General features: G+C 48.2%; 5 protein-coding genes and 2 long non-coding RNA genes across 11 annotated transcripts; 5 read left to right on the forward strand and 2 right to left on the reverse strand.

Moving 5' to 3' along the window:
- The first annotated feature begins 5,964 nt into the window (after positions 1-5,964).
- Positions 5,965-26,491, forward strand: eml2 (EMAP like 2). 3 transcript variants are annotated; one of them, XM_062473105.1, is made up of 22 exons: positions 5,965-6,151; positions 11,773-11,976; positions 12,438-12,555; positions 13,064-13,156; positions 18,395-18,423; positions 19,164-19,293; positions 19,592-19,741; positions 20,696-20,765; positions 21,182-21,292; positions 21,504-21,599; positions 22,108-22,242; positions 22,570-22,669; positions 23,070-23,224; positions 23,312-23,437; positions 23,585-23,716; positions 23,938-24,005; positions 24,171-24,259; positions 24,448-24,545; positions 24,784-24,871; positions 25,144-25,239; positions 25,469-25,599; positions 25,953-26,491. In XM_062473105.1, the coding sequence occupies exons 1-22, from the start codon at positions 5,992-5,994 to the stop codon at positions 26,076-26,078; spliced, it is 2,505 nt and encodes an 834-aa protein (XP_062329089.1). In that variant the 5' UTR covers positions 5,965-5,991; the 3' UTR covers positions 26,079-26,491. The 3 variants fall into 3 exon arrangements, with proteins under 3 accessions (XP_062329089.1, XP_062329090.1, XP_062329091.1); XM_062473106.1 differs by lacking the exon at positions 5,965-6,151 and adding an exon at positions 8,396-8,525; XM_062473107.1 differs by lacking the exons at positions 5,965-6,151; positions 11,773-11,976; positions 12,438-12,555; positions 13,064-13,156 and adding an exon at positions 15,056-15,200.
- Positions 13,457-13,700, forward strand: LOC134029116 (uncharacterized). Its single transcript, XR_009931614.1, has 3 exons — positions 13,457-13,491; positions 13,556-13,587; positions 13,668-13,700. It is a non-coding gene; the product is annotated as an uncharacterized LOC134029116 (long non-coding RNA).
- A 6,964-nt stretch (positions 26,492-33,455) lies between the features above and the next one.
- gpr4 (G protein-coupled receptor 4) lies at positions 33,456-52,466 on the forward strand. Of its 2 annotated transcripts, none has more exons than XM_062473686.1 (3): positions 33,456-33,505; positions 49,288-50,064; positions 50,361-52,466. In XM_062473686.1, the coding sequence occupies exons 2-3, from the start codon at positions 49,936-49,938 to the stop codon at positions 51,345-51,347; spliced, it is 1,116 nt and encodes a 371-aa protein (XP_062329670.1). In that variant the 5' UTR covers positions 33,456-33,505; positions 49,288-49,935; the 3' UTR covers positions 51,348-52,466. The 2 variants fall into 2 exon arrangements, with proteins under 2 accessions (XP_062329670.1, XP_062329671.1); XM_062473687.1 differs by having other exon boundaries at positions 33,458-33,501.
- A 4,402-nt stretch (positions 52,467-56,868) lies between these two features.
- Positions 56,869-58,747, forward strand: polr1g (RNA polymerase I subunit G). The gene is made up of 3 exons (XM_062473709.1): positions 56,869-57,074; positions 57,395-57,530; positions 57,823-58,747. The coding sequence occupies exons 1-3, from the start codon at positions 56,999-57,001 to the stop codon at positions 58,586-58,588; spliced, it is 978 nt and encodes a 325-aa protein (XP_062329693.1). The 5' UTR covers positions 56,869-56,998; the 3' UTR covers positions 58,589-58,747.
- Positions 58,748-64,801: 6,054 nt separating this feature from the next.
- LOC134029658 (uncharacterized) lies at positions 64,802-75,315 on the reverse strand. Its single transcript, XR_009931661.1, has 2 exons — positions 74,144-75,315; positions 64,802-71,826 (listed from the first exon to the last, which is right to left on the reverse strand). It is a non-coding gene; the product is annotated as an uncharacterized LOC134029658 (long non-coding RNA).
- A 1,409-nt stretch (positions 75,316-76,724) lies between these two features.
- On the reverse strand, positions 76,725-119,842 carry nova2 (NOVA alternative splicing regulator 2). Of its 2 annotated transcripts, XM_062473923.1 has the most exons (5): positions 118,943-119,842; positions 116,767-116,841; positions 110,133-110,276; positions 90,054-90,220; positions 76,725-79,623 (listed from the first exon to the last, which is right to left on the reverse strand). In XM_062473923.1, exons 1-5 carry the CDS (start codon positions 119,097-119,099, stop codon positions 78,607-78,609), a joined length of 1,560 nt encoding a protein of 519 aa, XP_062329907.1. In that variant the 5' UTR covers positions 119,100-119,842; the 3' UTR covers positions 76,725-78,606. The 2 variants fall into 2 exon arrangements, with proteins under 2 accessions (XP_062329907.1, XP_062329908.1); XM_062473924.1 differs by lacking the exon at positions 116,767-116,841.
- Positions 119,843-125,957: 6,115 nt separating this feature from the next.
- On the forward strand, positions 125,958-130,439 carry foxa3 (forkhead box A3). Its single transcript, XM_062473367.1, is given in 3 exon segments — positions 125,958-126,448; positions 127,464-128,380; positions 128,382-130,439. Coding segments are annotated over 3 exon segments (1,362 nt in total). The 5' UTR covers positions 125,958-126,376; the 3' UTR covers positions 128,755-130,439.
- The last annotated feature ends 178 nt before the right edge of the window (positions 130,440-130,617 follow it).

Genomic DNA, 130,617 nt, shown 5'->3' on the forward strand with positions numbered 1-130,617 from the left:
GCCTGGATTGACAGACTAGGGCACTCAATGCTGCATGCATTAACATCTGCATTAAACCCAGCTATTAACGGGAAGTACTCAATCATTTCATGTCTGACAATAATGTTTTGTAGGAATTTTGTACTGGCTTTTAGATGGCATGAAAAATCTAGGATCATAATTTTTATTGGCTTGTTTTATTGATCCTGAGAAGATTCACAACATTAGAGAGAAAACGTGATCAGCAGTACTCCTGGACTAAAACAACCACACACAGTACCGCAGAGTAGAGCAGAGCAGAGCAGAGTACAGCTGATTATAGTAGAGTAGAGCATTATAGAGTAGAAAACACAAGAATAGTTATATTCTTGAATAGAAATATAGCTGCAAGCAGTAAAGTTGGATTCCTCCTCAAGATTGCAGATCATTTCAAAATTGACATGGTAGAAAAATGTATCCCACAGATATAGTATCAAATGAATGGCCAGTGTCCAGAAGGCTGACATTTTGTCCAGATATAGTGTCCAGTGTCCAGAAGTGTTTTGTGTTTTATTTAACAGTTTGCCCACCCATATCTCTTTTATTTGCCATTATTGTGTACACGACACACACATGCATGGTTACAAAGTTTATTAATGCGTGGTAACCCACAACATACCCCCCCCCCCACACACACACACGTTCTGGAGCACACACACAATTTGAAACGTGTCCGCATTTCTCCCATTCCATCCCTTCCCCCCTCACCCCCCCCCCTCTCATCCCAGCTCCATCACCTAACAGTGGCTCTAACCCTCCATGTCATCAAGCTCCCAGCAGGACCCAGGGAGAACCAGGGCTTGGGGCCCGTGGAGCGTGCTACAGACAGACAGACAGATAAGCAGATAGACAGACAGACAGACAGACAGACAGGCAGGTGAACAGATAAGCAGATAGGCAGGCAGACAGACAGGCAGGTGAACAGATAAGCAGATAGGCAGGCAGACAGACAGGCAAACAGACAGGCAGGTGAACAGATAAGCAGATAGGCAGGCAGCCAGACAGACAGATGGACAAACAGCGAGGGATTTTACCCAGGTCTTGAACCTACAGACAACCCCTCCACACCATGATGCCTCCAGGGGAATCCCCTCACGCACACAAGTACAATACACACACAGACGCGCACACACACACATGTGCAACAGACTAAATTGAGTGTATGTGTCACACTGTCCTGCTCTCCATCATGAGCAGCCTTCACAGCCTAGCTGCAGGAGGGGGAGGCACAGTGGTACCATCCCCTCATTTCTCCCAGCTGGAGTGTCATTGCCGTTCAGACAGGGCCCCAGGGCCCCACCGAACATCAGCACGCACCTAATGATGTCTGTCTGCAGCACAAGGCAACTTCATTATCATCGTATGCTGATGACACAGGCACACACATTGTCCCTCCACACCTCACTTATACGCACAAACACACACACACACACACACACAGGTACAACACACACACACATATACCCCCCACACACACATAAACACACTCACACAGAGTTGAGAATGAGGGTTGAGATCCAGGGGCTCGGTTTGGCATAGGGTTGGATTTGGGAAGTGGAAGGGTCATGAAAACTGAACAGAGATCAATGAGATCATCATTGAGATTGCAAAAATAAACAGCTGTTGGACTTTTATTTTGTGTTCATACCAGTACAATTCTAAAGGGTTGTTTGCTCTGAAGATTTTGCTTCTTTTTTGGGGGTGAGGGGGTTTAGATATCCTGCCAAGGTCACCAGAATGGCCAGAAATGGCACATACACACACACACACACTGACCGGCTAGCTCAGAGCGAAGGCTGACCGCTCTCATTGTCCTCACTAATTATTAAAAATGTTTATATTGACGACGGATCGTCCTTTAATGAACAGATAGTCAATTAAGCTGCTCTGGGTCACCCGCTCATTATCTCCTTCCTTCGTCCCTCCCTCTCTCTTTTCCTCTCTTTTTCGAGCGGGACCAGGAACCAGCACCACAGATGGTTCGGTCCAATGCTTCACAATGAGCCTTGAATGGAACTTTTGTTTTGTTTGTGTTTCTTTCACTCAGCAGTGACAACAACCCTGTGCTCTGTTTTGGGTGAGGCCCTGTTGATGAAAGGGTGAGAGGGTGAGAGAGGGTGTACCCGATGACAGGAAAAGTGAAAACTAATTATAAACTATATAGAAGGGTCAAAAGGGGTTGTCTATAGAAACACCACAGACCCACTGATGGGGAACCCCCTCATGACGGTAACGAGGACTGCTGACCTCCGAAAGCCCTCCAGGCAGAGCCCCACTCCTGCCCTTCAGGCCCTGGTTCCATCACACCCTCTGGGAACAACAAAAGCCTATGATGAACCTGTCTCCTGGAGGTTCAACTGGAGCACTTTCTTCTCTGAGCCTGTGTCTTCTATCGTTGAATTTTGGATCCTTGGATCATTCTGAAGACTCTTTATTCCCACGGAGAACAGTTCAAACAAACATCGCCTCGGCGGCTGACACAAGACAATATTGACGAGATTGTCCTGATAGCTATCAATAACAGGTTCAGTTTGAACCTGTTGGAGAGATAGGACAAGAATGCTCATGTTTTCTGCTGGACAATAAGGTGCAGTATCAGGACAGGGAGGGAAAGTTTGTATTCATGGATTATTGAAGTCTAGTCTGGTCTAAACTTCTTTGGTGTTTTGTGTTCTCGCCAACCTGTTCAATCCCCGCCCTCATCCTCCGTCCGATTAACCACTCAAGCTCCATAGTAAAAAAAAATGTTTTACCTGAAAAACAGGATGTTATTGTTGCCATATCAACACTTACAGTAAATTACATCATCCTTCCCATATGGTATCTGGACCAGAGGACAACAACTTAGCAAGAGGAGAGGAGAAGAGGAGAGGAGGAGAGACAGAAGGAAAGGAGAGGAGGAGAGGAGGAGAGGAGGAGAGGAGGAGAGAGGAAAGTTGGAGGAATGAGATGAGACGAGAGGAAAGGAGGAGAGAAGAGAAACGAGCAGTAACTGGTCACTGAGCATGCTGTAGGCTGGACTAACACAACTAAATCAGACGTCCCTGGATGGTCCTTTCTCCATTAACCTGCCAGGGAAGAGTAAATCCCACAGGCTTTACCGCGGGATGGAATAGGAAGGCCTAACCCTTCTCACAGGAACAATCACAGGATATAAATGGCCAATAAAAGTCTGCAAAGAGAGAGAAAGATAAGCAAGAGTGAAGTGGTGAAGACTGCATTCAGACGATAGTAGAGAGAGAGACAGACAGAGGGACCTAATATACTGTCACTCCAGTAAGCTAGCTAGTCAGCTAATCAGCCAGCCAGCTAGCCAGCTAGAAAATCTACTAATCAGCCAGACAGCTAGCAAGTCAACTAATCAGCCATCTAGCTAGCCAAGACAGACAGCCATCCAGTTAACCAGAGTCTCAAACACCCACCCTTAAAAACATGGTTTAACCTAGTTTGTTGATGGCTATATTTAGGGTCAACTCTAACCACAAAAATCCTATTATAAACACTCCCTTATGATCCTAGATTTTCTTCGGTACCTTCTACATGCACCATGTGTACAATATATTTACCATGGATAGAGGGATGAATCTGCTAAATTATGAAAAAGAAAAGTAAAATGTCTGTTAGGTCGGGGTGATTGTGTGATAATTGACAGACACTGAAGCTCTGTCTATGCTGAGGGTGGCCTGAATGTGTGACTTATCCTGAGGCAATCAAACTACAGTACAGATCTGTCACGACAGGACAGTGGCCTTCACCAATCAGACGCTTAACTTTGTTACCGTTTAACTGCGAACAAAGGAATCATATATCATCAGCATTTCTCGGGAATTGAACAACTAACCCTTGTATTACAGATGCTACATCCTAACAAACTGAGCCACAGGCACCTTCACATTTTAGATGTTTGTTTGCGTGAGTCCACTGAGTGACTCACAGGAATGGTACCACACTGTCTAAAGCAGTCTTACAATATCGATCACCATATAACTTTTACACACTTGATGCAAGAAATCCAATATGCTGGCTATCAATGCTGACTTTTCTTGACCAGGTATAACATCCAATGAATGTCCAGTGTCCAGAAGGCTGACATGTTGTCCAGATATAGTATCAAATGAATGGCCTGTGTCCAGAAGACTGACATTTTGTCCAGATGTAACATCAAATCTATGGCCAGTGTCCCGAAGGCTGCCATTTTGACCAGATATACTGTAATATCAAATGAATATCAAATGTCAAGAGAGAAGATGTTTCTTGTACAGGTACATCAAATGAATGGCCAGTGTCCAAACTGGCAAAATATAATAAAATTGACATAGTAGAGAGTTACACTTAAACAATCGTCTTGCACACCAAATTATTACATTGACAGGACATCATAACCTGTGATTATGATGACTTTAGCTACTGTGTAATGAGGGGCAGGGGAATATTTAAAGTTAGTGGGGTGTGGTATGTGTGTGTGCTTGAGTGTATGTGTCTCAGTTGTGTGTGTGCGCATAAGCGTGTGTATTAGTGTGCGTGTGTGTACATGAGTGTGTGTGTGATGGAGGGTTTGTGTGTGCTCGAGTGTGTGTGAGCGTGTGCATGTGAGTGTGTATGTGGGAGGCCCAGCTGCTGTTTTGGGGAGGATGGGTGGAGAGCCCTTCCTGGCTCTGCTGCCCTCATGTTCTCCCCCAGAAGAGTGGACATGAAGCAGTGGAAGTGCCCCCTCAGCACAGAGCCCATGCACATTACAGCCAGTCAATGAAATGTGATGCTCGTTCTGATAGCCAGGAATGGTGAGTGTGGTGTGTAGGTGTAAAGGTTGTGCGTATACTATATGTGTGTATGTGCGGGGGCCACCGATTAGGATTAATAACATTATGCTCTAGCCTTCTCCTCTTTCGAGCTCCATCTCTCCCTCTATCAATCTATCCTCTATTTCTCTATCTGGCCCGCCCTCTTGTCTCGCTCTATCTGCCCATCTTTTCTCTCCTTTGGGTATCTCCATCCATTTTCTGCTCCAAATGAGAAGATACATTAGCAGTGTATTAACTGGATGCTGGTCAGATACCTGCTCCAGTACTCCAGGCCAACACTAAGGTGTGTGTGAGAGAGAGAGAGCTAGAGAGGGAGAGAGAGAGAGAGAGGGAGAGATAGAGAGGGAGAGAGAGAGAGAGGTGGGGGGGCAGGGAGAGAGTAAGCAAAAGAGATGGTGAGAAACAGAGAGAGAAAACAGAGAGATGAACAAAGAGAGAAAGAAAGAGAGGAAAAGAGAAAGAGAGAGATATGGAGAGATCGAGAGAGAACAGAGAGCGGTGGAGACTGCACGGCAAAGTGAAAGCCTGTATCCTATATCTGGCGACACCTACTGCTCTACGTGAAAATGTTTCTTCAGGAAACAGCTGTTGGATTACTTGTCACAGTGGAATTCTCTTCCTCCATCTGCTGGTTCTATCATATAACTAATGTTCAGGACAGTTTACCAAACGCCAATTTCATGTCTGTTTCGATTCTTCCGTTGTCTACCTTCTCTCATATTACGAATAACGAGTCTAGATTTAAAATCGAGGGCTTGGCGCAGGCGTGATGTTGTGTTCGATGAGTTCTGACTCCTGCCACAGGTAGAATAGGCTATCTATTTCTAACACGTGTTAGGAAGACACCTTTCCGCAATCAATTATTCAATACAGGTAGTCTAGTGGAATAACACCCACATACTTTCCAGTAAGAACACGTGGGACCATAGCCAAGTTTGAAGAAAGTAACTTTGTTAAACTGACACCCACGGAGCGATAAACAATGGTACATTCAATCAATATTTCAATCTAATTGTGTAAATCCATTAACCCAGCCCCTTTTACGGTTCCCAATGGTTGGCTACGAAGAGAGGCTGTTGCTATAGTAACAGAAAGCAGAGAGCAGACGGTCACCGGTGTGAAGAGAAGCGGCAGAAAGAGAAAGGTGTTGTTGTGGTCGTTGGTTGTCTGAATGTGGAGCGGTGAAGGGAGAGCGAGGTGCGAGGTAGGTCGCAATAAGAAAGGAGGAAAAGAAAGAACGTTTGCATCCCAAGACAGAGAGATGTCGGAGAGAATCGCCTCCTGCGGGAGCCTGTACGATAGCACGTCTCTCTTGCTTCAGTACTGCAACGGTAAGTCCCCTCACCTGTGACACGACACTCCGTTTGAGCCGAGATGAACCTTGGCGCACCGCATAGCCTACATATTCGGGTACAAATCGAAATATTATACTGTCAGATGTGGTTATCTGTGATAGGTGATTTTATGGCAATTTCATGTGCTATGTGTAGACGACCAGACTTCCACCTGTGTCGATTGGGCTCGAGATACAATTATTCGGGTAGAGAACGTTCATCTTAGCCTACATTTGCAGAACGGACCATAATACCATGTAACCAAATGAGCTACTGTAACTAGCTGAATCGTTTACTGTGCTGTACAACCTGTGGAGCTGACCGCATTCCTACTTTGGATAGTGACACTTTCCTAGTGTAGCCTAGTATTCAAATGCTATTGTGTCATTGTATCACACACATTTACATATCAAGATATTACTTTTCAGCATCAGATCTGTTATTTAAGAAGATGGCTATTTGTGCAACCAATCGTGGAGGACAAAACGTTATGAACATCAAAGGTCATACATGATTAGATGTATCTTCTGATCAGCATCATTCAGCAGTGCATGAATCTGGTAGATGCTATTGCGCTCTAGACTACACCAGACTGTAATCTAGTTCCTCCATATTGACTGGCAGGTGGAAGGACAGTGGGGGTTTGGGGAGTGGTGGTGGTGGAGGTGGAGGTGGGGTGGTCTGGCCCTCAGAGTCTGGGGGGAGGGGGGTGCGCAAGGGGGCTGGAAATGCCACCCATGTCTCGCTCCTCTCTGCCCGGTCCGATGACCAAACAAGAAGTTGCTTGTCCTACACTCCCTCTGTTGTTTTTATGGTGGTGGTTGTTGGTGTGATATCTGTCGGTCTTTCAGTCTGTCAGGATGTTTGTCGGTTTGTGTGTCAGCCAGTGAATCAGTCTGTCTGTCAGTCAGACAGTACACACAACAGATCTGTCCTTGACAACCTATAGAAGCAGGTCCAGACAGTGACCAAGGCAGTGACCATCTGTTTGACGGCCAGGATGCATGTGGTGTCGGTCTGGTCTGAATCACACATGTTCTCCTGAAAGTGACACCTCCAGCCCCCCTGTCCCTCAGCTCACCTGGCCCCCCGCCTGACATCCAATCCTGGCAGGCTGGAGGAGGGGAGAGCTGTCTCACTCTCCCTGTACAGGACTGGTTCACATTGCTGCTGTGCAGACTGCTGTCAGCCTTATACAGAGTTATAGGCCTCGCCGGCTCTTTGTGTGTGTGTTTGTGCGTTTGTGGCTGTGTCTGTGTGTATGCTTGCATAAATGTGTAAAAGTACTGTTCTGGATGAGTGTGTTTGTATGTTTGTGCCTTCTGCTATATAGCTGCATGAGTATGTGTGTGTGTGCATGTGATTGTGATGGACTTTGATACCAGTTTTTTCTCGTGTCACTTCCTGGTAGTTGTGGTAGTGCCTATGCATCCTGTCACTGAATGACTGGGTTTGTGTTTCTTCTTTAGTTTTTCCTGCGTGGGTGTATGCTACTTACATTCTACAGTGTGTGCTTGTGTGTGAGTGATTGTGTGCATGTGTGTGCGATTGTGTGCGTTTGTGTGTGTGTGTGTGTCAGTGATGGAGAGGGACTCTGATCCCGGCCTCTGCAGCTAGCACTTCCTGGTCGTGCCTGGTTACTGCTGCTGCTGTTGCAGAGTGTGTGCTTCTGGACCCGAGCCAGGCTCACCACCCCGCTCCCTCTCTCCCTCTCTCCCTCTCTCCCTCTCTCCCTCTCTCCCTCTCTCCCTCTCTCCCAGCCTCTCTCTCGACAAGCCTCCCTCCCTCCCCCTCTCACTCTCTCTTTCCTTCCCTCCCTCCCTCCTAGCCTCCCAGCCTCTCCTGCTGCCTCCACAGTCTGCAGCCTGTCCCGTCTGCAGCCCACAGCAGCTGCAGCTTGCGAGCAGGGGGGAGAGAGGGGGGTGACGGCAGGAAGGGTGGTTTTGGGAGGGGCTCCAAGTTAACACTGACTGCCTGTCCCATAGCGAGCTGTTCAGGCTTAGTAGATTAGAGTGGATGAGAGGATGGGGAGGAGAGAACAGGGGGAAGAGAAGGTCGGAGGGAGGGGTCTGGCAGGAAGGGGAGGGGGGTAGCGAGGGAAGGAGGAGGGAGGGAGGGATGGAGGAGGGTCCTGGGACGATGGCAGAGCCAGTCAGAGGCTGCAGAGAGAGAGAGAGAGAGAGAGAGAGAGAGAGAGAAAGAGAGAGAGAGGAGGGAGTCTAGCCCAGCCCTGCCCAACTCTGGCACCCTGAGAGACCCTGGAGAACTGCAGGAGAGCGGACTGGTTGTCTGACTGATCTGACTGATCTGGCTGGTTGACTGATCTGGCTGGCTGACTGGTTGAGTGACGGTGCAGAAACAGACATGGCAGGTAGGAGTCTAGCAGAGCCCTCAGCTCCATGAATATTTCAGCAGGCTTTGCTTTCTCCATGACCTCCATCGTCCTCTCGCTTCGCCCCTCCGCTCATCCCTCCCTCCTGCCACATCACGGCATAGCTAACCCCCCTCTCCTCCTCCCTCCCTCCCTCCCTCCCTTCCTCCTCTCATCCTCCCACCCCCCCCTCCTCTCCCCTCCTCCCACCCCCCTCCTTGTTGTGATCAACCATTAGAGTTGTGATGAGTTTGTCTTCCACCTGCCCGCAGCTATCCCGACGTGGCTCTGGCTGTCTCGCTCCTGAGAGAGCCACGAGTGTGCATAGCTTATCTGCCGTCTGTGTACGTGGGTGTGTGTGTGCTTACTTTCAGGTAAGTATGAGTGTGTGTGTGAGAGAGAGAGAGAGACAGACAGCCGAAGAGAGTGTTAAGAAGGGGGGAGGGGGGCTGCTCCAGTAATGAATGGCTGCTGATGTGGATGAGTTATGAAACAGACCTGTGGTGAAGCGCAGGGCAGGTGAGCTCTGGGCTGATCCAGACCTCAGCTGGATACGGAGGGGTTTATACTGGGGAGGGGAGGAGAAGAGGAGTGGAGGAGTGGAGGAGAAGAGGAGTGGAGGAGAAGAGATACGGATGGTGTAGGAGAGGAGGTACTGGTGATGTGGTCAGTGTTTCCTCCAGCACGTACAGAGGCACAGTAATACACCTCCACAGCAGGGAGGGATTTGCATCTCTGGATCAGATCAGCTCAGCGATGTGGTCATTTATCCAGGAGGCTGCTGCCCTGATGCAGGGAGGGAGATTACGACCCATATCATGACCGCTCCTGAATGATTTTCAATCTCAGGGAGATAACTCGTGTTGTGTAATGTTCCTGATGAAAAACTAAAAAGGCCATTTCCGTTCCTATAAAAGCCGGTAATCTCCTTCCCACACCCTCCTAATGAGACTGGGATTTGCAGCTTTATTCCATTTGTTGGATTGTGAACAAGATGAAAACACGGAGTAATTGTTTAACCCCTTTGCTTCCTGCGTGTGTGTGTGTGTGTATGTGTATGTGTGTGTGTCACAGAAGCGCACAAGTGTTCTGATCACATGATCTGTAGCTTCCATCTGCTCAATAGTTTGCATCCTGAGGAACTCATTTGACTCGTAAACGTGATAAAAAATTTTACTGTCACTATGGAGCTGAGCTGTTGAAACACTGTCTATTTTCACTCAACCAGGTAAACTTACTTTAATAGGACAATTTGATCGATGACTGACGGGAAAACATATTTTTCAGAAGTTATTTTCACTGACCACTAATATAAACATTCCAGACTCATTTTGGATGCTGGCTAGTTTGCCAGTGGATTTGGGACGTACAGCCATTAACTGGACAAAGTAAGTAAGTAAGTAAGTAAGTCTTTATTTATATAGCACATTTCATACAAGAATTGTAGCTCAAGGTGCTTTACATAAAATCAATAAAAACAATAATACAAGTGATAAACAATTCAAACAAAAATAAAAATCCCAATAAGATCTCTGTTCAAGAGAGAAAACAACTTTAAAAAGTAGGAAAACCCTTTTGAGATAAAATTACTTAAATGCTTCGGTAAAAAGGTAGGTTTTAAGCTGTCTTTTAAAAATGTCTAGAGTGTTTGCTTCCCTAATATTTATGGGTAATTTGTTCCATAGTTTGGGGGCGTAATTGACAAAGGCCGAATCACCAATCTTCTTATGACTGCTTCTGGTGACCTCTAATAGGCCTGCATTTGATGATCGCAGTGTTCTAGCTGGTGTGTAGTTTATAAAGGAGTTAGCAATGTAGCTAGGTCCTTGTCCGTGTAGAGCTTTGTAAAGTAAAGTAGCTAGGACAGGACTAATGTGTTCTCTCCTTTTAGTTTTGGTTAATAATCTAGCTGCAGAATTTTGAATGAGCTGTAGTCTTTCAGTGGTTTTCTTGGGAAGACCAGTGAAAAGTGCGTTACAGTAGTCCAGCCGGCTGGATATAAAAGCATGAATTAACTTCTCTGCATCATTTTGGTTTATGAATGGTCGTACCTTTGCTATATTCCTCAGGTGAAAGAAAGCTGTTTTGGTCACTTTATTAATGTGAGAGTTGAAATTCAAATCTGAGTCCAGGATTACACCGACAACATCTACATCTACAACAGCTGTTTTGAAGGCATCTGGGAAGACGCCAGTTCTAAGGGATGTGTTTATAATCTCTAGCACCGGACCTGAGACACTATCAAACACTCGCTTAAAGAATGTTGTGGGTATAGGATCAATATCTGAGGTTGTGGAGTTAGATTCGCTGACAATTTTGGAAAGTTCACTAAGTGTGATACAGGTAAATGTGCTCATGGTTATGTTGCAGAATCTACTGATGTCAGTTTCGACCCCAAAGCAATGAGGTCACTACCTCAAGTTCCCCTTGGGATTAATACAGTTCCTACCTACCTATTCTGTTGCTGTTGCGATTTGGGTCAGTTAGGGTTTAGACAAAGCCTTCTCAAACAGGGTAAGGTCCACTTGCAGGAGGTTACAGATTCAGAGACTGCAGGGATGCCATAAACACACTGAGCAGAACTGGGTGGAGACTGTTGACTGGACAGGAACCAGACACCATCTGTCTGCAGAGAACAGGACACCTCTGTTACTCCACCACTGTATGTCTGTTGTCCATCGCTGGGCTTCAGCCTGTCTTTCTATCTCTGTCTTTTGTGTTTTATCTCTCTCTATCTCTTCTACTCACTTTCCCTCCCTTTTCTCTCTCTTTCACATCATCATTTGCTCACCCTCTCTCCCTCCCATCTTCCCCTCACTGTCCATCCCTCTCTCTCTCTCTCTCTCTCTCTCTCTCTCTCTCTCTCTCTCTCTCTCTCTCTCTCTCTCTCTCTCTCTCTCTCTCTCTCTCTCTCTCTCTCTCCTCTCTCTCTCTCTCTCTCTCTCTCTCTGCATCTCTGCATAATCTTGTATTGACTGTGTCCTTCCTTCTCTCTTTGTCCCACCCCTCTGCCCATCTCATTTGCTCACACTCCCCTCCTCATCCTCATTCCCCCTCTCCTTCCCCCCATCTCTCTGTATCTGTGTCTCATACGCTCCATTCCTCCTCTCTCTTCCTCTCTCCCCCTCTGCATCTATCTCATCATCTTGACCTTCTCCTCCCGCCCTTCTATCCCCCATCCTTCCCACCCCTCCACCCTTCTCTTCCCCTCCACCCCACCCCCATTCCCGCCCCTCCATCCCCCCAGATGAGACGGCGTCGGCGGCCAGTGGGATGGAGCTTGAGGACCGCGTGTCCCACATGGAGCAGAGGCTGATGCTGCAGGAGGATGAGATCCAGCTGCTGAAGTCCGCCCTGGCCGACGCCCTGCGCAGGCTGGGCCTCTGTGAGGACCGGGCCCCGCCCCCCGCAGGCCCCCACAGGCCCCCCACGCCCGCCCCGCCTACCAAGGGTCAGAGGTCAACACGTACTCCCAGACACCCAAGCGAGAAAAAGATTGTACTTAAAGTATACTAACAAAGTTATTATAGTATTAAAGTTGTCAATGTTAATATATAAATCGAAGAGAAAAGATACAGTACCAGTGTCAATGTATTAAACTCTCATTTAATGTTTAAATTAAATTAAAGTATACTCTTTTTCCTCTTGGGTAAACTGCAGTCCGTTTAGCATATGAGAACTTGTAAACAGATGCAAAGCCCTTCAAAGTTCCACTGTTTGTCATAGCACTGTTGTATAAACACTCACATACTGTAGATGCTAACTATAGTCTCTCTCTCTCTCTCTCTCTCTCTCTCTCTCTCTCTCTCTCTCTCTCTCTCTCTCTCTCTCTCTCTTCTCTTTCTCTCTCTCTCCCCCTCTCCCCCTCTCCCCCTCTCCCCCTCTCCCCCTCTCCCCTCCTCCCCTCTCCAGTCCGTCAGCTCCTGCAGGCTTTACCCTCCAAGCCCCTGAGTAACGGCTACATGCCGCAGAAACGCTACCCCTCCTCCCCCTCCTCCCCCAAGAAGGAAGTGCTGCTGTCCATCAAGAGGTGAGATGGAAGTCATCACACATCAGCTACCAGGCACAGCGATATCCTCCTGAAACCAGGGAACACATATTTTGTATACATTTCATTTTTAATATAAACAAATTTTAAGGAATAAAATTGACACAACATAGTTTTATTATTGGTTGTAGTATATATAGAGCCCATGAGCAAGGTCCACTAGTGGACATCAATTAATTACGGCATCTCAGGAGGATATTACTGAGAAAAAGCCTTCACTGTTCACCGCCGATATCTTTGTTGCAATACCACACCCTGTCAGACAGAGGGTGACAGTGTGTGGCGCAACATCGTTCATTAGACTCAATTGCCGATTAAGGAGCCAATGAAATACAGTTAGCCAGGTGTGTAAATCGTAATAGCTTATAAACTGAGGTATAAAGTGCCTGGATACACATCAAAATAAATTGCTTGCGCTTCTAAATGGAGGTGAAAAGTGTTTGGATACATATTCAAGGAGAAATGTCGTTGTTTGATTTCCTCTCCCCAGGAAAAGCATGTCTACAGAGCGTCTGACGATGGTGAAGAGAGACTCCAGGAGCAGAACCACCTCCTCCAGCTCCTCCACCTGTGGCAAGAGCAGGTACCCCTGCCCTCCAGATATCCCAGATACCCCCCAGATACCCATAGATACCCCCCAGATACCCATAGATACCCATAGATACCCCCCAGATACCCATAGATACCCCCCAGATACCCATAGATACCCCCCAGATACCCATAAATACCCCCCAGATACCCATTGATATCCCCTAAATACCCATAGATACCCCCCAGATTCCCCCCAGGGAGATAGCAGGTACCAGACAGACATAACTTCCTCAGTACAGACAGGCAGACAGGCAGGTAGAAGTACCCCAGTACAGACAGGCATGCAGGCAGGTATAACTACCTCAGTACTGACAGACAGACAGGCAGGTAGAACTACCTCAGTACTGACAGACAGACAGACAGACAGACAGGCAGACAGGTAGGTAGGTAGAACTACCTCAGTACTGACAGACAGGCAGACAGGTAGGTAGAAGTACCTCAGTACAGACAGGCATGCAGGCAGGTATAACTACCTCAGTACTGACAGACAGACAGGCAGGTAGAACTACCTCAGTACTGACAGACAGACAGGCAGACAGACAGGCAGGTAGGTAGGTAGAACTACCTCAGTACTGACAGACAGGCAGTCTACAGGTCCTGCAGCCTGTCCCCTGAATCCTCAGCTATAAATGCCATCCTGTCTGCTTGGTAGTCCAGACTCTAAACCAGGGCCAGTTGGTGTGTTCATGTGAGTGTGTGTGTGTTACTGTGCTGCTATGAGGTCTCCTCCTGGCCCTCAGGCTATCTGTGCACCAGACAGGACACTGTGGTCTTCTGACTGTTGAGGTCATTGTGAAAAAGGATCATGTGTGTGTGCGTGCATATGTTACTGATACTGTCACCACTACTGCAGTGTAACACTATATATTTCTATGGTAGACTGTGAACATACATAGAATGGACATTAACAATTCAGTATGTGCGTGCGTGTGTTTGTGTATGAAAGCTTTGTCGATAAACAGCATGTGCCCCGACAGCCCATGTCTTCCTCGTCCGCCTTCACATCCTCCTCACATTTCCTACATTTTGTTCATTTAGCAGACGCTTTTATCCAAAACCACATATCGTGCACAGCACAGCAGAAGATCTAGGATCAGAAGGGCATAGTTCTGACAAGGGGTCAGAATCCTTCTCTCCTCCTCCTCCTCCTCCTCCTCTTCCTCTCCCTTCTCCTCTTCCTCCTCCCTCAGGTTCTGCAGTAATGCACCTGTCATATACAGTCTGTGGTCTACTAAATATAACCAGATTGCAGTCACTCTTCTTCCCCTATGCCATGAGTTATATGCTCAGTGGTGTAGGCTGTTGTTGATTTAATATGGGGCCAATCCCTATTTTACTATCAAATACTCAGCGTCCATGTTTGTTTGGTAGAGACAGTAAAAGCCCCACACCTGGTCAGGAGCCTCTGAGATAACATTGTGATATTGTTTGTTTTAAGGAGGTGCCAATAAAACTGATGGTAAATGTACCTTGCACACTCTGTTCTATCTGCTTTTCTTTCTTTCTTCTTTCTCTATCTCTCTTAACTGTCTTTCTTTCTTTCTCACTCAATCTGTCTTTTTCCTTCTCTCTATCTCTCCTTCACTCTCTATTTCTCCTCCCTCCCTCCCCTCCCTCCCTCCCTCCCTCCCTCCCTCCCTCCCTCCCCTCCCTCCCTCCCTCCTCTCTCTCTCTCTCTCTCTCTCTCTCTCTCTCTCTCTCTCTCTCTCTCTCTCTCTCTCTCTCTCTCTCTCCCTCTCCCTCCTCTGCCCCCCTCTCTGCTACACCCTCTCAGCTCTCTCCTCATTCTGCTGAGGTGTCAAGTTCCCCTCCACTAGGGGGGGTGGTCATTGAGTCGAGAATCAGGAAATGGGTTCTCATTGGTGGACAAAGTCCTTAGGCCCCTCCCCTACTAAAGTTGGCTGAGTCAACAAGGAAGGCAGGGGGAGAGCTTTATAGTTCAGGAGTTGTCCGACTGGGTTAGCTGTGAATACCTTTTTGTCAAATACAAGCTGTTACATCAACGGAAAACGCATCACCATGAAGAGATCCCCCAGGTAAAAAGATGTTTTCAACTGACATGTTTACAGTTTGGTGTTCTAATCTAACTTATTTTGCATCAGAGTAGAGCAGGCACTATCTGTTTTAGGTTACGTTTGTTTACCCTGTTCTGTAGGTTTTCTGATGAAGGGAAGCAGGAACTTCTTTTAACTTTGTACACACCGTTATTTAGTCACGCTAACATTGAGAAGAGAGTCAAACCGTCCTCTGCTGTTGGTTTTCTGGGAGTGGCTGGAGAGAGAATGGGGTAGAGACCAACTGAGGACAGCCGTTACACACACCATGCACACACACACACAAAACACACCCACAGGAACATCATTCTCCACATGCAACACATACTTTTGATACTCTTTGATACACTCCAATTGAGATGGTGTTATCTGAGTGAAGTTGGAAGAATTGCATAAGATAACGGAGCTTTCAAAACTGTACAGACTCAGGCAGGGGGAGATCATTACAGAACAGGTTGTTTGAGGCAGCATCAAGTCTTTTAGACCACAGTCTACCATGTGGGTTTGGTCGCCTGAGCCACAGAGAGACACCACTGTTTCCTGTTAGGGGGAGGAGAGGAACAATGTTTCGAGCAGAGCTTTGAACTGTGAGGATTACTGGTTCATCTGGCTCTGCAGAATCGCTATTGATTGACAGTGTTTGCTCAACTCATTGAACATATTGACTGAAATTGCCTGCTGGAACTGAGGTGAATTTTTGGGAATGCTTACGGAGGAAGAGGAGGATGGGAAGGGGGGGGGGGTAAGTTGCATGGATTTGAATGAGGGAGATTGGGTGGCATGCAAATCGTTCACAAGGAAAGACAGTGTTGTATCCTGTTTAAACACCTTCCCCTCCTTATCCTTGATCTGATCTTAACTTTAGCTCTCCCTTGTCTATCTATCTGTCCCCTCTATCACTCTATCCTGTCTATCTCTCTATCCACTTATCACTTGATCCTCTCTATCACTCTTCCCTGTCTCTGTCTATCTGTCCCTTTGTCCTCCCTACCTTCTCTACTCTCTATCTCTCCAACCTCTCTTTCCATCCTCTCTCTCTCTTCATCCTCTCTCTCTCTATCCTCTCCTTCTCGCTGTCTCCTTTTTCCTTCACTAACGTCTGCATCTCTCTGTCTTTCTCCATCTCTCTCTACCTGGGGTAGGGTGTCCTAATGGTCTTCAGTAGTGGTCGTGCACAGTGTGAAGGGATGGACAGACAGTTATGAGTTATGACTCACTGCATATGCAGTGGAACAGCTCTGTATGAACCCTAATGTGCCCACTCAGCCCACAGAGAAACTCTCACGCCGCAACACACAGCTTCCAGGTCCCGACCCTCCCTCTCTCTACCAGACCCATTAGGGCTTGCTCTGTTTCACACTGATAGACTGGGCTTGACAGTCACTGGAAAAATAATTCCAGATGGCATTTCAGACCACAATAGAATAAAGTAGAGCACCGTAAATGACGTATAGAGTTGGAGCAGGGGTAGACAGATTAGAACATGAAGGAATAGAGTAGAGGGAACTGAGGTTTCTGTGTTTGGATAATATGAGATGCCAGTAAACAGTCTTTGGATTCAGAGGCTTCTTAATCCCTCCCCACACACACTTCCTGTTGCCAGCTCCCATCATGCATTGCTTCAATTAGTGGCCCTGGGCTGGCTCGGGTCTCCTATTGGTCAGAGCTGAACCTCCTACTCTCTATAGAAAGACAAGGAAGGCCTGTTAGCTGGTCCCTTTAACACACACACGCTCACACACACGTACAGGCTCCGCATCCCCCTGTGGTTGGCCTCCCACACTCCAGCAGAATCTATGAGTCAAAATCAGAAACTTTATCGGCAGCAGCTGTCGACGTGATTGTTTTTGACAGGACTGACTGCGCACCAGAAGCAAGTACTGTCTCATTAGGGATTCTGTTCAGCATGCCCACTCTCTCTCTCTCTCTCTCTCTCTCTCTCTCTCTCTCTCTCTCTCTCTCTCTCTCTCTCTCTCTCTCTCTCTCTCTCTCTCTCTCTCTCTCTCTCTTCCCTTCTCTGTCTTTATCCCCCCCTTGTCCCCTGTCTGCTGTGTTAGGAGACAGCAGTAATTACTTGACAGGCAGATGGTTGGACAACAACAAACAACATCCTGGAACACGGTCCCTGAACACCCACGGCTGGGTGCTGGTTGAGCCAGAACGTGCAACCATCCAGTCATGTTCATCCAGGCTCATTTCTCAGGCTCATTAACAGTCTGGTTGAATCAGATGCAATCGGATATTGAGGAGATTAAACCAGTTATTGATGTTAGTCTTAAGCAGCTCCTTACTTACCACACACAGAACCTGTTTCCACTTTATGTCTCCTGTCTATATGGTCGGATGTGTTATAGGCAATTTGGGATGGAGGTGTGAAGGAAAGAAGGGATGGCTAGAAAGAGAGAAAGGGGGGTTGTGGTGATGCAGGTTGGGATGGAAAGTTTTATTGAATGAGCAGATAGAGATTGGTCAATATCACCATGCCACTTCTCTTCTTTCTGTAGCCATGGCAATAATCTAACTGTCTGCGGGGTGGGGCTGTCAGTTTCCTGACAGCATCTGATTGGCTGTGAGCTGAGTCAGGAATCAGCAAACTGGTTTTCAACTGATGCTTGTGGAAGTTACTATCGACTGCACCCATTGTGTCAATCTCTCCTCTCTCTCCCTCTCTCTGTCTTTCTTTGTATATCTCTCTTTCACTCTCCCTTACTCTCTCTTTTTTTATTTCCCAGATCACCCTCTCTGTCTTTCTCTCTCGTTCCCATTTCACCCCCTTCTAATCCTTTCTAACAAGATTTGATGTGTATATAACCAGATATACCTGTATGATGATGCCTTCCGGGAATGATCTTGGTTTGACTCTGTGTGTGTGTGTAGGTCTGTGCGAGTGTGTGTGTGTGTTTGCCTGCACGCACGTACGTGCGTGCGTGCACGCAATCACGAAATGCTGACGAATGAAGCTTCACAAGTCTTTCAGACGCACTTCTTAATGCACTCACTGGTCAAGGCGCCGAGTTTGAAGAAGTTAATAATTGAATAGGCTGACGGTATCTCCTGCTGCTTCTCAGAAATTTCAGAGAGCGGTCGACACGCCAACCAGCATGTCATTAGAGGTCCTTCTCACCGCGAGGAACAGTTCATAACACTTCTCCTCTCTTTCTGCCCCTCTCTCTTAGCAAGTCTAAGGAATGCTCCCTCAATGCAGGTAAGTCAACCAACAGCCATTTACTATTGGTATGTGCGTGTGTCTCTATGCTTGTCTCTGACCAAACCTCATTACTTTTATCTTTCAAAAATATCCTTTCAACCATGTAATGAGGTTACAATACTGCGGACCACCAAGCCTAGTCTCAATGGAGTCTTCCCCAGTAATGATGAAAACCCAGAAACAAAAAAAACCCCACAGAGCTATGGTCTTCCACAGTAACTAACAACAAGCCAGGCAGTCAGGCAACACTCATTTTAATGAGCCCCTTACCTCAGTAGATGTTTATGTTGTGGGAGAGCTAGGAGGGGGGAGGGGAGGGCTGGGAGGAGGTAGGGTGGTTGGTTAGGAGGAGGAGAGAGAGAAGGAGTGGGGGAAGGGTAAAGAGGGAAGGATAGTGGGGTGGAAGGAGGGAGAGAGAGAAGGGTTGAGGGAGGGAGGGAGAGGGAGAGGGAGAGAGGGAGAGAGAGAGAGGGAGAGAGAGAGAGGGGGGGTTGGAGGGAGTGAAGGAAGGATAGAGGGGTGGAAGGATGGACAGAACTTACTCTAAATCCCACCTCTGCTGACCTTTAACATTTGACCCTGCCTCTTCTTACCTGCAACCCCACCTCTGCTGACCTTTAACATTTGACCCTGCCTCTTCTTACCTGCAACCCCACCTCTGCTGACCTTTAACATTTGACCCTGCCTCTTCTTACCTGCAACCCCACCTCTGCTGACCTTTGACCTCGCCCCTCCAGAGGACGGCTATGTGCGGATGTTCCTGAGAGGCCGGCCGGTCACCATGCACATGCCCGACCAGCTGAGGGACACTTACACTCTGGACCACAAGGGGGCGCTGCCTGACCGCAAGCTCAAACTTCAGTGGGTGTATCCTTCTGGAGAGACAGACGGCCTGTCTGTACATGCTCAGTTTAACCACATACACACACATCTGCTGTATATGACTGTACACACCCAGACACAACAACACAGACACACAAACCAACATGTCCTCCTACACACACACACACACACACACTTCTACCTACAGACACCTATAAACACATACGCACACCCACCTCCACACACCTACTAGCACACACACAAACAGACCCCCTAGCCCCTCCTGTGACCCGTGTCCAGTCCGTGCAGTTGCGGTTGTGTTCCTTGACCGCGTGGGCTCCAGGTACGGCTACCGGGGCCGTGACTGCCGCTCCAACCTGTACCTGCTGCCAACGGGGGAGATTGTGTACTTCCACGCCTCCGTGGTGGTGCTGTACAACACGGAGGAGCAGCAGCAGAGGCACTACATCGGACATGACGACGACGTGAAGTGGTGAGGTGGAGGGAGGGAGGGAGGGAGGGAGGAGGGATGGGGCGAGAGAGGGCTCTGTGGAACGCGACGAATAGGGGTTGTGGTGGTGCCCTTCAACACCGTGGAGAAACAGCGCAGTGTCCCTGAAACGCAGTTAGGACATGAGAACAGAGGGAGAGGGATGAAAGGAGGGATAGGGAGGGAGAGAAGTGGAGGGGAAAGAGGGACAGGGAGAGATGGAGGGAGAGGGATGAATGGGAGGAGAAGGAGATGGAGTATGATGAATAGAGGGAGAGAGGAATGAGGGACGATTGGAGGGAGAGATGGAGAGAGACAAAGAAAATTAGATGATGGGTGATCAAGCTCAATTAATTTGCTCAATAGTTTATAGTATCATCACTCCTTAATTTAGGTCAGCTCAGGGTGTGTCCTCTGATCTTTTCACCATCCTATCACCAGGAAGTACAGCTTGTTTCTGGGTAGATTATTAGACCTATATTGCTGTGTCCACTTCCTGAAGTGGATGTAGACCTTCTCAGTCTCAGACAGCCAGTTTGAGTCAGGTCCAGGACCTGACCATCTTATCTTCTGGTCACACGAACCATGAGCGTGTTCCAACTGGCTGTGGTCAGACTGTCCAGAAGATTTTTATTTATGTATTCTTTTTTTTTCTTCCTATTGAGTCTGCTGAACATCATTAATTACTGGTCTACATATTGTTTGTATAAAATAGTAGTCATCGTAAATTGTTTACTTTGGACAGCTGATTAAACCACCTGACCTTTTAGGGCCTGTAGTCCAGGAAATGAACAGGAAGTCCCTCGAGACCAAGTCCTCTGCCAAGTGTACAAGAATCTCCCAGAGGGCAGTGGGAGACACTGATTATGCTCTGATTCACCAACCATCTGACCTCTCTCTCTTTCTGCCTTTTCTCTCTCTCTCCCTCTCTCTCCCTCTCTTTCTCTCTTCCCACAGCTTGAGTGTCCATCCTGATATGGTCACCATAGCAACTGGACAAGTGGCAGGAAACTCCAAAGATGGCAAGGTACTTTTGGGATCCTAGATGTTCATTTTACATCTGTATTTCTCTCCTCTCTACATCCCTAACTGCCCCCCCCCTCCCACACAAGCACACCCACACCTTTCTCTCTTTGTCAATCTCTCTCTTTCCATCTTTCTCTCTCCATATATTCCTGTCTCTCTCCATATTTCTCCATATTTCCCTCTCTCTCCATCTTTTCTCTCTCCCTCTCTCACGCACTCTATCACCCTCTCTCTCTCTATTCTCTCTCCCTCCCTCTCTCTCCATATCTCTCCATTATATTTCTCTGCATATATATCTCTCTCTCCATATCTCTCCATATATTTCTCTGCATATATATCTCTCTCTTCGTATATCTCTCCATATATTTCTCTGCATATATATATCTCTCTCCATATCTCTCCCCTCTCTCTCTGCAGCTGTTGGCTCCCCATGTGCGTGTGTGGGACTCGGTCAGTCTCAACACCCTGCATGTCATTGGGATGGGCGTGTTCGACCGGGCAGTCACTTGCGTTGCCTTCTCCAAGTCTGTAAGTTCATCACCATGACAGGACTGTGTTAACCCCCTGAGCTAAAGTCTGTAACAACCCCTGGACAACCCCTCGGCAGAACCACTTCTGTAACGTTTTTCACTATTAATACAACTTTTTTATTAAGCCATGCCCCCACCCTCCCCCGCACCCTTCCCCCCTATTCTTACCTCTCTCCCCCTCTCACCTCACCCCCCCACCCCCTCCTCAGAACGGCGGTGCTCACCTCTGTGCCGTGGACGATGCCAACGACCACATCCTGTCTGTGTGGAACTGGCAGAAGGAGAAGCAGCTGGCCGACGTCAAGGTAGCAGATCATTGTGTTTGTTATGGTTAATGATTGGAGAATAAGCTTTGCTTAATGGCTGGATCTGGTCACAAGGAAAGCGTGAGGGAATACCTGAACTTGGTATATCTTTATTCTCTGAAAGCTCCACGGTTAAAACTCTCCTCTACTTCTCTTCCTCTCTCCCCTCCCCTCTCCTCTCCCCTCCCCACCTCTCCCCTCCCCACCTCTCCCCTCCCCACCTCCCCATCTCTCCCCTCCCCACCTCTCCACTCCCCACCTCACCTCACCCCTCCCCACCTCCCCTCCCCTCCCCTCCCCACCTCTCCCCTCCCCACCTCCCCATCTCTCCCCTCCCCACCTCTCCACTCCCCACCTCACCCCTCCCCACCTCCCCTCCACACCACACCTCCCCTCCCCACCTCTCCCCTCCCCTCCCCACCTCTCCCCACCTCCCCTCCCTATCTCTCCCCTCCCCTCCCCACCTCCCCTCCCCATCTCTCCCCTCCCCACCTCTCCTCTCCTCCAGTGCTCCAATGACTCTGTTCTGGGCGCCTCCTTCCATCCTATGGACGCCAATCTGATTGTCACCTGTGGGAAGAACCACCTCAACTTCTGGACCATGGAGGGCGGCACTCTGACCAAGAGGCAGGGCCTGTTTGAGGTAGGGAACCGCCTGAACCTCCCTCTGTTTCTGACTGAATACAACAACATTCTGACCAATGAATAGATGCAAGATGGCGCCGATGATGGCAGCCTCGGTCGTTAGGTGCTTTTTATATATATTTTATATTTAAATTGTTTTATTCTTAGATTATTAGTTCTTAGAAATTGTTAAACTTTTGTACTTTACTTATTTAAGATCCGTATATGTTTATTGTTTGCACCTCCCTGCCACAGTAAATTCCGTGTTTGTATAACATACATGGCGAATAAACCGAATTCTGATTCTGAATGAAGTAAAAACAATGTATTCCTGTATGGCTTCCAGAAACATGAGAAGCCCAAGTATGTGCTGTGTGTGGCCTTCGCTGAGAACGGAGACGCCATCACAGGAGACTCCAGTGGAAATATCTTTGTCTGGGCCAAAGGTGTGTGACCCCTCTCAGCTAACATGTTACTGGCATAGTAGTTAGTAGTTAACCTTGAGGGTTAAGGTTGGTTTAGGTGCAGTTCTATGGGCGTATGTGAAGCCCTCTGTGACATTACTTGTAGAAAGGGCTATACAGATTAACTTGGATCTGATTTGATTAGACATTCCTCTGATGAACCTGTCAGTTAGGCTCCAGTACATGTTCCTGTCCTTTTACTTCCTTACTTGAGTTCAGACAGCCGTTACAGGATTCTCCACACACCAGAAAACAGCTGACTTCACAATCCATCATTGAATCACTGTCATTGGACTCTTAATCTGCGATTGACACGATTTTTTCGCGATTTGATCCGGATGTCTGCTAACCCGTCGCGATTGGCCGTGTGTGTGATTGACAGGCGGCAACCGCATCAGCCAGGTTATGGGCGGGGCCCACGAGGGCGGGGCCTTCTCCGTGTGCGTCCTGAAGGACGGGACGATGGTGTCGGGCGGAGGGAAGGACAGACGCATCGTCCTCTGGGATCATGACTACCACAAGCAGGCAGAGATGGAGGTCAGCGCCAGCCCAGGAGCACAGTCGGATTCGAGGACAACAAGTCAAGCTGTCTTGGTTGACGATGATGCGTTTCCTGTTTGGCAGGTGGGGGAGGCGTTCGGGCCGGTGCGCGTGCTGACGGAGGGGAAGCAGGGAGAGCTGTTCGTGGGAACGACTAAGAACGCCATCCTGAAGGCTGCTTTCCCCTCCACCCTTGACCCCATCGTACAGGTAGGGGGGCCAGGCCTAAACCCTGTGGTCCAGACACAGTGTTGTAGTCTCTGTGGTTACTATAGAATGTAGGATCTCATGGATGTAGACATGGGTGTAGGTTTGTTATCTTATATCTACATACACACCACCCACCTCTCCCCCCAGGGTCACACAGATGAGCTGTGGGGAGTGGATGTGCACCCCTCCATGGAGCAGTTTGTCACCTGCGGACAGGACAAGCAGGTGCATCTCTGGGACACCAACTCCCATCAGCCACTCTGGTCTAAAGCCATCGAGGTGAGAAGGATCTGGAGGGCGAGCACTTCCTCTTTCACACCAACCCCAGCATTTAATATCCTACAGTGCTGTTTATCTGTGTTACTAGCAACACTGATTTTCATGCACTACTCAGACAACTCTTTAATCTGTAATCATGAATAAACTGTAAAGTACAGTAGCTCTAATACAAATCGTATGTCTTCAGTGTAGAGGTGTAACGTGTATCTCTGTCCCTCCAGGATCCATGCCGCTCAGTTGGGTTCCACCCCAGTGGATCTGTTGTTGCCGTGGGCACCATGACTGGAAGGTTGGTTCCTATTGTTTATAGTTGGAAATCCCAACACTGTCCAGAGAGTATTTCAGTAGTGTTGGGTATTGTAGTTGTCATATCTGTAATTAATATGGCATCAATCTGTGTGTGTGTGTGTGTGTGTGTGTGTGTGTGCGTGTGTTCTGTTTGTGTGTGCTCAAGGTGGTTGGTGCTGGACACTGACACCAGGGACCTGGTCTCTATGCACACTGACGGCAACGAGGTCATTTCCAACGTCAAGTACTCTCCAGGTACAGTAGTTTATTAAGGTCCATCAGTCATCATTCTCATGGGAAAAACAACTCACAAAATGGCTGCCTGATGAGATCACCTCATTGAGTATGGTTTACACTGTTGTGATTGGTTGTTGGCTACCTTATGTGCAATACGTACGGTACATTTTCACGTGATCTGTGACCCCTCCCTTTCTTGCCCTTAGATGGTAACTTCCTGGCTGTAGGTTCCCATGACAACTTTGTTTACATCTACGCGGTGACGGAGAATGGCAGGAAGTACAGCCGTGTGGGAAAATGCACTGTAAGAATCACACACACCTCCTTCTCTCATTTTTCTGTTCTCTCCCTCTGTCATCCCTCCTTCCTTCTACCCTTTGCTAACCTCATCACTCTCTTCCCTTCCTTTCCTTTTTGGCACTCGTCATTCTATCCTCTCCCCCTCTTTCTCTCATCCCTCCTTTCTCCTCCTCTTCCCCTCACTCCTCTCTGAGTGTTGATGTGTTGAGCTCTGTCAGCTGACTGGTGTTTCCTGTGTCCAGGGTCACTCCAGCTTTGTGACCCACCTGGACTGGTCCACTGACAGCCAGTTCCTGGTCACCAACTCAGGAGACTATGAGATCCTCTTCTGTGAGTCCTTTCGAAGGGAGGGAGGGAGGGACAGTCATCACTTACAATATGATACATTTTTACATTATTGACATTTGATTGACATTTAATTCATTTAGCAGACTTTCCAAAGCTATGTACAAATAGCAGCAATCACCCCACCTCGTCTTAACGGATGTTTACATCTGACATACACAATCATCAGTTAGTGTACGTCCATCGCATCACTGAGCAGAGTGAGTCGTTGCTAGGTGACGGTGGGGTGATGCTCCTGTCACGGTTCCTTCCTACAGGGGAGGCGTCCAGTGGGAAGCATGTGACCAGCATGGAAGCCGTGAGGAACCTGGAGTGGGCCACTTCCACCTGCGTTCTGGGTTTCAACGTCTTCGGTCAGTGCTCATTTCCTGTCTCAAACAGGAAACAATGACTCACAAGAGGCTGGGGTTGAATGGCTGTCTGTATGAGCTCTGACTGTCTGTGTGTCTTTCCGTCTGTGTGTGTGTCTGTCTGTCTGCCACACTGTTTGACTATCTGCCTGTCTGTTTGATTGTCTGTCTGCATGTTAGTCTATCCATCCATCTGTCTGACTATATCTGTCCATCTCTGCTCCGTCTGCAGGGGTGTGGCCTGACGGAGCTGATGGGACGGACCTGAATGCCGTGTGCAGGTCACATGACGGCGCTCTGCTGGCCTCGGCCGATGACTTTGGCAAAGTGCATTTGTTCTCCTACCCTTGTTCCCAGCCCCGGGTAGGCATGGCACACATCTGTACAACACTTTCACCTTTTTTCACACGTTTAAAAGTCAAGTTGAGTTTTTTTATAGAGCACATTTAAAAACAACAACTTTAGACCAAAGTGCTGTACAGTCAGAGTAGCATAAACCATAAAACAACACAAAACAAGTGTAACAAACAAAAACGATAAAGAAAGGCAACTGTCATACTGTGTGAAAATCCAAAGAAGATCTTAAGAGGTAGTCTAATAATTTGCAACTGCAAGTTTTTTAAGCAGTGACACGGTTTATATGAGTTCCTTGTGCGGTTATTGGACAAAACACTAACCTCTTTTGTCCGTGTCACTTCCTCTTTCGGTTCCCTCAGGCCCCGAGCCACGCCTACGGGGGCCACAGCAGTCACGTGACCAACGTTGCCTTTCTCCATGACGACAGTCACCTGATCTCCACCGGAGGCAAGGACACCAGCATCCTGCAGTGGGTGGTCGCCTAGCAACCCTGCATCAGCAGCCCTGCATCAGCATCCTGGCCGGCAGGGAGCAGCACTGCTGTTTCCACTAACGCCAACTGACCCTCTGGCAGTACTATTGGTCTGCTGTCCCTTTACCTGCAGTGTCTTCTGAGACCACTAGATGGCACCCTGACCCAAGAGAATACTGGAAGCATGCCCCAGACTGTTTAATGATATGGCTATTTAAACAGAGTTTAACTTAGCTGCTATTTATGTTGCAAAGGTTTATAGAGGTATATATTGTTTAACTGAATGGCAATTGTATTGGTAATTTAATATTCACTGTAATGGATATATCTATTGTCGTGGCACTTTTTATCACCTGGTAGCCCATGTAGGAGTGAGCTTAAGTTGTGCTTTGCCTTGGTTTTGTTAATAAAGTTTCTACCCCAAACGGTTTGTGAGTGCTCATGTTTTGGGCTGATTCTGTTCCAAGTTGGTGCCACATGTTTGGATTACCTTGACATTGATTGATAGATTGAAACCGTTTATGGATTTCCCCCCCAGGCATGTGCAGGCACAGCCCTCCCCCCCTTCAGTAGCTCATTTGGTTCCAGTTTGCATGTCCTTCCACCCATCCCTTAGAACGTGTGTTGCTGGAGCCAACAGGCCCTGACCTGCAGAGCTCTCAGCCTGTACTTAGGCCTCAGCAAGGCAGGTTGGAGTAGTGGTTACCTGGTTTGTTGACAGTCAACAGGTACAGTATGTGGTTAAGGAGGTAGGGGTGGAGAAGATGCAGGAGGTCTGATAAACAACACTGTACTCGTCTGTCTCTTTATTTGTCACTCCTCTTTTGTTCTGTCTCTCTCTGACTCCTGTTCTTCCTGTCGCTCTTGTTCTCTCGCTAACTTTCTATCTTTCTGACTCTCTCAGTACCATTCTCTCAGTTTGAATGCAGTTGTAAACACTTCACTTAACTCGTACTGAGAGAGTGTTTTGTTCTATCAAGCAGCCGTTCTGTGTTCTGGGACAGATGCCTGGTGTGTCACAGTAATCATCCTCTCACTTCACATAACACCAGCTATTCTAACTGTCCCCACAGTTCAGCCAAAACAACGCACAAACTCATATGTGTGCTAAAACAGGACACACAATAAGAACATTAACATGACATTTTACTCTTTTTGATCAAAAACAGCACACTATAGTGCATATGGGAAATATGGCCAACAATCAAGGATAGTTCTGACAGTATTCAGAGTCACGGTTCAAAATATAAGCTAACAGGCTCAGGGTAACAAAAACAATGTCTTGCAACAATGACGTCTCAACAACATAATACGGCACAACAAAAAAGTCGGTTCTGTCACCAGGCTGGTGATTGTCTCTGCCACATCAGCCTATACAGGACCTTCTGCTTAAATCTCAAAGAGGAAGAGCATAAAGTAACTCAAGCGATTGGTTGCTTGGTAACGGATGGATTGATGGTTTTAGAAATCCCTGGTGTGTGGGAACTGAAGTCTTGCTCCTTCTTTCTCTGTATCTTTCTAACTCTCTTTCTCTAGCACTCTCTCCCAATCGGACTTTCTCTCCCTCTCTCCTTTCTCTGTATCTAGCCGTATCTCTCTCTAGCACTCTCTCCCTCTCTTTCACTGTCTCTTTCTCTCCCTTTTTCTCTCAGACACACAATGGATATACAGCGATGTGTTGGAAATTGTGTGTGTGTGTGGTGAGGAAATTAAATAACCTTTTCATGGTTATGAAAAGTACTTTCTCAGAAACCTTTTTCTAGGGGGGGGGGGGGACCTGGCGGAGGGTGGCAGAGCATGGACAGCTGCTCTTAACAGCGGCTTGAGAGTTCTCCTACCCTCTCAACTCCTCCTCAGAGATCTTAAAATAACACTGTATTTAGCTGACACTTTTATCCAGGGCGTAGGATGGCGGGGGGGATATAACTCAACTAGCTCTTGATTAGCGGTCAAATGCTCTAAGACTGAGCTATACCCGTCCCCATGTAGACATTGTTTACCAGACTACACATTTTCGCATTGTGTCTACTGCAGGTCTGTGACTAATAGGCACACGTGATGCCTGGGTAAGAATGTGTTCTGAGACGCCGGCTGTCTGTCAGTGACTTTGAGCCTCCCCCCCTCCCACAATCTCCCCCAATCCCCCCCCCCCCCCTCATCATGTTTGTTTCCTGCTTTCAGTGGTTTTACCAGGATTAGCTTTAAGACAAACAGACTCACTGAATTTTTAATCTGATTCATATGCATATTAATTTAAGGATAATATTTATCTGTATTTGTCACCACTTTTAAACAGTTCCCCCCAAAAACATGTGATACAACCATTTATAGGCAAGGATCCGGTTTGGAAACACCACAGATGTCCAAATAGGATCCTTCTGATTGACTGGATTTGTTGCTGGGAATTTATGCTATGATAAATATGGAACCTTAAGCAGAACTCTTGTCTCTGGCAGCATAATATTTGTTTTATCCCTGGCATTTTCATCCCCACATGGAAGCTATGACTCTAAGAGAGAATACAGAGAAGTCTGGAAGGGATTTACCCTGGAGAACCATGCAGTCAGGACAGAAAAGAAGCAGCTGGTTCCTCAAAGGTTCTGGAGGATCTGGTTGAGGTAACCACCATGGAACCAGGACAGACTAGAACATCAAGCTTGTGATGTTCTGGAACCCAGGGGAGATCATCCCTGTATTCTGGGAGTGTTTCCAAGGTCTATGATGTTGGAATGTTTATTGCTGCGCAGGATAGTGGCCAGGCCATCATCCTGCCCACCCACAAAATACAAACACCGCTCACACATACACGGGACGCGCACACACACTTTCTCTCACATGAAAGGACCATCTAATTTATCATTTTGTGGCGCAGGGCTGATGCTGCATTTCTTTCTCCCTTTCTACCAATTACTCTCTCTCCCATTCTCTACGTTCTCTCTCTCTCTTCCTTGCTCTCTTCCAATTACTCTCTCTCTCTCTCTTAACATTCTCTTTTTTTCCTCTCTCTATTTCGTTCTCTTTCTAAACGTTCTCTCTTTTCCTACCTCTCTCTTACTCTCTCTCTCTCCTTCTCAAATGATCTCTTCCTCCCTCTCTCTAATACTCTCAACATTCTCTCTCTCCTCACTTTTCACTTTTCACTATCACTCTCTTTCTCTCTCTCTCTCTCTCTCTCTCTCTCTCTCTCTCTCTCTCTCTCTCTCTCTCTCTCTCTCTCTCTCTCTCTCTCTCTCTCTCTCTCTCTCTGTGTCTCTCTCTCTCTCTCTCTCTCTCTCTGTGTCTCTCTCCCCCCTGTACTGTATTGGGGCTCCTGCACTGTCTCTACATCAGACAGCATGTATCAATCTCCAGCAGGAAATGCAGAGTCCTGTAATTCAGCCTGTGATTTTCTTCTCTGCTTGTGGTTTGGTCATGACTGATGGATCTGTGTTCCCTGTAAGCTGGGTGCACAGACCTGCAGACTGGAGCAGAGCCCCACCAGCACAGTGAGCTGGATGATTGGGTTTGACCATTACAGGCTGTGGATGATTCACTGACTGAACAGTAAAGTCAAATTCCGATGCCATAAACCTGGAACATATTTGCCTGCCTGCTCGTCTCTGCCTGCCTCTGCCTGCCATCATCTGTCTGTCTCTCTGCCCGTCTGCCTGCCTGCCTGCCTGCCTGCCTGCCCGCCCGCCCGCCCGCCTGCCATCATTTATAACCTCTGTAACATCAACACCTCAGTGTGGTTCTGGGTTCATCTGCCTTTGAGTGAAGCAGCCCTGATCTCAGACCAGCTGAGGCTTCTGAAAGAGGCCTTACAGGCACAACCCCAGACCAGCACTCCTTGTGGCCCCTCCACCCTGTCTGAACCATCTCCCCTGCTTGGTTGGTTCTGTGTATTTAGGTTCCTGTTTTGTGTCCAGTCTTTGTCTTGTCCTTACCCTTGTACTGTGAGTATCCTGTCTGTTTCCGAGTTCAAGAACTAAACCCTTGTTTAACGTTGTGCCTGGCTACCTCTCCTACCCCACCACTCACACCGGAACAGTACTTGTGACGACAAATACAACCTTGGAACTTGGAGAACATTACCAGCCAAAATAGCACACACACACAAATGCGTCCGTGGGTCCTGACCCAGCCAGGCTTAACAGGCCAGGGAACAGACGCTCAGGTCAACCCAGAATAGACTGTCCTCCAGGTGGTTAGGGTGGAGAGCCACCCTTGGTGAACCCAGCAAAGTTCCAGCTCTCTCGCACACACCCATACACACACGCAGACATTGCACAAACATACACACAAACACAAACATACACACACACACACAAGCACAAACATACACACAAACACAGAGAGGAATTCCAGGAACCCTCGGGGACAAGCATGTCTCTGGTGTCCAGACCCAGGTTCAAGCCCGCTCGACATTCTGGGCCAGTTATGTGTATCTGTATTCACACACACTGAAACGTACTGGAATCGAACAAACTGTGAGGATTAGTTCATGTCCACGTGTGGTCCAGTGAACGCTGCGTCATCCTGTGTCCCCTGTGTCCGGCTGTGGCAGACTGCAGCTCTTCAGGGCATGCTGTTGCAGCTGCAGGGCGGGCTGGGCTGTACACCAGGACCCTGGCTGCTCTCCTGCAGGGCGGGCTGGGCTGTACACCAGGACCCTGGCTGCTCTCCTGCAGGGCGGGCTGGGCTGTACACCAGGACCCTGGCTGCTCTCCTGGAGCGTCCAACAGTGTTGATGCTGACCGCCCTGTTTACACTTCCACTCAGTTCCCGAGAACACCCAAACATCCAATTAATAACACACGACACCGTCGACACCGTCTTATAGCAATCCCCCCCCCCCCCCCCCCCCCCAAAGAACACACACACGCACGCAACAGACACACACAGACATGCTTCGACACACACGCACAACACACGCCAACACACACCCATGGCAGCTGACGAAGAGAAACAGTGTTTGATCCAGACCTCCCCGAGGTGAGCGACGGGACAGAGAGCGGGAGCACAAAGCCACGTCTCACTGTTCACAGCGTTCCGTTGTACCGCTCCGCGGGGCTCCGTATGAACAGGTGGGCTCTGGAGCAGGAGCGCCGGCCGTGTTCCGTAGGGTGCTGGGCTGGCTGGTGCTGGGCCAGGTGTGTGTTGTGTGTTCTGAGCAGGGGGTTGTGTGCGTGTCGGGGCGGGTTGGAATCCTCTGCAGCTCTGCTTGTTTACAGCACCCCCTCGCCTCAGGAGACCCAGTTACAGGGACAGAGACACAGGGTCGGAACGTTGACATTCCAAACTACCGTAAGGGAGAAGGCATTCGGTGTGGAAGATGTTTTCTTAATCCATGGACTCCCTTTTAGTTTATAACTTTTGGTTCGAGGGAGGACGGTCCAGATACTGTCACTGATACAGTAACTCTGGTGCTGTCGTGTGTGTGTGTGTGTGTGTGAGAGAGAGAGAGAGAGAGAGAGAGAGAGAGAGAGAGAGAGAGAGAGAGAGAGAGAGAGAGAGAGAGAGAGAGAGAGAGAGAGAGAGAGAGAGAGAGAGAGAGAGAGAGAGAGAGAGAGAGAGAGAGAGAGAGAGAGAGAGAGAGAGAGAGAGGACGATGGAAACAGAGATTAAGACAGAGAGGAACAATGGACTCTCAGTTGTTTGGTGTCTACTGCTGTGGATAGACAGGGTGACCCCCCCCCCCCCTCCAACCATGTGCTGTCTCGTGTCCAAAGAGGACAGCCTTTGCAGGAGAGTTCTTAGCAGCAAAGTCCCTTGAGAATTTGAGAGCAGTGACTTTTTGCTGGTTACAAGTACATGTTCATTCTCTGTGATTGTGCAAAGCTCATTCCACTCATTAGATGCGTGAGACTGTTCTAGACCACAGTTCATCACGAACCAAATCCTGATGTTGCTCAAGAACTGCTCCAGCTTGGCGTGTCTCTCTTGGTCCCTCTCCCCCAGTCTCTCTCTCTATTCCGACCCAATGTCTTTCTCTGTCTTCCTCACCCATCTCTCTTTATCTCTCTCCCCCCATCTCTCCCACTCCGCCCATTTTTTCCCTCTCTCCTCCATCTCTCTCTCTCTCCTATTGTGATTACGGTTTGTCTTACCAGAGGTTTCTGCACCCCTCATTTGACACCATGTGCCTCATTGGAAGGCTTCATGTTCCCCTCCTTGTCCTACCTCTCTGTATCCTCGTCTCTCTCTCTCTGTTTCATCCTGGGATCATGACAGGCGGTGTGGGTTTTTTATTAAGAAAAAGTAGTGGCTGCATCCTCAGTGATTAAAAAAAGTGGTCCACACCACACCCCTGGGTGTTTACATGACTACCATGGTGTTCTGTTCTGCTTTGTTTGAGATATCCCACCAGCAAGGTGTAACTGTCAATGTTCCAATACGGGGAACATTATGTGTGGAATGTGGAGGACTGTTTTTGATCAAAGCTGCCAAAGGTTCAAAACTGAAACCGCACCTTGTATTAGGCCTTTTGTTTAACCGACTACAGACTTACTCATACAGTCTCTGGCAGAGAATTAGACAAGGTGGTAAAGTGATCCATCCAGCCTTGAAGCCCAAAAGGACGTGGGCATTTCTGGTTCTCAAAAAAACTAGGAAATCCACTCTCCAGGCCACTGTTTTCTTAGAAAAAGTCTAGGTGGTTTATTTCGAACATAATGCATCAAATGATTGATAGCAACTCTAATTGCTAAACGTGGATTCTATTATTGTCTTTCCCTATGTGATCTTTATCTTTGAGTTCATCTGGTCAAACATGATGATGAATTTCACCGAAATGGAGGTGCGTGGGGTAGAAAGAGGAAGATGGACCTTTTAATGGACCGTAATGAGTTTGTTGTTGCCATGGAGGTTGGGCTTTTAGTGGGAGGAGAGAAGAGAATGTACGGGATTTTGACAGGCTTCGTTAGACAGTCTGGTGTTGACCATCACTTTACTATCGTTTATGTCTCTATGACACCATGCACTTTACCTTCGACTCTCCCTTAGCTCAAGCGCACGCACACCTTTACGCACATGCCAAGGGCAAAGACATTAAACTAACTGTAACCTACACAGAAACGCACATCTATTTATCCCCCATGTCTTTACATAACTGACTACAACAGATCGCCTCAAGATGTTTTAGTTTCGTGGAACAATAAACAAATGTTCAACGGCAAACCGTTGATGACAATGACTGTACGTACAAATCCATCCAAAGAGGGTAGGCTACGCGAGAGAAAGAGAGAGAGAGAGAGAGAGAGAGAGAGAGAGAGAGAGGGGACGCGCAAGAGCGAGGGATTGTGGTATTTACTTGAGATTCACACGACTGACAGTTGAACATAGAGCGCCCGACTCTTACCGTGTCTAGCAGGGATTACGGCGCGGACAGTCTTCTCTTTACTCACACTCCAGATGGGCGATATATTTCGGAAACTTGACATTGAAGGAACTTGAATGTAAGTAAGCTACCGATTTACTGTACGTATTTTCTGCTGCGTGATGAATGAGGTGCACGCAACTCACCTGTTCAATCTATCTATTTATCGGTTTGCCTGTCTATCTGTCTATCTGTCTGTCTGTCTATCTGTCTATATGTCATTCTGTCAATGTGTCTGTCTATCTGTCTGTGTCTGTCTAGGTATGTAATGTTATTACTTGTCCAACACAGACTATGCAGAATCTATTGAATCAGCTAAAGGAGCAGTAATACTTACAATACTTAGTAATACCAGCAGGACTCCAAAGTCCTCTTTTGCAACAGGAATTCGCACCAGTATCTATTATTTTACATTTTGATTGTTCCTACATTTTGATAATTCTTGGTGGTGTTGATCGTGGTCTTGCCAATGTTCTATACATCGTTTTTGTTCATTGCCTCAAACACAAGTCATGTTGATAGGCATAACTGATCCATGAAGTGTTTTGACAGAATCAGCCTCATGTTAGAATGACATCTCTGATGTTGACAGCTGTCAAGGGACAGTGACACCTCTTCCGCTGCCATACTGGCTCAACGTGTCAAGTCCAGTCAACAGTTTCACACTCATTTCTCTCTGATGACTTCAACAGAAGTCGACTCGTAATCCTGAATTGTTTTCTTTAACTTCCGAGAGCCCGTTTATCTTGATAGCAGTTAAACAGAATGACACAGTTACAGTAAACTCGGGAAGAAGGCTCCCTCTAGACAGCACACTTCATTGAGTATTAATGAAGTGATTGTAATGGACGTTGAGGTTCTTTTCTGTAAACATTGAGCACAATCGAGCCAATTGTTCCTCCTACAGAATTCTTTTGTGTTCCATTCACCAACGTTCATAGTATTCTGGAGTAGAATCTGTCTCTTTCAAGTCTGGAGTGCTCTAGTAATGTGTGTGTGTGTGTGTATTGTGCTAACTATCCATCTGACCAAGAAATCTGTAAGGAGTTTTGAGTTGACCTTCAAAACTCTATTGTCGGTCAGTGTGGTTTAACTAAAAGTGTGTGATTTATTTCACCTCAGCCATTAGTACCGTGTCATTTTACACTCTGACACCCACAACCGGCTTGATTACCTCACATACGGACGGCAGACATAAGCTGAATCTAGACTGTCATTACCTTATCACACACACACTCTGTAAATCAGTGTGTGCAAATCAGTTTAAGCTTTAAAATTGAAGGCATTTCAGCACAGTTGCATTGTTAACGCTGCTCTGATGTAGTGTTACCCCCCCCCCCCACCAAACACCCCATTAACTGTGTTAGGTATCACGCTGAATCATGTCCACACACAACACACACGTACACAAATGTCACACATACACACGACAGACACACCCAAGACACACACACACACATGCAAACACACACACATGGAGACAGGCGTGCATACTCGCTTGCTATGCGAGGGCGGTTGCTCTAAGTCCTATTCTCTGGGTGTGTGCCTGGATGCTGTTCGTTTTGGGTCACGCAGGAAGGAGGAGGGGAGAAGCAGAAATGAGAGAAGAGAGGAAAATATAGCAAATCAAATCAAATCAAATCAAATCAATTTGTATAGCCCTTTTTACACGCAAGCATGTCACAGAGGGCTTCACATATGCCCATAGAACTGCCCCTCAACCAACCTAAACCCTCAAGGAAGACAAGGAAAAACTCCCCAAAAACTCAACAGGAGAAAAAAATGGAAGAAACCTTGGGAGGAGCAATTCAGAGAGGGATCCCCTTCTCCAGAGACGGTTAATGAGAGAGAGGAGCAGAACACAGGCTAAACATAGTCATACAGTGTCGATGGGTTTTTAAAACACCAAAATCCATTATAGCAGAGCAGAGGAGAGAAGAGGAGAGCAGAGTTAGGAGAGGAGAGAAAAAAAGAGGGCAGAGCCAGTCGAGAGAAAAATGTCTCCTTTACGAGAGCTAGACTGCAGCAAGGGGAGAGGACGTGAGCTTTTCCCGAAAATACACCCCACACCCACACACAGATCTTTAGCTCAGCAGTCTAAGACAGTCTGGTCTCACAGCACGGACAGACATGGTTCCTGACAGATAGATAAGCACTGAAACATCGCTCCCGGCCACACTTATGAGGAATGGTCGTCTTCCAATAAGAGGGCAGCCTCGGGGTTCCAACTGTCGGCTCGTTTAACTGGATGATCGCTCGGGTTACCTGACATTTGCTTTAGAACAACAATCCGGCCATCTTCACAGCTTATCTGTTTAAGGCATCATGGTGGATGAGAAAATATTGACTTTAACAAACGCCACAGAGGTGTTCTGATGATGAGGCGCTGCGTGTGAAGGCTTTCTGTCTCTTCTTCTGATGTCATCTGCTCATCCCTTCATCTCCTCTTCCCTTCATCCTCTCTTCCCTTTATCACCTCGTCCCTTCATCTCCTCATCCCATCTTCCCTTCATCCCCTCGTCCCTTTATCACTTAATCTCCTCATCCCGTCATTCCCTTGTCCGTTCATTCCCTCATCTCCTCATCCCCTCATCACCTCATACTCTCATCCCCTCATCCCGTCGTCACTTCATCCCATCATTCCCTCATCCCCTCATCCCCATGAGGTGAAATGAAACAGGGGAGAACAGGAGCACTGGAGGTGAATAGAACAAGTCATATTATTATTAAAAGTAATTATCATACTAATGTTCATAGATAGTCATCCTAATAAGGAAACTCTTGCAGGTGTCAGCAATGATGTCAGTCATAGTACTCTGGCTAATACAAAGGTCACTAGTGTGACTGGGTGATGGAAGCAGCCAGTTCAGGTAGAGGACCTCTACCCATCGTCTTACATTAGAAACTTACCTTTAACTAATGGATCATTCTCAAGTCTTCCCCTGAACTGAATTAAAGGTGTGCCTTTTTCCAATCTGGCTGTGCACAAAGTGACCGTACATCGGTACTTGTGACTGAGGTTGCCTTTTATATCAGCAGAAAAAAAGAAAAATGTGCAAAAAATAGGGAGGGAGTTCTGAGAAAAGGGGTAAAAGCAGACACAGTAGAACCCAGAAAGAAGAGCGAGAGAGAACAAAGGTCTGCCTTCGTATTTTCGGTCAATTGAATGAGGCCGACCGCCTCACCTTGTCCCTCCATCAGCAGTCTGAAAGGCAGCTCACCCAGAGAGAGAGAACCCTCCCCGTCAGGCTCTCACTCAGGAGATATATCCTCTATTAACACAAGCGTCATCACAACATTTTCCATGGGAATGGCCTTCGGAGAAAGACCAAACCAAATAAGCGCTGTGAAGTCATAAAGAGAGAAACATAATACTTTGTACTTGGCCCCCTGTGTACCAGGAGTCGTATGGCGAACCCGTTCTTCTGGAATGTTGAGGTCCATACAACAACAACAAAATAACATTTGACCACCAGACAGAAACCCGAGTCTTTTGCAGCCGAGAAGTCAGGGCATGTCCTGACACACACCTGCTATATTTGGAGAAAAACACAATACGGGCAGCTTAATCTGTGTATGTGATGTGTTAGTGTAACTCTAGAAGAGTCAAAGTAACAATTCCTGTCCCATATGAGATGCTGGAACAATCCCCCCCCCCCCCCCCCCCCCTGATGCACTCGCAGTCTGTGCTGTGTTTAGACTCAGCCATGATCTCATCCACGTCCCAGAGTGCACCTGGAGACGACGTCAGGGCCTCGGCATTCTGAGACCGCACACACACACGCGTACACTCACCCACAAACATGCGCTCACACACAAACACACACTCACTCACAAACACGCACACTCAGACACTCACATGCGCACACACATGTGCATTCACACGCGCACCCAAACACACACGCAGGCACACATGCACACCCACAGATAAGTCTGCAATCTCTTACCGTACACCACCACACCAGCTCAGGTGGTCCCTAGCCAACCCTGAGAGGGCTCTGGAGCCAGGCTGAGAGCAGGCAGAGGAAACACCATCCTGCAGGAGAAGTCTGAGAGGAAACACCATCCTGCAGGAGAAGTCTGAGAGGAAACATGGGGAGGCGTTCAGGACTGCTGAGTGCAGCCGTGGGTCACAGCTAATGGGCCTGATCTCCCCCCCCCCCTCCCCCAGTTACTGTTTGTCTGCAGATCTGGGCGATTTGCAATTTCAGCCGAGGGGGAGTGGGTGCCAGAAATTGAGCTGAGGAAAATGTGTTTGTTTTTTGTGTCGAGAGTCAAAATAAACAAAATCAAATTTGGAACCGTCGGCTCTGGATGCCGACCAAATGCATTCCAGTTGAGGATAGGTGGTTGTGTGACCTCATCGCTGGCAGGGCAATGTTACTACTACACACATACGGGACACAGTGGCACCAGGATGTGCCTTGTAATACTGTCATGTCTCATTAGGTATCATTCTCTGTCCAGGCGCCTGAACGCCTGAACACACATAGGCACACACACACGCACACACAAACACTTGTTACCTGTGTGACTGCATGGCTGGGCATGTCTGTCCCAAAAGGGGAGAGATCTGGAATCAGTCATCTGCATTTGGTTTGCCCTTTCTGAAGCACATGTCAATCAGCAGGAAGTCTGAAACAGAACCAACCAATCAGGCAACGCATGACATGAAAGGACATAACACAGGAAGCTGCTGCATCCTGGCAACATCGCAAACCAACAACCACTTGCACACATACAGAAAAAAAAAACACACATACAAACACACACCTACACACACACACATTCTTCTTACTGAAGTGGTGTCATGTCCCCCCAGGGTGTGTTTCCTCTTGGGTATGTTTGTGGTATTCGTATAAGAGGTGCTTCCCACAGTGACAAAAGTATTTGTTCTCCAGACTCTGTCCTGTCTGCACTCTGACTGCAGCTCTGGCCTCTCCAGGGACAGGGCCACAGCCCGGGTCTACATCACAGGCACCTGACAGATCTCACAGCACAGGGACAAGTGTTCAACAAGTCCTGCAACCACATGAGATGATGTAGCGATCTAATGAGGAAGTTCACACACACACACACACACACACACACACACACACACACACACACTGTAGTAGAGCTTGTAGAGTCCCTGACTATCCTAGCCAATGTCAGCCCCTGTAGCAGCAACACACACAAAGAAGAAACACATTCATTTATTTCCGGCGCAAACAAGCCGCTCTGAGCCAAATGAAGGCTTAGCCAATAAACCACTCCGCTGGGAATGTGACTGGAAAATGTGGCACTTTTATTGAAGTCATTAATTTTCCACGTGGGGTGGCTGCCTCTCCTGGGCTTCACACTGGGGATGGACGCTGGAGAGCCAGTCAGCCATGAAATGAGCAGCTTGGATTAAATACCAGCCATCTCTTCTCCTCTCCTCTTCCACTTGCCTCCTCTCTGCTCTCCTTCCTCACCTCTCCTCTCACCTTACCTCTCTCATCCGCCATTCCTCTACTTTCTACCATCCTTTCCTCGCCTCTCTCTCTCTCTCTCTCTCTCTCTCTCTCTCTCTCTCTCTCTCTCTCTCTCTCTCTCTCTCTCTCCCCCTCTCCTTTCACCTCTCCTCTCCTCCCCCCATCCTCTCCTTTCTCCTCTCCTCACCTCTCCTTCTTTGCCCCCATCCTCTCCTTTCTCCTCTCCTCCCCCCATCCTCTCCTCGCTCAGGTGGGCAGGCGCGCCCCTCATGAACGTTCCAGTGTCCCCCGTCTTTGTTTCTCTGTTGTGGGGTACGACACTCACACCCGAGACAACTGATGAGTCAGCCTGGCGTCCCATCCCCAGCCTTCCGTCTAGACGCTGGTCAGTCACCTGCAGCTTAGACCAGGGACCGGCCTGTGTTTACAGCAGGCTGTCATCAGGGTCATGTTCAGGCTATACGGGCCTGCGTGCGTGTGGACGTGTATGCACGCGTGTGCGTGTGTGTGTGTTAGACTGAGCCGACACAGAACAGAACACTTTGATGGATTCTCTCTCTCACAGCTCCAGACTCGCTCTCTCTCCACAGACCCTGCGAGGCAACGACAGGAACTGAAACTTGTGTGTGTGTGTGTGTGTGTGTATTGAGCTGAGCATGTGAGTCGACTTCCTTCTCTCCAGAAATAGAAGGAGGATCTGATGCAGATCCACACAATTGATCTCTAAGCTCTGATAATCGATGAAGAGGAATGATCCAGTTGTGTCAAGTCAGGCCTTGTGGAGGACGCACGGTGTGTGTCGGTCTGCGTGCGTTGGACCACGAAGTGTGTGTGTTCACTGTGTGTGTGTTCACTGTGTGTGTGTGTGTTCACTGTGTGTGTGTCCACTGTGTGTGTGTTCACTGTGTGTGTGTGTGTTCACTGTGTGTGTGTTCACTGTGTGTGTGTTCACTGTGTGTGCACGTGCGCGCGTGTTGTTCCTATCTTAGGAGTGGTGGCTGTCCGTTTATGGATGAGTCTGTTCCAGTGGTAGCACACCTCATCCATCTTTTTCGCTGCCAGTCTGAGCGAAATTGGATTTTCAGCTCCATGGTTGAGTTAGGGATTTTTTTATCTTCTCTCTTTTTCATCAAGCCGGAACTTCTTGTCTGAAGGCCGCAGATGTTGTAACATGAGACCATCAGACAGACGTACGCGTACACACACACACACTGACACATTCTTACAGGCAGAACAACTTACAATGCAGCACATTCAGCTTAAATTGTTAAGACAACCACATGGCAGCCCTGGACCTCAGGCCTTAGCCACAGCCTCAGTCCTATGACACACACTCACACACACACACAAATACACCCACACACACACGCGCACACACACACACTCACACACATGCACATCCACACAGATCAGAGAGAGAGAGTCCCAGTACTGGATGAAAACTATGATTAACTTGTGTTGAAGGCAGTCTTTATGTCTGCCCAACCATAGTAAATGATGATGGTTTGTGACTGTACTTCAGTACAATGTGTTCTACCATATGATATGGCAAATATCAAGCAGTGTGGAACTGATTTCCTCAACTGTTTACTGTAACTCAAATCAAATGTTTCCTTTAAGGCGCAGTTAAATCCTGAATCAAATAGATATTCCTTGTAGACCCTATACTAAGAAATAAACACAAACGTATCACACCTCACCACAAGTGGTCTAATTACAATTCAGGATCAGATAGTCCTTGCCCGCTGACACTCTGCGGTTGTGATTTATATCGGCTGAGCCTATTCCCGGCCTCGGCCCTGGCAGAAAGGAAGGCTGGAGTAGATGAGAGGTGTTGATAACAGCTTGTCATCGCCCCGTGTGTCTGCAGAGGTCGGGAGGACAGCCGTGAGGTAAACAGCCCAGATGTAAACAGGAGACATTACGTAAGCCTCCAGGTTCCTCACCAGCATCCTGCAGACACAGGCCACTGAGGGGTCCTGGGTAACTGCATCACCTCCATCCTGTGATTTGATTCATATGTAACTCAGCCTACTTCAGAAGTGGGAGTTGCAATCTAGGAGGGTTTCGGATTCCCATCTTAAGTTTCCTCTACGAAACCGTAGTGGTCTTATTCGTTTATGTGTGAACTGGCTTATGCGCTTCAAATATTTGCTGTTTCCCGGCCCAACCCTGATACGACCCACTACCCATGACTGAACATGTTCCTCCAGATGTTGTGCTGACTGTTGGGGAGAACATCTCTCATCATCATCATCATCATCATCATCATCATCATCATCATCATCCCAACCTTGTGGTTTATTGTCAGGCAGAATGCAGGACACCTATATTCTCACCAGGACCCAGGGCTGACCAGTCTATTCTCATAGAATTTCTTTTGGGATTAATAAACAAGATGAATTGATAGACAGACTGTCATTGAAAGAGTCATTTCTACTCCACCGCCATCTAAACCTCACAGTCATTTCCTTGAGCTCAGTCTATCTATATATCTGCAAGACATCTGCTTTTACCAGCGCTCTTAAAGGTACCTTCAGCAAGATTTTTTGCTGTTACAACAATATCTATGACAGTGTGTCAAACCTCCCTGAGGTCACTCTCTAAGTTACGATGCAGAACATGACGCCAGCCTAAATGACGTGTTGAGCCTTTAAGAACCAACACAGTCAGCATGGAGAGATTCACTCCAGGCTCTGTGTGTGTGTGCATAAGAGAGGAGACAGGGTCGTTTAACAGTCATCTGGATCGCAAGGTTGTCCCAGAATGCTTTGAGGACCATCTTAGCGTGCTGTTGAACCTTTCCAGATGACTCTACCCAAGCCCACTCTGGTAGGTACTTACAGCCAGACACCAGGTCTAAAACCACTCATGGATACCTGGATGACGTGTATCAAACATGTTTCTGAAGGATGAGAAACGTCTGTTGATTACCCATGAGCCTTCGATTTTTTTTGGGGGGGACGTTAATTGCTCATGGACTATCGTTAGCTTTGAGGTCATTCAGGGTTCTGTTGCCATAGGTGACAAGTTGCCTCCGGTCCAATTATATCAGAACTTAGGCATTCTAAGAATCAGTGATGGAAACACTGGAACATTCCGTACTGTTTTTATTAGATGAGCAATTAGATTGTTTTTTCTTCACTTGGGTGAATGATAAATGTGAAGTACAACAGGATGTTTACTGTTTTATAATACTATTTCCCATCAGCTACCCAAATCAGTGCACTTGAAGTTACACAATGATAGCTTATGACATTCATCTAACCCCCCCCCCCCCACAAAATAACAAAACAGTATTCAATGAAGTGCTTGACAGTTTGACAGGAAGTACTTGAGTTTGGTCAGAAGCATCAGGTCATTTATTGTCTCAGCAAGAGGGACTCTCGCAATGTTTGCCTCATATCCCGGCCTATCCCAGAAGACTTAGGAGACTGTTCGATGAAAAACCAATGACGTGAAGTGTACCTCCACTTGGCGAATCACAAGCCTCCCTTAGAGCCCAGCGAGGGGGTTGGGGTGCGGGGGGTGGCGATAGTAGTGACACCATCTCTTTATCTCTGTGTCCTTCCCCTGCATGTCTTGTCTAGTGTAAATAAACCTTACTTGACCCCAGTGTTTGTTGGCTGTTGGGCTGCCAAGGCCCTTGGTAGTCTCCCCTCTCTGATCTCTCCTAATGAAGGAATAATCACACTGTTCTGTTTCAGGCCCTCCTTCCTGTCGGTCTCTCTCTGTTTGCCTCTGTGTGTGTTTGTGATTCCCTCTCTCTCTTCTTCTCTCATCCCTCCATCCTCCCTGGCTAGTAGCAGGGGAAGAGGAAATGTCTCGTCTCTCAAACAGGACTGATTAGAGGGGATGCCGGCTCTCTCCTCTCCTCTCCTCTCCCGTCCCTTCTTCTCCTTTCCTCTCAATCCGTCCTCCTCACCCCTCCCCTCCTCTCCTCTCCTCACCCCTCCCTTCCTCACCCCCTCCTCTCCTCTCCCCTCTTCACCCCTACTCTCCCCTCCCCTCCTCTCCTCTCCCCTCCCCTCCCCTCCCCTCCCCTCCCCTCCCCTCCCCTCCCCTCCCCTCCCCTCCTCTCCTCTCCTCTCCTCTCCTCTCCCCTCCCCTCCCCTCCCCTCCCCTCCCCTCCTCTCCTCTCCTCTCCTCTCCCCTCCTCTCTTGTGTTTATTGTTTTGCTGGATGACAGGGGGTCTTTCCCAGGGGTCCCTAGGGAGCTGACACCGAGGGTCCTCGCCCCATGTTTACGCTTGTTATTAAACTGCAGACCCCTGAGACGGTCCGATGGGAAGCCTGTCCAGAACTGAGCCGTGAATAAACCAGACACCGTCCAACTGCTGAGGATGTGACTGCACTGTGTTGGGCATGCCAACCCTTTCAAAGGGAAATGACGGTTAGACATACAACTGAACTACCGTTATAAATCCTATGGACTGATCATCAGTTACTTGATTGTAAATGATAGATTGTAAACCACCAGCTGGTGCCCTTTTACACTTCCATGTATCACCATGTACAGCCGTGGCCAAAAGTTTTGGGAGCGACATACATTTTGTGTTTGCAAAGCCTGCTGGGCCTTGGCATAAAATGACTGCTAACATGATTTCAGTAAGTCATATCAGCACAGGGGAAAGTGTGAACTAGTTCTAGCCAGGTGAAATCACTATCATTCTGATTGGATTTTAAGAGCAGATTGAATGCTGTAAAAGAGGAGACTATTTGCAGATATTGAAAATGTTCGCCCCAAAAAAGCTTGAAAAAATATTACATGTGCCTTGTTGTATTCCAGTATTCTATAGAAACATGTAAAAACATTTTCCTCAAAAACTGAACCAGCAAACTTTACAAAACACATTTGTCATTGCCAAAACTTATGGGCACGACTGTACAATGGGTTTCTGAATCTCATCTTTTTAATATCCAAAACTACAACAAAACTGCTAAGTGCTAAGTGGTTGGTCATCTGTGTGCTGACTACCGTAGGCTGAAGATATCTCAACTTCCGACATGATTTCCCGAAGGAGTGTGATGGGATTCCATTTGGGGAGGAGAGGGAACAGCGTTGCGGCGAAAGGGTTCACGGTCAGTGTGTTTCCTTGACAGTGCTGGTCTCAGTGTTCCCCTATGGACAGATCATGACTGGGTGTGCAGTGCAGTCGGTCGATTAGAAATGACAGACCACAGACGGGAGATTCTGCTGGTGACCTCTGACACGTCCCTGTGTTCTCCATTCAACTCCCACTCAACCTTCTCATTGCAGAGCAGCACTGTGTGAATCCAACGCTGTCTGTCCAGTCACAGACCAGGGGAACAGCGCAGTCATAAGTGCTCGTAGTGACTGCGCCATCTCATTCCTTGTTTTGGAGACCAGCTGAGGGTTCATTTGGTGCAGAAACAAACACGGCACAATACTGTTTCCTACCCTTCTGAATACTGTTTACCATTTACGATTGGATATGCGTCGCCATGGCGTCATATACATCTCGGCATCCTATAGGCCTGCATCCCAAATCACACCATGGGGACGCACTCATCCTTTTTAACTATGCTAAGTGATCGGTCAGCTGTGTGCTAACTGCTGGAAGCCTGAAACTATTTCAACTTCCTCCTTGGGTTTCCTGTGAGTGTGATGCGTTTCCTGTTGGAGAGGAGATGGAACGGTGTTGAGTTGAATGGGTTCATGTTTTACTGTGTTATGGTCAAGGTTGACTGTGATTTGGTCCCTTCCGTACTGGAGCTAATAACATGTTGTGTTGATAGCTGGACCGTCAAGGGTATTAACTTCACTCTCATGTTTGACTGTGAACAGCACCATTTGGACAACAGCACACTAGTGTTTAGCTGTCATGAGCACTCATACAGGCCCATTTGGTCGGTTTTGTCCCTAATTTGGGGTCACGGTCACATACATTATGAGTTTGAGTTCACTGACTGTGAAGACTGAAAGGAAGGCCTTGTTCAAACACTAACTGCCAGGAACACCTAATGGTTTCCAGAATTGGAAACCTGTGAACGAGAAGTCATGTTAGGAACTTTGTCCCAGTCCAGTGTCAGCCAGGACCTCAGACAGAGTTCTGGGGCTGGGCTCCATCTTCTCCTTTCTGTGACCTGATGTTGGATCAGAGTGAGATTAGCTAGCCGTTGAAGTACTGTGCACATGTCAAGTATCACTTCATTATGTTCTCATCAGCAGGGTATCTGACTTCATGACCCTAGCAATCCCAGTAGAGAACAGCAAGAATAGCCCACCCTAGAACATACTGTTTTATCCTGTGGCCCAAAGCTGCAAATATTCTGACACCATTGATCTCAGCAAGTCACAGTACGCAGCACTCGATCTGCGCTGTCCTCCATCTCATTTGTTTTGGGTTGTGGCGTTTTGGTTTGTTTGACTGTGTCCTGCTCTGGTCAGTCTGTGAGTATTTCAGTTTAGACTAATTATCGAATTTGTAAATTGTTAGTCTAAACATTTGAAACATTTTCCACCTAGCATTTTCCACTGACTGTAGCCGAATGCTTTAAGCAAGTGCTTCCAACCCTTTGAAGTCGGACACTTCACCGCGATAATGAGTGAACAATAACCAGCCGAATAACAACGTCTTGCATTCGATTGAGTTCCTGGATCTTGTTTACTGTCCGACATCCTGCATTCCAGGAGTGTGTGACAAGAAACCTCTTCATCTTCAGCTCAGCAGACTGCATTGGGAGTGGATTGTCCGTCCCATCGTTTGGAGAAGACAGAATTCATCCATTCATTCCTTTTTTCCTTCATTCATCAAGTATCCATTGTGCAGTCAGACAGCCAATGTCCGGGCAGCAGCAGCATGCAGCAACCTTTCCCCAGCATCCAGCTCCGTCGTGGATAGTAGTAGTGTAACATTCACAGCCTTTGACAATAGGCACACAGAGCAGAATAAACAGAAAACTGTGAGGCAAGCACTTTGTCTGCGTAGAAGGGGTTTGAGGGAGGCCTCTGGTAGCGGCAGTCAGCATGATGTTTGTGTGGCAGCCCCAAATCACTAATCCTTCCTGGCGACGGATCAAACATCGCCTCGCTCCGCTGATTGCGAAGAGGAACCGGGGACCAGGTTAATGTAGACATAAAAGACACACATTATATACATTGTATGTGCAGACGTACTGACATTGCGTTTCCACTGACCCGCACATGCACCAGAACAAACACACATGCACAGACACACATGAAAACGTAGACACGCACGCACACACTCTGCTGTGCAGCCGCTAGAGCCAGCCTTGGTTGGTATCTACAGAACAGCAGAGAGGCAAATAGGCATCCCTCATGCATTGCATCACATGCTGGCAACCAAAAGCCAAACTTGTTGATAGACAGCTGGGCTGCTACAGGCTGTCAGAAGTTGCTCCTAAACCCGGCCTTCACATCAACAGCAGAGCTGTGGAGAATCAGATCTACACAGAACATATCCAGCATGACTGCTAGACCTGATGATAGCATCCACAGCGTATGGAGAGACAGAGATGACATGCAGTGATGTCAAGTGTGAACACACGCGATTCCTTCCCAACGCGCGGAGAGAGCGATAGCCACGTCCCTGTGAATAGCTGTGTGTGAACAGACTTGATGGATGTGCATTGAGCTATGCATGTGTGCGATCCACCGTGAATCCTGTCAGTGAGCTAGGTAGGGTCACGCGTGTCTTGGGGGTGAGTGCGTGTATGGTATGTCAGTGTTTTAATGTGTGTTGATATGACAATGTAGGGATTCCTGTCCGTCACATGCAAACACTCAGTGATGAGCATCTATCAGTGACAGTGAGCACTGACCACATTCTTCACATGTCACGTTACTGTTCCCATGCAGACACAGCCTTCACCCTGGAGCTGAGCTGTACCTAAATGTGTTACACGTAGAAAGACTTAGACAATAGAACGTTCCATTGACGCGTTCTATTTATTCTGTTCAACGCGAAGGTTCTAGAGCCCTTCAGCAGTGGTTCTATTGTTACAAATAGTTCTGTTCCATGTGGAAATGTAGACTACTGCTTCGGTGTTCATGCGTTTCTATAGGGTTATGGGATCCCTACACCACACACTCCCAGCATCCCTCTCCACTGTTTAGCCTATCAACATCATGCAGGACCTCTCATTTGTTCCTTATCCTCCTCCTGCCCCCCTCCTCTTCTCCCCTTCGCTGCCCCCCCCCCTCCTCCTCCTCCAGGGATGTAAACAGACAGCCAGGCTTGATAATGTAGGCCACTGTTGTCAGGGCGAAGGCAGTGACAGTTACATACTGTGCGGTAAAGCCTTCCCGGAACCTAGAGTGCGTGGGAGACTGATGCTGGTGGTGCTGATATGTTCTGGAATCAAGAACATAGCTGTGATAGCACAGCCCAAAGCTCTCAGTCTTACTACAGCTACGTATACACACACACACACACACCTCACCACCGATATGTAGGCTAACACACCTGCCAAATTCGACAAATGAAGTCAGTAGAAAGCAGTGATATTTCTATAGCGTGCCACCACAGGACACCTTACTGTAGCTACTGTAGCTACAGTAGCTAGCTGGTCAGTGACCCAGTTTCTGGGCTGTGCTGTTGAGTAGGTGGAGCGTTCCCCTAGACAAGGTCACCGTACAGAGCGACCGGCCTGGTTGGAAACCGGTACTTCTAATCCCCCCGAGGCTCATTTCCACGGCCCTTGTCTGGGCCCCGCAGTCTCACGTGTGTGTTTCTCCACCAGGACGAGAAACAAAAAGGTTCAGGCCAGGGAGCTTACTTCGGTGAGTCCACTCTGATCTGGGGCACTGGTGAGGTTTATAGGCCTTTTGTGTGTGTGTGTGCTCGAGGTTTGGCGGTCGTGTCGTGACGTAGGATGGAAGGGGCAGTGTGTTTTTTTCTGCAGAGTTGTTCTTATTAAGACGAGAATGTAGACTTGTGTTTTGTTTGCTTTTGCGACGCAAACTCTACTTTTGATGAAACCCGATCACCCCACGGTGGGCTGCGGAGGATCTCTGTCCATCTTGGAAGATCTCCAGGGTGCAGGACATGACATATGGGTTTTTTTCTGTCTTTGCTTTTCTTCTCATCTCTGTGACCCTCACATTTTTGGTCTCTGTTGTTAAACTTGCAATTTTGGTGTTAAGTGAACTCACAGAGTGAGTCATTGGTTCTGTCTCTGGTGACGTCAGTGGGTTGCTCTTCACTGATTGCTCAAAGTCCTCAAATCCCCCTGGGTGGAGGAAACACAACATACCAACAAAAGCACCGGTGCCCAAGCCAAAAGAAAGTCTGGAGTGGAATCCTGTCAGTGGGAACATTGCCATAGGCAAGCGTTTTAATTGACCCGACATGGCCCTGTTTGGGTCCTGGTTCTGGTCCTAGTGCTTGTTCTGGTCCTAGTGCTTGTTCTGGTCCTGGTGCTTGTTGTGGTCCTGGCTCTGGTCTTGATCTTGGCTCTGGTCCTAGCTCTGGATCTGGTTCTGGTCAGCTATTTCCAGCCTACTTTATTACTGAATGAATGATCATTGAATTATGCCATTTTGGTCATAAATCTCAAAATTCAAAATAGTTTATCTTAGCCCTGACAGACGGATTAAACAGGATTTGCCTATTTGTGTGTGGATGATTGCTGGAGTTTCCACAAGGAAAGAACCGTTTAACCATTTTGGTGAGTGAGATTATATATAATTCTGTGAATCTATAATTAAACAGTACTTAAAACAGTGAGGGTAAGCCTGGAAAGGCAGCCATGAGAGACACAACAACAAACCCCTGAACTCCTAGCACAATCAGAAACACCTCTGAAGTGAGGAGCGGGGGCGGGGGGGGGGGGGGGGGGGGGTTGGAAGTCCAGAGAATACACTCCACAAATAACTTAGGAAGCTGATATGGTGAAACTTGAGAGACGTGTGAATGTGAGGATCCCAGTGAAGCACCGTTAACAAGAGGGGAACTAGAGACAATCAAAGCTAAGAGGGCATAACAAAGGAGAGGCTGATGTCTGAAATGTCTGTGGTCGTTACTGAAGGACCCTTCATCAAAGACACACAGACTGAAAACATGCATCAAACTGATGAAGTGCCCGTGCGCTGGATGACTACTGTAACAATCTCTCTCTTTGTCCTCATCCCTCTCTCTCTCCCCTCCTATCTCCCTATTCCGCTCCTTGTCTCTCTTTCTCTCTTCTTCCCCTCTCCACACATCCCCCTGCCTTCTCTCCCCCCACTCGCTCTACCCCCTCTGTCTATCTCCCCCCTTTTGCATTACCACCTCCCTCTATCTCTCTCCTCTCTCTCTGCCTCATCTCTCAATCTTCCCGCTGACTCAACCCCCCTTCTCTCCCCCCTTCTCTCCCCCTTCTCTATCTTCACCCTCTCAATCCTCCCTTCCTCTCCTCCTCTCCTCCTCTCCTCCTCTCCTCAGATGTGCGGTGTTGCTGGGATCTGAGCTAACAGATTGTGTGCGAACCAGGGCTTTGCTGTGACTATCTTGGAGGAGGTGTGCGTGTTGCTGGACCCTTCAAGAGCTCTTTGACACCACAGAGCAGCCTGTGCTCTCAGTCCTCACACACACACACACACACACGCTCACACATACGCTCACAGACGCACACACAGAGAGAGCCCTGGCCACAAAGAGCCCTGGCCCCAGAGAGCGGACGATAATCTCTCAAAGATTGATGAGGCCCTGCTTCTAGGGTGGAGGTCTGGCCCTCTGTCGATAAGACAGCTTTCATTTCACCTCCTCTCCTCCCCTGTTCCCTGGTCCAGAGAGGTGGGGCAACGCCAGCGTGTAATGGGAGAGGGGCGTCCGACACCAGAGGCCCACTAGGGGTGAAAACATCAGTGTTTTGGAAGAGACGAGCCCTAATATCCTCTGAGCCTCACGGGGAGACACTGGCCATGTCCTCTTCCTCCTATCGTCCCCTTGGCTCCCCAGGGATGCTCCCTGGGACTCCTGCCTAGGCCGCGAGCCAACACAACCATGTACCTCAGAGAGAGCTGCTGTCGCTGGAACAAGCCCCGCCCCAGGTGCGACACCGTGAGCTGAGAGGAGAGACGGAACGGCACCATGTGCAACATTACCTTCTGCAATGTGGACTCCAAGATCGACCAGTACTTCCAGCCCACGCTCTACATCATCGTCATCGTCCTCGGACTGCCCGCCAACTGCATGGCGTTGTGGGCCGCCTATCTGCAGGTGTGTGTGTGTTTGTTTATTTGTGCCTTAGTGTGTGTGTGTGTGTTGTATCTCTTGGTCTGCTACCCAAGCTTGTCAGTTTGTTATCTGTCGGTTGATCTGCCTGCATCGCTCCGTCTGCCTGTATGTCAGTTGGTGTACGGTTCACAATATTATGACAGAAGACCAAAACAAAATAACTGCCCCCGCCTTTCTTCACCCCACCCCTCCCTCTTCCACCCCTCTATTCCCCCCTCCGTCCCAAACCCTTCCCTCTTCCTCCGCCTCCTCTCCCCCCCCCCCCCCCCCCCCCCAAGGTGAGGCAGAGGAACGAGCTGGGAATCTACCTGATCAACCTCTCCATCGCCGACCTCCTCTACATCTTCACCCTGCCCCTGTGGATCGACTACTTCCTGCAGCACGACGACTGGATCCATGGGCAGGAGTCCTGCAAGCTGTTCGGCTTCATCTTCTACACCAACATCTACGTCAGCATCGCCTTCCTGTGCTGCATCTCCCTGGACCGCTACCTGGCCGTGGCTCACCCGCTCCGCTTCACCAAAGTCCGCCGGGTCAAGACCGCCCTGCTGGTCAGCGCCGTGGTCTGGGTCATCGAGGTGGTGGCCAACTCCGCCCCGCTCTTCCACGACGAGCTGTTCCAGGACCGCTTCAACCACACCTTCTGCTTCGAGAAGTACCCCATGCAAGACTGGGTGGCGGGCATGAACCTCTACCGTACCTTCCTGGGGTTCCTGGCGCCGTGGGCGGCCATGCTGGCGGCGTACCGCGGGATCCTGCGCGCGGTGAGGGGGAACGTGTCGACGGAGCGCCAGGAGAAGGCCAAGATCAAGCGTCTGGCCCTCAGCCTGCTCCTCATCGTGCTGCTGTGTTTCGGGCCCTACCACTTCCTGCTCCTGTGGCGGAGCATCCTGTTCCTCAGGAAGCCGTGCGACTGCGGCGCCGAGGAGGACCTGTTCGCCGCGTACCACGTGGCGCTGGCGCTGACCAGCCTCAACTGCGTGGCCGACCCCATCCTGTACTGCTTCGTCAACGAGGGGGCGAGGAACGACGTGGGCCGCGCGCTCTCCTCGCTGCTCTCGTGCCTCCACCGCGGCGGGGGCGCGCCGCCCGCCGACGCTCTCAACGCCGGCTCGGTCACCTTGGAAACGCCGCTGGCGGCCAAGAAGCAGACGGCGGTGTACGGTGTGGCGGGCGGGGAGGGGAAGCCGAGCAAGTATAAGACTGAGCTGGTCGCCCTGAGAGGGGAGTGTCTACAGATGACTATACTCAGTGTTAAGAAATGACCGGAGTGTCCTGCAGGAACGTTCTAGAACAGCACACACACAGTCTGGAGTTTGTGATGCGCACGCACAGATCATGTTACCATTGACTCATGTGGGCCTGCTAGACATATGGCTCCAGCCCGCAGGACTGTAGACATAGAAACTGGGGTTTGTTTTGTTTCTTATGACCAGGGACCAGGAACTGTACTGATTTGTAAAAAAAAAAAAAAAAAGGAAGTTGTTTTCTTTCTTTTCTTTTTGTTGTCTTTTTTATTTGATTTTTTTGTGAAATGGGAAAATTATTGGGATATGGTTTTGAGTTGTTGTTGTTTTGGGGCAAATTGTTGCTTGTACTGTACCTCATAGTGTATGAAGAACTGTGATTGTTAACCCATGTGTAGGTGAAGAGGAGGAGAGGATCTGAGGAATGTGATCCAAGCAGGACGCATGTGGACAGGAAGCCTGCTGCCCCGGGGTCACCCCACCCCACAGTGACAGGAGCTGTGAGCGGGTTAGGGCTGGAGCCAGGCCTTTATAGAGTACGGACCTCGAATTCAACTCTACGGGACCCAGTTTAAACCTGGTCTAGGAGTAAACTAGTCTGAGGTTGTGTGTTGGTCTGAGATTAGGTTTAATCTATGTCTGGGAAACCACATGTTTACATCTCTCCTCCCACCAACTCTAGATGCCTTGTAACTACCCTGTCTCTCTGTTTCTCTGTATGTCTGACTGTCTATCTGACTGTTCCTCTGTATCTCCGACTGTCTATCTGACTGTTCCTCTGTATCTCCGACTGTCTATCTGACTGTTTCTCTGTGTCTGACTGTCTATCTGACTGTTCCTCTGTATGTCTGACTGTCTATCTGACTGTTTCTCTGTATGTCTGACTGTCTATCTGACTGTTTCTCTGTATGTCTGACTGTCTATCTGACTGTTCCTCTGTATGTCTGACTGTCTATCTGACTGTTTATCTGTGTGTTTGACTGTCTGTCTGACTGTTCCTCTGTATGTCCGACTGTCTGTCTGACTGTTTCTTTGTATGCCCGTCTGTTTGTTTGTTCTCTGAGGAGAGAGAGGCTCAAGGCTACTCTTGGCCTTCTGTTCAACAATATCACTGGGAAATAAACAATGTGTGTCCTAGTCCATGTGTGTGTTTACTGAAACAGAACGGTACATTGATTAGGATCGCCACAGGCAACACAGCAGGGTTTCAACATCACGCTTCAGGTATCCAATTACGAAAGCTGCGCATTGCTGTGTCTCATTCCCTCCGCGAATCTGCCGTGTCATAACGTTGGTGCTTATCCACACTCTGTAGCTCGTTCTAGATGCCGGCGTTTTCTCTAGGAACCCCTGTGAGCATCCGCACTCTGTCTACCAAGTTTGAAAAAGGCAGTTCTGTATTATAGGCGTTTAGAACTGCATTCCGCTTTTCTTTTTGTCCTTGACCTAAGGTGATACCTGATGGACGGAACAGAGGAAGTTGAGTTCTGTCTCTATACATTCTGTTCACCACTATTTATAAAGCAGGCAGAGGACAGCGTGTCTCCTGCAGTTCATCACCCCTCCCCACCACCCCAGGATCGGAGAAAACATGGTAATTTATAGTCTTTCTAAAGGACTGTCCCCTTGTTAGAGGAGAGGAGTGTGTGTGCGGGGGAGGGGAGTAGGGAGGAGAGGAGAGAAGGGGGAGAGAGGACGGGAGAGGGGAAGAGAGGAGGAGGGAGGTGAAAAGAGAGGCAGAGGAATGGAGGATGTTATTGGGGTGTCAGAGGAGCATAACTCTCCTGCTGTCTCCCAGGGAGTACAGGACGCTTCTTCCGCATCAAAAGCTCACGAATTCTGTCTCCAGAGGCGCTATTTATAGCAGGGCTATAGGCGACGATTGGCCACAGCCCATTATCATCACCATTATCATTACCTTTCATTCCCTAACAAGCCTGGGAAATTCACAGGGAGAATCAGGCCTTTTTTCTGTTAAAAGTCAATTCGGCAATACATCCAAGGTTGTATGATTACAGACTCATTCCATTTTTCAAAGTAAACTGCGGAATGCGGTAGCTGTGCCTACAATGTGAGACTTCAAGCATCTTACTATAATTTCCTGCATGAATTCAGCCTGGAATTTTCATAGGTCCTCTAGCTTGGATGTAGGTTTTTCCTTTCCTTTGAAGTGTCACAATTAGGTTTCCTTTGTGTCCCCATCCCCTCCCCTTTTCCCTCTATTGATCCGTGAGGTGGAAGTGATGCAATAAGGGAGGTCAAAGGTTCACAAACACAATCGCTCCTGGTCTTCCTGTGGCTGGGTCTTCTGATATGAATATCTGTGTCGACTTCTTGGAATACACCCTGCCAGGTGACCCACTTTGGCTACCAGGGTGAAATATGAATGGAGGAGCTTAATGAGATTACACCCATATCGCGTCTTAAAATGGAGCCAACTCCATGCAACCAAATCGAGTCACATTCGGTTCAGCTTTCACTACAAATAGCTCAGTAAAGATACAAGGTACATTCCTGGTACACGTAAATGTAGTTATTATTCAGATTTTGAGAAGCCAGTGTTAGTAAGTAAAATACTTCCGTTTCAGGTAACAGTAATGTTTGTGGCATCTCTCTCAGAAACATATCCCAAAATGATACAGTAGATGTAATCAATATGAAATCAAATTCACTTCATTAGTCTGAAAGGAAATTCAATAACTCCAAGACATGGAACTCACCACAATGTCCTCTGACTGAAACAATAGTGTCGAAAACAACCTTTTTTAGGTATGTTGCGTGACGCTTGCCTGAGAGTGAAGTTCCAATTTGAAATGACTGAGTATTCCACCCAGACAGAAATATATTTTATTTGTAAAGTGTTGTTCTTTATGTGCTCAAGGATGAAATTGGACCTGAAATGACCCCATCCCGCCCCAGAGCGTGTGTCAAACTAGACCGGCAGTCCAAAGTCTGACTGATAAGAGAAGGAAGCAAGGAAATGTTCAAACAATGTGTTTTTGCTTACTTGGTGATGTCATGGTAAGATTGGTAGACTGTTGGGTCAAAATATCTAGGGTTTTGAGTGTGCTTCGCTGCTCCTACAACAATGCATCTTTATAACAATGCTGTGTGACTCAGCACTATACGGTTTAACATGAAGCCACTGGCTGAATGGGTCCTGAGTTTAGGATTCTACAGGGCACACCTGCAACTTTATGGGCGGGTTCCCAAGGTATGGTCTAGTACTAGGAAGCCCTTTTACGTGGAAAATCTTCATTGATATTGACATGTTGATTCAAGGACTCGGCTTCACATGCGTCAGGAAACTCAACCCTACAGTGTTTTAAAATACAGACTTAACAGATAAAGCATTGGACCATGAAGGAGCAAAATTAGGTCAATTATCCCATCAACATTCCAGTCATCAAGCTAATTATTACTCCCAGTTTCATCTGTAGATAGTAATTACATTACATTTAGTCGACGCTCTTATCCAGAGCGGCTTACAGTAAGTACAGGGACATTCCCCCCGAAGCAAGTAGGGTGAAGTGCCTTGCCCAAGGACACAATGTCATTTTTGCACGGCAGGGAATCGAACTGGCAACCTTCAGATTACTAGCCCGACTCCCTCATCGCTCAGCCATCTGACTCCCTAATTGGTGGGTTTCTCATTCCATGTGCTAAACCTATGAACAATATGTAATATGATTCCTACTAATGTGATTATCGGAAACCCTCTATTATCATGGAGACAATCTAGGCACATTGGTGTTCTGGGAAGAAGGGGTGATTGGCTGCCTATAAAGGACCCGGACCAGGAAGTCAGCCCCAGGATGCAATGGCAGCCCACTTCCTGCCGGCGTCATGGTGATTGCAGGGGGTCGTCGTGGAGACGGGAGTCCAGCTGTGTCAATGTCGGTCCTGGGGGACCCGAGGAGACAGAGTCAAGATGCGGTCACCTTGGTTCCGGGGTTCCCATCGTCCTCTGTAAACAGAACACCACAACAGAGAGGACTGGAAGGCAGAGAGAAGAAGGGATGGAGGAAGGGGAGAAGTGAGGGAGGGAGGGAGATGGAGGGGAGGAGATAGAGAGCAAGAGAGGCAGAAGCAAAAACCAGAAAGGGAAGGGTGGGGGCTGGGGTTTAGAAGATAAAGGTTACTGGAGGAGGCAGTCCACAGCAACAGTTATGATGACAATTAGAAGCGTCTGGGTAAACGTGTGTGCAGGAGAGACTCTTGGCTAGGGCAGGAAACCAGGGTAGCAGAGGTGGTTCAGGTACCAAGCATGTGTACAATCGTTCTGAGACTTTTCGACTTTTGATTGAGCCCATGAGGAAAGGCTTTGGATTTAGTTCAACAACTTAGAACACGTTGTTTCCATGAGCAACCCAACTCTATATAATAACGTATTCATATTGCAGACGGTTTCTTAACCTAAAACCATGTAGAGGGGGTCTGCAGTCAATTACTTTAACCGCTAAGCAATCCAATACCTATCCCCTCAGGGATACTCTATCAATAGTACTCAGGAGTACTAAAACATCCAGTGCTTCTTGGCTTGAATGCTGCAAGCAACAACATAAGTCAACAGAAAACAAACAAAACACAATCAGATGGATATTGTTTACCAAGAGGCAAGCAGCCATCATTTGAATTTTTACTAACAACCTAGCAACCCCCCCCCCCCCCCCTCACACACACACAATGTGAGTATACCTCGGTAGAAGAGTAATAAGTGCAGGTTTCACCCACCAAGCCCCATGTGTCACTCTTGGTGAAAGCATCTGCTAAGTGCATACACTAAGGCTCTATAGGCTATTTACAGAGAACTTTTCTATATTTCCATTTCATAATTTGGAATACCTTTTAACTCAGATACATTTTTGTCTAAAGTATGATGTCCAAACCAAGCCAGGTAAGGCTAAGGATATGGCCTGTTCGGTAGTAGAGGTGGTTTGGAACACACCGAGACTTTAAAGAGACTAAATGTATTTTGACCCTGTAGAACTCCTCTTGGCCAAGTGGTGAACTGGGCTGGCATGTAATTCTTGGGTTTGATTTTCGGTCAGTCATAGTGATCGTTTGAAGGGAAGACCTGTCATAGCTCCCAGTGACAGGGCACAACACAAGACATTATGTAAGTACTCTGCATTGAACCATGAAAGAATTTCCCACAGAGTCCAAACAGAATGACTGTTAGACAAATAATCGTGGTGTATATCAGCTTAAAGCTATGTGATAAAAATATTTATCTTGCTTCAGCATGTCGGGATGCCCTCAGCCTGTTAGGGTGAACATGTTTGCCCAATAATCCTTCAGAGAGGGTTTAATTCCATTTGGGGGGTCAAGACTAACATTATTTTGCTGTTGATAAGTTGCATTGTATAAAAACGTCTGCTTGATGACGAAAATGTATCATTTTTTATTTTTTTTTATTATTGTATCTATTTACATATAAGTTCAATATCACTCAAATTAAAGTTCACTTTGGTAACTGACAGAGACTGTTGAAGATCGCCATCTAGTGTATAAACTCCACAGTGTCTCAGAATTGGGTGGGTCGTATATTCTTCCGGGTCATAGGTACATTTTAAACAACATGTGTAGCAGCAAATGTCATGCTTTCCGGTTCAAACGTTTGTGATTGTTGAACAAAATTGTATATATCTTAACATAAATAATACAGTATGTCTAAAGATATATCCCCACAAAGACAAGATGAGACTACCCAAGAGGATTCACCATCTAAACGGAAAAAGATAGGTAAGAAGAAAGCTATGCTAAATCGGTATCGCTGGTGGCATAAGTAAACCAGGCACAAATTATAGATTAAAACTTTTCTGATTCACTACGTTAAGAAACAGGTCAGCGGACAACAATATAGATATGTATTTTGTATATATTCCATGAACTATCTGGACCACATAGATAATGCAGTAAAGCTGTCACAATTCCACGTTGACGTTAGCAGACTAGCTATAATGCAAGACCGCCATCATCCCTAAATCACCGAGGTAAACTAGGATAATCTGTTATGACAATTCCTACTAGTCGCTCTACAAACATCTCCTCTCTCTCTCTAGACACGACGTATAAGTGCCCGGCGGACTTCGTGTCATTCTCCCACAAACCATGTTCCAGCACCCTGATAGACAGTGTCAGTGACAAAAACACAGAGCTCTGGCTAATCAAAGCCCCCAACAGCTTCAAACCGAACGGGTAGGTTCTCACTGTGAAATTAAACCCAATTTTCTATAGCTGTATTATTCTATACTCCCTCCTCCCTCTCATATAATGAGCATCTGCTTAATGCATGTATTATTACCCTTCGGACATTTTAAAATAGTTTTCATTTAGCAGACTCTTTTATCCACTGTATTTAGGTGGTTAGAGTCAAACAAGTCTGTATTTACCAGACACAGTTCAAAATAACCACATCTCAAGTACCACAAAATCTGACTTATTAATAACACTCTTCTATCCTTGGCCTGTTCCTTCTCTTCCCTTCCAGTTTTGACAGTTTGCAGGTCTCTCTCTCGGGTCTGCAGACCCTGCAGAGCGGGAGTGGCCAGATCTACAGCATTCTGGCAACTCCCCCTGGTGCCAACGAGCTCCGCCTCCTCACAAGCCACTCCCGCCTCCCCGAGAAGGCGGTGTGTGGCCCTGCCTTCAGCGGCTTCCTGAACGTGTGCGAGAACTACGGCGACGTGAGCACCAACCAGGCCCCCAAGGCCATCCCTGCCACCCCAGCCCCCTGCATCCCCCCCGGGCTACGACAGCGCTTCCAGCCCTTCGGCAGCAAGACCCCCACCCTCTCCGGGGTGGAACCAGAGAGTTCTCCTGTCCCTTCAGCGTCCTCCTCCAATCCCGCCCCCTACCTCCCCCGTCAGCTGGTCAGACAAGAGCAGGAGGAAGAGACCAGGAAGAAGAGGAAGAGAGAGAAGAGGAGCCTGGCGATGGAGGGAGGGGGGGAAGAGGAGGAGCGAGCGCAGGTAAGTGTGAAGACGGAGCCTGCGGCTCTCACCCCCAGCCAGTGGGAGGCGCCAGAGGGCCTGGAAGAGACTGATCCGAGGGAGAAGAGGAAGAAGAAGAAGAAAAAGAGGGATAAGGACAGAGGAGCGGGGGAAGAGGAGGCAGAGGGTGTGCAGGGGTTAGGCGTCACTGTCAAACAGGAAGTTGAGGTGAAAGATGAAAGGCTCGACGCCGCCTATGGCGATGTAGAGGATTCTGGGAAAAAGAGGAAAAAGAAGAAGAAAAACAGACAGGAGGATGACTAGCTTATAAACTGTTTATATGATTAAGTTAGTTCCTAACCCAATCCCTTTTAACATGCCGAACCTTACTGTTGGCTGTCTGACCAGCTAAAACTTTGTTGAAGAGAGCATAGGAGTTTGTCTGATAAGTGTGGATAATAAATCTAATGTAATTTACAGATGCAGGCCTTGTGGTGTGATTCATTTGACACTTCCCCAAATTCTTCAAAAAACGGAATTGGTAGTTGTATACTGTTGTATATTGTTAGGTCGTATACTTTTATCTTGTGGTGCTATAATGCATAGACTTAAGTACAAACTTTTGACATAAAAGACACTGGTTATTAAACAAACAGACAGACTGCACATGCAGTGAAGACCCGTGATATGCACATTCCTGTGATGCTGCATGTCCACAGCCAGAGGGCGCTGTAACACAGCCTTCTACAGCCAGAGGGCAGACCTGCTTCTGCTCAGACTCTTGCTCTGCACTGGAGTGTGGTCCTGTTTCTTAATGAGCACACGGGCACCTCTGGCACAATCACACGTCTGTAATACCTCGGCAACGCAGGAACGCACGGACACACACAACCCACGGGGGAGATGGGTTCTTTGTTGGGACACTGCAGGTGCAGCTCATCTCCGATATGTGAATCATCCGTTCTGAGTCCACACAACCCCGCAGATTTCCTTCCTCAGACCTGTTTATGATAACCCGTAAAGTGATATGCGGAGGATAGCGGATGAGAGACAAGGTCATGGGATGAAGTCTTCTTTCATCCTTTTGTTGCAGAAGTGTTTTCTTCGGAGGTTGGGTCCCTTCTCCGTGGGGACAGAGGGTTCCTTCTGGGTTCTGTGTGGTTCCATAGCTTCTGTGCTGCATGGAGGGTGTCAGATCAGACATCTGACGCAGAATCAAATCGTACGCCATATCTATATTCTCACAGATATGTGCAGTATGTGTGTGTTGGTGTGATGAAAAGCGATGTGCGTGTCCAAGTGTGTGATTGAAGTCTGTGTGTATATATGTGCTTGTGCTGTACGTGTGTGTGTGGCAGAAGGATGATTGTGTGTGTGTTTGATGGAACGCTGTGTGGGTGGATATTCAGGTAGCCTGGTGCTTGTCTTGGCTGTTTAAGTTGTCATGTCACACAACAGGTAAACAGCTCATAGAGGCGTGTGGGTGTTCCTCTATATAAACGCCGGGGGGCAAATCGCCTTCACAGAGCACAGATGTTCTCTCCCGTTCCATTTCATCCTCTTCAGCAGACTGTCAGTCATTGTCAAGCAGATCCAAAATGGACACCCCCGGCCCTGACAACGCCTGTGTCTCTCAGGCCCACTATCTCCACACGCAGCCATTACGGCTCAAGAGGACAACCACAAGGTCACAGGTTCAAGTCACGGCCCGGGCCGTGAGACTGTGACTGCCACAGATGACAATAGGTAGATATCACTGTAGATATCCCCTCCTCCCCAGGCTGTGTCTCTGTAGGGATGTATGGGACAGTGTTATCGTATGTGCTGCCTACAGGCGGTGTGCAGGTTGCCTGTGCAGTGAGCGTTGTCTAGTGAAGCGGATGAATAATTGAATGCGGTCTGAAGTTTGGATCCAACGTGTCCAGCCTACAGAGCAGGACCGGGCCCATGTGCTGCACCCCGGCTGATGCAAATGATAAGATTTGGTGGGAGGGAGGGAGGGAGGGAGGAGGTGGGAGAGCGAGTTGTGCGGGGTAATGAATTGGAGAACCAATTCTCGCCCGCTGTACGGCTCCCCCCCCTCCCCTCATCCCCCCTCTCCCTCCCTCTTACTGCAGTAATCTCCCTCTCTCTCCCCCCTCTGTATCAGTCTCTCTCTTTCTTTCCCTCTATCAGTCTCTCTCTTTCTTTTTTCAACCAGCGTGCTCCAACCAGCCTGCGGCAATGTGAGAGTTTCCATGGTAACGTGAACCTGCCAAGGACCAAGGCAGCATTGAGAGCGAGCGAGAGAGTGTGGAGAGAGCGAGGGGGGGAGGGGGGGATGAAGAGGGGAGGGGGATCATCAATGATCTCTTCCCCCCACCCCCCGTCCTCTCCAGACTGTAAGAACACAGGGGTGTCTGATAGAATTTAGCCTCAGAGAGACAGACTTCTGGTGGATCTAAGCCCCAGCAACTCTGTCCTTCAGTGTCTCTCTCTCTCGTTTCCCCTCCTCTCAATTCTCCTTTCTTTCTCTCTCTACTTCCCTCCTTCTTTCCATCTTTCTCTTTTTCTACTCAAAATAAACGATGGAGGTTGGAGTGCAGCAGGGGGATGTTGCTCAGGTGAGCGGTGCAGGGGTTCAAGGATGACAGCCTGACCTCTCTGCGGGTTTCGCGGCTTATTGCAACTGTCTCCTGCTGGCCCCTCTGACCAGAGCTTCTCTCTGACACGTGTCTCTGAAGAACCACAGCCTCCACCAGAGGAAACCTCTCCACTTCTCCTTCTCTCCTGCTCCCTGGCTTACCGCAACAACCGGATGGCATACTCATGTCTGGGGATGATGCACCTCGTCCATCCCTCCATCTCTTCCTCCCTCTATCCCTCCCTCCCTTCCTTTTTCCATCTCTTTCTCATCCTCCATCGATCCCTTCCTCCTTCCCTTATCCCTGTCTTCCCTGCCTACCTATCTCCATCCATACATCCACCTCCTTGTCTCTCTCCTTCCCTCCTTTACTGCCTCCCTCCATCCCTCCATCCCATCCATTTATTCATCCAGCTGTAGAGATATGTCATTGAGATTAGGAAATTAAATTTAAAATCAACTGTTCAGCCTGAATATTGAACTCACAACAAAGTATCAGATAAAGGGTCAGATCAATGAAGATGAGAAAATGTATTCACATGTTAATGTGGCGATATGTTCGCGTAAACTGTGATCACGTAAACTGTGACGTTATTGAAAAACCTTAAGAACTTAATTAGTTTTGTGCAGTTAAGTCACATCTTTTCCATATACATATATCTTCTTATCAATAAAATTAAGGATGAATGTATTTTGCAGGGAGTGGGTAGAATCTGTTGCTATGCGCTGACAGCCCAGCCAGATCAGACATATGTTATGAAAGGAGTTCTCTTCGCAGCCCGCAGTCTCCATGGCAACCTCAATGCCATTTCCCCCATTGTTGTCTTGGACCAACGTTCGAAATCCTGAAAGCGTTTTCCTGGGGATCTGATTGGCCGGGTCCTGGAAGTCCATCTATGGGCGTTTGTGGTGTTGGGTTGACGTGCATTTGATTTCTCTCCGAGGTCATTCCCAGGTGGGAGCTGAGGCTTGGAGGAGAGAGTGTGCGGGCGGATTGGAGGGGGGAGAGGCCCTGGGGGATAGAAGTCCTTCCTTCGACCTTCACAGCAGGCTGCTGCAGCTCAGGGTAGCTGCTTTAACAACACAGTAGCATGGGGGTTGGGGGGGGGGTGGAGGAGGGGGAGGGAGGGAGGGCAACCTGCAATCTGCCTCCAGGCTTTCTCTGCTCTGGAGAGACAATCTCAGCGCTGAAAAACACAGTTTCTGAAAAATCCGTCCATCTCCATTGTGCAGTCCCTGGTGGAGTATCCAGCAGCTCTGGCTCTGAGTTTGCTGTGGATCTGAACCTGCTGTTGCTGTGTGTTGTGAAGTGGTGTTATTTCTCTGTGTGTAGCTGCGTGTGTGTGTGTGTGTGTGTGTGTGTGTGTGTGTGTGTGTGGCTGTGCTACTGTACAGGGTGGTGAAGGTTAATCACTTGGCTCCAGGGCAGAGCAGCAGTAGCATCTCTTACTATGTCCTGGTCCCCATGACTCTCTCCTTTTCTCTCTCTCTCTTGATTTTTCTGCTGTGCTATATATATATATGTACTATTTGTGTGTTGAAAACATCTGCTAAATGAATAGTGTGAATGTTAAAATAGCATTTACTCCTGGCCAATCAGCACCATACAATGCCAGATATCTACAGTTTTATAGTCACAGCTTTTATTGTTTAGGAACTTCCTTGTGCCTGGTGGTCTGGGTCCAGCTTCACCCAGCCTCCCCCTGGTGTTTAGCGGGAGGTCAGGGGGTCAGGGGCTGGGCCAGGAGAGGATGGCCTTGTGGATAAGGACCTGAGCCTGCTCTGCCAACCCTACTGTGCCACCATCTGCTACTGGGCAGCAATGTGCCCACAGCTCTCCTCCATCCCTGCCTCCCTCCATCCCTCGGTGCCTTCACTCCATCCTCCCATCCCTCCTCCCCTCTTTTCCTCCCGCCTCCCTGCGTCTGTTTGTCTGTCCCACCAGCGTCTTCGGGAGTTCTATCGTTTCTCATGGCCTTTGCTATCTGGCGTTCTCTTTCGCTCCTCCTCTCTTTCTTTTCCTCCGTCCGTTCTTTTTTTCCGGGGTGAACTAGATAAACAGGGACGCGGCGGAGAGGAAAATGGGTCACCGATGCTTTTTATACCTCCTCGTCTCTTCCTCCTCCTCTCCTCTCAGTCTGGTTTAACCTTCAGGAGGCTGATCCGCTTCTGCTGGGGCTGGAGCTGCTGAAGACAGGCAGACATGATCACAGCCTGGGACGTGTTGGTCTGATCCTCAGTCTGACAGGACAGAAGCTTTTCTCCCTCTCTCCTCGCCTCTCCCATCCTGTTCAGGGATATGCATACATCTGAACCGTTTTGTAAGAGCTTCAAGTTCGCTGAAAAGTCGAAAATCGCAAGTAACTGGGTCAAGGCAATAGTGATTTATTTCTCATGTTTGATCGATCATGTTGTGTATTTTTTGGATGATATTGATTTCTTGTTTCTGGTCATGGTGTTTTGTATCCACACACATGCCTGCACACACTCGCGTCCGCACACATACACACTCAGGAATAGCTCTAGTCTGCTAGTAGATGGCCTGGCTTCTCCGAGGCAGCTCTATAATCTGAGTTATGTAAAGAGGGATTAACGCCAACTCAGAGTATTGCATAAATAGTCCTTTTGTATCCTGACTGTCACTCTTAAACCCTCCATGTACTCTTCTATGATTCCGTTTCCCTAGGCAACCATCCACACCCCCCCCCCACCCCATCCTCCCCCCATCCATGCCAGACTCCAGAAAATTGCTACAAAATCATTCGATTGATCTGAAGGGTTCGCCCAGCAGTGAAGGTGGGTTGGGGACTATAGACTGTCGTCCTGAATGTTGCCTGTCTTGGTCGCAGAGGACTCCAGAGCGGCCATTAACATTTGTTTTTCCAACCACTTTATTTAATTTGATTGTTTTCTGAGTTATTGAGCGTCCATAAGCTGCATAACACGAATGGCTTTCCATCGAACATTTGTCGGGGCCAAGGTGAGTTCACAGTCACAGGTCCGCTACACCCGCATGCCTATTACAGTATCCTCCTGTCCTCCTCTTTCTGTCCTTTTCTACTTTCTATTTCGTTATTTACTCCATTCATTCAACCTCGCTCCTCCTCTGCTCCCCCCCCCCCTCCCCTACCCGCCTCCAGCTCCTCCCTGTTTCTCCTAACCTCTCCTCTCACTAATGGAACTACTTTTCCCCCAGCTGTCTCAAAGCCCAGACCCCACTGTGGCAGTCTATATCTGGGCCAGACCCTGTGGTGCTGGCCCTCTCCCTCCTGGAGCTCCGGTGCTACGCATGCTGCTCCATCTAAGGCCTGGACACAGGGTCCCTTGGAGAGCTCCAGGCTGTTCTTCCAGGGGCCAGCAGAAGATGGATGTGTCCCTGCAGAGGTGAGGCGATCCTGGGGTTGACTCAGGGAAGCAGGTGGGTACGAGGGCAGAAGAGCAGGGGGTAGGGAGCGGCTGGAGAGATTATGAGTGTTAAGCATTTCTCGGAAAACTTGTCCCAGGGCATCAGCAAGATGAGCACACACACACACACACACACACACACATAGGCACACAAGTAAACACACTCTTAATCTGTATAGCTATGTGTGTGTGTGTGTGTGTGTGTGTGTGTGTGTGTGTGTGTGTGTGTGTGTGTATCTCTCTTTCACACACACACCAACTCCAAAACACAGTACAACTGCATTTGAAATAAGCTTGGTTGGTGAACGACAGACCCACTATGAAATTGAAAATACCTATTCTCATTATGCTAATCTGCTTGCAGCCCACACAGGCTCAGCCACAGTGTCATTGGTATTCAGTACTCACACCCACTCTGCATCTCCCTGCCACAGCAACAACCACCAACACGACAGTGTCTTTCACAGGTCCACAGAAACACGGCAAGAACTGCTTCGCTTGTCCTTGTATACAGTAGAAAATGCATTTATTAAAGCATAGGCCCAAGAACAGAAATCAAACAAACAACGACTGCAAGATTGCAGAACATATCATGTACCATAAAATTGATAAAGAAATCACTGTACACGCTACAGTGTTTTAAAATCACAGCTTTTGCATCGCAATTTAAACATATTTATTCTCAGTATATTTATACACATAATAATCAAACATTCAATACATTTTAAAATACCTTTTTTGGGGAATAGTTACGAATGAAATGTTTGTTTTTTTTCCTTCATATTTTTTAAACAAATGGATGCTTCATCTGCAATGTTGGTTAGAAATATTACAACAGTAAAATATATGACCAAAGAAAACATACAAAATTACAATCATTGTTCATTATTTTGCTTATCTGACTGGTATTCTGTAAATTAGAGGAAAAAAACTGTTTCAATCAAAGAAACATAAATCTAAATAAATTATTTGAATAAATACATATCAATGCTTGAAATTGTCATGAAATTGTCAATCAAATAAGATTGCTCCTGATAACAATAACTAATTTGGCAAGTAATCTATCTCGTTGAGTAAATTTCCTTCGCAAATATCCGAGAATAATCTCGAAGTAGATATTTAATGACTAATTGTAATTTGGTTGGGAGTGGGACTTTTTTTTTCATGTGTTTGATGACAAGGTTTCCGTGGTGTGTAGGTGCTGATGTAACCGAGGTAACTGAACCTCATTCAGACAGAAAGCAAGGAAGTTATAAAGAAGGGTCTGAGGTGCTCTCAGGAGCTGCTTGTGTGTGTAATCTCTGAAGCCTCCTTCTTTATAAGTTCCTTGACAGGAAGCAGGAAGCTCAAAGAGGACAGGAAGGTTCCATCTAGACAAACATGCAGTGAGTTGGTAGAACATTCAGGAAGGAAAGTACAGCCAAAATGCTATAGACCTGAGGCCTGGAAAAAGTCTGAATACAAATAGCATTATGTTCGTCCAAAAATATACACTCCAATTTTCAAATTTGAGCAGATAAAAAAAAAACATCTTTATGAGCCATGATTAAAATCTAGATTTGGGATTTTTAACGTTTTATTTTTTTTCTACAAAATTTCAATCAAAAAGACTTATCTTTAGTCATTTGGACAGAATGAGTGTCATATTGTTCAGAGGTGCAATACAGCCCAATGTAGATCAAAATCGAACAGATTTTCCTCAATTTCAAGTTGATGGAATGTTCACGTACCATACAGTACACATTTCTTGGTCACCTTAGAATAGAACAAACATTCAACGTATTTCTGTCACACAATTTCTTATATTCAGGATCGTCTAACAAGTTCTGTGCAAAAATCTCCTCACCCTCTCCGAGTTTTTATGCACACACACTATGCTTTTACTCTGTCGTGGAAGATATGACATGCACACTGATATTTTCATCTTCTGAATCAACGCTGCCTCAAATAGTTGATCTGCCACAGCTACAGACCTGAAATATGTTCCCAGGAATTCTATCAGGCCGCGCCACTTGCTGTGATTTGCCAGGGATTAAGCGCTTGTGTGTTTCCCAAATGCAAAACATATGTTGTTTGCTCTGGTACACCCCCTGGCAGGGAGGTGAAATCACAATGGACTGGGTGGGGCTGGGCTATGGTGGGCTGGACTGGGCTGGGCTGGGCTGGGCTGGGCTGGACTGGGCTGGACTGGGCTGGGCTGGGCTGGGCTGGGCTGGGCTAGGCTAGGCTAAATGATGCTGGGCTGGCATGTTGGCGTGGTGGATCCTCAGACAGGAAGTCCCTCAAGAATGGAAACAGACTAGATTTCAGTTCAAGTTCTGCTACTCTTGGGGATGTGTTTTTGTCAACAGACGAGATTTATTTTACAATCTAGATTGCACCAATCGAAAGACTATGATTTATTGTCATTTAACAGACTGTATTGTTTGACTTGACATTTAATCTGGTACTTTATCCCAACCCTTTGGGCAATGTACTCTCTGAAAAGGAGATCGGTATAAAACATCTTAGTTCTAACTTTGCTATCAAAGGTCAAAGTGCATAGCACGTAAGTGGGGAATCGAACCTGGGTCTTCTGCATTTATAATATGAGACATATGGTTCCTCTGATCACCTGCACCTGTACAGACATTCATCCCCATCCTGCTCTCCTACAGACCCAATGTGTTCCAGAGAACAACCACTCTGGGATTAGGTTTAGCCGTTTATCATTCTTCCTTTTTTTGGTTTCTTTTCAGGGATGATGAATGAGCAAGCGAGGACTGGGGGAAAGAGGAAGAAGGGAAATCAATAAGTAGCCTCCAGGAGGGGGGGGGGGGGGTGCGCTGTTAGCTGGAGCAGCCGGCCAGGCAGAGATGGAGCCTCATTGCAGCGACCCTGCTGTCTAGCCTTGTACGCTGGCCTGCTGGGAGGAGAGAGGAGTATAGAGAAGAGGAGGAAGAGGAGGAGGGGGCAATGGCCAGGCTATATAGCGGGGCGCTAATTTGTCATAGTAGCAGGTTCACCAGATGCTCGACAATTTACATGGAAACCGTCAAGACCAGCATGCTCTATCTGTCCCCAGATCTCCCTACAGATCTCTGTAAGCATCCCATCCTTTATTCCTGCTATTATATGAATCCAGGTGAAGCCCACTGAGGTATAACCCCTTAGGAAGTGCTGGATTTGCATACTCTTGTATAGCACGCATTCTGCATGCACCTTTCTTCGCATGGGGAGGGTTATGAACGCATCGTCTGTACACAGTGCAAAAATACACTCTTGAGGGAGATGGGATGTTCTTACAGATAAACTTACCTGCTTACAGCTCACAGCTGTTCAATAAAACAACACAGCATCTACCTTAGAGACCTAGTCGGCCATCGCTAGCATCATCTGGAGACTCTAACCAAAGGCACAAAACAGTTCTGGTATTGATCCATGCAGTTGAAGCTCAGGGGCTGTGCACACATTTCCTCTCACATTGGCAAATGAGGACGTTTTATTAGCTGCCTTATAAAATACACACACGGTCTAACGTGAGTTGGATGTGCATCAACAGCACATCATCATGAGTGGACAAACATCATCAACCAGCCTCTGCTTCACTCTTATTTGGAGGAACTTCTTTAGAGTATGGAGGGGTTGGTGAGACTGGGACAGGGTTGTCAGACCATGCTGTGATTGCTGGGTACTCAGGGGACTCCACTATCGGTCAATAAGCCCACAGCTGACATGGAGCTGGCCCAGCCATTGGCCAGCGGAGTAGGTTGCAGGTGCTGATTGGCTGGCTGTTGACACATGGTGGATGCAGGGGTGTGGGTGTTTGCTGATTGGATGAGCTGGTGCACAGGGGAATTGTAGGTGGATGAGAATGTTCAGAAACCTTTGCGTTTGTTGAATTTTGACATTTGTGATGCTTGCAGAGATGAAGTGTGTGAAGGGCAGACCCAATCTTTATGATTGTCTTTAAACCTTGGATAAACACCGATTATTACTGCCCTAACTCTCGTTGCATTGAAAGCATGGTCTCAAAAACATTTTCATCCATACTGGCATTACCAAGCCTCCATATTAGTCTAAACCTCATTTAAATTCAACAGGGAACATGGAAACTTACCTCTTATTGTATTTGCCTACAGTCAAGACTGCAATCAATGTCTTCTAATAAATAATTGTCAAAGCACTGTCTTTGGGCTCTGCCTTAGTACATTTACTGTATGTGTGGACTTTTATCTTTAAGACTTACAATATCTAGCTGATGCTTTGCTTCAATGGTTTATTTACCCATAATACCCATGTACAAATGAAGAGAATCTTTACAACGTTGTGGTCACACATTTTAGCATTCATTGGTCCATAACCCCTCCGCATGGTGACATCACTAACGTAGACGTTGACACTAGCGTCACAAAGTACCATTCATTCTAACAGTTCCAAAAATGTATTTCATTGCAAAAACATAATAACATGCAATGATTCATAATCACATTACCTCAGGTCACATAGAAATCGTCATCGAAATTGCAGCATTTTAGCAATACGTACTCTTTCAGAGAATTGGTTTGAAGTCCTACACATTCTTTTAACAGCGTTGGTCTCATTGAGGTTGTAAACATTACGTCATCGGCTAGCTCTTTCTCCAGGGTTCCTATCATCCCTCTTGGATAGTTGGTCAAATCACTAGATCAATCAAGCAAGAAATCAATTTGATTGAGAAAAGTTTCCAAGCGATCGTATAAATAGAGACATGTCAATCGTCTTTGGGTTGTCTTGGAATGCAATGGGCAACATAATATGTGAGAGACTACAGGGTGTTAGATTACCTAAGTATGCTCAGGTAGTCACTCTGAACTTCCTGTCTGTCTGTCTCCCTTCCTTCCTCTCTACCTCTACATTCTAGAACTGAGGTTTCATGGTCAAGTGGGCGTTGCCTTGCAGACATTCTATTAACAGCCATGTTAGCGGCCCTGCAGGGGAGGAGGATGATTGGTCGGTCGGTTGGTCTGTCGGTTGAGTATCATGTGGGGGTGGAGTCAAGTTGTCGAGCAACCGGCTCCTCTGTTGACATGGAGACAGGTTAATGTGGTTCTGATCGGGTAACAGTAGTATGTTATGTTACTGATGGAGGACAGGTCACATGGTGCTGGTGTGTGGTAGGAGATGGCGCAGGAGGAGGGGGAGGTGGGGACAGTGGTTGGTTGGGTGTTGGGTGGTGGGAGGGGGTTATGAACGATATAGTAGACTTGGGTCACATGATGGTCGCAGCTATAACGTCAGGGGGTTCCATTGATGAATGGAAGCCCTCCAGGTTATGCTTCGGTGAACGTTTACAGAACAGCCATCCCACGCAGGCTCAGGTGGTAGCCTTGGCGTCCACACACACGCACTTCCTTACACACACATTCGATTTCACTTAGGTCCGCACACACACACATACTCCTTACACACACATTGTTCCACTTAGGTCCACACACACACACACACACACACACACCCCTCGTATGTATGGTATGGCCCTCCCACGTTTGAGCACATGGTGCGATGTGTTACTGTGATGGCTGTAGTGAGTGGGGAATAAGACAACAGAAGACAGGTGATGCTAAAATGAACATTTATAATGACTGTTGTTGCTGTCGCAAAATAAGAATCCTTAAAAAAACGACTCCATATATATTAGCACTAGATTGCCGACTTCACTGGTAATCCACAAGTCAATAAACACAACTCACTACTGTTTTTTTTTCTTTACAAACACAATGCTACAATTACATTAAATATTCAATACTCTTTAAGTCAGTTAATGAATGTTGTTAAAAGCAACCACTAAAATACTAAAAAACAAAACAATAATTCAACCTTTCCAGTCATTCCCTTTTTCTTGTTGTGTTGTCATTTATTAATTGTATATAATAGGCGGAGAAATAAATAGCTCATGAATGTTTTATCTGGAGATGGGACCGGCAGCATAACAGAGTGGAGCATAAAGCAATGATATGGTCAGTGTAGTTACGGCAGCATTGCGACACTCTCCACCTCCTCGGACCCTAACCACCCACACAGACAAATATAGGCTATGCCGCAGCTAGGCACGAACTGTGCTGAAGTCAAGTTGGCTTCAAATTCCTATTCACCCATGACCATTTAACTTTACGATTACGTTTAATCTCCCTATTCTTCGACCTATCCATCATTGTGTAAACCATAGTGACTGTACTGCACATTGAGCTACTTTCGGTAATAGCTCTTTCTTTGAACACCCTGCGAGTCATTCAAGGTTTAGTTTCGAGTCAAGTTCCTGCTAATCGTTTATTCTCTCGCAGGCGTCTCCATGACTACCTCTGGAGAAAGATGGCTGCCACTACGACTCATTACGAATGGCGAGGGTGATAACATAACTCCTCGTTTCCGACAGCTGGTACAAGGTTTACACATACTTGCGTCTAAAGCAGAAGTAGCATGAAGGCTAAACAACAAACACAGCAGGCCAACAGCAATAACAACATCACAGACATCACTGCAGCAGAACTAACCTACTAATCTAACAAACTAGCTGGCTGACTAACTAACTAGGCGATGGTCGGGATGAAGGTGCGTCTGTCGTCTAGTTGTTCCACTAGTTGGGTTATGCTGCCAGTCCCAGTCAGTTGAACACGCCTCTTCATAACAGCTCAACAAAATCTGACAAAAGATATTTACAATGAGAGAAAAAATGATATTGTGGAGAAACAAGTTGTTTAGTTTTTTTTTGTTTGTCTGCAAACACACACTATGCTTTTGTCTGCTTTTTTTTTTTTTTTTTTTTTTGGGAGGGATGATATTTTTTTCCGTTCTTTCATTCTTTTTCTTTCAATCTCTGAGAATTGTCCCAATGACGGTCAACAAACAAAAAAAATCCAATCATTTCAGCTAGCATTGCACAGTCTCAAAGAGGTTTGGATATGGGATGGATAGTTTAAGTCCAAACAGTTTGATGAACACAGAAGGGGGGAGGAAGAAGGTCAATCAAGTTCATGAGGGGGTGAAAAGTTCAAAGTTCAGAAGACAGAGGATGGCTGCAGCTGACGAGAACTCTCCTCACACCACGGTACGGAGTGTGTGTGTGTGTTTTAATGTTAAAGAAAAAAATCGTCATTAGAAATGGATTTTTTAATCTTTCCCATCGAAAATCAAATGGAGAGAGAGACTTGGGGGGTGAGGAGAAGTGACAGGCCTGTCCCCCCCAACACTATGGCACACAATCAATGATGTCCTGGAGGTTGAAGAGATGGCAGAGAATTAGGAAAAGCAGTTTATGGGAGGTAGCCAGCCGCTTACGGGTTAATCCTGCTCAGGTTTAGCTCTGGGTGGGTTGGTGGGGGGGAAAGGGGGGTTGTTTTTGATCGGTGTCTTTGAGTGATGCTGAGGCGTCATGACTGACATCATGTTATGGTGGAAACATGCTGGCTTCATGGGTGCGTCCAATGGATGTCCAACACACAAGAGAACTCAAAAACGTTTTGGAATGGTTCTGGATCTATTTGGCACTCGGGGCAAGGGTTGTGGGTGAGGGGGTCTCTGGGAGGAGGGGGTGGGTGGTGCAGCGCAGGGTCGGAGCAGAAGTGTGGGGGTGTGGTCGGAGAAAGTGGGGGTGGGGGACAGTGAAAGTGCAAAAAGGCTGGGAGAAAAGAGGGGGGAAGTAAACAGGTACACATGAATGGCATTTTGTTATAATTGGTCTAGGTTAGAGAGAGAGCGTCGTACAAATAAAACTAAAACAACTAGAAAACAAGAAAAAAAAAAAAACAACATCCAGAGAGAGGAAACAGAACAGTGATATGACAGAATGCAGTCTAAAGTTGCTGGTGCTTCAATGGGCTCAAACTCTTGCGTGACCCTGGACTTCTGTCATGTCTGGCAGGGGTTTGGGGGTGAGGCTGAGGGGGGTGGGGGGAGTGAGGGGGTGGGTGTGGGTGAAGGCGGTGTGTGGGGGGGGCGGGAGGTGGTTGGGAGGGGTGGGGAGTTGAGCACTACTGTACAGCCACACACCCACTGACATGTGATGATGTCACCTGGAGACAGTTAACCCTTGTGTTCTCCTCGGGTCGTTCTGACCCATCAGTCATTGTGACCCACCGTCGTATTGCGACAACTTTACCGCATACAAAAACAAAGTGAAGCATTTTCTTTTAACCGTCGGGCTGTCTCAGACCCCCCACATTGCGAAGGTTAAAAGAAAAGTATTTTTATTTGTTTTTGTATTGGGTAAAATTGGGTAAACACAATGATGGTTCGTTATGAACCTTTGGGTCATGTGACCCGAAGGCAGCACGAGGGTTAAGGAGAAGTTTGCATTCCTCTGCAGCACGTCGCTATGACAAACACGTCACCTAGCAACATAGACAAGACACTGCGATGTCCACCTACTGCAGACAGTTGGGAGAGGGGGGGTGGAGGATAGAGAAAGGGAGAGAGCTAGACAACAGCACATGCACAGCTATATATGCAGTAGAACACACCTACAGTATGCCAGTGTTGTGAAACCTTGTCTGGTCTGCAGTGCTTGACACTAGTTTACACTATCAATCAGGTCTCACTAGAAGCACTAACATAAATCTGAGGATAATTTAGTTTATCGCGGACATGCTATCTGTTTGACACTGATGTCAACAAATGCACTCAACCACTTTTCATGACATGAATAAAAAGCCAGGGCCCCGGTCGACAGCGTTGCCGCGGAAAATACTGGCAATTTTTGACATCCTTACGTTTCCCCTCTCCATATTGTGGGTCTTGGAAAGCGTGTGTTTCTGTTACAGGACCAGATCTGGGGAGCAGAGACCGTCAAACACACTCTGTCCTCAATTCAGCCAGAGACCCATGGGAGAGGAGAGACGCAGGGCTGGGCTGCAACGGAGCGAGAGAAAGCACTCTGGCTCTGTGTGTCTCATCTAGCACACCTCAACACTCTGGCTCTACACGGCCTGGACTGAGACACTGTGTGTCAACCTCCTATCTGGGAGAGAAACATCAGAGGTCGTCCTTCAAGATGTACGGTAGGACTATGAAGAGAGAGAGAGAGAGATAAGGTGCGTGATTATACACAAACTAGCTGAAGCTTGGGCAAGGATAGACGGAAGGTTAGATGTACAAAAGGCCTGACGAGGCCTACCTGATATGTAGCTCTATTTGACCCACCAAACACAGAAACACTCTAATCTACAATAGGTTCCAGAACGTCCAGAAGAGTGATATGGAAACTTAAGCAGAGGTGAATACATTCATGGAACCTAAATAGCTCCAAAGAAACCTATTTTGTTCTTTTTTTTTGTAAAAATTTTTTTTGTTGCCACCATCCAATAAGCGCAACCAGCACATCATAAAAATTATCTAAAGTATAGTGAAATGAAAGTTATCTCTCTAAGAATAATTTTATGCTTAGACAACTTAAACCCAAAATACTCATTCAGGCGTTTAGTTAAATTCATATTTGTTCAAGAATGTCCCTGTTATTTACTGGGACATTACGGCTTGAATCAGGGCCACCCACAAGAAAGGTCTCCAAACCACTTCTATTACACCTGCTTGGTCATAGTGAATCACAACTAATGCTTAAAATGTGTTAAAAGAATATCAATATGCTCTTCCATTGTTGGCATGCAAAGATTAGTCTCCAAAATGAACACAGCCTAATTTTTATAATGTTTTTATTGTATTTTTGTTTCTTCTATTTTTTGTTGTTGTCCACGCTTCACTTTTATATCATGCAATATAGACGTGCAAAAAAGATAACAGCTATGTCCACAAAATACATTTTCAGAACTATAAAAGGCTGTAGTAAGAATGCTAGTCACTTCCTTAGCATAACCATGCTAACTTAGCTATAGGTTGACTCCTCCCCTAGCCCCCAGAGTCCTAGTGCTTTGATTGGCTAACAAGGTGTCTTCCTGCTTCCCTCAGTCTCTACTCTCATGGCAGGTTAGAAAGGGGCTGAAACTAACAACTCAACATTTTATGTATATTTTGATCAATGTCTATTTCTTAAAAACTCACTTTTCCTATTTCCATTCTACGTAAATTATAAATATGGTTTGTTTGGCACTTTCACATTTTTTTGTATAAAAGTATGCTTCTTCTCATCTAAGGGTGTTTAAATCCCACAATTTTACAGTTTCAGTTTCTGTAAAGCTCTATTTTGGCACAAGTTTATTTGTTTAGGTTGGTTCTTACACTTTGTTCTTATACAATTATTATCATCTTATTACCACAAGAGCGTTTATTACAGCTCTCTGAAATAGAATGTCCCGCTAACTGAAAGATCCGATATGTTTTACCTTTTCTTTTTTTGAGTACATCACTTATTAAATAGCAGCATTTTCACAAATAAAAAATTAGTTAGTTATGTAAACCTACTGAACATCTATAGGTAAAATCCAAAGCTTCTACGACAGACAGAAGAGAAAGACAAGACAAGACGACATGCTACTACGTGTATTGCTTCCAGTACTCATCACATTATAGCTAGATCCCCTAAATTACAAACTAAACCAAAATGGACGCCCTAAGACCATGTCCACGTAGGGTCATCACTGATATGAAAAAAACAGACGTGCCTTGAAATGCTTCGTTGGCACCTTCTCATGGCCTCGCACTACAGATAATACAAATTGTGTTAAGTCACAGTACTATAATAATATACCCTACATCCAGTAATATATGTCCTTAATGAGCAATAATTCCCTTATTTGATCTCACAATCTATGTGCATGTATTGATAAGCATATGTATTTGTGCATGTGTTTCCTAGGTAACATATTCCTAAAGGTTGTAACAACACCGCATAAAGTATCATTCCAAACTACTAGCCAATGGGAGCTCAGATTAGGAGCTAGTTGCTTTCTGCCCTATAGCTGCCTGGTAACACGTTATTTTCCCCTAGAAACAGTTCCACTGCAAAAGGGCAGCATTGCCACACGGAGTCTTCTAGAACACGGACACTACATTCTAAACTCTGTCATCGTCAGATGACAGAGTTGTGCACTTGTGCCTGATTCTGATTCTGTCAACCCGGAGTATTCTCGTCCCCGTCCCCCCCCTGATTGGCCTGTAGTTGTAGTGATCTGGGAGGGGCAAGTGGAGGAGACATGCGTCGCAACACCAGACAGATTCACCCATGGAGTGATGTGGGAGCAGAGGGTGTAAGAATGGGTGCACTAGGGTGCGGCTGGAGGGGAGGGTGGGGGGGGGGAGTTGAGGGAAGGTGAGGAGAGATAGTGAATGGGGTTAGATGGAAATAAAGAAGCCTCCTTACCAATCTGTGGAGATATGCCCTGTCTGTCTGGAGATATGCCCTGTCTGTCTGGAGATATGCCCTGTCTGTCTGTTTGACTGTCTGTGGAGATATGTCCTGTCTGTCTGTCTGTTTGACTGTCTGTGGAGATATGTCCTATCTGTCTGTCTGTTTGACTGTCTGTGGAGATATGCCCTGTCTGTCTGTCTGTCTGTCTGACTGTCTGATGCTCCAATAGACTTGAAGAGAACGTTCAAGATAGGTCAGAGCTTGAGAGAAATTAGAACGTTGATTTATGTGTTGGGGTAGATAACGTTTCCTCACCAAGGAACCATGTGGGCTTGTTTTGTGCCCCCCTCCTCCTCCTCTGAATATCATCCAAATCTTTTAAATGTTTAGTATCAGGGTTATCTGCAAGCCTGCTATGTGCTGTAACTGTTGGGTGAATATTAACCACCAACAGATGCAAACCGGAATTCAGACACCTGTAACTCCTCCCAAATCCCATCTGCCAAAATAAACAGTCCATTTCCATGACTACATATTTCACTGGGCAGGATGAGGACTGTAAGCTAGTTATGAACCGGAATACAATCGATCAGAAGGATCATAGGAAACATACCAGATCTGACTCTCTCATTGTGACAACCTGGACAGATATGCAGACTATTCTTGGGGAGATATGTTCAGTCGGTGGATGTTTCTAATGTACGCGTATACATTTCCCTGCCATTTTACTCCTGTGACTATGTCCTCGCGACACACAAGCCCCGACCTAGGAGCTGAAGACAAGCTCTTGTTTCACAGTGCATTAAGACCAGATTCAGTGTACTCCGATTGCAAAAAGAAAACAAACAGCAAAAAAACAAACAATAAACAAAACCTAAAGAAAAGGGCATCTTTCTCAGCTGCTGGGTGTTTAGGTGGGCGAGAGGGAGGGGATGCAGCGGTATCCCGAGAGCAGAACAGCTCACGTCCCTGACGCCCGCCGTCCCACTCGATCCCGAGGACCATCGACCTGGCTCCCTTCACCTCGCCGCCAGAGGAACGTTTTGATCTGGGCTTTTTGTCAGGGAGGCTGCGTCTAGCGCTTTTTGACCACCACGGGCATGCGCTCGCCGCCGGAGGGACAGGCCGACCGCAACGCCCTCCTCGGCAGTGGATCCTAAACTATCAACTTTCCCTTGTTTTGTTCGTTTCAGTGTCGAGCCCTGTCCTCAGTAGTCTGTTAGTGTGTCCTTGCAGGTTTGGGGCTCTGGACTGTAAGTGTTCCGCCTCTGTGGATAAGGCCGAGCCTGTTTAGGCGGTGTGTGTGTGAGAGTGTGTGTGTGTGTTTGTGTGTGTGGGCCCAGGCTGAAGTGCAGAGTTCTCGTGGCTGAGCTTAGTTTACCAGACTGGACCAGACCAGACTAGACCAGTCACAGTGCTGGTCTACCACTTACAAGACATACATCGTTTTGAGTGAAATATTTACCACCAGAAAACTGAAGGGACGGAAGATTCAAACTAGAGTTTTGTTGTGACTATGGAGAGCAATGTTATGCCCATAGAGAAAGCTGCACTTGTGCCTTTAGTGTTGTTGTTTTTGAAACTAACAAGATATGTTAGGCTGACATCTGCTATCTTGATATAGTATATTCCCTCTTAGCATCAAAGTGGTGTCATTGTGTTTCCTATGTGTGTGTGTGGGTTTCTATCCTGCGCCACACTGGCTGGGTACACACACTGCTCCTCCCCGGCTCCCAAATGGGTCTGTTATCTTCCTATCTTATTACAGGACTTAAATAAGACATATATTACACTATGTGACATACCATTCATATTCAATCCACTTATTAAATAAAAAAAGAAATATTCAAATCAAAACATATAGTCTTTACATTCATGTCAACCTGAATTCACAGATTAAAAAAACAACTGAATATATCGATCTTTATGGGTGAAATCATATTAATAAATAATGACGATGGAGATGATATCTAATCATAAGAATAACATTAATATAATCATTGTATCGGACTGCAAGCGTTTGTTGAAAGAAAGCCTCAGGGTCTGTGTACTGTGTGAATGTGTGTGTAATTTGTCGCTCGGCGATCTATGACCGGCCCGACCAGGAGCTTTGAGATCATGCGTGTGAGCGGGCGCCTGCATGGGGCCTCGAGCGTCTCTACATACGTGTACACACGTGTACGTGTCACCTCTGTGTACACGGGGGTGGCAGGGGCGTTGCATGCACCTGGGTGAAACACAGCCCCAGGTAGCTACGCCTTGCCGGTCAAACTATAGAAAAAACACTGGAGGGGGCGAACCTGGGACTGCCTACCCCCCCCCCCCCCCACCACCACCTCCCACTTGGCCCAAGGGCGGGGCTGAGTGAGGGTGGGGGGAGGGGCGAAGGGAGGGGGGTTGTCATGGACTACAGGGATGTTCTTCAGATCTCTAACCAAGCTGATGCTTGCAGTCTTATGGGAACCTTCTAGGGGAGATAGTGTTGGAACACAGTGAGCGCAGGGAGGGCCAGGGCAAATTGAGAACTGAAAGCAGAGAAAAAAGAAAAAGGGAAAATACCCTATCTTGTGAGCTACACGGGGGTGGAGGTGGGGGAGGGGCTGATTCCATGGGGTGGACCCCCAGTACCCCCACCGCCCCACCCCCTCTAACCCACAATGCAGCACGGCAGCATGCCAGTCTAACTTGGCATTCACCACTGTCCGGAGAATACACAGAACGACAAAAAAAAATATTAATTTACTAAAACAATAAAACAAAACAATAAAAAATCCCGAAAGATCAAGACTTAAGTAATAAAACCCTTATTTACATTTTACACGTTTTTTTTTTTCTTGGTTTTTCGGCTCGCCACTTTCTCCTCTCTCCCAGCAGATTTTTGCGTCGCATCATTTTTTGAATACTGAAAACACGAGGAAAACACGCGATTCCCTCTCCGACATTCTGGCTCTCCTCCTCTCTCTTCCGTCACTCACTCTCTCACATTCCATTCCTCATCCAGCCCCCACTCTTTTTTTTCCCTCCACTCTTTTATTTTCTGTTTCTCCGATCCCTCTTTTATCCCACCTTCTGTGGGTTGGTGGCGCGTACCCCCTGCTCGTACGTGATTCGCTGGCTGATCAGGTACTGCGCGGCCTGCGTGGCGGCCTGGGAGCCCGTGATGGTGACTTTACGGTTCCGGGTTCCCGGGATGAACTCGCCCTTCTTGGAGATCTGGATCCTGGCGCCAGTCAGCTCCTGGTACTCCACTAGCGTCTTCCCTCCCTTCCCTAAGATGGCTCCCACCAGATTCTCAGGCACGGCGATCTCCACCACTTCCTTAGCGCCTTCCGCCAGCTTCTCTGTCGCTAGCAGCGAGGACGCCACCAGCGGTGACGCTGCGCTCAAGTAGCCATTGGTCGCCCCAGCGGCCGCAAGCGAGCCCAGCGAAAAGCCCCCGAGGCCGGCCGGGTGGCCCGCGCTGGTGGAGGCGTCGCTAGCGTAAGATGCTAACAGGTTAGCGGCGGCTGCTGCTGCTGGGTTGGCGTTAGCCGCCACGGCAGCTAGCACCCCGCTAGCAGCAGCAGGGTTGAGACCCAGGCCCAGGGAGTTGGTGTTGTAGCCGTAGCTGGCCAGCGTGTTGAGAGCCGAGGTGATGGTCAGCAGGTCATTGCCTGAGAAGCTGGACATGGTGGTGGGGAAGGCACCCACGCCCGCGAGGCTGGCCTGGCCCAGGAGGCTGGAGGCCGTGGCGGCAGCGGCTGCAGCTGCGGAGGGCATCACCTCAGCAGAGTTGGCGTAGGGGGAGCCGGTGGGGTTGGAGTTGGCCACGGGGCCCGAGATGTTGGAGTAGGAAATGTTGAGGCAGCTGCTGCTCTGTGGGTCCTCCTGGATCTTCTGGACGATGATTTCCACCGCCTTGCGGTTCTGCTCGGGTTCCCCGCTGATGGTGACCACGCGCTCCTGCAGGTTGATGCCCTCGGGCTTCTGGGACAGCTGCACCCAGGCGCCGCTCTGCTCCATCACCGCCTTCACCGTGGCCCCGCCCTTACCGATGATCAGGCCTGCCGTGCTGTTGGGCACGATCAGCTTGGCCTGGGGGCAGGGAGGGGGGAGGAGGAGGGGAGGGGGAGCGAGGAGAGAGGGGGAGAGAGCGAGAGAGAAAGAGGAGGGAGATTATAGACAGGAAGGTGAGCAGAGGGAGAGAAAGAGAGACAATGAATAGGAGAGAAAGAGAATGGGAGAGAGGGGGGATGAGTGAATGGGAGAGAGGGGGGATGAGTGAAGGGGAGAGAGGGGAGAAAGAGACATGGAGAGAGAGGAAACAGATTTATGGTTATTGCACTGTTGTCCATTTACTCCATTCTGCAGAACTGTGTGATCAATTAATGAAGTAGTTAAATCTGCAGCAAATGGACAGAGTAGGTTAACAGTGACTAATTGACTGCTATTTTGAGGGACAGAGAGCAGGGTGACTCAGGAGAGGAGACACACACTCCAGAAACGGACAGAACAAGTGATGGAGGAATGGAGATGACCAGCAGAGAGAGACGTGCTTGAGTAGAACCAGCGTGTCACATTCCAGAGAGAGAGGGGATCTCAAGCTTGAAAGGAGGGCGAGAGACAGCAGAGGAGATGTAAAGAAGGAAAGAAAGAAAGAAAAAAATAAGCCGGCTTCTCATAGACCAAGACCTGACAAAGATTGATACAGAGAGCAAAATGTAGAACGGACGGTTTCCAACATTAAAAACGCATTAACAAGGAGTTAGAGAAGGATAGAAGAGAGAGATGGGTGGGGGGGGTAGGAGAGAGAGAGTTTTTCTCCTCTGTTTCCTGGCTGTGAATCACTGCTTCTAAAGAGGGTTCTCGTGAAAAGGCCTGACTCCCAGGGGTCAGCGTTGCCACGGCAACCCTGCTCCAGCGTTCAAGGGGTAGTGAAAGGGAGCCGCAGCGACCCGTAGCAACCGACGCAGACACACACACCCCCACATCCACACACGCACAAACACTCACACATTCATTCACACAAACACACACGGCCATAAACAGCCTTACACACTTTGCATATACCTTCCGGTGGGTTTTTATATTATAATTTACATTGTGCATTTATAGTACACTTAACACACACAGACGCACACACACCAAACCACACTTCTGACACATTCCATGTGCTCTCCAAGAACCCTGGCACAACAGAGACTGTGACCCCAAGTGTCTCCGTCTGAGGTCAGGGCTAGCCTTAAGCCTTATCCCCTCTCTGCAGAACCACCTCACTAAACCGCCATTACAGGGTTGTCTGTGTGTTCAAACAAGACGTCATGACGACAGACGCCGTGGCAAGAGGAAGGTTTGCCCATTCAAGAGGATGAGGGGAGAGGAGTGTTAGCTGAGGGGACAGAGAGAAGGAAGGGAGGACAGAGTGAGAGAGAGAGAGACATAGAGACACACAGAGAGAAAGAAATAGACATACAGAGACACAGAGAGAGAGAGATAATGTAAGGGGTTGTTAGCATGGCTTACATGTTTCTTTATCATGCTAAGCCTCATCCACTCCCTCATCCACTCCCCCCCCCTCTCTCTCTCTCTCTCTCTCTCTCTCTCTCTCTCTCTCTCTCCTTGTTTACTGCAGTACAAAAAAAAACATCCCAATGTCTCCGTCAAGCTGTGTGTATGAGTGTTTGAGAGTGCGTATGTATGCTTGTGTATATATGTGTGTGTGTGTGTGTATGCTCTCTGCAGGCTCGTTTACCCAAGCCATCACGGTGGCGTTAAATTTACATAGAAATTGAAAAATTAGCTGAACTAAGGAGATAAGGCCCTGACTTCAAACCCTCCTGAACAGCTGTGATTCAGCGGGGAGGGTTAGTGAACCGCCCAGCGTCCCCGTGTGTGTCAGGACAGGAGACGTGTGGGTGGGGAACAGAGAGGTCAGCCCACAGGTCATAGACGTGAGGAGCTGGAGCGGGGGGGGGGGGGTGGGGGGGGGGCAGCTCAGCCCTGAGTCTCTAGCTGCTCAAACCTTTTGTGAACGGAGAGGCAGGGAGTGAGTGAGGCAGGGAGGTCGAAAGGTGGGGAGGCAGGGAAGGGGTGAGGCACGGAGGTAGGGAGGGCAGGAGACATGGAGGTAGAGAGGCAGGGAGGTAGAGGCAGGGAGGTAGAGAGGCAGGAAGGTAGGGAGGCAAGGAGATAGGGAGGTAGAGGCAGGATATTAAGCCGTGTTTTAGTCAAGCCCCCACTTTGCGCTGGATGAAAGAAGACAGGGGGAGGGAGGAGGAGGCATAGAAGATGCTCCCAAGAATCCTTTTAATCTTCTGCCTCGCAAAAGACACACACGCACGCGCACGCTGCGCCGGGTGTGTGTGAGATAGGACAGCCGTGTGCGAGGTGTGGGACACCATCAGCCCTAGCGATGGAGGCGGCGCTGCTCTGACATGGAGCTGCTGCATGTTTAATGAGGCTCCCTCACGCCGCTCACACTGTCTGTCCCCTTGTTCTCCCTGCTCTGGGTGGGAGGCCACCCCCACCCCCGCACACACTGTCCCCCCCCCCCCCCCCCCCCCTGCCCCCTCACCCCCCCTTCTCCTTCTTCCCACCATCCTCCCTCTCTTTCGGTTTTCCGTTGTCGCTCTCTCGTCACAAGCGCCCATTTTAATTTGAAATAATCGTCTCGTCGTCCCTCCGAGTTTGAGCTGATGCCCGCAGTTCTATTTTGAAGGCTGTGTGTGTGTGTGTGTGTTTGTGTGAGAGAGAACAGCAGAGTGTGCGTGCGCTGGAGAGCGGGCTGCTGATTGTGGAGTGTGTTTGTGTGTGAGAGACTGTGAGTGTGTGTGTGTGTGTGTGTGTGAGAGAGAGACTATGTGAGTGTGTGTGTGGCAATGCGTGTGTGTGTGATAGTGTGTGTGCGTAGCGGAGTTAAGAATAGAGCTTTGTGGACAGATAAATGGGCTGAGCTGAGATAGTGCTGCTGAACGGGGCTAATACTGAGACTGGAGCTCTCGGCTCACCCTGCAGTCAGGGAGGAGGGGAGGGGGAGGAGAGAGGGAGGAGGAGGACAGAGGGAGGAGGAGAAGAGAGGGAGGACAGAGGGAGGGAGGGAGGAGGAGGAGAAGAGAGGGAGGAGGACGACAGAGGGAGGGAGGAGGAGGAAGAGAGAGGGGAGCGGGAGGGAGGGGAGGGGAGCGGCAGGGAGGGAGGGAGGAGGAGAGAGGGAGGATGAGGGAGGGAGGAGGAGAGAGGGATGAGAGGGAGGAGAGAGAGAGGGAGGAGGAGAGGGATTGAGGACAGAGGGAGGAGGAGAGAGCGAAGGGAGAGAAGGAATGGGGGGAAGGGAAGATGGGGTGTTAAAAGAGAGTTGTTGGAACAAGCTTTCTCAGATAACAACACACACACGTACATACTGTGCACACACATACACACACCACTAGCTAATAAGGCTGACATTATCAAAGAGAATGACTGGCCTGGTGTTGCTTTGAAGCAAACAGATACATAGACATGTTTACCCCCTACTGTGGCTGTTCTTTCGCCTTGAGAATGTACTGGAAGCTCTCATCCCCCTCTTTCTACCACTCTCTCGTCAGCCCCTCTCTCTTCAGCCCCTATCTCTCTCTCTCCATCTCTCTCCATCTCTCTCTCTCTCCCTCTCTCTCTCTCTCTCTCTCTCTCTCTCTTTCTCATCTACTGTATCTCTACGTCTCTCCCCCTTCCCCTCTCTCCCACATCTATCTATCCCTCTCCATCATAGATCCCTTCTTCTCTCTCTCTCTCTCTCTCTCTCTCTCTCTCTCTCTCTCTCTCTCTCTCTCTCTCTCTCTCTCTCTCCCTCTCTTTCTCTCTCTATCCCCTCCCTCACACTTCCCCCCCCTCCCTCCTTCCTCCATTCTCCCAGCTTACCCTGAGATAACAAGGGGCTTGACACAGGACGCCTCAATGTCACCCTTGCGACTGGTCTCATCAACAGAGTGTTCACTGAGGGAGGGGGGCTGGACAGGAGGGTATCTCCATAGCCGCCCCCACCCCCTTCCCAGAGCAACTGTCCTCACCTGCCGCCCCCGTTTCCCCACAGACCCTGGTCAGTGTCCTGTCCACAGTGGGTGGGTGTCACAGGGAAAATTGGGGTGGGGGGGAAGGGGGTCTGGAATCAGAGGGGGGCGCGGACTTTGTGGCAGCGTTTGAACTTTGAAGTCTTAAGCACCAGACTTTAGGTTAAGCTTCTGTCTCCTGATCCTGGGCTTAGGTGCTCCTCTCTGCCCCCCTCTCATGCCCCCCTCTCTGCCCTGACACGGGCACAAAAAGCCCCCCGATATAAATAACCCAGATCGCCGGCGCTAGAAGCATCACAGCCGAGCCATGCTGAGCCAGGGCCGGGCCGTGGGATGATGCGCGTGTGTGTGTGAATGTTGGTGTGTGTGTGGAGAGGTTCTATATCTGTGTGTGCGTTGGTTTCTGTGTGTGTGTGTGTGTGTGTGCGTTGGTTTCTGTGTGTGTGTGTTGGTGTGAAATGTTGTCCTGAAGTGACACTGTGTTTTATGAGGGATGAGGTGTGGTGACTGGATGAGGATTATCTCTCTCATCCCAACCAACTATGTCCTGGGTCATTTATTCTCATCTCCTCTCTCTGACACACTCCCACTGATACACTCACTCACAAACCCACACACACTCACCTATACACACCAACAAACACTCAGAACACACACACTCACACATACCCTCACACACACACACACACACCAATGAACACTCAGAACACACACCGATGTGGTGTGTGTGTGTGTTGACCTGTGGGGATCAGACTGAGGCATGCTGAGCAGGACCTTGAGAGAAGGGCCTGGAGTCTGCATCTGTCCTCCAGGCCTCGGACAGCAGGGGTGTGTGTCTGGGTGTGGTGTGTGTGTGTGTATGTATGTGGGGGGGGGGGGGTATATGTGTGTGTGTGTACTGCTGAGTCGGGCGGATGTGTTCACTCCCAGACTCTAACACACTCTGACAACACAGAGATGGGGGAGACACACACGCAGACACACACACACACACACACCAGCTCTCCACGGTGATGCATGGCCGTACAGTAGCCAGGCTGGTTAGCTAAGTGGTACTTCCTACAGGACTCCAGGGGCCCTGGGGAACCCGATCCACCACTGACCCCTCCTGGACATGGAGCCCTGGACGGGCCCTTTCAGAGCACACCTTCACAAGCCCCCCACACACGACACATTTTACACACACACACACACACACGCACACGCACACACCGTCCCACACGGACGAGCTACACACGCGCGTACACACTTTTCCCCGACATGACCTCTACACACTCTCTCTCTCTCTTCCTCTCGCCCTCCCTTCCTCTCTTCTCTAATAGACACACAGCCTAATTTGTCCTTCCTTTCCTGAGAGATTGAACCCAGCATTAAAGGATGCCCATCCTTGTCTGACAACATTTGTCTTGTCCCCCCTCTCTCTCTCTCTCTCTCTCTCTCTCTCTCTCTCTCTCTCTCTCTCTCTCTCTCTCTCTCTCTCTCTCTCTCTCTCTCTCTCTCTCCCTCTCTCTCTCTCTCTCTCTCTCTCTCTCTCTCTCTCTCTCTCTCTCTCTCTCCCTCCCTCCCTCCCTCCGTCTCCTCTACAGGGGGATCGATACTTGGCGGAGAGACTGACCTTTCTGTGCTCCAGAAGATGGAGATGAAGGTTAGAAGTAGCATAGAACCTTCTCCTGACCAGCCGACCAGCAGGCCTCCTGACATGCTGCCACTAGTAGTGTGTGTGCGTGTGTGAGTGTGTGCATTTGTCCTGTGGAGACTGTGTGTGTTTCTGTGAGGAAGCAATTGTGTAACTGTGACTGTGTGTGTCTGTGTGCATGCGTGTGTGTGCCTGTGTGGGTGTGCCAGGCTGGTGCAGGTGGGGGCTACAGTGCTGAGTGGGTTTTTTTTCAGGCGTAATAGCAATTTTCTTGATGTCGGTTTTCATTAAGCAGACGAGCAGGGTGCTCAGCTCTCTTTCTCTCCCTCCCTCTCCCCCCTTTCTCTCCCTCTCTTCCTCCCCCTCCCCCTTTTCTCCTTTCACCTCTTTCTCTGTCTCCCCCCTTTCCCCATTCTCTGTCTCCCTCCCCAGTCTCTTTCTATCTTCCTCGCTCTTTCTTTCTTTCTCTCCATCTCTCTCTCTCTCACTCCTGTGTCTCGCCCTCCTCTGCTAGTATGGATTGGTAGGTGCTGGGGCTCCTCCAATCAGAATTATGATTAGATTCAGAAAACTGGTAATCAGATAAACTGGGCAGGCTGGTGTTGCGGAGGGTATGTGTGCGTGTGTATGGGTGTGTGTGTATGCGTGTGTGTGTGTGTGTGTATGCGCGTGTGTGTGGGAAGAAGCCAGCAGAGGCACTTAAGACAATCACTTATGTCATTAGAATAGAGAGAAGCCCAGTACATCACAGAGAGAGGGATAGAGAGGGAGTTGGAGAGAGAGACAAAGATGGAGAGACAGAGAGAGAGGTGGGGGAGAGAGAGAGAGTTCACTAAGGGTCAGTTTATCCTTAATCACAGTTTTAAACACAGATAGCAGGGGAAGTCTACAGTCACTGCTGGATATCATCTTGGTTGAGGTTCTACATACAGACACTGAAGACACATATGTCTCCAGACATATTTACAGAATGTACATCAACATAATGGTTTTATAATGCCTAACTCTCCCCAATAAGGCAAAACTATAAATAACTGTATCACAACCCTTTAGCTTCATACACACTCAAAATACACACACACACACACACACACACACACACACACACACACACAGTACTGTTCTGCATCCTGCAGGGTGTGAGTTCTGTTTTGTTTGGGGATTGAATTGTTTACCGTATGTGGGTTTACTCAACCATGAAGAAGTCATTGTGCCTCAACGTAAACAAGCCCCACAACAACAGCAACAACAACAAGCTTCTCCTTCAAGCAGTGTGTTGAGTCACCCAAACCCAGCCAGACTGTATGAACCCCAAAGTGTCCTCAAACTAGCCTGTGTATGTATTTGTGTATGTGTGTGTGTATGTGTGTGTGTGTATGTGTGTGTATGTGTGTGTGTATGTGTGTGTGGAGGCTAGTGTGCACTTCTCTATTACAAGATTATTAATTATTTATTAATCTAGAGCAAAAAAATTGGGAAGAACGCAGAGACTGTCTCTCTCCCTTCCACAGGCAGTGGAACAGTGATATCCTGGAGGGAGTCCTGATATCCTTTACAATTATGGTCTACTTCCTGTGTGCGAAGGGGAATAACAGGAAGCAGGAAACAGGTGTCCTTGGCTAAGGTGAAAGGCCACAGGAAACAGCAGCTCGCCACAGGAAGTCACTGGAGGGAGGGTCCTCCAAAGAGTGTGACCAAAGGTTTTGCGCGCGTGTGTGTGAGAGACAGGGTGTGTGTGTAAGAACTAAGGAGAGAGGGTGTGTTTATGTGTGAGAGAGGGGGTGTGTGTGTGTTGTTTTTGTGCGTGAGCGTCGAGACACACACACAGTGTCGTTGTTACCCCAGACGTCAGGCTTGTTACAGCCGGCTGTCCTGCACTCTGAAATGCCAGGTCAGCCCTAATATAGCCATGCAGCAATGTAGCATTTCACCCGCTAATGACTCATTCATCATCTCCTGGACAGGTCATTACTTAACCCTCTCATTTCAAGTACCCAAACAGACGCTGGAGATGAAGCTGACGGATCAGTGACGACTCAAGACTCGTCGGAGTCATGTTTGGAGGTTTAGAGGGGTGTGTGTGTGTGTTAAATCCTGTCTCGGCGAGGCAGAGTGAGCGGCTAGCTAGCTTTGCTAACGGCCGTTCGTGTGTTGTCTCCATTTGGCTGGGAGGGGGATTAGCGTCCAAAGCTAAGCTAGCAGCTGTTGGCTAACATGACTTCTCTTCTTATCATCCATCCATCTCTCTCTCCCCCTCTCCTTATCTTCCTATCTCTCTCTCTCTCTCTCTCTCTCTCTCTCTCCCTCTCTCCCCAAGGCGCCCAGTAACGAGCCACATGCCATGACAGCCGCACTGTTGACAACAACCACAGAAGAAGAAAGAGAATACGCCACAGAAATAGCAGCCAGAGAGCAGTGAGGGGCCGACGAGAGATCTAGGAGGTCCATTCACCGGAAGAAAAACACACTCACACACACACAATTCTTTGTTTGGGTTACGAGGCGTTGTCTGGGGAATGCCCACTACGCTGTTAAAACTCTGATTGGACCACTTTGGAGGTGCTCACTACTTTTCGGCCACTGAAAATTTACTGAGCGTGTGGTTATGTGTGTGTGTGTGTGTGTGTGTGTGTGTGTAGTGTGTGTGTGAACCCCAGACTAACTTAGACAGTATTTATAGTAAAAGAGAGACCGGGGAGTTCTCTGTCCTTTCAACACATGCCATGTGTCCTCTCTCTAATCACTCCACATCAAAATACTTAACTGCAAAGCGAGGTGTGTGTGCACATATGTGTTGTCTCTGTGTGTGTTTCCAAGCTGTGTTAGTGTCCAGGCTGTGCATGAATGGAACCCTCCGTATCGCAGGGTTGCAGCGTTTCTATGCTGAATGCTTGTAGTGCAGCTCCACAACAAGGTTGTGTGTGACTGGACTGACAACTTCTATAATTACAGTCATTTATAACCAGGCTTCAGCCTGCCACACACACACACACACACACACACACACACACACACACACACACACACACACACACACACACACACACACACACCAGCAGCAGTTTTGGCTGAGTTCAGGATATGTCCTGTTTCTCCAGACTAAGCACAAAAGAAACAATACCATGAAGGATTATTAGAGGGATAACCACACACACACACACGTAGACCAAGAAAGAAACAGCGTTGGTGTGAATTATGAATAGACAGCATATGTTCTGTGTCAGCCAGAAGGGGGTAAGTGAATTAGCGAGGGTGTGTGTGTGTGTGTGTGTGTGTGTGTGTGTGTAGTTGAGAGGGGAGCCTGGTGCGCAGATGAGAACAATGTGGACTGATCAATAAGCTGCAATCATGAAGTGGCCCGGGTGATAATCACTTAAACTGATTGGGTCAGGAATCAATGAGTGGCTGGTGGCTGGGGGGGGCGGGGCACAGACTGGTCATCTCCCTGAAACGCCGGCACACAGACTGGATGGAGCTGGTCAACTCAGAATAGGTCAACCCTGGGTCCACGGTTAACCACAGGGCTAAGTTTAGACTGCGCTGTCACAACACTGACCCATCTCTTCTGGGTGTCTCTCTCTCTCTCTCTCTCTCTCTCTCTTTCTCTCTCCATCACCCACTCTCTCTCCTCTCTCCATAACTCTCTCTCTACATCCTTCTCTCTCTGAAACAGAAACAGGGGGAGGGAGAATGACAGAGAGACAGGGAGCAAACAAATAGAGACAAATAGATTCTAGATAGAAAGGGACAGAACATACTACAGTTGGAGAGAGAGCTAACTACTGGAAAAGAGAAAAAGAGAAAGAGTGTAGATGTATAGTGTCTGGAGTACAGATGGTAAGAGAATGAGGGAGGTGATGGAGAAAGAGAGAGACAAGGGGAGAGAGAGAGAGAGACAGGGTGATAGAGAAAGAGAGAGAAGGATGAAGTGATGGAGAGAGAGGGTGATGGAAAGACAGAGGGAGGGATGGAGAGAGTGAGTCATGTGTAGAGGGCCGGCAGCCGTGGTAACATGGGTCTGGTCAGGGTTGGAGGGTTTGGATATCACCCTGCCATCTCTCTCTCTCAGCTAATCTGCCTCTGTTTTCATTGGACGACATGGTTTACAGGCCTTCCTTCCTGGTCTCTCTGCTGTGTGTGTGTGAGTGTGTGTGTGTGTGTGAGCGTGAGCATGTGTATGTGTGAGCTGTGTGATAGGATGAGGTAGCAGTTCATGGCACATGTCACATGTCATGGTTTGTGTTGGGTGTGTGTGTGTGGGGGGGGGGGGGGGTGTCACACACACACACACAGTCCCCCCTCTCCGTAGGGTTCCTCTGTGCCAGCAGAGTGTGGCCGGCCCCTAGCTTGGCTCACACAGAAGAATCACAACTTGTGGAGAGAGAAACAGAGACAGGATCTGTTATTGTGGTCCTTTCTTCGAAAGACAAACACGCATCCCCCACCCCCTCTCCACACACACTCTCCCTTCCGCCCAATAGCAGAGTGAGCTGCCAACACTCAGACAATGAGGGGGGCGGGGTCAAGAGGGGAGGGGGGGGGGGGGGGTGGGCCTGCCCTCACTGCCTGGCTTTATGGCAGGCCCAGGCTGCACTACCTTGGTTCATGTACTGGTACATCCACTCCTACGTTAGTGGAGATTAGGCAGGGATGGATGCGTTACGTTAGTGTGTGAGTGTGTGTGCGCGTGTATCCAATGTGTGTGGTTCTGTCCGAGAGTGTGTGTGTGAACGTTAATCTCAGTGTGTGTGTGTGTGAGTGTTTATCTCAGTCTGTGTGTGTTTCTGTCAGATAGTTTGTTTGTGAACGGTAATCTGAGCGTGTGTGTGTGTGTGTGAGCGTACCTGTTTGATGCGGTCCGGGTTGACGGTGGTCTGGGGCTGCAGGATGCTGACGGTCTCTGTCTTCTGGCTGCTCTGGGGCATCTCCCTCACCTTCTCAGCGATGAAGTTATGCACGCCGTTCAGCGCCTCTACCGTGCCCTGGATCAGACAAACGCGCTCCGTCGTACCTGCGAGACACACACACACGTGAACACAGGGAGGGGAGCTTGGTGGTTAGATCACAGGGCTACACATCAGGAGGTCGCCGGTTCAAGTTCCCCCTGTGCTGTACGTCGCTTTGGGTTTAAAGGGTTGGTTAAATCAATGAATACGTTAACATGTTATCTCAATGTGTCACACTCGTACACACTACACATGTACACGAGCTGACAGGATTGCTGGACTACATGATTCCCACATGAAATGTTCCATAAACGGATACGGCGTAGCCTATTACTATCATGTGAAATCTCTAGCTGATACTCTTTATTTAACTGTAACCTAACAAAAATGTTGCGTAACAGTTACGCTGTTGCGTTGTGTTCATATTTTTGCTCGACTGAACAGACTACCCTGTACACACACACACACTGGGACATAAAACCTAGAGAAACGGAACAAGGTAGTATTTATAGTAAGTTAACTGCTGTGTGCCTTGTGTCAGTGTTAGCAGCTTATCGTGTGAGAATCGGTTCTCTAGGGAGCGCAGTATTCATTTCATTCCTTCATCCTGGTGCACATGCTGGTGCCAGCCTAGATTTGGGTGCATCAAAGACAGCAGAATCAATATTAGTCTTTCTTTCAAGTTGTCTCCCTCTCTTTTTTTTCCCTGCGTTCCCCTTGGTGGCCCTCCTCCAGGAGACAGGCCCACTTTAGGAAGCCTGGCTCCTGAAACACACTCCCGTCAATCTACACTGAGTGTGTGTTGCTCAGTCTAAACTGCCCTCTCAGCCTCTGCACCCACACAATCGCTATCTTGTTGATGTTGTTTTTTTCCCCCCCTGACAAACATAAAGATAAAACATTCGGATGTTTGTTGTGATTCAAACGATTGGACTGACTGGGCAGGTTTTTGTGACAGACTACCTATCTGGTTCTCCTTTGATCCCTCTCTCTCTCTGCTGCACCAATCAGACGGTCCGATACTGGATATACTGGAGGAGCAGCTTGACTTGACCGATTCTGTTCATAACTTATATGGACAGAATTTCTAGGCGCAGCCAGGGCGTTGAGGGGGTCCGGTTTGGGGACCTCAGGATCGGGTCGCTGCTTTTTGCGGATGATGTGGTCCTGTTGGCTTCATCGGGCCGTGACCTCCAGCTCTCACTGGAGCGGTTTGCAACCGAATGCGAAGCGGCTGGGATGGGAATCAGCACCTCCAAATCTGAGGCCATGGTTATCGACCGGAAAAAGGTGGAGTGCAATCTCCGGGTCGGGGAGGAGATCTTGTCCCAAGCGGAGGAGTTCAAGTATCTCGGGGTCTTGTTCACGAGTGAGGGAAGGATGGAGCGCGAGATCGACAGGCGGATCGGTGCGGCGTCCGCAGTGATGCGGGCTCTGCATCGGTCCGTTGTGGTGAAGAAGGAGCTGAGTCGAAAGGCGAAGCTCTCTATTTACCAGTCGATCTACGTTCCTACCCTCACCTATGGTCACGAACTGTGGGTAGTGACCGAAAGAACGAGATCGCGAATACAAGCGGCCGAAATGAGTTTTCTCCGCAGGGTGTCCGGGCTCTCCCTTAGAGATAGGGTGAGAAGCTCGGTCATCCGGGAGGGGCTCAGAGTAGAACCGCTGCTCCTCCGCGTCGAGAGGGGCCAGTTGAGGTGGCTCGGGCATCTGATAAGGATGCCTCCTGGACGCCTCCCTGGTGAGGTGTTCTGGGCACGTCCCACTGGGAAGAGGCCCCGGGGAAGACCCAGGACACGCTGGAGGGACTATGTCTCTCGGCTGGCCTGGGAACGCCTCGGGGTCCCCCAGGAAGAGCTGGTGGAAGTGGCCGGGGAGAGGAAAGTCTGGGCCTCCCTGCTTAGGTTGCTGCCCCCGCGACCCGACCCCCGGACAAGCGGAAGATGATGGATGGATGGATGGCAGCTTGACATTTGAGTATGTAAACAGATCATTGGCTGGGTACTCTCAGGGCAGGCAATGTTGGCCGGCCGGCTGTTCGACAACAAGCCTGCTGGAAGCTACTGCCATGGCACAGCGACCAAACGAGGCCAAGCCAAAGATGGGACTTCTCTCACTTTTTGGATCTCTCTCTCTTTCTTTCTCTCTCTCTACTTTCCTCTCTGTTTTCCCTAGTTCTCTCTCTTTCTCTCTCTCTCTAACCCCCCCTCCCTCCCCCCTCCCCCCTCCCTCCCCCCTCTCTCCCCCCTCTCTCCTCCCTCTCTCCTGGCTCCAGTGAGGGCGTTTCTCATCTGTTCTTATCTCCCTCCAGCAGCAGTCCCCAGGTCCTTCCTGCTTCCTCCAGCCCTCACTGTTGTCCTGCTCCACAGCGGACACACTGCCATGGCAGCCTGGCTGGCATGCTGATGTGTGCTGGGTGCTGTTTGGTTCAGCTCCGGCCTGGCCTGGCTTTGTCTTCTCTGGTTTGGTCTGGACTGGACTGGTCCAGCCCAGTCAACTGAGATAGTGTCACCTCAAGATATTTGGAGGTATCTCCCCTCACAGTCCTCCTAACTCTTAACCCCATATGCTGGTGCCCCCAGGCTAATCTAGGCTGAACCAATCAGATGCACATTTAGCAGGTCAGTCTTTGCCGATGTCCTGGCAAGGAATTGTGGGTAAGAAGGGAGGGTGGAGAGGAGGGGGTCGACTGGGCAGTAAAGGGCATCCTGTCAGCCAGCATCACATCTACCCTTCCGCAAATCTCTGTTTCTATGTGCTTCCTGTGGACGTCTGTGTGGTCAAACTGGTTTGGAGAGTCACACACACTTACACACACACGCTCTACACAGCATTAAGAAGCACACTTGAACATTAGATGGAGAGCTTTCAGACTGGATGGCAGTGAAGGAAAAGGATGACTGTAGTGTAGGGACCAGGGTAAAGGTCTGTGTGTGAGTGTATGTATATGAGAGTGTCTCTGTGTGTGTATGCTAACACACGTGTGTGTGTTTATGACAGAGGGTGTGTACGTGTGTGTGTGTGTGTTTGCGTGTGTGTGTGAGGTAACCCAAGGCTGGATGTCCCTGTGTCCCTGCTGGAGATGTGTCAGTGTTTGACACCTCGTCACACTTCCTTGTTTACATGCCCCACAAAGCCCACGGAGCATGCTCAGTTGGCAGTCAGCTCCCAACTGCTCCCTGCTGGCTTCACTTACCCCTACAAACTCACATGCAATGTGTGTGTGAATGAGTGTGTGCGTGTGGTAAGAAAAAGCACTTGTTTCCTTCCAAACCAAACCTCAGAAAGGCCCAATACATGCTTCTTTTGTCTAGCGTTTCCCTTTTGTGGTTTGAGGAAATTTCATGGGAAAATATGTGGGGGAAGAAGGTGACTATACCAGCTCCGGCCTAACGCCTCCCAGCCCCAGCCTCCCAGCCCCAGCCTCCCAGCCCCAGCCTCCCAGCCCCAGCCTCCCAGCCCCAGCCTCTAAACCCAGCCCCAGGGTATTTGGCCGGGGAATCTCCCAGGACCAGTACCAGCCTGGTACGCAAGTTATTGTTTTTATGCAAAGATGCACACTGTGACTCATGTGTTCCTCCCTTAAGAGGAGAGGAGAGAGAGGAAGAGAGGAAAGGAGGGGGGATGGGAGGGGAGAGAGGAGAAGACAGGAGAGGAGGAGAGGAAAGGCTATGGAGAGGGAGGAGAGGAGAAAAGGGAGGAGAGGAGGAGAGAGAGGACAGGAGAGGTACGTGTCCATATTGATAGAAGCTTAGGTTCTCATCAGTCCTGACCTTTTTGTCTGTACTCCCTATATCTCTCCCTCTCTCTCTTCTGGTCTCTCTTTCCTACTCTCTCCCCTGGTCTCTCTCTCTCTCTCTCTCTCTCTCTCTCTCTCTCTCTCTCTCTCTCTCTCTCTCTCTCTCTCTCTCTCTCTCTCTCTCTCTCTCTCTCTCTCTCTCTCTCTCTCTCTCTCCCCCCTGGTATCTCTCTCTCTCTGGTCTCAGGATCCTAGTGGGGCTCACATAGCAGGATGGGAGCACCTCTAAGAGGAAAAGCTGAGAGGATCTTCATCTTAGAGAGTGGGAGGAACAGCAGGTTTAATGTAAGCTGGTTAAAGAGAGCTTGTTAGGCCCTCAGATTAGCCTGGGTTACCGGCTACCTCTGATCTAATGGTAGGATTAGCAGACTCTTATAGGTAGGGATTATTCAATCTGTGTCGATTCACAGGGTTAAATATATCTGTTTAATTCGAGGTGGGAAAGGATAGAATCACCTTTGCGGTGGCAGTGGCACTTAACAAACCTTGAAAACAGACCACCAGCCAATAGCTGCTGAGGAGAGGAGATGGATGGCTTCATTGATTGACAGGCCACTGAACCCATAGAAATGACCACGGAGGCCTCGATAACCAATTAAATCGGTTTTACGGCTAACCGACCGGTCCCAGCTGTGGGGACAAAGCAGGGTGATCCATCTCAGGAGACAGATGAGTCTAGAACACACTGACCAACTAGAATCACAGATCTATATCTAGACACAGACCAACTAGAATCACAGATCTACATCTAGACACAGACCAACAAGAATCACAGATCTACATCTAGACACAGACCAACTAGAATCACAGATCTACATCTAGACACAGACCAACAAGAATCACAGATCTACATCTAGACACAAACCAACTAGAATCACAGATCTACATCTAGACACAGACCAACTAGAATCACAGATCTACATCTAGACACAGACCAACCAGAATCACAGATCTACATACATACATACATACACACACACACAGACACACACACACACGCACACACACACACACATAAAGACTAGATACACAGACCTACAGACACACTCCTAGATGACGAGAATCTCAGTGGTGTACACACTCTGTACACACAGACGCAGGGCAGGGGATGAGAGGCCTGTAGTGATACAGTGTCTGTATTTCTGTGTTTCTGTGTCTCTCAGAGCTTTCAGTGACCAGTGATGGTTGGTACAGACTCAGGCTCTGGACTCACAGCAAGGTTTAGAACATGTACCCTGAGCTCTGAAAGTTACAGATGTTTCCTGGCTCCGTAAGAGAGAGATGGAGAAAAAGATAAAGGGAGAGAGAGAGATCACAGAGTGTGTGTATGCGTGAGTGTGTTTGTGCAATTGACCTAGTTTTTTATTGAAGCATGGAAGAAGGCTGAACATTAAAACAGGCTTCTCTCTTCCCTCCTGTATGACTTGGTCTCCTGTCCACGCACAGGACCAAGGCCAGGGCCAGGGTCAGGGTCAGGGTCAGAACAGACCAAGATCAGGACCTGGACCAGACAGGGTCAGAGCCAGTCAGGGCCAGAGGATAAAGGTCACCGTCATAGTTCTGTAGACATAAACTCATATGGACAGGGTATGTGTGTATGTATGCTTGTGTGGGTGTGTGTGTATGTGTGCTTGTGTGTGTGTGTGATGGTCATTTCATATCCCTTGACTGATCCTCTTATGTCTCCAAGGCAACCAGCAGACCCCTCCCCCCCTCCCCCGGCCCCCCAAAAAACACCTCTGGGCAGCTGTTGGTGATGTCATCTGTTATTACTCCAATAAGAGCAGCAGAGGCCAGCATTGCATGTGCTGATGTAATCTCTGGAACACAAGTTTGTGTGTGTATGTGTGCATGAGTGCATGTGTGTATGTGAGTGTGTGTGCATGAGTGTGTGTGTGTGTGTGTGCACATGTATGAGTGTGTGCATGAGAGTTTGTGTGCGAAGGCATGTGTATGTCCTTGAATGTGTGTGTTTATATGTGTGTGTGTGTGTGTGTGTGTGTGTGTATGAGTGTGTGTTGAGAGGGAAGGAAACTTGGAAGTGGTGTCAGCACTAACTAACTTTATGACTTTGGACTCAGGGTGCCTGACCATGTCTGGAGAGGAGGTAGAATAGAAGAAAAGAATGGAGAGAAGAGGAGAAGAGGAGGTATATTTCAGAAAGTTTAAGTCGACCAGAGGCCTGAGGATGTACTTACAGGGATATAATACCCTGTAAATGGTGTTAACATGACCCTCCCTCCCTCCCTCCCTCCCTGCCTCCCTCCACCTCTCCCTACTTCTATACTGTCCAGCCGTGATAGAGAACGACAGAAAGAAAAGAAAAGGTCTCTAAAGAATCACAAAAGCACTTGGAAGAAAGAAGAAATTCTTCTTTACTGATGTCACTCTTTTGACCGGGTCCTGGGTTTTCTCCTCCTCCTCTCCTACTCTCTCTCTCTCTCTTTCTCGCTCTCTCTCTCTCCTGCTCTCTCTCTCTCTCTCTCTCTCTCTCTCTCTCTCTCTCTCTCTCTCTCTCTCTCTCTCTCTCTCCTGCTCTCTCTTTCTCTCTCTCTCTCTCTCTCTCTCCTTCTCTCTCTCACTCTCTCTCTCCTCCTTCCCTTGACCACCCCCATACCCCCCTCCCCTCCTTCCTCTGCTCAACCTTAGCCAGCGGGAACGGCGTTGCCATGGTGTTGTGGCCCATGCCGTGCAAACAGCTGAAAAGATGCCATGTCCACTCTCCTCGGCTGCTCTGTCCTCCTCTCCTCTCTCCTCTCACCCTCCCTCCCTCTCTCTCCCTCCCATCTCCTATTCACCCCCCATCTCCCTCTATCTCCTGCCCCTCTCTCCTGCTCCTCTCTCCTCCTATCTCTCTACCTCGCTCCACCCCCTCTGTCTCTGCCTCTCTACCCCCGCCTCGCTCCCTCTCGCCGTCTCTCCATAACGCTCTCTCTCTCTCTTCGCCCTTTCGCACCCTTCCGAGACCTGGCAGTTGGACCCCAGCTCAGAGCTCTGTCACGGAGAACAAGACTTGAGGGAGAGGCAGGGAGGAGGGGAGCGAGGGGGAGAGAAGTTTGTGTGCGAGAGCCTGAAGAAAGGCAGGGGGAAACCAGCTGAGCGTGCGAGCGAAAGAGATCGAGAGGAGAGGTGGAAGAGAGAGAGATCGAAAGGGAGAGGGAGAGCAAAGGAGATAGTGGGAGAGAGATAGAGAGGGAGGGGTAGATAGATATAAACCCCATTGAAGAGAGAGTGAGGGGAGTGTGAGAGGGGAAACATTGTCAGGGGAAACAGAACATTCTGCTACCAGGTGCAGAGAGAGTCCCCGAGGACTCTAGGGGACTGGAAAACACACACATTCAAACACACACACACTCTCTCTTTCCCTCTAACTCTTCCTAGATAAACACAGAAGAATAGAGATATTGGCTACAGACATAACACAATAAAACAACAGCTTAACTGACAGTTTTAATATCTTGACAGTCATCACCTTGACAGTTATCTCTTCCAGGTATGTTTCCCTCAGGGAAAGTTGTGACTGTTTCCACTTTCTCTCTGGTCTTCTCTCTCTCTTTGTACCTCACTCCCACTCTCTCTTTCTTTCTCTCTCTGTGTAAATATTTCCCTCTCTCTCTGTCTTGGTCTCTGGTCTTCTCTCTCTCTCATCCCTGCCTTTCTTTCTCTTTTACTTTATTATTCGCTGTGATGTTACAATGAGATGATGAAGTCTGTCTGTCTGTCTGTCTGTCAAGGTTACGGTTGATCTGTCTATCTGTGCCTACATCGTTACTCCTGACTGTCACACAGACATCTAGCAGCTCTGTACATGTGACCTCAACTGGCTGTTAACTATGTCACACACACGCACACACAGAGCCTGGACTCACACGTCCAAAAGTGTAACCTCAGAGGTCTATATTTACCTAATAACCAACATTCTTACTGTTTAATACATACATGTTGACTTACACACACACACACACACACACACACACACACACCAACGCAAACACAGCTTGATTGTGGCCTCCGAGGGGCTGTGGTAACCGGACCTGGTGTGAATTCCTGCTCGGTGACTGATTACACTCTATACATAACTGGGATAAAGGAGAGGAGAGCAGAGGAAACGAGAGAGGAAACGAGAGGAGACGAGAGGAGAGGAGACAAGACGAGCACAGTATCCTCGTTCTTTAAACCCCAGGGTCCGACACGAGTGAACAGACGACCTAATTAAGACTCACACACACACATACATCCTCCTATATGAATAATGCAACAAATACTCTTGCCGGGTATAGATGGAGAGGACACAGAGCTAAGGATGCAAGGATGGAGGGATGAAAGGAAGGAGAAGAGATTCTGTAGGAATAAATGAAGGAGTAGTCATGCTGGGCTCTCTATCTGAGCACCATGTCTCCCCCCTCCTCAACCCTGATTTACGCAGCCGGGGACCTGAGGGGTCTCAGATCTCCCCCACCATGGATCACACTGCAGTAAACCAGGCTACACACACACACGCACACACACACACACACACCATTCCCAAACCCATATCCTCCCCCTCCTACACACACATGCTAATTCATACACACAGAACCACCATTCCCATCCCCCCTACACACACACACACACACACACACACACACACACTCCCCATCCCCCTTACACACACACACACACTGTGCATATCTAAATGTATTTGTCTGATATGGGAGAAGGGTCATAGTTGGTGTGTTTAGACAACAGTAATCTGGCCTGGCCTGGCCTGGTATGGCCTGGTCTAGCCTTGCCAGCTTTAAGACAGCACTGACCTTCCCTGCAGAACACACTGGGTCTAGCCTGGGACAGACTCTAGAGCTGTCATGGGATGGGAGTGTGTGTGTTTGTGTAGGAGGGGGGGGGGGGGCAGCTGGCCTCCCCCCCCCTCCCCCCCCCTATTCCTAATGCCCCCTGTCCTCAACTCGTTGAGCAAATCTCCCCCAGTGGTGTAGGGTGTCCTACAACTGCCTCAGCCACTCCGCCCCCCCCTCCCCCCACCCCCTTGAACTCACATAAGTTCAGTCACTCACACAGAGACACACACCTGTCCCCCACACACCCGGGGTAAGTCAAAGTTGTCTAAACATCCTCTGGTCCACAGGGCATGTGCATGTGTGTGTGAGTTTGTGAGTGTATTAGAATGGGAGGGGGCAATGTCAACTGGTCTAAACCCATTACACCCACCCCCCTACATACATACACACACCCTTATCAAATCCCCCCCAAATCCATCCTCCATCTATGTGGCTTGAGACTGTCTCCCCCTTTGTCAGCTGCTACGCTGCCCTCCCAGCCTCCCCCTCTCCCCCCTCTCCCCCACTGTCCACTGCGTCTGACCCCCTCACCCTTCAGTTACAACTCCTGCAAGCCCTCCTACCCCCTCCTCCCCCTCCGTGCCCTTCCTTCCCCTTTTCCTCCTCCCCCATCTTCCTCCTTCCTCCTCCTCGTCCTTCTCCTCCTGTCCACTCCTTCCCCTTCCCCCTTCCTCCACCCTCCTCGTCCCCATGTCTCCCCCTCCTCCCCCCTTAGCTGTCTGTCTGTCTGGCTCTTGGGCTGGGTTAACCAGGGTTTATAGAGGCTGGGTATGCTGTGTGTGTGTGTGTGTGTGTGTGTGTGTGTGTTTGTGTGCGTGCGTGTGTTGGGTTTTGTGGCTATGTACTGGGAAGTGTTTACAGGCTTGGGTTAGGGGCTGAGTGTGCGTGTGTGTGTGGACAGCGTTTACAGGGATGCCCAACTTTATCCCCATTTTCACAACTTTACAGTGCAGTCTAATCCCACCCACTGTTTTACCAGAGTGATCCTCTCTGGTTAACACCCAGCCTGGGCCCAGAACCTTCTCCCCTCCCCCATCCCCCTCCCCCTCTCTCACCCCCTTTCTCCTCCCTCCACCTCCTCATATCTCTCACTTCCGTCCTCTCCCATTAAACTCACCCCTTCCTTACCTCCCTTATCTGCTGTATCACCCCTCGTCTCCCCTCCTCCTCCCCCTCACTCGCTCTCACCCCCTCACCCCTCCACTGTTGCCTCTCTCCCCCCCTCCTCCTCCAAACGCATATCTCTCTGTAAAACCCTCTCCATCCCTTTCTGTCTCTCTCTCCCTCCTCTTCCTTCCCTCCCTCCCCATGTCCCATTCAATTATTTTCCCTCTTTCCTTTCCCTCCCTCCCTCCTTCCTTTCCGTCATCCCATCCCTCTTCTCTCTCCCTCCTTCAATCACTCTTCTCCTCCCTCCATCCATTCCTCCCTCCTTCCGTCACCCGTTGCCTCTCCTCCCTTCTCTCTCTCTCCATTCCTCTCTTCTCCCTGTGGGGAGGAAGTGTTCTGCTCCATGGTTTCCATGGCACGTGTTGTGCAGTGTTGTGACTGTTGTTCCCACTTTCTCTCTCTCTCTTTCTCTCTCGCCATCTTTCTCTCGGGCCCTCTCTCTCTCTTTGTACCTCTCTCTGTCTTTCTCTGTCTTTCTCTCTGGTGGTCTCTCTCTCACGCGCTCTGCAGTGGGAGTGTGCAGCACTCGGCCAGCCTTGACTCAACGCTGTGAGTCGCCGCCACGGCAACAGCTCCGGGATGCTTGACGATTTACATCATACGCAATCTGGTCTCCATTTGACACAGCTGCAACTGTGTGGCTGCAGGTCTGGAGCCTTCACACCAGAGCAAAACTGAGAGTCACAGTGAAAATAGAATTGTGATTCAAATTGTGATTCAAACTGAAAATCAAAGTGGGTGTCAAAGTGATAGTCAAACTGAGAATCATATTGAGGATCAGACTGAGAACAACCCCAAACTGATACAAGTGCAGACACAGCTCTCTCAGTGATCCTCTGTGTCGCCTATCTCTGAACAGTCACCTGGAAACTGGACAAGCAGAGGCAGTCAGCCCCTCTCTCTCTGCCAAACACACAGAGAGATAGAGACAGTGTCAGACATCTTCAACCATGGCTAACCCAGGAGGACCAGCGCTGGGGCCAGGGGCCAGGGAGAGCTGTCTGGACCTCCCCTGGATGAGAGGGAGTCTGTCAGGGTGAAATACAGCCTTCCTCCCTGACTTGGCAGACACTCTGAGGATCATCTCCTCTCTCTGCTTCCTCCTCTCTGGAGGTGTAGGACACAGGGAGGGGGAGGCTTCTGAAAGGCTTCCTTCTCCTCTCACACCTGCCTGGGATGCATGGATGGATGGATGGATGGAGGGCGGAAGTTACGGGGGGGGGGGGGAGAGAGGACTGAAAGCGTAGACTGTTGTCTGTTCTCCACTGAGCACGTGCGGGCCGGGAACGACCGTGATCCTCCCCAGAATGTGTGTGTGTGTGTGTCTGTGTGTGTGGGGGGGGTTGTGTGTGTGTCTGTGTGTGTGTGTGGGGGGGGGATTGTGTGTGTGTGTCTGTGTGTGTGTGGGGGGGGGGGGGGTTGTGTGTGTGTGTGTGGGGGGGGTTGTGTGTGTGTGTGTCCGTGTGTATGTCTGTGTGTCTATGTGCGTGTGTGTGTTTGGCGTGATAAAGATGTGATGGACAAGGCTGTAATTAAGGGGAGGAGACAAGAGAGGGGGAGCTAACTGGGAAAACAAAATACCCGTTTATCTTTCTCTTTCTCGCCTTTTTATGCAACCTCTTTCTTTCTCTCCGTCTCACGCTCTCTCTCCCTCTCTGACTCACTCTTTCTCGCTTCTGATCGGATCACTTTGATTTAACCCTTTCCTGTAAGACATTCTTTGGAAAGGTTGTTTACATAGTGTTATTGGAGAAGGAGGGAAAATAGCAATTAGCCATCAGCTAAACTCTAATTAGCATCTTTCTTTGTGTTGGAAAGGCCTCTGTTGAACTAGCCAGTATCATAAAAATCTGTCTGCCCTTTTGCCCTACCGCGAATCTGTGTCAAATGGAGACCAGAGGCTAGCCACAGCTAGCCTCTAGTATAGAACTAGCATTAGCTCTGGTTAACCAGATATAGCAAAGGCTTACTGCAGAGTCCTAGCTAGCCAGATATAACTGGTGCTTAGCATAGCATTCACTAGCATGATAAAATACATAGGCCAAGTGCATATTCAGCAAGCAGGTTTTGCTAGTGTGTTTAAGAGTTGATTTACAGTTTGCAGATTCAGCGAGGAGATCTGGAGAGTGGAGCTCTGACATGGAGGGTGTGGTGTGCTGATGGGAGAAACTTCTCTCACAGCACTGATGTCATGCGTATTAACCACTTCCACATGGCTATGACATCAACGTCCTCCGAATATCCGTGTTTAATAAACCCCGGCTCGTAGTCCCTCTGCTTGAAACAATCACAACTGTCGGGTGAAAATTATATCTGTTTACGTAATGTAATAATATCCAAGCTGCTTTGTGTTTGGTGTTGTTTTGTGTGATGCTAGAAATGATTGTGTTGGAAGCATTGCACATGCTTTCAATTAGATTAGAAAGAATGGGGAAATAAGTAGAGTAGAATAGAACCGAGTGGAAAAGGATGGTAAACAATAGAAGCTGGAGTGTGTGATTGGCTGAGGGACAAGGATTGTCCGATGCCCTGAGGCGGTCGTCGCGGTCTCGTCGACTCAGGGGTCAGAGGTCAATCATCTTCTCAGCCAATCATGGCGACCCTCTTGGGGAGACAGCAGACGGGTGATGATGACTCGCTCCGGCTGTCCAACTCCTGGCCGCCAACTGCACTTCCCTGACTGTCGCACACATACACACACACACACACATGCGTACATACACACACTCCCGTACCCTCTGCTGGGTTAATTATCGCTTCCCGATCTGCTGCAATTAAAGCGAGATGAGCTGGATCGGCCAGGCTGTGTGTGTGTGTGTGTCTGTGCATGTGTTTTTGTATGCATGTGTGAGTGTGTGTGCATGTGAGTGTGTGTATGACTGTGTGAGTTCATGTGGGTGTGTGTGTGTGGGGGGGGGGCGTTCCAACAGCTGATGGGGCTTTGTGGGATGGAGGGACGGAAATTAATCACCGAAGGGGGATGAGGGGGGGGAAGCATTCACTGGGGGATTAAAGATAATGGGGGGGGGGGGGGGGGGGGGGGCAGCTGTGGAACCTGGTCCTTTCTGCAGGGGTGGGACAGAGGTGGGGGGTACGAGAGGGTGAAAGAGGGTAAGGTAAGGGAGTAAGGGGGGAGGGGGGGAGTTGGGGCTCAGAGGGGCAGCTTTGTCCCTACGCCCCGCCCCCCCACCCTCTCTCTATCCTTTTCCGGGTTTTTCAGCCTTTGTCAATGAAGGTCTTTGTCAGCGCTAACCTTCCCTCTTAAAGGGACGGCCCCTCCCGTCAGTGTGTGTCTCTATTGTGGGCCGGAGAGGCAGAGACACGCTCCTTTAAGAGTCCGCTCTCCCTCGCCGCTCCGCCCACCGAGGAGACGTTGGGAGATTTAGATCTCTTCTTCTGACCTCTTTATGCAAGGAGGGGGGGGGGGGCTGTCGCCACAGCAACCGCGAACGCCAAGTGCCATTGTTGTGCCGGGGCAATCAGAGAGGAAAAGGAGGGTGTACTTAGCTTACTCGAGTGCGTGCATATGCGTGTGTGTTTCTGTGTGCCCCTTTTTTTTTTTGTTTCTGTGTGTGTTTCTGTGTGTGTGTGTGTGTGTGTGTGTTTCTGTGCGCGTGTGTTTCTGTGGGTGCATCCCGCACATTTGTGTAGGTAGACACAGATGGTTTGATTTGCATGTAATGATTTTCTGTTCATCTTCCTCTCTCCCTGGCCTGCGGAATGACCCCCAGTGTGTGGGTAGGTATGAGTGCATTGGGTTTGAGTCATTTGAGTCGAGCACCACTTATAGCACTCCTACTGCTGCAACAACAACAGCCATGCCTCATCCGAAGTCGAACCAAACACTCCTTGTCTCTGATTTTCTCCTGCAAACCTGGTGAAGGGAATCGAATAGAGGGGGGGAGGACAACAGCAGTCTGCTGGACTATGCACACACACACACTCAGAAACACACACACGCTCAGAAACACACACACACGTACACACTCACAAGCTGCATAGAGACAAACAACCTTCATGTTCATACCACACCTGCTAAGGAGAGAGGGATGGAGAGGAAGAAAGGAGTGGAGGACAGAGGGAGGGGCTCCTTTCCCCTAAGAGCTGTCACTTTGATTCTCATCACCAAGGCAACGGGGTGTACAGTCCCACAAATCCAGGCTTTGTCTAAGGGGGGGATGGGCGAGGGGGTTACAGAGTGTGTGTTTACCAAAGCTCAGGCTCTCCTGAAGCGTACACACACACATACCCACCCACATATATACACACGTACACACACATTCATGCCCACACAAACTGCTCTGGCATCCCATAATACCCCTACATCAGCTTCATTCAGTTCACAAAGCCAGCAAATTGTCATGGCAATGCAGAGCTCAGATCAAGCTATGTTGGCTGTGTGACCGGGTGGTCTGAGCTAGCAGGGTTGAGCCTCACAACCACCCCTCTCTCTCTCTCTCTCTCTCTCTCTCTCTCTCTCTCTCTCTCTCTCTCTCTCTCTCATCTCTCTCTCTCTCTCTCTCTCTCTCTCTCTCTCTCTCTCTCCCCCTTTCACTCCTTCTCTCTCTCTCTCTCTCTCTCCCTATTTCCCCCCTCCTCCCTCTCGCTCCCTCCCTCGGTCTTCTACTTCCCTCCCTCCCTCCCTCCTGTAGCTGATCCTGGACCTGTGGTCCCCATGTTCAACACATCACCCGGCGTCAGCCATGACAGCAGCCCATGTCAGCGTGTGTGTGGGTGTGTGTGTGTGTGTGTGTGTGGGAGGGGGGAGGGCTCCAGGCCTGCAGACTGCTGGTTGTACGCTGAGACCTGTTTGTCATGTGACAGCCAGCACACAAACACATGTAGACAAGAGATCCTGATCCTGAGCAACAGCAAGAAGGCTTCAGGGACGACAGACATGTCCTGTGCTGCACACACACACATTCACAGAGACACAGACTACCCATGCATCCACCCACCCACCCACCCACCCACCCACCCACCCACACACACACATGCACATACACAAGCCAACATACACACACACACACACACACAGTGCCCAGCAGAGTGGCATGGTCCTCTTGAGGCAGATGGGAGTCCACTCCCCCCTCCAGAAGACCACGGCTCTGTGGTCACCATGTCAAAGGCTCCATTGTCATTAAGAGTGTCCCACCACTCGCTATTGTGTCTGACAGTTTGGGGCCATCACTGGCTATTCAAACCTCTGGATATTCAACTGCTCCCCTCCCACCCTCCCACCCTCCCTCGCTTTCTCATTCACTCTCTCCAGTCTTTTCCCTTTTCTCCCTCCTTTCTCCTCAATCTGTCACACACGCGCATGCACGCACACACACACACACACACATACACACACACTCCCACCCATCTCAATGCATCAATCTTTCATTCTTCCTCCTCCCCTCTGACACACTGTCTATATACATTCGATATTCCACACACACACACACATAATAGATATCCAGAGTTCTATGATCTCCTCACATTTTTCGCGGGCCAGAACGTGCTTCCTACAGCCCACTATCTAACAGCGTGCTCCGGGCCTATTTTTAGACCCAGGCCTGCTGAAGCCAGGCACTGGCAGTTGTTCCTCATCCCAGGGAGTGGCAGCACAGCTGGGTTAGGGCTTTGTCATGCCAGCAGACAAAGGCCGGGCTGGGTGGAGGGGCGGAGACTATTCTCTTCTCCCCCCGTAACCAAAGCCCCCTAAACGCCTCTTTGCTCGGCCTGGCTTGAGCCAATCACAGAGGACTGAGGTCCCGGGCTGCCACGGAAGTGGGTGTTTTGATTGGTTGAGGGGGGTCGCGACGGTGTGAGTGGCAGGTGCCATTTGGGGTGGGATTTGAAAGGGTTAGGGGCGACGGCACACACACACACATACACACACTCAAGAGTTCTCAGAGAGGGAACGACAGCTGGTCCTCTCCACTCTCTTTACTGACGGGGGGTTGGGGTGGGGATGGTAGGTGGGGATGGGGGGGATAGAGACTAAAGACTGGGCCCTAAAGCTGGGGTCAAAGCTTTATATTCCAGGCCACGGACCCAGACTGCAGCTGAATGGTCAACACAAACAGGAGAGCTCCGAATGATGTGACTCAGGACTGTATGGCACCGCCCCTTCCAACAACACCTAGGTAACCCGCTGTCTGATCCCTGCTGTCTGATCACTGCTGTCTGACCTCCGAGATGGGGGAGGGGGAGGGGAGGGGGAGCTGCTGTGCTGGGCTGAACACAACCGGATCCAGAGGGTGGAAGAATGAGAGGTCCTGGGGGGCGGTGTGGGAGGAGACGTGGGGGAGCAGGAGCACTCGGGCCCGGTCCTAGCAGGTGAAAAGCCCCTCTCCCTTTCTCTCCTCTCTCCCCTCTGCTCTCCTCTCCCCACATTTGCAAACATTCTCGACAGTCATATTTCACCCCCGACCCTGTCCACACACACACACACACACACACACCCTCTCTCCAGGCAGTATTGATCTGTGTGTTCTGTTCATGGTCCTCTATTTGTGGCCCCACTGGGCTCCTCAGGTTGTGCTGATTAAAAGTCTGCAAAACATTGGAATGTTAGAACCAGAGGAGGGTGAAGAGAAGGAGGAGGTAGGGTTCGCTACCTCCCCCACTTCCCCGGGGGAAGTGGGGGAAAAGACGGAGGTAGAGGATGCTAATGAGGAATATGAGAGGAAAGAGGAGAGGAAAGAGAGCAGAGGAGAGAGGGCGTGATTAGTGGAGGGGAGAGTGGTGGTGGAGGAGAAGATGGAGGGTGATGGAGGGTTTGTATGTTGGGTCAGCTCTGAGATTGATTAGCCATGCCATCCCCCCCCCCTCCCTCCTGTGTCTGGTTGCCGTGGTGACGTGAGGGTTCCATGGCGATACGGGTGACAGTGCATCACTGTGGCACAGACTGGCACAGTGGCATTACTCAGCCCCGAGCTCCATGGTATCACGTCACACACACACACATAGAGAACTAAACAAAACCATGGGCGCCAGCCTGTGATGCTAGCTGGAGATACTGCTAACAGTGCTAGTCCTGAGCAAGGCTAGCATGTGTCTGCCTTCACAGCACAGACATAGGGGGGGGGGGAGGCTGCTGGGGGGCGTGTCCACGAGGATGGATCAGCAAAACCACTCATTAAACCCTCCACTGCCACGATCAATCCATCCATCCAGCCTTTCATTCCATCATTTCATTCAAGTTGGAGAAATTGAATTCAATTGAATTAAATGGGGGGCATCAAAGATGTCTTTGGAAGAGGGAGAGTTGCATTGAAAAACAAACAGACAAGTGATTTGGCTGGAGCAGGGGGGATATGAAATATTACAGCTTTTCATCTTTCTGTCGGAAAAGCTCCGAGCTGTAAGCTGCTTAGCGGAGGCACACATCAGTACTGCAGATATGGCCCGAGGGGAGAGGATGGAGGGATGGATGAAAGGAGGGATGGAGGGAGGGAGAGGAGGCTGACTGGGTATTAAATACTGAAAACTGCAATCATGGCATGTCAGGATTAAGTCAAGGCTTTAGCATGGTGGCACGCGGAGGGTCTGGGAGAGGGCAGGGAAGGGGGGAGGGAGAGAGGGAGAGAGAGGAGAGGGAGTATGAGGGGGGACAGAGGAGTATGAAGGGGGGAGAGGAAAGATAGGAAGAAGGGAGAGGCAGAGAGGAAGGTGAAGAGAGATGGAGTGAGAGAGGGGGGTAACAGGGAGAGAGGAGGAGGAGGAGAGAGAGAGAGAGAGAGAGAGAGAGAGAGAGAGAGAGAGAGAGAGAGAGAGCGAGCGAGAAAGAGAGAGAGAGAGAGAGAGAGAGAGAGAGAGAGAGAGAGAGAGAGAGAGAGAGAGAGAGAGTAGGAGAGGAGGAGGAGAAAACCCAGGACCCGGTCAAAAGAGTGACATCAGTAAAGAAGAATTTCTTCTTTCTTCCAAGTGCTTTTGTGATTCTTTAGAGACCTTTTCTTTTCTTTCTGTCGTTTTCTATATCAGGGGGATATCACAGGGAGATATATGGGGGGAGAGGCTGGCAGAGACAGACAGATGATTTAGAGGATAGACTTAGTCACCATTCAGACACAACAACAATAGAGTTTCACTGAGATGAGGTGTTCTACATCCTCACTGGCTGGTAAGAATCCTCGGGTATGAGGCTGGGGGAGCGACATGTGACTGGTTTGGGTCACGGGGTGGTGATGTCATAATGTTGTTCTTAACATGGAGGGACATTCTAGCAGTCGAGCCCCCTTCTCTCCCCTCCTCTCCTTTAATCTCTCCTCTTCTCTTCTCACTTCAAGCCACAGAGATAAACCATGGCCCATCAACATGTCACATTACCGGACTCTCATTTACTTAATATGTCAGCAAAACATTTCTCCTGCTAGCTCCCTGGTGCTGTCCTCCTCAGACACAAGGTCACTAGGAAATATGGCCAACCCTCTCCCCACTCCTCTCCTTCCTCTCCTCTCCCCCTCCTCCTTCCTCCCCTCTCATCCTCTCCCCTCCTCTTTCCTCCCTTCTCCTCCTTTTCTTTGCCCTCCTCTCCCCCTCCCCTCCTCCTTCCTCTCCTCTCCCACTCCCCTTTGCTCCAGTGGGCGTTGTGAAGGGCCTATATTTGGAAGGTCCGTGCGTATCTAATAAATCTTGGCTACTGTTGTAATGAATGGCTGGCTGTCTGGCCTGATACTGCTGTGCACAGCTAATTGGTTGGGAGTTAAACGCTGGTGCAGCACTATTCCCAGGATGGATGGATAGAGAGAGAGATAGAGGGAGGGAGGGAGAGAGGGAGAGAGGGAGAGAGGGAGGGAGAGAGGGAAGGAGGGATGGGAAGGAGGCGTAACGTTCCAAAAGGATGGGATGGAGGAATGAGGGATGGAGGGATTTCTAGCATATCCATTCCTTCTGCTCAGTTGATTAGGCTATCCCATCATTTCCATTTCACACTGCGCACACCCCCCCCCCCCAGCCACACACACACACAGACACACTCTCACACCCAAACACATGCAAGCACACTCTCTTACACTCAAACACACACTCTCTCATATCCCAACACACAAACACACACACACAAACCAGGCCGGGACATCGAAGCAGGTGGTAGGCCTTTTGATTTGTTACCCAGGAAGAAAAGCTCCTCATTTGCATACAGATGCCCCCTTCAGCGCGGAGGAAGGAGCCTCCTCCTGCCACCCCCCCACCCTTCTGCCCTCCTCACCCCCTCCTGCCTCCAACCCCTCCCACCCTCCTCTCCCTGCCCCTGTAAACTGCCCTCCTCAAACCCTCCCCCCACCCCACTCTCTTCACTCCTACAGGACTGAAAGGAGCTCTTACAGCCCTCTCTTTCTATAGACCTCTCTTTCAGTCTCCCCCTTCTTCTTCCTCCCTTTCTCTCTCTCTCTCTCTCTCTCTCTCTCCCTCTCTCTCTTTTTCTTTTTGCTCCTCATTTCACCCTGCACATCAACAAGGTCGTTTTCTCAGCCTCAGATCACTCTTCATTGCCAGGGTGTGTGTGTCTGTGTGTGTCTGCACCTTGCATCTGCTGTGGCTGGCTGGGGCTAGGGGTTGAGGTTACAACAATGATGGCCTGTCTGTGAACCAACATGAGGAGAAAGCACAGACCTAATGGCTAAAACCTTAACTAGGAATCTGATACCCGGTACAAATATCACCCAAACACATCCATAGACAAACACAGAAATGAGCAAGAGAGAGAAAATCCCAGACCCACCACAGCCTATAGCTGTGTTTTTCTTGTTATTAATGTGGACCATGTTGGTGAATGTTCTCAGGGTCGGCTCACTCAAACACACACCTAAGGGGAATCAAACCCCGGGCACAGCAATGGGTCACTGTTGTGTTGTCCCCAAACCATCTCAGTTACACTTCCTCAAACCCTCAGTCACCAGTCATGTAGAGGTGACCACGCGTGCCAGTCACTCAGTCAGCCTGCCAGCCAGCCAGCCAATTGATCAGCCAGTTAGCCAGGCCGCCAGCTAACCAACCAGCCAGCCAACTAGTCTGCCAGTCAGCCAACCAGTCAGCCAGCCGGCCAATCAGCCAGCCCACCAGCCAGCAAGCCCGCCAGCCAGCCAGACAGTTTATCAGCAAGTCAGCTAAGCAGTCAGTCAGCCAGCCTGCCATCCAGGTGTCCGGACATCCAGGTGTCCGGGCGAAGGTTGTTCTTACCTGGGTAGAAGTCTTTGGATTTGGACAGCTTGATGGTGGCCCCTGTCTCCTTCTGCAGCTGGACGATGGTCTGGCCGCCCTTTCCAATGATGGAGCCGGCAGCATAGCTGGGGATCAGCACCTTCAGGAAGTACTCGCCTTCCTCTGCTCACAGGAAACATGAAGCAGGAAGTCAGCGTCAGGTTGTCGCGACGACAGCTATGAACACTAGAATCATGCATCTAATCATATAAATCATCACACTTTGAAATTAATCAAAATTTATATCAAATCACATTTCCAGTGAAACACAAATGTTCTTCTAATTCAATTGTCAGATTATGACTGCTATCTGTTAACAAGTCTTTCCATGACTGAGACTTGATGATGCGATCATCTAAATGTGCCTTTGCTGCACTAACGGGCCTTTATAAATTGCTCTTATCTAATAAGCGTCTCACAGAGGATTCTGCTCTCTCTCCGCAGGGCCACATGTCTGAATCCCAGGGTTCTTATTCGTTTTCATGTCTGATCACAGTCACCCAATACTGGGACACACTTCAAGGCTGTGATGTCACTTCCTGGGAACAGGCTGGGAACCCTTCCTGTGTTCCAGATCACCGAGGATTCCTCTGCCTGCCTCCAGTCCTCTACTGCCCTGGTGAATGTGATCACTATCTCTACCTCGCCTCACCACGCCTCCACTTCTGTGTGAGAGAGAACTTTTTCTACGTCTTTAAAGCCTCGATCCAACGCCCACCCCCCTCCTGGGGTGAGCGGGGAGTACGACTTCAAACGCCTCAGACACAGAGTGTCTTTTGGGATGGATGTGGAGGGGGGTGGAGGGATGAAAAGGAGGGATGAGGAGGGGATGGAGGGATGAGGAGGGGATGGAGGGATGAGGAGGGGATGGAGGGATGAGGGAGGATGGAGGGGATGAGGAGGGGATGGAAGGATGAAGGGGGTTTGGTATAGCACAAGAGACAATAGCTTTCTCCCGAACATCACACACACACACACACAAACACACACACACACACACCATCCTGGTACAGAGAAGTCTTTGTTTCCATGGTAATGTTTACCTTATGTGTATCCAGGTCGAGTTAGACTCTTTAAAGGGTCATTCCACCTAAATAACAATGTTTAATAAATACAGTGTGCACTCTGTCCAGCCATCTATTTAGCCATCCATAAGGTACTCAAAGTGCAAGGTGAAGGTCTAGCTATTATTTTAGGGATAACAGTACAAACCCTTCTAGGAACATCAGATCCATGTTCCATAAGCATCACCTCTCCCTCACCTCCCCTGGTGTGAATCACCCCTTCCCAAAAATAGCCCTCAGCACATATCTAAATGTCACTGTTTTAGTTCCTATTCTGAGACTCTAAATGTTGTTTCTCTTCACCTCTCTTTACCTGTCCTCTCTTTTCTCTTCACCTCTCTCTCCATTCCTCTCCTCTCCTTCTGTGTTCTCTCCTCGTCTCCCTTCTCCTCACCGTCTCCCTCCTCGTCTCCCCTCCTAGTCTCCCCTCCCTTCTCCTCTCCTCTCTTCTCCTCTCCTCTCACTAAGAAGCAGCAGACCTGCTCTCTGCGTTTTGCAGTGACCCAGATTCTGTTTAAAGCCCAAACTGACCTGCTTTAGACTGGGACATATCTAATTTTACCCTGCCTCGATTAATAAAGAAGGGAATTGATAAATAATATCACACATATACAGACATACACACACACAAATACACGCACATTTGCAACCACACACACACGCACACAAAAAATGGGAATTAAGTGTGCACCAACACATCAGCCATACAAAATCGCCTCCAGCAGACACAGCAAACTGAAACACATGCAGACACACCTATTTAAATGCATCTGTGTGCTTCGCACCTCGTCAACCCTCTTAATCCCGTCAGTGTTTCTAATTGTCCCTCTGTGTTCTCCTGGTACCGACCCTTCTGAGTCACCCTGCCTCCCTGGCGGTCAGACAGACACAACCAATCAACAGTGATGACTGAGCACAGCTGCTCCGCTACGTATGCCCGGGCCTTCGTCACTGACTCGAAACATTCATCTGGACAACTGATCGACGGCGTGGCGCGTTCTCCGTTTCCCTGCCCCAGTGAGATGAAGATCTGTCTGTCACACCCCTCGTTCTGAAGGCAGGACAGGACTGTGGAGGATGAGGTCATGGTTTGGTTCTTCATATTCAGGCTGGGTTTTGGGGATGGGCTTCGGCTGTGTGGGTGTCGGGGTGGAACTCTGCGGAGGTTTGAATCCCTGGCTGTAGTGATGGAGTGAGGACGGATCGAGATGGATGGGGCAAGATCAGACAGCTGGCATGGGATAAGAAGGGATGTGTGTGTGGTGTGTATGTAAGTGTGTGTGTATGTGGTCTGTGTGTGGTGTGTATGTGTGTGTGTGGTGTGTATGTGTGTGTGGAGTGTGTGGTGTGTATGCAATCGGTATGTATGTGGTGTGTCATTGCCGAGGCAAGGGTCTTTGTTTTCATTCCTCTACTACCACAACACAAACTGAGATTAGCCAATCAGAAGTACCAAGCTCCTACAGGAAGGACACTCACTTCCTGTGGTTCTGTCGGTGAGACAGACTAGAGAAGGAAGTTCGTTTCTTGCCTCTGTGTGTGTCTGACCAAAGTACTTCCAAATACTTCCAATGTACTCTGAAGAGCTTCCCATTAACACACCATCTTGGTTTCTAATGTGTCCCATATGTCTTGCACTAGCAGATCCAGCTTTTTATCAGAGAATTCATCCTGCTGTTCAGAAGTGGGGGTGCTCATGTGTCTACCAGGCCCTGTTCACACCTGGCATTGACATGCGACCAGGGTGATCCAATCACGGGTGGACAGCTCTCAGTACGCCCGTTCGCACCTAGAATGCGTCTCGACATCTCTCCAGTGAACACTTGTGATGTCACTTCCCTTCTAATATTCAGGAAAAAAACGTACGTTATCTCCCTTTGCAAAGACCAAATGCGTAGTTGTATTTGTTTTGAAACGGTGCGAGGCAGCAACGCAGTTTCCCTGCCTCGTCAGGCGGATATTAAAAGAAGAAGAAATCCAAACAATTCAGACAGGGTCTATTCCTAGGAGTTTTCCAAACTGAATCACACAAGAAGGTTGACATACTCAACATATCTCTCAGGGCTTTCGCAGAATTTTCTGACGTTGTGGACGAGGCCAGCTGATGCGATTTGTTGTGGTTGCCTGTTGTTAAACTTTAAATTGGACGTTGTTGGCGCCAAATGAGTACATAATTTCATTGAAGCAAAGGATGTCAGTTGAGTTGGCGGTAGTTCAACGTGGCCCAGGACACATTCAGAAAACTGTTGATAGACTGTGGTCGTATGCAGCCTGGACCACCTCCAGATGAAGCCTGAGCGATTCAATCTTAATGCGTCCTCAATGTGTCTTGGGAACATTCACACCTGTACTTTGAGCTGTCCACCAAAAACACATGTTCATGAACCGGCCGGTGTGAGTGTGTGTGTGTGTGCAAGGCAGTGGAACTGTGCATGTTTCTTTGGCATATCGGTGTGTATGGAGTGTCTACAATAAATAATGAGCAACACATCTGACATAATAAACGAATGGGTAAACAGAGCAATCTGTTGCTAGGGCTTCCCTGGAGCCTAGGAGCCCAGAATAGGCATCCTCCGCCTGGGGATTGAAGGCTCAAATCCTGGGATCTGGTGTCCGGGGGCTGGAGGCACTGGCTGGGTCTGGAGGAGGGTGTGTGTGTGTATGTGTGTGTCTGTGGGGGTGGTAATGGAGGGTAGAAAGGGGAGGGGGGGTTAAATGGGGACTATGGTTTCAGTACTGGGGTGTTTGAAAATATTCATCTCCCTTAAGCTGGGAGAGTCTGTGTGGGGGAGGCAGGCTTTGTCTAGACCCCCTAGCCCCATCCTACTGCTTTTGTTGGAGTTAAAGCTCCCCACAATTAAAGACTAGTGGAGCACCACCTGTCATCAGCTCAAACAGAGGGATCTGGGGTGTCATAAACACTATAGACACCAGGGAGGAGAGGAGAGCACAGGAGAGGAGAGGAGGAGAGCACAGGAGAGGAGAGGAGGAGAGCACAGGAGAGGAGAGGAGGAGAGCACAGGAGAGGAGAGGAGGAGAGCACAGGAGAGGAGAGGAGGGGAGCACAGGACAGGAGACCACATGAGAGGGGAAGAGAGGAAAGTGAGGAGATTCTTTGCACTAATTGTACGACAAAAATAACTTGTGATTGAAAAGAATTCTCCCTTGCGAAAAAGGTAGGGAGGGGCATGTGTCATGTGATGTGCTCCTCTCTAGCCAGTAAACAGCCTCAAATCCAAAATGTCTCCTGTGCTCACAGCGTCTCTGTTAGCCTAGCCTGCCGCGGCTAACGAAGCTATGCTAGCGCCTGTGGATGGGAAGAGAGCGCTCCTTGTTCAGGGGATGGAGATGAGGAGCTGAGAGGGTGTGAAAGCGGGCCCTGCTTTGTTTGTCGAGCACGGCTGCTTCCAGAGGGGGGTTTACAAGACTCCCCTCCGCAACGGTCTTCACAGCGCCCATTTCTATCCATATTCATCACGGGGCCCCTCTCTCCCCCAATCGGCAGCTGGCTACCGCAGACGGACACGTCGCTCGTCCAATAGGACGGCGCCGTTTGGAGAGGATCCCCCGCCCCCCTCCTGCCTTCCTCACCCCGCCCTGTACAATGGGATTTTTTTTCCTTTGACGCAGTGCTTTAGAAAAAAGCGAGGGAGAGAAAGAGAGAGAGAGGGACGCAGTCAAGCTGGTGGTGGTGCGCTGTGTTCTGGTAATGGTGGAACATCGACCGTCAGACAACGCCGAGGTTACTAAGCGGTGTCAACCGGAATGGCAGCAAACGATTGATGAGGAGGTGGCGAGCGGCGGCGAAGGAGGAGGGAGGGAGGGAGGAGGGAGGAAGGAAGGGAGGAGGGGAAATGAGTAGCTACTGTGAAGGCTGAACAGAGGGCTGAGATTAGCATGCCTGAGAAGGATGAGAGTGTGCAGGGTAGAAATATGCATTCTAGATAGGCTATCCTCTCTTCTCCTTCGCTGTACTCTCCGGAACGTGAATGGGAGTGTGTGTTGGGGGGGGGGGGGGGGGGGGCACAGAGACAGGAAGGATGGGGTGCAATCAGACATTGATTCTTTGACTCTTCTTTGTTCCTGTACCACAGATCCAGAACTGTGGCGAGCCCGTCCACGAACACACTCCACACACACCAATTTCACGAGTGTGTTATAAACGGCACGTATTCTCCGTCCTCAGCATTGAGGGGCGGCTGTATCGATCTCGTGGTCTGGGGAAGGTGAGGTACTTAGGTATGCGCTTGGGTAGGCGAAGGAGAGGAACAGAAAACACTCGCCACGCCATCGATCAATAACATAAAGCTGCGATGGATGTCCGCTAGCTGCCAAAGGCTGAGGGAGGTGTGTGTGTTCATCATATCCCCTTAGTACTTCTGGTCTTCTGCATCTATGACTCCGCCTCCCCTCACACACTTCTTGTCACCTCTCTGCTCCTTAAGCACACACACACATCCCCTTCTTCCAGCTAATTTGGAGTCCCCTCACGTCTCCTGGCAGGGGCGTAGCGAGGACTGCTCGCTACTGTCCAGTAAAACCCTTCTCCTCTCTGCTGCCAGTTCATCCATTTACAAAATTAGTCCTGCATACCCCCTTACTGAACGGCCTGCCATCATAGGATTGACTAAAAGCAGAGGGAGAGCGAGGCTCGAACACCTTTTATATGTGCCCCACGGGTATGCAGATGGAGAGAGAGAGAGACAGAGTGGAGAGAGAGAGGGGGGGGGGGGTGAGACAATCTGGGGGGAAGGGATGAATGGAGGTTGTTAAAACCATCCAAGGGAGTCATTGATCTCCTCTACTTTAAGACCTTAACCTTATGTAACATACAACTGTGATTTATAACTCCGCACAGACAACCCAAGGCTAGCGGGTTCCTGTGTCCTCTAAGGTAAAGGCTTATCACTGAGACAGGTACAGAACACATGCTGGTACAGCAAAAATATTTCCATAATACAATGTTCCTAAACACAGTGTTCCTAAACACAGTTCCCATTGTAATGTGCATGCACAAAGGAATAAACATGTTCATAACGAGAAGAAAACACAAACTGTTCATACACAGGATATCCAACAGATGTCTTATGTATGATGCAGAATATTTTGAGTCATTTCCAATTCCAGTGAAAGCTTTGGGTACCATGAAACAAAATAAATGTTGAATTATATAAAAGCATGGGAAATGGATGTTATGGAATTGATTACATACTACAGAAAGAGCATCCCAGAGGGATATTCTATATTACTCCTCATCAGAATAATGATGTTAGACTGTAAATACTCATTGTGGATTCAATATTTGGAATTATTCATGGCCTAATTAAAGATATTGGCTTAGGCAATCAAATTACGGTGTCACATAAGTAAATTAGTATCCCAATTTTTGTTGTTTTGTTTTTTTTATTCTGCTGATTTAGCTTGACCCTTCCTTTGATACAAACAGGAAGTGATTTCACTGTGACATCCATCTTGTATGGTAGCCCTTTATCAAAGTCAATAGCAGAACGTAGAAAGGTAGAAGAACAGAATCAAAGCGTATCTCTTACCATGGCCGTCAGAGTGTGATTCTTGGTGAGGGAATAGAATGCCTTCAGTTTCAAAAAGGGGCTGCAGGAAGGGCACTAGGGGAAGAGGAAGCACAGGGTGTGTGTGTGGCAAACTATCGTCTGTTGTCGTACAGAGAGAGCCTGGATAACCCATTAGTTTATATTATCTGTCCTCAAGCTAGCTGGCTAACCAGCGATGGTTGTTATCGTTGGCAGAGAGAGAGCATGGATAGTTCATTAGTTAATCTCATCTGTCCTCAAAGCTAGCTGGCTAACTGGCGCAGTTTGCATACATTAAGAGGTAGGTTAGTAGTAGATAAATAGACTGATTCCCTGGTCTAGACTAAACTAGACAACCCATTATTCTGTTCAAACCGCAATCACCTGTAGCAGGCCTCCTGTACCTCTACTGATATATTAGGCATCAACCATTTTGAATCATTTAAATTGTTGTTTAGTTTGTGAACAGAATAGAGTGATTTCAACAATTATCAACAAGTATTGTAGCTAGATAATTTCAACAATAATTTATATTATTATTTACAAACATTGTTTTTCAAGTTACAATGTGTAGTTTGTGTTTGTGTTTCTGACAGAGTGACTTGTATCTGCAGCCTAAGAACATACATGTCCTATATACATTATTTTTTATATATCTCTCATAAAAGGACCTTGCTTCTAACTCACTCTAGGAAAGCAGCTCTATATTTTACATAAATGAAGAGAAATGACTGCCGTCTTGTAAAAGCTAGCTGTCGGTTAAGTCCCCGGTGGTGGGGACTATTGTGGCTCTAGTGGGCCCTACCTTGAAAGAAAGAGGATCTACTTCAGTGTTCTTAGCCACAATCATTTCATTTGGCCAAATGGAGGAAACGTGTGTGTTTGCGCGCGGGTGAGTAGGTAATGCCTCCCACGGGTGCTTCATGGTTTTTAGATATGAGGGCCTTTAGTGCGTTGAGGATCGATGTCATTTAACTTGCCTGTCCAATTCATTTCCTTGACAACAGTCCATAATCTTAATGCATTTTAGGGAGAAAAAAAACATTTTGCGTTGTTGTTTGAAGTATGGTGTTGTAGCCTAGTTGAAGTTCTGTTTAGTGGATCTAAGCACCGTTGCAGTATCATGGTCATGATTATGAGCATTAATGTTTACTAAAGATGCTCATAATTATCCACCTAGGTGTATAGTACTGTGTGTACCGAGGCCAATGAAGACAGTCCATCATGGACCATCATGACTGTCAAGTGCTGATGGGAGAGTAGGGATGGAGATGCTTGGCGCATGACAGCATGTAAACAAAAACCAAATGGTGATTATATTACCATGGTGACATCCCCTGTTAGATCCAACCAGCACAGAATAGCAGACCGTGATTGGAAACAATTGTGTCAATGCAGATTTGTGTAATTGTTCTGAATGCATCGATAGGAATCCACATTAAACAATGTCAGAAAACATTGTAGTAACACACACAATGCAACATTAAAGTGTTCATAAATTGCTTCACCGTGCTAACTAGACCTAGAATGTGTTCTGTGCAAGGCGAAGGGGATATGAGCGCAGTTGTTTATCCTCTTGTATGATTGTACACAAAGAATAGAGGGGCTGGCTATGAGAGAGATTAGAATACAAGGTCATCCGCCGCTAGAGAAGCGAGAAGGATGGTAGCCTGCAATCACGCACCAGCCGCGGCTTTTTGTTGTTTACGTTCTCACGGCTACGTTGTGATATTCACTATCCTTTTGCCGATGCACATGCTGCGCTGTGCACTGAGATACTAGTATCTGTATCAGAAACATTATCTGGTGATATAGACTACCAAAACCGCGTGCGTAGACCTAGCGGGCTTCCCTCCAAATCAGCGACCTCAATCATTCCTCATTGTCTTTATACCCCCATCAACACAAAGACTGCCCGTTATTATTGTTAAATGTCAGATAGCGACATACTATTATACGTTAGGTCTGGGCATCAATTGAGGCCTAGTTTCGACATAGGCTACGACTGTTATAAACATGGTGTTGAGGCATGTGGTGTCGGGATAATTGTCAACCTGTCGTCCTTTCCCTTTCTATGCGACTATAAGCAATGCTGCCCCGGTGGCAGGAGCGTGAAGGGCTACGGATAAACAATATTGACTGGCGATGATCTCTCACATATAGGTCGTTTACTTACCTCCAGTGTTTGTGCGTTTCGTACTGCTAGCCTCGGTAGGGGTCTCAAGCGGTCTTTTACGCGAATCTGGTGGATCCGACTCCATGTGCGGCTGTTGATTGTGATGGTGAGGATTCGAGAAAATCCCGTTTTGCTGTACTGCCCCGCCGGCCATCATTTTCACAGAGGGCTCTGGGTTATGTATCTAGTCTGCGTTTATTCCTTTGCGCAACGCTGCTTTTGGAAGAAGGTGTCTCTGTATAGATGAAGCGAACACGAAATGTAGGCTAAAATGCGTATATGCTCGCGAAAGGAATCTCTTGCGCGTTTATCCTTGCTGCCTTCAGAGAATAGCGAGATGCGCAGCGTCCGGACTGTTGTTCACACCAACAGGCGATGCTGGAGCGGTTGATATGTTTGGGGCCGTTATCTCATCACAAATCCAGCAAACCGATTAATTCTGTGCCGTTCCACCAATACTAAACGTGCAATTTAGAGAGGTTCAATCTTCCATCAATCTACTGATATGTAGGCTATTTCATTCCGCCGCAACGTAAACGTGCGTATTCCTACCAAGCAATGCAGAACGATGGCGCTCCGCTGTTTTACAGCTATAGGAAACGGTCAACAAAATACAAAAAAAGAAAACAAAAAAATATTATATGACAAAGAGGTGAAATAAATCGAGGAAAAGGAGAGGTGGTGAAACAAAAAAATACGCGCTATCCGGTGTTCTTTCCGTGCATGAAGACACCTTGCGAATCGACGTTGGAGGCAAGGGGTGGGTTTCGGAATGATCCAAAAGGGAAGAGAATGCTGAGAATCTGGTACAAAGCGGTGGTTTTTCTGTAGTCTCTCAGAAAAGATGCTGCAGTCCTGTGTTCAGAGCATCCCTTCGCTGACTGACGGAGCGAGCGCAGGGGATCTGGTGACGTCAGGAGTATCCAAATCCATCCCCGTCGAATGCTGAGAAAAAGAGCCGCCCCTCTCGAAACGCTATTGGACGCGGCTGACTTTTTCCCGCAAAACGAAGCAGGCGAGATTGGAGAGTGTCGTAGAGCAAGGGTGGAGAAGGTGGCTGATACAACGACGAAAATATGTCAAGTTAAATCGGCAGGATGCTTTGAACCTACGGCGTTACAGTGTCATTCTTAAAAACATTCTCGTGAAAGACCCACAGGGAAAATTATTAGAATCGGGGCCATCAGAGGCCCAAGCAGCCGAAAGGTGAACGAGCTTTGACCCAACTTCTGATTAGGCTATTTTAATGTGATTTGCATATAATTATACTAATTATATTCTAAAGATATACAGACTTGCAGGTTTGGCATCTATTTGGCAATAGTTAAGAATCCCTACTCTATTGAATAGTCTATGCACAACTTGCCTACAGGTACAATGCGTTTCACGTACCTGGAAGTTGATTAGCCTACCTGTGTGTACGCCAGCCATCTCCGTCTGGAAGGAACCAAATGCAGGGATCTCCTGAGCTCAACTCTCCGTGGCCGGCTTTATTTTACTGCCTGATCTCGCTCTCACACACACATTCACGCTGCGGGCACACACACACAGTCTCTCTCTCTCCCTGCCCAGTCCTAGACAGATGCGGAGCGCCCCTCGTGCTCCAGATTCTCGTCAAGGTGACATTGCACCGTCCGCGGCCGACACACAAGCAGCAATCTCACACTTTCACATCGCTGTGAGAATTTCAGCGTCGAGACATCTAGGTCTACCTCCGTGAGAGAGTCCAATCCGCGGCTTGATGGGTGGATATACGTGGCAAATCCGAGAAAGATGAATCAAAGACGTTATTGGACCGTTGCTGGAGAAGCAACAAGCAGTAGCCACATAACCACTGGTAGCCTACTACAGTATATCTGTCCTTGGTGGCCTACTAGCTTAGCCTAACCTAGCATTGCCTCTTATGGAAAATGTGAGGTAGCCCATAAGCTGTGAAGCTTGTGCTGCCATGAACATTCTTTTGTTTTTATTAGGCACAAGCTTGGAACTATAACAGATGTGAGCGTTTTTCAAGAGGTCAGATAATATTGCGGTCTACCCCAAACTAAACCAACATAGGATTATAACCAAGATTTGACATAGTTAACAACTGATTTATGGTTTGGCTTGTGAGCATTTTTGTGGACATTTACCTCCTTGTGATAAAGAGAAATGACAGAGTCTGTACACACATTCAAAAATGTGTTTGTGTCATTCTCAGGTCTATTCACATTCTCCCCGTGACTCCACAGACCCTGCATGCTATCACCATGGACACACACTATAATCCACTCTGTTCTGCTCTTCTCCAATGCTGTCACCCACCAGACAGGTAGGTAACAGCCTAAGAGCAGAGAAAAGGAGGAGGATGCAGGGAAGTGAGGCTGTCTCAGACTGAGGCAGAGAGGCAGTGTGTGTGTGTGTGTAAGAAAGAGGCAGTGATGAAGAGACCATTGACAGAGAGAAAGAGAGACTGTTGAGAGAGAGATTGTTGAAGCAATGAGAGAGGGAGAGAGACTGTTGAAAATGAGAGGGAGAGAAAGTATGTTGGGAGAGAGGGAGAGAGAGACTTTTGAAAGGCAGAGCGAGGTAGAGAAAGAGAGACTGTTGAGAGAGAGGGGGAGAAAGAGAGGGAGAGAGTGATTGTGGGCTGCAGATGCTGGTAACTGGCTCCCCCTGTGGTTGTCATGGTGAACAAACAGGCAGGAATGGATGGTTTGAAAAGCTGCTTCCATTCTTTACGTGTCACATTTATTATAGACTCCTCAGACAATGAGATTAATCCTATGTTCTTTTATAGAGGGTCTACTAACAAACATCACACTCTGCAAAGGGTTAGAGAAATATTATCTACAACATCATTCAATACCAGTCTTTGTGTTTTTAAATATCTGTATAGTATAACATATTTTAATCTGTATGAGTCAGCTGTCCAGCCAAAGCCTCTATACAGTTTGTGTGGTAACTTTGTACAGATGGTCGCAGGGTAGATCCCTTCATTCCAGCAGTAAGAGGGTGTGTTCTCCCTCTTCTCTTTTACACTCTCTCTTTCACACACAGACACACACACACTCTCTCTCTTTCACACACACACACACACACACACGCACACACACACACACACAAACACTCATACACACTCTCTTTCTCTCTCTCTCTCTCTCTCTCTCTCTCTCTCTCTCTCTCTCTCTCTCTCTCTCTCTCTCTCTCTCTCTCTCTCTCTCTCTCTCACACACACACACTTTCTCTCTCACACACACACACACACTCTCACACACTCATACACACACGCACTCTCACACAGTCATTCATACACACACTCTTTCAAGCACAGTTGAACACGCACACTCTCTCACACTCACACACACACAGCCAGCCCAGTGGGACACTATTGAGGTCTGTCAGATCTAGGTGGATTGCAATGCGTGACCCTTGTCCTATTGTTACCAGGGGTCCCCCATCTGGACATCTCCTTCCCTCCCCCCTCTCTCCCCCCTCTCTTTCCCTCTACCTCTTCCACCCCCTCTCTTTCCCTCTCTGTCTCCCTCTCTAATAAAGGTGTTTAAACTTATGTCTCTCTCTCCCTTCCTATCACTCATCCCCCTTTCTCTCTTTCCCCCTCTCTCTCTCTCTCTCTCTCTCTCTCTCTCTCTCTTCTCTCTCTCTCTCTCTCTCCCCTCTCTTATGTAATCTCTAATAAAGGTGTGTTCAAACTCAAGTCTATCAATCCCCCTCTCTCTCCCCCCCTCTCTCTCTTCCTCTGCTGGCCTGCTGTCTGGCAGACCGACGGGGGGGACAAGCCTAGATTAAAACACATCTGGTGTCAGCTGACTAAGTTATTCTCGTCTCTATACCAGACCACATCATTACTCATTCATGAAATGAAAATGAGGCTAAAGGATCCACGACAAAACTAGGGCCTTGAAAGGAGACTTATCAAATGGTTTACAGTTTCTGTCTTAAAATCTGATAATTGTCTATCTCTTATGAGGTTACCCAGAGTGGAGCAATGCCTCAAATGACATCTTACTGTACTATATTGTTTATATTTATTGAAACACTGTATGATGTTGTTTAATTGTAACTTGTTTAACTACATGCTCTTATGATTCATCCCATTGGCACTTATTTGCTTTTCACAATGTATGCTTCATGTTTTGGCTACCCACAATGTTTTTTTACAAATGTAAATGTAAATGATTGTCATCTCGGATGACAAATAATCCAACCACACTGACTTTTTATCATCAGTTTGAATTAATTTAAATCCCTAACCCTTTGGTTGATACCTGAGAGTTAGCAGGAAGCTACGCTGCCAAACATCGTTATTTGGCTTTGCCTCAGTGATGCCTGCCCCAAATCCAGCTGTGACACTCAGATAGCAAGGAGGACCGTGGTATACAAGGCTGACACCTAGGGTAGAAATTGGTTATAACATGTGAACTACTAAAAAAGGGAAACTACATTTCCCTGAAAACTCTCTCAGAAGGAGCAATTGACAGAAGGCCCGTTTTCCAAAGTTAACTGTAATGATTGCTATTGTTTTAATGGTATATGTTGTCTTAGTCCCTACCAGACATACAGAGAAGCAAACAGACAGAGTAAAACAGGATGACATTCAGGTTTTTATCCAGTGGCGGTTCTGGGGACCTGAGTGTATTTTTCTTCCATCCCATTTAGGTTTTTACATAAATACCTTCCCAGGAGAGGTAGGCAGCCCACTCTTTGCTCTTTAAAGCCAATCTCTCAACTATATCCCTCAAGATTAACGTTTTCAAAATGGAGCACATACCCACGGGGTCCAAAGGACTATTCCACTAGATGGCGCAATTTGATTTGTGAATGTACCGGCATCTGGAGTCGTTCATCATTAAATATGGCAATATGTGTTTTTAGAGGTAAATAATGCCTCAGTTATGGAGAAACGTCTATGGACACGCATGCATTTTAACATTCAATTCAATTGATATTGGGACTATTCAGGTTCAATACGTGCGACTATCTTAGGAGTGTCTGTTATTTCAGAGCAACTTTTTGTTTATATGTATATTTTTTTATTCACCCCTATTATATTCGATTTTTTAAAATGTTATATCCTCCTTCTATAAACATAACGGTCAATTCTCAGTTTTACAACCGACTAGTCGTGTAGAGAGTGTAATGTAATTCGTTGCTTCCTCTGTTAGTGTTAACTCATTAAAGCTATTGTTAACTAATTATTGAGGTGTTAATGAACGACCATTGGCATTAGAAGAGAGATCTCAGGATGTGTGTTGGAGAGCTGACCACGATAGCAACAGAAAGCTGGAAGGATTAGCTACCGGAGAAGCGATCCTGTCTGCTGCCCAAGTGCGTAAAAGCGCAACCCCTTCCCTTCAAGCACTTGAATAATAACGGAGTTTATAACGCGGAAGTTATAAACCGACATCAAAATCATAGCAATGATAATTGGGATACGGCCTATTAAATAAGAGTTCGGTGGTGTTAAAACATGATTTTGTCTTTCTCTGATCAAACGCAGATGTAGCCTATATCCTTCTTAATCCAGAGTGTGTTCGATTATCTTTATAGGCTAGATGAACAGAGCATAATTCCACAAAACGTAATTACTGTCATTACAGACAAACAGGTGTCAGCCCATTCAATGGCTTAATCGACGTGAGAACGTTCTGCAAACAGGCGCAAACCGTCGGGACGTTTGGAGATGATGATGGCTTGCAAAGTGAACTCTGTAGACCCGCATGCTTTTGTGCAAACATCAATATCTCGCGGTGTCAGTAATTCACAATCTCGTTTGATTTCTTTGTCTCAAATTGATACATTTTAATGTTCAAAGTCAAAGTGAGAAACGCAATAACGCTGCTGAACCCACTTCCTGAGGGAGTTGTTTCCTCGCGCTTTTCTCTGCTAATCTTGTCGACCACCTGCATGCGCATCAATTACAGCTCCATTCACTGTCAATTAGGAAACGCATTGACATTTAGATCGGCCCGTCTGCACGCCGCAGTCAGATGTGTATTGTAAAATGAAGAACCGGACCTACAACGCATTACACATCAGATTGCGTTATTTATTGTGTTTCGTTGTTTGGAGCTCAAACGGGACGATGCCATTTTCCACATACTGAACCAGAAGGATATTTGTAGCCATGTCCTAGGCTACAAAATATATAGCCATGCCTATAGGCCTACATTTTGGAATAACACAGAACAAACGTCGTTTACATTTTTTACAGCCTACTAATACAACTTAAAGTGGAACGTATAAAGTTAGTTATCCGCGTCTGTTGGTTTAAATTGGCTCGTTTTGGCAAGGCTGATGTTTGACTTTGTAAAACAAAAAGTGCCATCTTTTTTACGCCTAAACCATTAATCAATCTTCAATAGGCTGATGTGGGGCTCCCCGTAGAAGTGATAGCCAGGAGAATTAAGTGTCCTCTCACCCCCCCCCCCCCCCCGCAGGCAGGAGGGTCGTATCAGGCCCCCCTCTGATGAGCTTAACTCACTGACAAGGTTATATGCTGGTTTGCCTACAGCCTGACTGCATCATCATCATCAGCCCATACATAGGCCCATATGCACAAGTTAGTCTGAGGGGAAACTTGAAACTAATTATTATTATTATATTACATCGGTATTCTGACGTGTATTTGGGTTTCTGTAATCATTTTAATAGCTGGTGTTTAGGACTGTTTGTCATCGAGTTCATTCGATAGGCAATATGGCCATAGAAATAATCTGAAAATTGATGTTCAGTGTTCAAATGTTCAATCCTAACGATCCATAACGAAAAAAATTACAAATACTAAATTATTCCACACGCCTTGGTCATGGGCCTGTCTCTCAATTCCCACAGTAGGCTAAGAAAGCGTCTGACCCCACTCCTGGGCCAATATACAGCACACCAGGGGGCAAGAGAGGCCTTTTTACCGGCCTCTTCCTGAGTCACAGAAAGCATTCAAATTGACGAGAGGGGCGGGACCTCACCTGCGTTTTAAAGCCCGGACGTCAAACTTTTACAGTACTTGCCCCTCGCACATTGACTCACGCGTACCCGGGCGACGGTTTAACAGCAGCGTCCTCGGGACTACATACGGATATAACCAACGGTGCTAAGAGACAGTAGGCTAGTCAACATCGGCCTTAGATAAAATAAGTTAAGGTGTTGCTCTTGATTATGAAACAATGGATGATTGATAAATCGAAGACAAAATATTGACATTACGTTCTTGGGACTTGAACAGTTTAAAAGGAAGAATTATTTTTTTGATTTAGTATTTTTGTCTTTTTATATATTTCTGAATTGCTTTCAGCACAGAGATTTTCGTGTCAGTGGACCAATTTTCGATAAATTGGATTTTTTTCTTTAAAGCATTCGTTTCGACTTTATCAAGGATCGTTTTTTTTTATTATTATTGTTCGAACAACCTCTTTACACAGAGAAGTTGTGTTGGGGATGTTGAGCTCAGTGAAAATGGAATCTCATGATATACCAGAATGGAATGCTTTCTACAGCGAAGCCAGTGAGGTAAACCACATCAATATTCATTTGCGGTATTCCTAATGTTTAGAAAAGAACAAGAAAAAAAGAGAGAAAAACGATTCCACTCATTTTAAATTTAGTTTTGTTTGTAGACAGAGACTCTGTTTCTTTGGGGTTTAAGATTAAGAGACTAGATTCTCGGCATTGGATTTTACTGACAAATAACTTAGTCTATTCGAATGTAATCTAATGGTTTCTGCTACTTGGAGCATAATGACGCTCACGTTTAATATCAGCATGCACTGTGAAATAGCCTACTTGTAAAACAAATTTCAAATGTTTCGATTTTCAGTATAAGCCTACGTATTTTATAATTCACTGTTTACTAACACAATACACAAAAGTATTTCATTGATTAAATAATCCTATATTTGAAATGTGTATAAACATTTCCGTCACTTAGAAGCAATTAAATTAGGCCCGCAGTTATTTTTTATCTTCAAAGAATGTTATCAAACATTCATAATCATAATATTTAATCAAGTTTAATATACAAATTTGCATCTACCAATATAAATATAAGGTTAGTTCCAATGTTTTATTAGCCTATCTCCAGAATGTTAACATACGCAAGAGTACGTTTTTTTTGTTCTGTGTGATTGAGTGGAAACGCGTTATTTGACCACACTTTTCGTTTGATTTTACCATACTTATCATATAATTTGAAATATTTCGTGTCTATTTTTATGTTGGTGTTGATTATTTTGTTGAAGTGGAAGAGAGACAGTCTAGCATATGAAATGGAACGCACCAGTGACGCGCTTTTTACGCGTTCTCAGGTTAACAGTACTATGCGAACTCCATGTCCTGTTCGCTTCGCACGAATAGCAGCATTGTGCATTGATACTCCCATTTTGTCAAGACGTTGTGAAAAAAAGTCTTTATTTCGCGTTTCAGTATTTTGATCTCAAACAGAAACATATTCATATGGATACGTGCTCCATTCTTCTTAACACATTGCTCATGTGTTTTTTGTTTGTTTGTTTTGTTTGTGTTCTAGATGTACTCATCTCCCAGCGTCATGAACTCCAGTCTGGGCGCCATGGGAACCAGCTACATCAACCTGAACCCTGCTGGCTCCCCCGCCTCCATGAACATGGGGGGCTACCCCGGAGCTGGGGGGCTCAATGGCAACCAGATGACCTCCATGGCTGGGGGGGGCAACCACATGAGCCTGTCCCCCGTCACCTCCTCCCTGAACCCAGGCTCTCTGACCCAGCTGGGCTCCTCAGCCCCCTCCTTGGGCTCTCTCTCACACTACCAGAACATGGGCCAGCCCATGGGCCAGCTGAGCTACCCGTCCCCCACCTCCCTCTCCCGGCCCGGGGCCAAAGAGGTGCCCAAGCCCTACCGTCGCTCCCTGACCCACGCCAAGCCTCCCTACTCCTACATCTCCCTCATCACCATGGCGATCCAGCAGTCGGGCAGCAAGATGCTCACCCTCAATGAGATCTACCAGTGGATCATGGACCTGTTCCCCTACTACCGGGAGAACCAGCAGCGTTGGCAGAACTCCATACGCCACTCGCTCTCCTTCAACGACTGCTTTGTCAAGGTCGCACGCTCACCTGACAAACCCGGCAAGGGGTCCTACTGGGCGCTGCACCCGAACTCTGGCAACATGTTCGAGAACGGCTGTTACCTGCGCCGGCAGAAGCGCTTCAAGATTGAGGAGAAGGCGGCGAAGAAGGCAGCCGGGAAGGGTCAGGAAGCGGGGTCGGGGAAGGGCGGCCATGGAGAGAGCCTGATGGAGGAGCACAGTCCGGCGGGCGGCTCAGAGGGCGCCGACTCCGCCCACTCTGACGCGTCCCACCCGGGGTCCTCCTCCGACGACCAATCACAGCAGAGGAACATGGTCCCGCTGGACTGCCCCCGTCCCCCGACCTCCCACATCCACAGCCCGCCTCTCTCCCTCCCCCCCTTCTTCCTCTTCCACCGCCATGGCTGTCTCCTCCAACCCGCTGCTCCACTCCCAGGCCCTGGGGGTCAGCACTCATCTCCTGGGCAGCCCCATGCAGCAGCAGCAGCACCTGGACATGCACAGTGAAGCCCTAAAGTCCCTGGATCCCCACTACAACTTCAACCACCCCTTCTCCATCACCAATCTCATGTCCAACGAGCAGAAGATGGACCTCAAGTCCTACCAGGACCAGGTCATGGCCTACAACGGCTACGCCAGCAGCTCGCCCGTCGCCGCCAAGCAGATCTACGACAACAACGTCCCCTCTGGCCTGGACACCGGGGCGTACTACCAGACCCTCTACAGCCGCTCTGTCCTCAATGCATCCTAACCTGGAGCAAACCCCCCCCCCCCACTGTCTCCTTTAACACCCCATTTTAGCCCTCCCCTCCCCTCACCACAAACCCCCCCCCCACCCCCCCACCCCTCTGGCCCCCCCATCAAAGCCTCTGTGGACTCTGGATTTGAAGTCCTGCAGTCCTTCACCTCCAGCCATCCTGCAGCCGGCGGAAAGCACACACCTGAAATTTAAAATGGCTGCCGCTCCAGGCTGGAGCCGAGCGTGAGGGAGCGTGTCTCAGAGCTGGACACACAGCGAGAGAGCGGAGGAGGCTGTCGTTACACAGACTGGAGATGAAGGTAAAACAGATCCTGGACACACAGAGCAGATTCTGTGCTGTCGAAGGGGAATCAGTTTCTCTGAAGATCATACGACAAAAAACCCCAGAAAAGGCTTGTGGTCAACATCATATCAGATCTTAGCCAGGCATTGCATTCATCCTAAATTGTAATCCTTAGACTGAGTCCATCTGACAACACATGGGTGAACAAAGTAAATTTGGGTTGTATAAATTGTAAATAGATGGAAAGGGGTGAAGGAGATAATGCATTTATTTATGAAGGGATTAAATTTAATATATCTTGTACAGTGCTGTGTTGAAAAGTTACAGACAAATGTGACATTTAAACAGGCTGAGAAATTGTGGGAGAGAGCGATGAAAAGAGAGAGAGAGAGAGAGGAGCTTCAGGTTACTGCATCACAGGGAATTCCTATGTTTTTATTTGTTGTTCTTTGTGTTACAACTTTGTTCATTCTTAGTTTTGATATGCTGTTTTTATCTCTTTCAAAATTATACACATATCCATACTACTTAAGTGTAGCTGCCATGGGTCATTTTATAAAATGGCGGAAAAATCTATTTTTACTGATGCAAAGAAAGACATTTCTGTTGATCTCTAATACTACCCAATATCCATTTTGCAACTAAAATTTTGTAATAAAATGAAGAAAAAAAAATAAGAGTATGAAACTGTGGTAAGCGGTGTTTCAGGTTTGTTCATCATTTGTTCGTTTTAAAAGCATTTTGTTTTGTCAGAGGTTCCTTCAGCCCCCCCCCCTCCCCCCATTTAGCTGTTTTTAATAATAATTCCTCTCCTTGGGCTCGGTTCTTGGAGTACAGCTGAATCAGTTACTAAGATAGGAGTTGAATGAAGATGCACTACTGGGTCATTTACATACAGTCCTTTGCACTAGAGTTCTGCTCTGTTTTGCACAGCTAGAGAGGGCCTGATAGTGTGTTACAACAATGCCTTTTCACCACCCCTTCTTTCCATTGCTAATGGCAAACCAGGATCATATCACTGACTACAACGTCAGAACATTGTGTTTTTGTCCTCAGAAACTCACAAGTGCCTGTTCAACATGTGTCCATGGGTGAACAAAATTAACTGGAGATTCACTGAAGGAACCCTTTCAGAAGGAAAAAAAAAAAAAAAGGATATACAGAAGTTATGAATTTCAGGTCAGAAATGCTGTTTTCATGTCTCGTATTTTAGTTTTTGTGAAAAAGACGTGTTTATTTAAACCAAACCATGTTGCTTTTCAAACTCAGAAAAGTGTGTTAATATATACGTATATATATATTGTGTTGTAACGTTGTTGTTTTGTTGGCTTGAATGTTGTGATTAAAATGATTTCTGTTTTTTCATATTAAAAAGCTAAATTTCGGGGAGAAACTGTTTTTCTATTTTTGGTTCCTTTTGACGGTAATGAGGATTAACGCCTGTAAGCCTAAACAAACTCATGGCCTTGTGGTAGCCTATTCTCTGGTGGGACTCTAACTATGGTCTCGTACATGGCTCATGTATTGATTGAAATGATTACCATTAGATCAAAAGGTCGACATTTTAGGTC

This window comes from Osmerus eperlanus, chromosome 11, assembly GCF_963692335.1.
Source record: "Osmerus eperlanus chromosome 11, fOsmEpe2.1, whole genome shotgun sequence".
Classification (NCBI taxonomy): Eukaryota; Metazoa; Chordata; class Actinopteri; order Osmeriformes; family Osmeridae; genus Osmerus; species Osmerus eperlanus.

Bases quoted from the DNA above. Each gene is read 5' to 3' on its own strand.
- eml2 (XM_062473105.1), top strand. From the start codon at position 5,992: ATGTGGAGCGGTGAAGGGAGAGCGAGGTGCGAGGTAGGTCGCAATAAG. The intron at 22,243-22,569 runs GTAGGGAACCGC...TATGGCTTCCAG, and splicing joins AGAGGCAGGGCCTGTTTGAG to AAACATGAGAAGCCCAAGTA. The intron at 24,260-24,447 runs GTACAGTAGTTT...TCTTGCCCTTAG, and splicing joins CAACGTCAAGTACTCTCCAG to ATGGTAACTTCCTGGCTGTA.
- gpr4 (XM_062473686.1), top strand. From the start codon at position 49,936: ATGTGCAACATTACCTTCTGCAATGTGGACTCCAAGATCGACCAGTAC. The intron at 50,065-50,360 runs GTGTGTGTGTGT...CCCCCCCCCAAG, and splicing joins TGTGGGCCGCCTATCTGCAG to GTGAGGCAGAGGAACGAGCT.
- polr1g (XM_062473709.1), top strand. From the start codon at position 56,999: ATGTCTAAAGATATATCCCCACAAAGACAAGATGAGACTACCCAAGAG. The intron at 57,075-57,394 runs GTAAGAAGAAAG...CTCTCTCTCTAG, and splicing joins ATCTAAACGGAAAAAGATAG to ACACGACGTATAAGTGCCCG. The intron at 57,531-57,822 runs GTAGGTTCTCAC...CTTCCCTTCCAG, and splicing joins AACAGCTTCAAACCGAACGG to TTTTGACAGTTTGCAGGTCT.
- nova2 (XM_062473923.1), bottom strand. From the start codon at position 119,099: ATGATGGCCGGCGGGGCAGTACAGCAAAACGGGATTTTCTCGAATCCT. The intron at 110,277-116,766 runs GTAAGAGATACG...TCCTGTGAGCAG, and splicing joins ATCACACTCTGACGGCCATG to AGGAAGGCGAGTACTTCCTG. The intron at 90,221-110,132 runs GTAAGAACAACC...TGTGTCTCGCAG, and splicing joins ATCCAAAGACTTCTACCCAG to GTACGACGGAGCGCGTTTGT.